General features: G+C 32.6%; 1 protein-coding gene and 1 long non-coding RNA gene across 2 annotated transcripts; both read left to right on the plus strand.

Moving 5' to 3' along the window:
• The first annotated feature begins 37,329 nt into the window (after nucleotides 1-37,329).
• On the plus strand, nucleotides 37,330-38,933 carry LOC138931924 (uncharacterized). The gene is made up of 3 exons (XR_011446700.1): nucleotides 37,330-38,127; nucleotides 38,485-38,563; nucleotides 38,851-38,933. It is a non-coding gene; the product is annotated as an uncharacterized lncRNA (long non-coding RNA).
• An 8,021-nt stretch (nucleotides 38,934-46,954) lies between these two features.
• Nucleotides 46,955-115,601, plus strand: LOC138931803 (zwei Ig domain protein zig-8). Its single transcript, XM_070292936.1, has 6 exons — nucleotides 46,955-47,785; nucleotides 94,325-94,433; nucleotides 97,947-98,119; nucleotides 109,272-109,427; nucleotides 110,154-110,487; nucleotides 112,689-115,601. The coding sequence occupies exons 2-6, from the start codon at nucleotides 94,376-94,378 to the stop codon at nucleotides 112,826-112,828; spliced, it is 861 nt and encodes a 286-aa protein (XP_070149037.1). The 5' UTR covers nucleotides 46,955-47,785; nucleotides 94,325-94,375; the 3' UTR covers nucleotides 112,829-115,601.
• The last annotated feature ends 6,295 nt before the right edge of the window (nucleotides 115,602-121,896 follow it).

Below are 121,896 nucleotides of genomic sequence, written 5' to 3' on the forward strand. Positions count from 1 at the left end.
TATATTGCGCAATATTATTAATATTTTCGCGCGCGTTCGAGATCAACATTCGCCGAGAAATCACGCGTATTCAAAAGTGGAAACGGATCGGAAGTTGAAATCTATCACACGCGAAGCACGCGTGTCGACAGATAACTTCGACGCGCATTTCCGCGACTTTTCGTGCGTAACATGCTGCGAAGTCGCGTGACAAAATTGGACGGCGATGAATTCCTGACAGCATCTACGTTTCCAGATATCCCGGCTGCTTCTGCACGAGCGAAGGATGGAACAAGCCAAGCAATTGGCATACCGTTACCTCTGATATCGGCCGAGATGTCTGCGAAACATCTTCTGGGATCTGCTAATGTTGAACGCCATTCACAAGCAAAAAATTGCACGTTGTGTATTGCGTGCTGCTTTAGTTGTCTTTAATTTATCTCTCTTGGTGAATAATATTATATTGGAATATTCACACACAACATACGTTTTGTGTATTCTCTTCATACATATTTAGATAATTGATATTTTTTTTTTAAAGAGTTAATTTATGTAAAATTTCCTCATTTTTTTTATAAATTATTTTTATAACATCGTATTTTTTATTTTTAACGATTTTCCGGGTTCCTTTTTCACATTTTGTAATTATTGATACATCAATTAAACATCATCATATATGTCTGTGTAAATATTTTAGTCGAAAAATTTTGGAAAAATTTATTTTTTATTTATGAATCTGACGCAAATAAAAAACTTTTCCAAAAATATTTGCTACTTCTATTTCCATAGTATTGAAATGAATAGATGGAAATGCAAGGGATTAAATTGTCGTAAACTCTTTTATGTACAAATTTCACCAACAAATTTCGGCAACTGATATTACAATAGCTTAAAGTGCTACGTTTCCTTAACGCTGGCCAGAAATGGGTCAAAGTTTTCACGTTCTACTGAACATTATCTTGTGACCCACTCTCAAATAACTTGGAACGATAGTATATCAATATTATCAATCGGATATGTCATGACGAATCGCCTATGTGAAATTGAACGCGGAAGATGCCTGATAGGACGGTAGGCGTTAATTGCACGCGATATCAGACCGGCCTGTAAATTATCTTTCAACGGGCATTAAAAGCAGTCTCGGACAGGCGTGCAAACGGATTGCCGTACGGAGGTCGATGTATCTTCTCGTCGACACAGCATAATTCATCAATCTATCGGCCGAAGACAATGAATAAATACGCCTCGAATTAGCCCCCTTACCCGATACATTCTCGGCCATCCCTTCTTGGCGTGTGTTATAAACTTTAATCAAAGATTTAATCAAAGATTGGGATCCGTTTTATCTCCACCCGGTATCTCGATAGTAACATACATACGATAGTCATTAGGGACATGCAGGGATAATCGACGCTTCGTCCTCTCTCGTTAAAACCTCCGTGAATATCCTTGTCATCATACCAATTCTCGTAGCTAAATAACAGTTTCTGTATATCCTTGGGCGCGAAGGGAGAAGCTTGTCTCTCGATGGCCGCAGCTTCGTCTCCGAGATCGTTCGCAGTCGTACGTATGCATTATGTATGCAGCATTGCAATTTGCATTGCTTTCGTATTGTCGAGCACGACCGAGCATCGCGTCGCGTTGGTTCACCGGAAGCGCCCCCCAAGTGCCTGGAGGGGAGATGAGAATCGGGAGCACAAACGGGTGCACAAGCAGACGTGGTTATACGCGGTGACACACCGACGAGATGTTACATTTTGTGTAAGCATTTGCGTGATTAATTTGCTATCTCTCTCTCTATCTCCTCGTCTCTTAAATCAGTCTACATCTCTCACCTCCGATCTCTAATGGCCTCTCCATCTCCCTCTTTATCCCTATCGCTACTTTCTTGTTCGACGGCCTGCCGTTTTACCCTTTAACGAGTCATTCTCTCGAATGTGCTTTACCGGAGTTTTCGACCACGTCCCCGAGCTACTAGTTAAAACTTTATCCCGGGAAAAGATATTCCCTTCCCTTTCATCCTTCTCTCGTGATCGTGGGAGACTTTTAAGCTGCCGTGCAGGCGTATACAAATGTTTGCGAGTAGGATATTGTGTATTCCTCTGTTGTGCTTGTGACAACCGACGAAGCGATCTCATGTTTAACCAGAACTTGTGCCTTAAATATATTTTATTTCGTTGTATGCGTGTATCGACTACGTTTCCGGTAGATTACTCTCGCGCGCGGTCTCGCTTGTCGCTGTATTTGCAGCCGAACAAATCGGCAGTGCTACTCGAGAAACGAATGTAATTTTTACGCGATTACTCTCGCAAATGTTTCAGAACGTTGTCGGGTACATTTTTGGAAATAGATATGTGAAAAAAATTTATATTAGCAATAAATATATAGTTAGCAAAATCTATTAACAAATAAAGATCATTTGAAAATGCGATAACACTTTGTGGAAATATATCAATTTTACTATTTATTAAATTTATCCAATTATTTATTAAATATTCAACGATACATTAAATCTCGAAAAAAATAATATTATACTAAACAAATCAATTGTCAATTATAGTAGTTAATTATTAATGTTATAATGTATCGTTAGTGGCCGGAATTGCAAATGGACAGCATTAAATACAAAATATACAAAATATTACATTATATTTAGAAACATATAAATTATGATAAAAATATCTTAATCATTATCTTATTATTATTGGCGATAGTAATAAGAATATTATAGAAGAATCAATTCTTAGAACTATAAAGCTTCATAAGAAGAAAATGAATAAATATTTGGCATTTCACAGATATGAAAAAAAGCGCTTTGATAACGTAGATAACATTGAGTCGCGCACCAATTGCATTCGAAACACGTTTTCACGAATCGCGCCTAATATTGAAAGGCATTTCAAGTGAAACGAAACGAGATGCTCTGCGATGCGGAGTGCTTCGCGATGCGCATTCATTCTCCATTAGGGGGGAATATAATTGACAAATTGCTGCGTGAGATGGCGAGCGCGTCTCAAAGTAGCGAGAGAATGGAAAGCGAGAAATCGCGCTCGTACTCTTCTATATAGAGGAGTTTTATACAATATATATATATATATATATATATATATATATATATATATATATATATATATATATATATGTATATATACAACAACGTGCTGGTTTATTCAGATGAAATAGCACAACTTGTAAAGCCGGGTTGTGAATTGGGTACGCCGGCAATGGCAGAAATTCGTCGTCGCATTCTTCGCGCGACGCAATGTCGACAACTGTGAAGATGAGAGTAACACGCGGTTGAGAAAACGGACGGGTCCGCATATATCAGTGTTGAACAATAGGCAGGATAAGTCTACGATTCTCGAGAGATTTTCCATATTAAGCTTGAATATCGCATACATTCATTTTTCTATTTTTAAATTAGATTAATCAGCATATAATGATAGCGACTCCTCACACACACACACAATATTTGATGCAATATTAATTGATTGACGCGTTTATATATTAATTTTTTGATTAAATACTTTTATTTAATAAATTACTTTATTTTTAATTTTTATTTATATAAAAATTTATGAGTATTATAACAATATTGTCTTATATTTATTTGGCTTTATTTGACGATACACTTGTCTAAAATGGTCCAACCTCAGTTTAAAAATAATATACGTATAATATTTATATACATAAGTTGATTCATTTTTAATTAAAAAAATATGAAATAACATGAAGAATCGTTGCTTATATCTACAGGATCAAAAATCTGCTGAATTCACTTTAATTTCGTGACCGCGATGCGGATCTGCCGCTATTTGATAGCAAATACGAATTAACGCAATATTATTATCAGATGACCCGAAATTAATGGGCGTTTGTGCCCATTCACCGAAAACATTGTGTGTTTAGTATCTACGGTATTTACATAGCTTTATGGTATTTCATTTTAAAGCTGGTTCACCAACAGAGAGAAATATACATATAGGTATATACAATATATAAGCATGTAATTATATCTATATAAAATATTTAAAAAATTACGTGTGTATTATTGATATAGTAATATATATTCATATATAGTCACATTTGCATAAACTATTTTTATTAGAAATAATTAAGATTATGTACAAGTCATTTACAATTTAATGGCATAATTCTATGTTCTGAGAACTCTCATAATGTATGAGTAATTGCTTATTTACATAATGTAATATATATATATATATATATATATATATATATATATATATATATATAATAGCATCATAATTTATTATAATACTATATATAATTTATATAGCTTACTTATATAATATACGTGATCTACTTATAATACATAATTAAGTAAGAGAGAGAGAGAGAGAGAGAAATATTATCTAACGTCTTTTATATAAAGGGTGATTAATGTAGCAGATTAAAAATCTCATTTCTGGCAACGAATATGATAGTGGGAGAAGAAAAAAGGTAAATCCAATCGATTTAATTTACCATGATGCATGATAAATGTATAAACTGTCAAGTTATTTAAAAATTGTAACGCGATAAAGCATTTCTGCAGCAAAAATTGTAAAAAAAAAAAACTATAAAAATTAATTATTCTTTTGCCTATTTTTTAGTAATAACACTCTCCCACGCACTAATTACTATTTTTCGCGTTTCTTTTGATACGCACGACCTTCGTGTTCTTATAGATAATGGTTGTTTCAACGGCTTGCGATTTGCTCGATGGCTTGGAACTCCAATGAATGTGTATTGATTTGAATACTAACTCGACGGCGCGTTGAGTAACTCTTCGTTTTGTCTTGAACAAGGTTGGAATACGAGTGGAAGAGAGAGATAGAGATCCGAATTCGGGATGGCGGCAGGGTTTTGGAGCGAAACAAAGGGAAGTGAATGCCTGCAGAAGGATCTAGGATACGTATTCGATCGGAATCTATTTACCGGATACTTAAGTGGACTCCTCTCGAACTACCCCGTTCAAGATTAAATTGACCCGCAACCAACTCCCCGCTACAATCTTACCGCCCTCACGCTCACATTCAGCACTCCGTTTCCTCTATATTTTCATGAATGCCTTTTGCTTTTTCTTTTTGCACCCTCTCCTTCTCTCTTTTAGCACGCTCTCTTTCGTTTCCTTCTGTATTCTGCGCATCTTTTTTCTACGCTCGTTTCTCGGCATTTTCCCGAGCTACGCGTAGCATAAGCGATGATTCGATTGATCTTTGGTCGATTGTTCGTCGATCCATCGATCGTATGACAACGATACTGCTATTACTGCAAAAAAAGACAAGAGTATCATGAAAATTTTTTGCCATCGAGTTACTTCTTTGTCGCTTTCTTTCTCGCTTGCCGTATAGTATACGGGCCGCGATAAGTGATGATAACTTTTTGGATTTACGGTAGTCGAACGATCATAACACAAACTCTCCATTAGATTTTGCATATGTTTGTTTAATTCTTGCCTTATTTCACGTGTCATTTGACAAAAAATTTATATAAATATAAGTGTAAATATTTTTTTACTCGTTATATAAATTAATTCTTAATATATTAATTTTTATTAACAAACTTGACAAGAAATAAAAATCTTATATAAGAAATAAATGTGTGTGTGTATTAGCCATATGTTAATTAATATACATATAACTTTTGTGTTAACCCAAAATTTGTGTTAAAATAGCGAAGAAATTTTTATGGACAATATGTGAGTAAAAGTAGACATGAATATTTTGGAAAAATTTTAATTATATATAATTAACGTTGAACTTAATTTACGGAATAAAATTTGGAAAACTTGAAGAGAGAAAGAGAAAGATAAAGACTAATTAGTTTCGTAAATCTCTTAAGAGACTAAACGAAGAGAAGGAGGGCGAAGCTCACGTTTCAAATAACATTCTCGGCATCTTTCTGAAGGCAAGGAGGGCATCGAATAATTTCACTATGGTAGCAAAGAGAGAGAGAGAGAGAGAGAGAGAGAGAGAGAGAGAAAGACTTGAGAAGAATGGAAACGAGTTGAAGAAGAGTTGGCCGGGACTTAGCTGAAAAGTGTGCTTTCTGTAATTATAGTAAAGTGAGCTGCAAATCCAAGTCGCAAACAAAGTTGCATATTCTGACGAAATGTCTCAGCCTTAATTAACGTTCTAATTACCACTAATTTTTAATTAATATTATGTCGCATATAAGAGGTATGATTATTATCATTAATTTCACTTGAGAAAGAATAATACATGATATTCGATATTTTAGCATAGCTAATCTACTCAAATAAAGAGGAAAAAAATATTAAATCGGCAAAAAATATTATTGACATATACTATCCTTTCAAATTTCGTTTGTTAATGCAGAAGGACGATATGAAGTCATAAATCTATGAATACAGTTCATATGATTTTTTTTTTTTATTATTTTATTATTAATCTTCATACTCGTCCAGATTACCTATAAAAAGTCCGATGTATTTTTTTGCGAGATTTTTTTTTAGTTCTGAATCCATTCTGGATTCATATACATATGTTTCGGTAATTTCTGCTTTTAACCGATCATGCAGTTAAACGCGAAGAGACAGCGAAATCTAGGCCATGCCGTATTGCGGCAAAACGAACATCATCACACGTCCCATACAAGCTAATCGGCGTAATTGCATAATCCATCGAGATAAATCAACATTCAACATATGGAAACTAGCCGAAAATGCTGAACGCTATTTACATACAAGAAAGCGTCCGCGACGATCCCTCGTCTGTTTTCATTTGCGCCGCAGGAACAAATCGTGACACGAGCGCAATTTTCACACACACAGGAAATCCGCACCGCCAATTGAGATCAACAAATTCTGTCAGTATTCGTCAACAAATGTATTATCATGGTTGAATGTTAAATGATATGAACATGAATACGAATAATTAAACGCGAAGATATGTGAGATAGAATCTTCTGCAGTTTGTGACGGTGGTTGAGAATTTCCACATTTTATGCGGGTATGAACGAGTAAAGAGAATTTCAGATGTCACTAATACGTCAAAGATAGGACTCTAGTTTGTTATAATATCTCGATAGAGTGAAGCTGCAGAAGTGTTATAAATTAATTTTTTATGATATTAATATATAAAAGTTAAAAGCATAAGTTAAAAAATGTTAAAAATAACAAATTTTTTTATTCTTTGTTTAATGAATTACAAAAATATTCTTTTGATAAATTTTGTTTTATAGTTTTTATTAATACCGATATATTATATTTTACAGTTGTACATAAGTTTTATTAATATAAGTTGATTTCTATTTCAATATGATATTTATAGGAAATATTTAGCTGTTTTGTGCAAAAAACAGAGAGACGTAAAAAAAGAGATAAAACAAAATAAACATTTAATTCAAAATACTCACATTATTTATTTTACTAATTTTTATTATAAGACTAATAATTTAATAAAAAAAAAAAAAAAGAAATCTTTCACAAGCCGTTAAATTATATTTTATTTAAAATGAATATGCGAGAATGTACAGAAAAATTGTAAATCAAAAAATCCTTATTATGACTTTAGTCGTGATGTAATCTATATAATAACCTAATTTTAAAGGAGCTTCTATTTATTTTAAGAAAACGAGTTTGAGTAGTAAAATTTAATTAACGCAACTTGATAAACTACACTCTCGGTTAGATTGTGTAATTTATAAGCGAGTTAGCTTTGCGAAAATGGCTGAAGACAAAGCGAATTTTCCCTCTTACTTAAACGAAATATTGTGGTTCTTTTGCGAAGAAGCTGTTATCAATAACGAGCTGACAAAATGCTGTCTATTCATGCGCATATCTAACAAGATGTTATGTGAGCGTTCATCTTTTATCTCAAAACATTCATTATATAATATTTGAATAATCTTTTCATTGTTCACCTTGATTTAATATCTTTAAAATTAGAAAATAATATAATATTTTAATATCTTTTAATTCTTTTTAAAACTATCCATTGTACAAAAAAGAAAATAAGGTCATCTGTCGCAAATGATCTTTTTCAAATGGTAAAATATTTTCTGATATGTCTTGTTATTAATATTGTTATCAGATATTATGTTACAAAAAAATTAAAATATAAAACGTGTAAATTTCTAAATTTCTAATCAATTCTGTCGAGAAAAATTTAGTTTAAGAGAAATTTTATTTGTTAGTTTTCAAAATTCTCAACATTGTATATTTCTCTGATAAGAGAATTTTTTACATTTTTTCGTATAAATTAAAAATTGCGTACTTTTTTCTTATAAGAAAAAAGTAGATTTGCATACGAAATAGATGAAGAGCGTAACGAAATTTTGTGAGACAGTTTTTTGGAGAATCTCCGTACTCGTAAACTGCAAGTGAGGAAAAGTGCAAAAACGAACTCGACGACAAGGTTTTTGGGCGACACCGTAAAAGGCGTCGCAGACATTTACGATCTAGTGGAAGAAAAAGCGTAATCGGTGATGAAAAAAATGTCACAGTCGTAGTTTCTAACACTCATTTTACTACTACCCTTGCATGCGCGTCGGAGACATCTCACAATGTTCCACTGTATGCGATTGTAAAACGACATCTTCTCTCAGCCGTTATATCATTTGCGAGGTAGTCATATATAGTGTACGTTCCTTAATGATGTAAGGCCAATAATGACTTAATTAATCTCGCTGATACGCGTATCAACTATTTGAATAAGTTGGGCAGATGTTTGAACAATCGTCGAGTAATGAAAACATCGTCGGTTTATAATATCTGAAACGAGAACTGGTTAAAACATCACAATAATATCATACGGCATAATATTATTTGACTAATTTATAAAGATATATAATCTCGCGCTTCTCTCTGCTGTTAAAGAGGACTTTGCGATGTTGGTATTTAAGCGGAATTTATGGGCACTCTTCTTAAGGTCGGTGTGTTTTAATTAAATTATCTGAAAGCCAGCAATTAATGGTAAGAAATCATGATCTACTCTATTGCAAACATTAATACTTCTTATGAAAACTAGTTTTTTTCTCATTACGAATAATGTGCTAATTAGACGCGCATAACAACAGCTTGAATTTACTATAATTCTAATTTTATGAGACTTTAATCTTATATACAATAGAAATGGAAAAATACGTACAATATATTTGTTATATTAAAATACATAAATTTATCTAAAAATCTCTTAATTAACAATTGAATAGTAATGTTTATAACATATACATAATAATACAGATAATAGTCCTGTCATTTTTTCAAATCTTCAAAATATACTTATATAAAAACTATGATCATTAAGTTTAATGTAAGAGATCTTATGATAAATTATTATAAATTATAAATTAAGATCTTATAGTAAATTATTCTTCTTATAGCTTGTAAATAAGTTTCTAATGCTTTGATTGATAAGCTACATTAATTAATCTTACGAAGAAATTGTTGGTAAGATCTCTCCCGGAGAGATTAATACCGTGACATTGTTCGCGCTGTTCTCAATGTGACTCAAGGAACGACGTTTGGTTGTGTCTACAAGCGCATCGTGTTGTTTCGGCAGTGGTAAAAGATGAGAGAGAAGCGAGAGAGAGAGAGAGAGAGAAGTCTTGAAAACCACGATTGCCACAGATAAGTAAGTGCAAAACGGAAGAGACTCGAATTCACTTCTAAACGTAACCTACGCCCTCCGGTACCACTTTCTTCCTCCCCTTGTTTTCGAGACTTGTTTACCGGTATGCGGTTGAAGGGATGGCGGCTTACTCTCCAACTTTATAGTCTTTCCGCCTTACCCGCGATGCTTCGTTGCTAGTGCGCTTCCGCTTTCGTAATTATTCACGTTAGAAGGATGGAACAATCGTTGAATTCTAACAAATATTAAATTTGCTTCTTACAAGATTGCGTACTGTATTTGTTTCTGTGAATAATATAAATCCTTCTGATTTGTATAATTAAATAATTTTTAATATAGTTTGCTAATAATCTTAGATAAATATAATTAATATAAACATATAATTACAATGCTAACAATTGTTTTAAAAATGTTTTATGACGCCTCCATATATAGGGTAAGTCGAATGATATATAATTGAAAAAAAAAATGAAAATTTCTTACGTGAAAGTAAGTTGAAAATGTAGAATAAAGTTATTATATTAAATTGCAGGAGGATTTATATTCAAAACTACATGAGACAGATCTATAAAATATTTTCAAATATAAAAATCAGAACGAAATAGCAAATTTTATTTTATTTCTTAATCTTTTTCTACACGAGAAATTTGTAGTTATAGAAAGAAGAAAGATATTATAACGATCATAAGTATGGTGCCAAAATTGGGGAGGATAGTTTCGGGATAGGAGAGGGGGATATACACACACAAGGCAAAACATGACAAAATAAACTTCATCGTAACTGTTACTTGTACCCGTTGCTGTTCGCCAACGTGTTAAATATGAGCAAAAGTCACGGCATCGTTATCGTGTATATGCAAATTCGCTCGGCGGAATAGACGAACGCCGGGACGTAACGGCCAACATCCGGTTCCCTCATCTCTCGTATTGCTGCATCCGTATACATACATATACGCGCGCGCACACACACACACACACACGCACGTACGTGTGTGTGTGCAGCTTCCACTCGCTCGGCCGTACTGTCTGCATTCGCACGATTCGCTTCTGCTCGTTTCGTCAGAGATTCCTATAGCCTCCGTTTTTCCAATACACTGAATATGTCACGCTCCGGCATCGATTTCCGTCGTCGGTCTTCGTTCATTATGGATCCTCCTTCCTTTTTGCGCTCACGTCGTCACCTGCTCCTTTTCTTCTTTATGGCTTTTCCCATCTCTCTCTGTCTGTTTCTTTCTTTCTTTCTCTTTCTCTCTCTCTCTCTCTCTCTCTCTGTCTTTCTATCTTTTGTGCCGGAATTCAATATAATCAAATTAGATCTTGAAAGTACATCTGTCCGTACCTCGTCCCAATGCGATGGCAATAAATCGGTCGTTACTGAGGAAAAATTCGGGATAAGCGGCAACAAAATTACATTTTTGTCCGTCGCTATTCGGGAGAATTTCGAGCGACGATTTGATGTGACGAGCCGGCGGAGACGCAATCTTTACTCGTTTAGATTTGAACGAACTCCTATCTGACTACCGGCAATCGAGAAACTCTCGAGACGCTCTGAGCACGCTCAAACGATACTAAAGTCGGATCGTAATATATAGTCGAGTTTAAATGTCTGGGTAGAGGGACAATAAAATAAATCTAAGTAAATCGTAGAGGGGATGATTTTACTAACTCTCGAAGAGTGATGAGGATACTAACTATGAATGATTGGCTGATTCAGGAAATTTGAGTCTATCAAGCAGAATTGAGATGGTTAGTCACATAATCATGTTGCGCAAAAATTGATTTTACTATATATATGTTGAACAAATGCATATATAAATTGCAACTCGCTCGTTTATTTTTTGATCTTTCTGCAATTTAAACTCTTGAAATATATATGCATACATATATCGTTTAAACTTTTTTTTTTGCTTATTATCAGCATCGCGATCTACAATACAAGGCAATAATAAATTATAATAATTAAGCTTAAGATAAAATTGATGATAAATTGATAATTGATCTTGACAAATGTAATCTACAGAATTGGATATATGCGTTTCTTCGTATCGAAGATGCATATTTGTCTCATTCATCCGTCGTGGCAGATCAATTTTTTGACCGTTACATTTTTTTCGGATACATCGAACACGATGTCAATTCCATGATGTTGCATATTCTCGTGTTACCTTTAGATACAGTGTGGCGGAATAATATTATCGGTACGACCTTGTAGCTTAGCGACACGTGCACAAGAAGTCTCTTGTTGGTTGACCATGCATGCGATTAGGATATAAACATCATGTCTCTATCATATTGACATTTTCAACGGACACTTTGTTATATATCTTTTTTAGGAGTAGAAATACGACGAGAGAGATAAAAGAGCGCGATGATATACACGCGAAATATATTTTCGCGGAGCATTTTCATTTACTATCTGACATGTAATTATTTTTAGCATAAATTACATAATTACTTTTGATAAATATAATTTTTTCCGGTCGCTCTCAACAAGCTTAATATTTTCATGTAACTTCGTTTTAAATTTAACTTTATTCCCAACTAATCATTCTCTTTGTGTTTCTAAAATCATATAATAAAATATAAAAAATATAAAACGCATATTCAATATTAACGTATTTAAATTTGCATTTGCATGTTATATAATCGCAGAGAGAAAAACGATATTTCTTCTGTAATATTTATATCTATTATTTCAATATTCAAAATTTTTGAACAAATTTTTTGCGTATTAGATATTTTGAATAACAATGAGCTTGTGCAACTCTCGTGCATACAAAAGCGTATAATTATAGTCGCGCATATACTATATTATGAGTAGCTAAATCACATTTATTCCATCTCCATGATTGCGTGATACTTCATAGCAATATTAACAAGCATGCATATGATCAAAGCCGTGATATACAAGTTATATCCGTTGTGCACAAAGATATACGTCAGTATATAGTATATTACAGGACACACACTTATTTAATAACTAACGTACTGTCATATCACAAGAATGCTATGCTACACTATATTGCAGTTTTCGACTAGGTCGTACAATGTGATATGAATTATACATGGCGGATTATACAGAACATTAGAAAGTTTCATAAATTTATCATTTTATATAAGATTGATTAAAGTTACCGGGTACCGCAACTTGGAATAATAGAAAATTGAATTGAATGAATTATTTATATTTCTATATATATCCTTCACATTTCAATTATGGCGAGAATGAAAAAAAAAATTTAATAAAATATAATAAAAATAATAATGCGGATAAAGAAAGATTATCAATTGATCAATATACGAAAAAAGTGCGAAAAAATAGAAAGATAAGATAACAAATAATCTCAGCGCAAAAAAAAAAGAAAAACAACGTAAATTGACATATAATATAATCGTGAGAAAATGTGAAAAATTTAAGAAAATCTGCAAAACATTTTCTGATCATTCATGCGTGTGTCATAATGGGACCTATGTATGCAAAAATCCTACCCAATCTCGACGCTACGTTTAACATGCCTGCAATCCGGCACGTGCATTGACATCGCATTCAAATCCGTTGAAAAGTCATATATGCAAGATTCGTGCATCTCACGGTCGACAAGAATGAACGAAAAATTCACGAGGAAGATCCCGCTTCAATACGCACATTCAATCATGCATCGTACAACTATCGATATCCTTCCATCTCCATCTGTAAATCGTGCGCGCAATCGATAGTTTTGCATATTTGACGAATAATACAACAATGTCGACACGCTTATGAAAACAATCGCGGGAGCAAAATTCAATGTGCAAAAATAATTAATTTTTAAGACATATAATGTAAGCCTATGGAACCGCTATTAAATTGTCAAGAGTTGACGTAAAAGTAAAAGTGAGAAAAGAAAGAAAGAAGTAAAGTGATTTCTCTAATTGAAAAATGCTTTCAATATAATTCTATTTTTATTGACAATAAGATTAAATTCTATCAGATTTTAAGATTAAAATCGATATTTTTGAAAATGTTTTTGTAAAGACTGGAAAGATTAATACAGAGATCTCTTAAATAAATAGTATTCTGAACGAATTATTTGGAAGATCAATATCTGAAATGTTTCACATATAACTGAATTTATGACTAATTTATTGCAATATTATCGTCGCGATACGCATACAGAGAAATTTGTCTCATTGTCAGTTGAGTTTTTATTTTCTTGATAGTACAATTCAAGTTGCGCGCTGTCAGCAATTCGATCTTTTTCTTAATCACTCTAAGCAACGCGATAAGCAACCTCGAGAAAGTTATTCGATTCTTTCGCGATTCTGTTCGTAAACAAAAAGCCCGCAGTAAGAAGATAGAATCCTTAATTATTCCGTTCTTGTATGGGGGAATTACAATAGTAAATCCTGAAGTAATTTGAATATTTTTATCTAGCCTATATATTTCAGGCGATTATTTCGAGAATTATAATAAAAAAGACAAATTTATATAACAAACAATAAAGGAAAAATATCGAAAGAAATATATACGGTTTGTTGTATTATTATTTATTAGCGGAGAGATAAATTATAAAGAAAATTTGAGAAAAAATTTTATGGTCATAGATTTTGTATTTTTCATAGAATTTAACAATTAAATCGTATTGTCTTTTTTATCTTTCAGACATGTGTATTTCTTAGCTATATCACGTTTCTCTCGATTTTCAGCAATGTTATTGGCGACGACATATGTGACGACGTATGATACTTCTTATTGTCTTTTATAGTAAGCTGCTTTTTACGTTAATGACGCGTTGTCGTGATATTGGATGACGATGTTATATATATAGACCTGTTTCGTAGATTCGCGTCATCGGGCTTGTACACGCTCTTCTGTTCTCGATGATGAAACGTGACGGGAAAAGTTATCTGAGCTCTTCGAGACTCTCTTGTTGCAAGTTAACGATTCGCAAAATGTGTGCCGCTTGCCGGTGAAAATAAATATTTTCCCGGAAAAGTAGTTTTCTCGCAAGGGAACGACGCTCTTGTGTCGTTTATCATTTGCCCTTTTCTCGTAATGAATGCTTTTATTATTTGACACGATTTACCTTGAGCGATTTAAGATATATATTTCATGAATCTATCCACACATCTGGTATTATTCTACATTGTTCCCCGATTAGGATGATTGATTGAAATATCAATTCAGTAATAAATAAAGAATTTGTCAATGTCTATATATGTAGACTTAAAAAAATATAATTTATTTGTTCTTTGCTTCTACATTTTAATAAGAGAATTCTTTAATACTTGTCGACAGATAAAACTCGAAATAAAATGGGTAGAGATAACATGCGTGTATTCTGCGAAATTGTTATTCGTTATTCCTGAATAATGTCTTCGTTATATATTCGCGTTGCGATGCGGCTACGATAGCCGGGAGAAAGCTGTAACAACGTGGATCTTCTTTAATCAACGCGTAATTGTAGCATAATTTTGGACTCGGGGAATTCTCGGATGTAGTCCATTGCAGAAGAATCCATAAATCAACCGCCCAGAGAGTTCTAAATGTAGAAATTTATGAAACAAAGGAGAGGAAAATACATTACGATGCTTTAACGCTATTGTTAACTTATTACACACCAGAAACTATTGACATTGACAAAATTCTTATATAAAGATTTTATTAAGCTACAAGAATGAGACATTTAATTAAATAATACGCGTATTCTTACAGTTTCTTTTAATCGTTATGCTCTATTTTTTTATTTTTTCGAGAGAAAAGAGAGAAAGAGACAGAGAAAAAGAGACAGTATCTCAAGATTATTTCATTTATTGATTTTCGAAAACGTGTGTTGACTTTTGCACAAACAATTTCGATTGCATTAGGAACTACTCACTCCGCTCGTACGAGAAACAAAGACACAAAGTTTGACTTTGTTTTATACGTTCGCATTTACACTAACTTCCTAAACATGGTCTCGAAAAAGTTTTAGGATCTTTTGAAGATCATACGTAAATGGATCGTTCGTAAATGAAACGAGTATTCTACAGGTGGCAATACATATGTTAAAAGAAAGTGATAACAATTTCCGTCTCTTTATTTTCATCTACTTCGTTGTCTCATAATATAGATTTATATGCTTCTTAGTTATTCTCTTATTTAAAATTTTCGAAATACGTAACTCATTACAAAAAGTGTCGTTTATTTAAATATACAAAAGAACTATATTTCTAAATAATTTTTACGAGAAATTCATTTTCTTTCAAGCTATATTCAAGCTCATAATAGTAAATCATTTCTGTATTAATCATAAATTCGCATATAATATGCGAATTAGAATAAATATGTTTAAACGCAGAGAATATATTTTTGAGCCTAATCTCGGTTAGGCTGTTAGAAATCTCTGGCCTTAAGCCTGAATTCAATTTTCTGAAATAGACAACCAGTAGGCTTGTCAAGATAACGGGCGATTCTCGTTCGTTTTACGATACCGCGATTTGTCACAGAGCGCACGCATAATCGCCGCTTCAGCCAGGTAATAACGTGATTTTTCACTGGTCAGTATGGCATTCTCGGCCTGCCATATATTTTCGCGCACTATCTGAATGATCGCACAATTTGGTCGTTATAGCGTCTCTCTTTCTCTCTCTTTTTCTTTTCCTTGCCCTCCTTTTATATTTCTTTTTTCTTTTTCGTAAATAATATTGTATAAATTTCTAATAAATTTTATGCACGTTTGTATCGAGGACAATTAGATTTTTGCGTTAAATATCTCAGTACTCAAACATATACATTTACACTTACATTTGTCTATGTATATTATTTTTTAAGTTAACAAAACTTAATGAGAATATTAATTATAATAAATTCAATGAGATCGAGAAGTTATTAGAGAAAGAAGCACATCTTGCTCTTTATTACGATATTAATTTTATGAGAAATTTCTTTTTTTTATCGTATTTTTACTAACTTATACTTTTTAATTGAGACAAAGTATCCCCATGATACTTGTAAACTCTTTGTAGTGCGTTGAAAACTGTATCCGATAGAGATTGTACCACTTTCAATCGTCATACCGAACGGGACAAATGCATCGAAATTTCGTTACGACAATCAAGCGATGTTCGAAATTCATCGCGGATCAATTGGATGCTGCGTACCACTTATCGATTGACGATTTCCGGAAAAAAGAGCACGCGTCTGTAATGCATCGACTTTCAAAGAAAGCTCTGCTATTTCGTTTTCAGTCTGCGTGAAAAGGCTAAAGAATGTCGCACTTAATAAACTGCGAGTTAGAGCAACGGGCGCTACAAGGGGCGCCGTCGATGAGAGGGTGGCCAATAACTTCCGGACGGTCGTTTATTTGCGTTCGTTTTCCACCTCCGAGAAGGAAACAGCACAGCAGCACCGAACGTCGATCTTTCTCTTGCTTCTTTTTCTCTCCCCTCTGTGCTTTGAGTTTTCGCAATGTAATCTATGGGGCGTGGCGAAATAGTTTTCGATTTCTCGGCCTTAGAACGACGGAATTTACGACGCCCGACGTTTTAACTTCCAGTTTCTTCCCGCTGACGCCCGGCCCCCATCGTCCACCTATATCCACCCGGGTGCGGGGGTGTCCTAGCTTATCCTTCTTGGCAAAGAAAAAGGGAACACCCGAAGCGCGCGCGTGTGTACTCGTATATTCGTGTGCGGTCGAGGTAAGCCGCCAACATCTGCCATAATTTTAAATTGTATCGAGGCGATTTAACCGATCTACGATCCTCGTAATTCTAGGATAACATACTGCGCATTTATGTCCTTTTATTGCTTTTCTTATGTTGCCTGACATCTTATGTACATTTATGTGTGCATATATATACGCATATTTTTTTGGGTGGATAATAATTTCCCGACTATAATGCAACAAGCCAAGAGGTTTCATTTTCCGTGATAGATACTTGTTTAGTAAATGTATTCCAAAAGGAGATTAGCGATATTTCAGTATTTCTAATTTTACATAAACAGTTAATAATAAAAGTTATTTTTTTAGAAAGTAAATCATTCGATACAAAACTGTCGACTTAAAGACATTGTACGAAAGATTATCATTTATTATATTTAATAAATAATAATTCTTCTGATATTTAATTTTACGTATAACATCCTTAATATATTTGTTACATGGCTTGACCAAAATAACACATCAGAGCAAATAACAGAAACAATTTTCTCTTTATCCTTTTATTAAAATTAAATTTATATCTGATATTAAATATTCTGTTACAGTAAACTTTATTTAAAATTGATTGCAAAAGAAAGTTTCGTTATTTATTTATATATTATTGTATTAAATGCTCCAGATCACATTAATTTAATTTTCAATATTGTATGATTGTAGAAGTGCTGAGAGATAAAATTTGCAATATGCTAAATTTATTTTCCAGAATATATGTGTATGTCCATTTTTTAAGTACTTATATAATATTAAAAATTAACATGTAAGACTTTGGAAATTAGATTTTATTTAGTAACATGATAGTATTTATGTGTGCTAAAGAATTTCAAAAATTTCAAATAGTTATTATAGACTTTTCAAATCAGACAATGTAATGGTAAATAAATAAAGTAGCTTTGTTCAAAGACAATCAAGCGAAAACCTGCAGCTTTTGTCAAATTTGGGATGTAGGTCATAGCTTGAATCTGATCTTTCGAAAAGTATAGAAGATATTCTTTGTTTATAACCCCGAAATTCCATTTCCTCGTAAGTCATGTATATCGTTGTGGATGACACACGTATCCATACAAAAAGGATTCCGAAGCTCAATTCCAAAGTTGATACGGCAAAAATATAACTTTAAACTTTGAAAAATATTTTTAGAAACAATAGGTCATGTAAATCATTTCACGATTTTTGAAGTAAAATAAAAATAATTGCAGAAGAAATTCTAGGAGATTGAAAGCAAATTAATCTAGTTTTATATGTTAAAAAAATTACAAAAAAATCTAAATTTACATTTGTTCATATTTTTTTATAAAAATTGGATTTACCTATTGGCACATTATCTGTTTACCAATTAACAAGATAATCGCATATCTGTATTTATATTTAAATTAATATTATACTTTGATTATTTAACTTTTCAAGAACCAGGTGTTTATTGTTATATGTTTATCTCTATTTTTGAATTAAATAATAATTTTATTTTGTTAATATTGCATTGAATATAATATATCTTAATTATAATTTTTAATTTTCTTAATGTTTGTACATTATTGATGTATAAACTATTAATAATATTAAATAAGTTAATAAACACAGTAAATTTCCATTTGTAATATCATAAATTGCTACAATATTTATATTTTATAAGATTTTAAAATACACATGTGTTACGTTTATTTTTAAATAAAATTATTTGTTATTTAATAATTTAAATAAATTGGGATGTTAAATAAATACATTAAAAATACTATTGAACACAGAAAGAGATTGAACGATCATTAAATGTCAAAAAATAAAACAAAGATTAAAGTGTCGTTATTCGAATATGTTTACGCGTAAATGTAAAACAGAGAGAAACATAACATAAAAAAAACAATTTCTGCTATTTCTGTTATACTTATTGCATCATTCTTGTTTTTATATTCTTTGCTTTACTTTCTTTTGAAATTAATTGTAAGTCGCAATATTCTTATATCTTGATTGTAATTCACGATGACTTATTGGCACTAAAGACAATAAAGAAATATGAATGGAACGATGATATTATTGCGCATTGTTTGCAACGATGAGAACATCCGTTTATTTGAGATAGAATCGTTTGCAAGCGAATGTTGAAACAGAATAGATGAGACCGTTAGATTTATGAACGATCAAAGTGTATCATGTATATAAAGTCCGCAAGCTCGTAAATCTTAATGCAATTATTCGGATACGGTTTTCAATTTGCACGATAAGAAAATTGCATGCGCGATAAGATTTGTATGTACTATAAATGAATTAAAAAGTTACTTAAAAAATTATTTATATAAAAATTCGTAGAACACTTCGTGTGTGAAAAGGATGATACAAAAATTGATTAAGAATAAAATACAGTCTCAATCTATACTTTGCTTGTAGTAATGATCTTTTTATATTACCAAATATTGGTCAATGTAAACAATTAAGTCGATAAGAAAAAAGAAAGAATATATTAATCAAACAAGCATTAGGTTTTATCTGGGATTAATTATAAATTAAATATATCCCATCTCATTTATTTAAAAATATTATATTAATGTGTAATATATATATATATATATATATATATATATATTATATATGGATTGATTTTATATTACTTTTATTATAATTAATGCATTATATATAGATAAATTTAAATAAATAAATTTATTAAAATTTATCTATATTTATCTATATTAAAACTTAATATATAAATTTGCATATCTTTATTAAGAGTATGTTTGAATAATTATCATAAATTACAAAATAAATGTTGACGGATTAATATTAGATAAGATACACAAAATGTCGAATACATGAATATAAAAGAAGTTTTATATATGTTTGATCAATAAATTATTCGTTTATATATTATATATTTGCAGGAGAATCAATGTTCAATTTATAAGATTGCTTTACACATTAGTTACATGTACAGAACAAATAATTATTCGTAAATAAAGCCAGTTCTTCCATTTATTAAAGGTTATTTAAGCCCCTAGAAAATTACTGATGGTTGGTTGTTTTTATATCTTCAGCGTCAGGAATTTGAGTATTTTGAAATTTGCATCATTAGTAGAGTTTTATTATACAAATATATATCTGAAAATCAAATCTTCAAATTTTAATTTATTATTAGAATTATAAAAGTTTTGTGATATTATTAAAACGTGTGTATAAATTTTTACAATTTGAATTTTTAAATTACAGATTACTTAAATAATGAAACAAATGTAAGCATTGTCATATCTCGATATAATGTAAATAAATAAATAATAACTGACTAAACATTTATAGCGCTTAAAAAAAAACAGGAGTGTTATACATATATCTATAACTGTAATATTTATAAAAGGTATAATAAACAAATAGCAAATGCATGCTATCTTTTATGATGCATCTTTTATGTCTAATGCATGCTATCTTTTATGTTACAAATGCATGCTATCTTATATGTTATCCCTATTTTTTATTATATAAAATAGTATCTATAATCAATTCAACATACGATGAAAGTGGAACAGTAAAATATTTTATAAAATATTATATATTCATAAAAATTATCATATGAAAATTTACCGCTTTTTTTATTCTTCATGTTCTTTACCCTTCGAATTTGATAGATTAATCTGATTAACGACGTTCGAGTGTCTCCGTACATAGGCTCCTCTGATATCTCTTTAGATATCTTACAATATTGATACATATGATATAAATATGCCTTATGTCGTTATAATTCTATTTACAAAATTACTTTATATAATAACCAAGACACCAGATTGCTGCAAGAATTAAAAGGACATTTGAACAAGGCAATTGACACGAAAAGTCTCATTTGCAATATTCTTGCTTTAATAGGCAAGCTGAATGAAGATGAACATAATTAGAGTCCCAAGATTAGCCGTTTTCAGATAACAAATCTTAGGATGGTGGAAACGTCGGCGATGTTGGCGACATCAGCAGTAGATATAAAAATTCACCCTTCTAGACGTTCTATAGAAACGACTGGTAAGATAACGTTTGGCAGTGCGCCCGTGTTTGTTGACTTGAAATTTAGCGGCTGGGGATTGTTTTGGCTATGTGCCATTATCTGTTACGCGCGAGTTGATTCGCGCGAATACAAAAAAAGGAGAGGAAGAAAGAAAGGGAAAAGGGAAGTTGGACGAAGTAGAGAATTCGTTCTTCATGTCTTTTTCGAACAGGAAGAACGTTAAATCATATTATCATCCGATATGACGATTATTCATTTGCATCATTATTTCTCGCATGAAAGACTTCGAGATCTCCCTTTGTTAATGACGCACAACCCTCTGCAGTTTGCGGCATTTTCGCTCTTACTTAAATCACTTGTACAAAATGTCTTAAATAATTTTAGTAATAATAATAAAAAGAGCGTGTAATAGTTTCCGTTTTCACGTTCTGACCATCAAAATATTTAAAGTTTCTGTCAAGCTTTCTTAGGCGCTTTAATCTTTTAACTAACTTTTTAATATCTTTTTTTGTAGAAGTAAATTTAAGAAGAGACAGAAAATAGATTGAATGCAAATGATGAAACTGAACATTAGTGTTTTATTTTTATTCGAGAATATAAAGATCTGGAATACTCTGACATTTGAAGGAATTTTAATGACTGGTTGGAAGTTGCGCGTCACTGCTTTATATTCAGCTCCATTTCTCCCCTATCGCCCTGCATCTCGTATCGACGATCTTAGAGTGCTCACGTTCTCGAATTTAACACATTGCGACAAGGATAAATTCGCGGCTTGAAAGCATTCTGGCTTCGTCTGCAATTTTTCTCGAATATTTGTTACACCATCTGCGGTACCACATAGAACAGAAATTTTCTACCATCGACGAAGATTTTAAAGCAAAAGAAAAAAAAAAAATTTGCCCCGGTAGAATAATTACGAGCAGTTTATTACAAGCTGGTTCTTTATCACGATCTTGTAATAATTCAGTGCAATTGAACTGTTCGTGATCTATCGTAAATTTCATGTTCGCAGATTAAAGACCGTTAAAATATAAATACGGTATCAAAGCAATCCCTTTTAGAGGGCGAGAATTACATAGGGTTTCACTTTTTTTTAAAGCAATATGTGATTTTGCACGCGTCATTCCATATATAAATACACTTTTACGATGATCGTTACGTTCCCCTTTCTATTCTCATAACCTAAGGGTAAGTTTATCGGACCTTCCCGAATATATCGAGGTTTTCTTCACGTTCAAATACACATATTGCACGATGTATGCAGCATGCGTAGCGCTATAATGTTCACGTATCAATGCAATATATTCTTGCGTGGTCGTCGCACGCTTCCGATCTCGTTTCAACCGCGATGGCAACGTAAATATTAAAGATAGCGCGTCGCATGGCGCGCCGTCTGTCAAGATTATAGACGCCACCCTCGGCGAGTTGAATATAATGCTGCACAAAGCGGGGACCGGCGTGTGGAAAAAGGGCGAAGAGACCAGATCCTACAAATTACTTCTCGCGTCGAGATCCGCCGTGGCGGGGTGAGACGGAAAAGCGAGCTCGTTCGTTTGATTTCATCCCTGTCTGCTCTATGGGAAGCGCGTTTTTTTGTCTACCGCTCGTTGATCTCCCTTTAGATGTAGCACGTCGCCCCCGACACTTAGGGGGTTACGACAAAGGAGTCCGTTTGACGAGTCGCGACAGGCGTTTCCCTCTTTTTCGAGAACTTCCTTTCCGACAATCTTGTCATCGTCTACGACATGCTCGCGTAGATTATCGATGTTTAAACTAGTAATGTTATATCTGATGTTGCGAATATTTGTAAGAAATCAAAATTATTGAGGAAAGGTGATCTTTGTTAAATTTATAAATAAAATATAAAATTTTACATAAAATCAATCAATTTCATATTTTAACATGATACTCTGGTTAACTTTAAGCTTGTAATTTCTTTTTTTAGTTATAAGTTAAAAAATCAAAATGAAGTTAAGATCTCTTTCTCAGAAATTGAAGTTAATCGATACCGGTGAAATCGACTCATAAAATATTAAAGATGTTAGAAAAACATATTATATTTATAAAATACATTGGAACTGTTAGGCGATGTGGATGCGGTTTATAATATTTATTTTTCATATCTCACAAAATACTTGTTTATTGGCTCTTTAAAATTTAGAAGATTGTAAGTCAGAGTTAAATTTTTTATAAGATCTCATAAGAGAGTAAGAAATATCTTTAAATACGGAATATTTGTCTTTGTATTCAAAATGACATAAAAAAAATGTTTTTCGTTATGAGACATATCGTTAAGCAAATTATGATGTTCAACGTGTTGATGCATATAAATGAAAAGCTCTTCTGCTATATTTCCAATTTTGTGCAACGTTGATGCGCACGTCAAGGCGAAGCTATATCGAGGAAAATGTCGCTATCGGTTTTGCCCGGAATGACTTGGAAAGCTCTCTCTCAACGGATTTCAAAATCGTCTTCGGATTGCGGCGTGAAATCCATTATTGTCCTCATGAGGTGGCGTCGCGTACATCATATTCCTTTGAATTTCCATAAGTGCGGACACTTCCCAACGCCGATGCTCTTCGGACGAGATGCAAATGGCTGGGTACGTAAATGCAAATCTGCGAGTACATGGCACGGACACAACGAGGGAGATAGCGCTCGCTCGCTCGTTCGATGTAGATTTTACTATGCTGTTACGCTAATTCGTTGTCATTCCACGAATGACTGATTCATCAAATCCTCGCTGTACTCGTGCATATCGTAATTAAGTTCGTATTAATGAAACCGAGAATGAAAACTGTATTTAAAATCATCCCAAAGTTTAAAAACTTTTTTCTATATAAAGGTATATAATAACTTTTATATATAAAAAAAAAATTCTTTTTTTTTCTTTTAAGATAGTTTGAAAATAGTTCAAAAATCTCTCTGTATAGATATGTATATACATATACATATATACTCTAGAGAAATATTTATATAAAAAAACTTAACATGTACATTAATAAACAATTTTCTGTGTGTTGTACGCGCGTTTTTATATATTTATTTTTTAAATTACTCTAATTATTTCTTTATAAATTTTCTTTTAAAGGGAAAGAATTACGTAGGGTTTCACTTTTTTAAGTGAAAATAGTAGATATTGGTAGATTTTTAGTGCAGCTTTGCAAAAATTTTGTAGAATGATTCAAAAAATTTTTTTAAATTATTTAGGACATTTTTGTGATATACGTTGCATTATTTTTTTTTTCTTTTTATTCACAGCGAATGCAAAATTATTATTCGCATGAAAAATAGAATTTTAAGCATCGCTTCGGCAAGATCGGGGTTCGGGGAGTTCGTCTCAACTTGTAAGTCATTGCCAACAACGTCAGGCATACGAAACTACGAAAGCGGTTATATATGAGCGATGTGCCGAACCACGTTGGATCTAATCCAGCGTGCATGCTGAGCCATACATCAGTGACTGCTAATGTACCGGCACATGCTTGCAGTATGGGAACTGCACGTATGCATGCGGTAATTGCGATAGCTCTATTTTGGAGGTATCTATGGCTTGTAAACGGATGGAACGATCGGTTCTATCGTTATTAGGGTATCCGTGAATCTTCGTATTGTCCGCGATAATCAAATGTTAAGGGAATTGATCCTCCGCGAGTCAAACGTTTTTCGCTTTGCATTTTCTCTTCTTTTTATGAATATATATTATTTATATATATTTAATTATATATATTACATATAATATTCTTCTCGTTAATGTAAAAATATAAAATCTCAGAAAAAAATTGTTTAAGAAATATTTCCAAAATAGCTTAATGTCAGCATTATATGTATATTTCCTACAATATGATTATACACATTAATATTATTTTTTCCACATTATTCGACTTTTACTTAATCACTCAATTTACTAATTAGTTCAATTTTATAATAATTTACCAAATAATTTGTCTATTTTAGATCATTAAACGTAATTTAAATTGTCTATATTTCCCATATATCAATACCAGTATTAGATGAAATAATTTAATTTCTTTAAATGTGCGATACAACTCTCGGTTTAATCGATCGTCTGGAATAGCGAAGCTTTCCGTGCTGAATCCGGAAACTGGTTTTATGGGTTTCCTTGACAACGATACTGCGGTATCGACAGATGAACGGAAACATCTAGCATCATGTAGTGAGTGTAAGAAATGTTCCTGTTTGCCCGCCATAATAATGGAACTCCATGTCGTTTGCGTATGATAGAGAGACACGAAAATACGCGAATCATCGTCGCACTTGCGCCTGGAATATTTACTACCTTTGCTTTCTCGTAAATTGTCTCGGAAAGGTTAACGATCCTCTTCGCTATCTCGTGAAACTGCGAGGCTCTTGATATTGCACGTATCACACGAGCTTGCGATTTATATAAGTAATTAATATGCTCTTTATTAATTTCATTTTTATCTACTTTTTATTTATTAACGTTTCTTTCAATATATTTTATATTTCTTGGAGTTTTTTTTTTACTTGCTTAAATTGAATATAAAATCATTCTTGTTCTTTATTCTATTTTATATTAATAAAAAGTTTATATTAATACACAAATGTAAAATGTATTAGATTGATATTCTAGATAGATATTTACTCGACTTATGCTTGTTTTTATTTTCTACAATATTTTAAATAATAGTGATACCAAAATAATCTAATATAAAAATATAAATATATATTATAGATATAATATTGATATTATTTATATTGTATTAGATATAATGTAGATATTAAATATTGCTTGACATAATATTGCAAAAACTGCATCATTAAATTTTATTTTCGATAATAACGTTAATATACATAATATATAATTCTCGAATTAACGCTCTCTCTCTCTCTATATCGTAATAACGTTCCCGGATGTTACATTAGCTTCAATAATTTACGGTATTCCATACATCTTACATCTTGCATCTTGTGCTCACTCAAAGGAGGATCGATGCAAACGCGCGTGGCGTCGCGTTCTGTCCAAGCGGCGTCGTAAACGAGGCAACTGTTTAACAGCATGACGTGAATTGTATGTCTGTTGTGCGACATACTTGCGGTCAAAGTGAATCATTATTGGATGCTTTGTCCTACACGACGAGAAATCCATGGAACTTTAGTTAGGTAACCGCTTCTCCCGTGGAAAGTTCGCGCTTCTGGCGAATGCGTCTTACCATCAGCGTCTAGATTTCTTTATTTTTACCACGCTGCCGCGAAGTTGAGGATTCATTATTGATGCATAAACTTGACGGAAGTTTGCTACACGCTTATGACGGAGCATAAATAAACTCCGATACATAGTTGTTCAAGAGCAGTACTTTGCGCGTTTCATTATTTCGATCTTGTAACTAAATTTGATATCTTAAACCTAACTTCTTTAATGTATTTGTATCTGTATAATTGAAATTATTTTTAAATGTTTTACTAAAATAAAATGATATACTTTTATATTTATTAATAATCATAAGACGAATTCGACGATATATGTGATATAAGATTTTATAAGCATAAAATAGCTTAAATTTTTTAATTTCGTAGTTTTGTATTCTGTATTTTAAATTTGGAATTATGTTATCGATTAGAGAAGATGTTAAGATGTACTTAAAGATTGTATAACAGAATATTGCATTGTGCAATATTAATAGTCTTTAGCTTCCTGTGAGATCTTGGAAATAGCGAGAAGCGGGTGAGAATTACTTTCGGAAACGCAGCGTCCGAATAATCTTTCAGTGTCAATGGATAATAATGATGCCGGTATACTGACCCACGATGATTTATCAGTACGCAAGTAGCGGCGGGGCCACTCGGCCACTTTTTGAGATTTTATTTTGCCCGATCATCTCGGTAAACTGGATATCGCGTGACGAAACTTATTGGAAAAGTTTTACCCACCTCGCGGGAATTCCGCAGTCGCGAAAGTACAATCGCGAGGATTTGCCAGCTGTTATGGAATATAGGCGGACGGTGAAACACTTGAAATGTACAATGTCGTGGTAATAAAGATGGAGCGTCTCATAATGAAACGTTTCGTACGCGTACCGGTCCGCGAAAGTTCGAACTGGCACAGCAGCACTGATTATTGGAAAAGTTTCCTCTACGCTGACAAAAACCTCTTAATTCATGATGATTTTTTATTGGCAAGTGCTAACTTAATAATTCCCCTTCGACTTATCGGAATTATGATATAAATTAAAACGTTAATTCCGGCGTTGCATCGATAATAGAAAAAAGTTTGAAATACGATTGAGTCCGTTCAGCGGAAACGATTGAATTCTCTGCCTGCTAACAATTTCATTGCAATCTCTATCATTAATTTTGATATATCCAACATTTTAACGTTACATCCTTTTTCCTCTTAATTGCTTAAAATATGACAATTTCCTTTAATCTAAAATTTGAAAATTTAATATATTGATATTTTTAATTGATATTTAATTTCACATTTAATTCAATATATAAAATATGAAAAAAAATGGCAGAGTTTTAATATTTAAGAAACGCTTATTTTATTTAAAAAATTCATCGACTATCGTTATAATTACATGTAAAAGCAACAATGATATATTTTTTCTCATAAAATAATCATGGCCGCCTCTTTTTTAAAATTAAATTAAGCCACGGAAACATAGAATAAGCAGAGCAAGCAAAACTTTTATATACAAAATATTTAAACGGAATTAAGACATCAAAAGAGTAAATTATTGTGATTCAGATCAGACAGACAAGCGATGAATTTGAACCGACAAATTGCTAGAGATCGCGAAAAAATAATAGAAGAGAGAATCGCGGGCGTAGAAAGAGAAAAAAATATGCGCCTGTTACGAGTATTACGAGGGTGGTTTGACAACGCGAGTGGATATTAATGCGTTCGGGCTGGATTTGGCCGGAGGGAGAACAACGCTAACTAAACTTCAATCGAATTAACATACTAATGACGCTCGAACCAATTACAAAACTTTCATTTTAGTCGAGCAATATCCAAAAAAGAAGAAAAACAAAACAATATCTCGTTTCCCATATCGACTCCGGAATTTTTTACACCAACTTAACGATTATTTGTCAGGTGATGAGAAATTTATTTAACGCATTTCAATATAAATCATAGACTTTTATATAATATATGTGATACAGACAATGCAAATATGATGGCGCATATATACCTATATTCACCAAATTAGTCTAGAAGCTTATGTGTAATATTAATAAATATAATTTTCATGTTCAATATACGACACAATACAGATCAAATAAATAATTGTTAATAAGATGTTAATAATTGTCAACAATCTTATGAAAATATAAAAGAAATATATTTTATAATTAAAAAAAGAGATATACAAATATGTAAGCTGCTTTTTACACATCATTTCAAAATTTTTTATAGTAATAAATTTTTATAGATCGATTCAACATTTATTTTTAGAGATCTAATAATATTGATCGCGAATTTTCGTTGGCTTAGCCAACAAGAGCAAATAAAACTATCGGAAATAAAAATATATAGAAATGTAATCATGTGATACTTAATACAGTCTGTTAATAGATTATGTGGACTCATCCTAGATATTAATTGATTCGCTAATTACATTAATCACGCTTTGCAATTAGGTATAATATGACGATTCTATTTGTCCAATTACCATCTTGCTTTTGTAATCAAAAGCTGTAATTCTCTATTTTTAACTACGATCAAGATTATCATGTGGATCTAACGATATTGTATTTTTGTGAAAATAATGGACGCTTCATAAACAGAAAAACAAGTCTTTTACGAACTATCACAGCTTTACGGTATACAACATACAGCAACATCAAGCTAATATCCTGTATTAAACGAGTTTATACGCGATAAAAATGATTTACGCGCAAAAAAAAAAAACTTATTAAGTATGTTGTACGGAATGTATCTTCACCGTTTTGTAAAAGCGACTTTGAAAAATTATCGTGCTCTACTGTTCAAAAAGAGTTTATAAATTACTCTATAATACGAATTAATATTAAAATGTGATACTTAATTTCTCTTTTATAAAACTATATATTGAATTTTATATCGCGAATAAATGTAATTAAATGTAACATAAATAATACATTTAAATTGATCGCGTGCCATTACAATCGCTCAGTAGTTAAATTTTACCGCATATTATAATTGCTACATAATAGCGAATTAAAATTGGTTATTCTGTATTAGAGAAATTGATACTTTAATAATAATGTATACATTTTAAGCAAATATAATAATTAATTTAACCAATGGTTTATTAATTGGTTTACTAATGTATTTTCACACTTAAACTCCTACATTCTCCAATATAAGCATATCTGCAATACAGTTACATCTACAGTATACAAATGTTTCTGCGCTACTCTATCTGGATAGTGAAAATTGATTGTTAAATTAATCGTCAAGAGATTCTTGATAGTTAATTATACATCGGTAGATTATTATAAATCGCGAAAACCGGCGAAATACATCCTTGTTAATAGTTTGAATTCAATATACATTATTTATAGTCCTATGTGATGTAACCCTGAGGACATGATTAAATCGGCTTTTAGAAACAACCGCATCGCGATCGATTACATGGAAAATCTCACTTACATATATATGCAAGTAAGTGTTTTAGACCGTTGGAAATATCCTTTTGATATCCTGATAAAAAATTGAAAAAACTTTGATGCAATATTCCTACGTTTTTGCTGCTTAATTGTTTAAGTACGTATTGTAATATATTTTCAGTGACACAAGTAAAGATTTATGTACGTCTGTAAATTATACATTTTTATTTTTTAAGAAATTTATATTAATAATTTTTCTTATAAATAAAATTATAATTAAAGAAATTGGAACAAAGTTGTGCCGCAAGAGTAACTGCAGATTTATTAAAAAAAAATTACACGTTGCATTCATTAAAATATATTTATCGTTCTCGCGTGTTTTATTTTCTTTATTTTTAATGAATATGATTTTTTTTACATTTTCTTCTTACGCGCGAAAGATTGAGAGTCGATTTCGCGTAATGAAAAAAATTCTAAACGTGGTTGTGTTTTATGTTGTAATATCTGCTCGATATGCCAAAGAATAATTTATCACTTTGCGATGAAAAATTGCCGTTACACATCGCCACTTTTTCGCTGTATTCACGCGATAAAAGATAAAAATTATTCAAATCCTAAATGGACTTTGTTATATCCTCCGGATGAAACGATGAAGCTCTGTTGTTGGGTGCGATGTTAGGAATCGTTATTGACGCGCGATGTGCGATCGTCGAAGGCCGCTGCCATTTTTTCTTTCGTCCTCATTAGCCTTTGCTCGCATAATTTACATTGCGATTTATTTAATCCGCATTAACAAGCGCATTATTAATCGTGCTGGCACGGCGCCACCGTTTACCGCTCGGCATGTTTTCCTGCCGACGTGTAAATCCTCTCAGCTCGCGGCTCTCGGCGCGGCGTAGAAGGGTGGGAAACAATGGAAATGCATGAGCGATTTTTCGCGATAACGCCGGGCAAGCGCTCGCAGGATTTGTGACACTAAAAGGATTTCATTGATATTAAATGGCCGCTATACTCGCATTTATTACGGCGTACACTTTTCGCGCGCGCCGAGTCGGCTAAAAATTGTCCGCTATTAATAATTTGGTCGGGTCTGTGCGTGAATTAATATATGTCTTTTAACTCTCTTCTCTCTCTCTCTCTCTCTCTCTCTTCTTTCTCTTTAACATTAATATAATCTATGTAATTAATTTTTCCATTTTTACATCTTTCCTTTTTTCTAGTGTTTCGTTTTCACGACGATAAAAATATCCATCTTTAGGAATTACACGAAATTAAAGCAATTTATTCTAATTATATCGCTATTTTTGTGAATTTAGTGTCGGAATAATCGTATAGCAATACTACTTTTCATTTCTTGGAAAGTCCTAGTTGTTTAGAGAAATATCTGTTATTAAATTTCTATATAACCTCAATTAATTAAATTAATTTAAAAAATAGAATAAAGAAGAAGAGAAAAATAAATAAATATTATAATTTATATTAAATTTGATAGCTTTATTTGAATTAAAGTAATATATGAACTTGTTCAAGCGGATACTCTAATTCTCTCTCTCTCTCTTTCTTAATTCATATGGTTAATTCTTGCATTTGTACATTTTTTTTTAGCGATTATTTTAATTTCTTGACATATAATAAAAATATTTAATTTTAGAAATCATATGCGCAAAATTAAAGCAATTTATAATTTTAAATTATATATCACTGCCGCTGCAATTAAATATCGAAATAATCGTGTACATATATAATATTATTTTAAATAGAATATAGATATATATTTTGACAATTGAATATGTTTGCGAGTTTGCTTGTAGTAAAAGCGAAAACAAAAGCTTATTATTCGGAAAGATTATCTCCGACGTATTTATTATTTATCAATAGCAGTTCATTGTTGCGGTTCGTAAAGCTCGAAAGCTAAATAGTCAAGCGAGCCACACTTTAAAGCCACTCTTAAAATTTGATCTCCTTCGTATATATAGAAAACGTAGTAAGAAAAAATTGCTCGTGGCGGTGTAACGTGACGCACGTAGCGATAGATTCTGTAAATCTCCCCGATACCATTACAGTTCCCGCTGTATATACGAACGTTACCATTTAACGATCACAAGAGGTTGCGCGCGTAAAGGGAAGAGAAAGTTGCTCCTCAAAACTTTCGACGAAATACGACTGCAAGTCTCTCGCCATCTATCTGTCTATTTGCCGTTTACACTATACGGCGTTATACAGCCTGATATATGGACACATTCCATTATTGCACAGTGATATTTAGAGCCGAATTTAACTCGGGAGATCTTGCGTCGTTTAGCCGAAGATCGGATCTGCCCTACTTTCGAGTCTTGAATTCTGGACCATATATCGTGGCTTTCCCGATGGATTTCAATCTTTATTCGGAACTTGCAGAGAAATAGTGCGATTTTGAAAGCTATCTTATAGTGTGATTGATCACAAACTGAGAACAGACAATTAATTAAATACAATGAATATAATTAATGAAAATACAAGATTTGTATTAGTATTGTCCGAAATTGATAGACCGCCGATTAAAATGGATTAAAATTTTTTGTCTATTTTTTTCTCCTTACTTAAAAATTATTTTAAGTAAAGTTCTCAAAATACAATTTACTTTTCCTTCACAAATCTATCTATGTTCCATACCAATTAAAACGCATTAAGAAAAAAATAAATCTGAATTTTTTTTACTCTACATTGATAAAAAAAAATTTATATATCAATTTATAAATAAAAAATGTATTTGATTGATATTTTAGATTAGATAGATATTGAAGCGGTTTGAAGTGTGGTTACGTATTTTGAAAGTCAGATTAAAAAATTTAACTCGTATTATAAATATTTTATTATTACTATAAATATATATATTACGTATTATAATTTTTGATAATAACTATAGCGGGATATATGAGCTTCTATTTTTGTTAAATACGCAGTAATTATATGTTTATACAAAAAATCAATGCGGGAACGAAAACACATTCTCATAACGACAGAATAAGAGCGACCTGCGGCGCGAGTCCCTATTATTCTAGCAGTAGATGAAATTAGAAGCGATTGCCGTCACGAAGCGAATTCCGAGACGGGATTCCTTAGAGAGGTACCTCTCTTGCGGTTGTGCTACCACATAAATTCGTGATGTAGGTGTATTTTGGGCCGTTGGTGTGCGACAGAAACGTTAAAAGTCTCGGAGCTATTCACGCGGACGCATGACTCGCGAAATCCGTTCGAATCTTGCGACGATCTCCAACGAGAGTCTCGCACCGTTTTCAGGAATTCTTGGCACATTCCTTACTTAGAAACGCCATAATTTCGTGATATATAAATATATATGTACATATATAAATTATATGGCGGACAAATTCGCTTCTTCGTCGCTCGTCTTGGAGATAAAAAATTGTTTCTCGCGGCAAGAAAGCTGGACGTTCCGACACGCTGGCGGCGGTTTATCGCTACGGAAATTTTCGGATAGAATCGTTTCCTCAAGTCTCCGGGTTTTGAAACTTTCATCGCTCGCGGCTTTGTATAAACTACGCAAAGTTCGTGAATTGCATAGAGCGCGGCATAGATATGAGCGGTGCATTTCGGGTTAAACGTAATGCGGAAAGTTAGGATGCGAGACGGATTTAAGTGCAGAGAATGCTGTAACGGATGATAGAAGGGGAAAAGATTTTTCCCTTGTATAATGAGGCAAGAGGATTCCGAAGAGACTTGCTTAATTAGATGTGTACGTCATATTTAACTCTGTATGAGACTAGACATCCGGACTAAATAAAGCAATATCCGGAATGTATTCTCAAGAAACTAATCTTTTATAATACTTAAGTGCATTTAAGAGCTCTGAAGGGCTTGTTTGATCGCGCTTACTTGACAATCACGTAACTAATATAGATATAATATACAGACAAGATAATGAATATTAAAAAAAAAAAAAAAATAATAAAAAATAAAAGGAGTGAATAGCATATCAATTAATACTCTGAAAGATGTATATATAAAACTGTATTTCAATTTAAAGCTAAATATTAAAAAATCCTAAAATTTTAAAATCTACTTAAATGTTAACTTTTGTATCATTGTATCGGTGAAACCAATTTTACCTAATAGTTTTTAGATGATAAGGATTAAAAAAATTCTTTTCCACATTTTTGTGTAATAAATTATGTTGATCTTGTTGTTGTGTAATAAATTATTTTGAATTTTCTATTCTAAAACCGATGCAGCTGTCGATTCTCCGCGAGATTTCAATTTAGAATACTGCGACTACGAAAACAGATAGAATTCTTCAAAAATGAAAATATTGGAAAACCATTTGAAACGAAAATCTATATTTCAAGATGAGATTTAAAGATGGAACTGTTTTGATAAAGTTACGTTTGATGGATCTGCCTCGACACAATAATAAATACACACACTCTTGTATACTATTAATAAAATTGATAATTTCTCTATAGAGATAATTATAATTTTAATATAGTAATATATTAGTTATTATTTATATATAATAATTTTAAATATTTCTATTGTTACAAAAATTAGAAACGATTTAAAAGATATATTAAAAAAATTACATCATTTATCTTTATTTGATAATAATTTTGTTCGCAGTTTCGTGGAGAAAAAGAGAAAGAGAGAGAGAGAGAGAGAGAGAGAGAGAGTATTCTAATATTATTTAAAAATATTCTATTGCAAATGAAATTATAATACACTATTATAATCATATAACATATGATTGCTCGATCTAATATCATTCAGTTATTCAGCGCTAATGGAAATAGAGAACGCTATTAATACACTGTCTTTCTTTCCCCCTTTCATAAAAGATCATACGATACGATGGCGCGATCTTTTAGAAAATTGTACATTTGCATATTAACCATAGCTATTTTCATCGCCGGTCACTCGCTTTCTTACTTTACGATAACGTTCCGATCGTGCCGCGCGACGCATCTCTTTAGTAAAACAAAAAGGAAAAAAAATAGATAAAAAAATGATTACGTGGTTAGAAAGCGTTGTAAAGCTGCGAATACCACCGCGCTCGCTTGCATACTGCATTAATGTCTCCCACGCGTTTAGCCTTTCATCGATCAAGCCACGTTGCAGTTTCGCGTGACCGTGTCCTCTGGCTTCAAAGGGTTCTTTGCCAAAACGCGGTTACCAGTTTCATCAAAACTTCGGTCCCCTTCTCGTTATCGCGTAATCATGATAGTCGTCGTAACTATAGCTGGCGTTTTATAACGCGGAGACATTGTATCTCATCCCCGCATTTTCTGAAAAATGCGCACGTCACCTTTAATATCGTACATTTTAATATAGCCTTCTCTCGCGCAAGCGTTAATGAACGCGCACGTGTTTTATAGACGTTCCGCGCTTCCGTCGCGTGCGCATACGCGAGAAGATCCGCATGATTAATTCTGCGTCAGACGAAACCCCCGATCGTACCTCCGAAAATTGCTAATTAACGAGATGGCGAGAGATTTTCGCGGTAGCGTAAAATATTGTGCGCCCGTTACAGTTCAACATTCGTGATAATTGCCGAAGTTGTCATACCAGTTACTTGTGCTTTTATCTACAAGAGACCATAATTCAATTATAATATTATCTGAATTAGTTTTAAAGCATGACATTTTCTACATTTGATTTTCCTTTACAAACATTTCAAATGTAGATGTGAGAACAATTCATATATAAAAAAACACACATTTACCGAATATAATTTTCTTTATTATGATAATAATACATATGTAATATATAAAAAAATCACATTCAGTCATTTATAGCATTTACAACAGTTCCTCTGCCAACGGATAAAAATCGTAATTATGTTCAAATAATATATGTTTTTTTCTTAGATCTTAATCTAAGAATGTCGGTAACCATTTTGACATAAAGTCCGTTATATATCCATTTATAATCAATCGCATCGTAAAAAATTCCGATATCAGAATAGCCGCCCATAATTTCTTTCGCTAATTCTCCGCGAATACGTCAATCCGCGGGGAGAACTGACCCCGAAAGGCCGATCCTTAATTCTGATAAACTAGAAAGCAGGCCGGGTCGACCGGGGGTCGTTCTTTTGGATGGTGCCGGCTCGTTAATAAATTTGTGTTTACGATGTCTAGCATGTTGCAGCTGTAGCGTGGGTTATTTTTACCTCAATGTGCATTTCCGCGGTGGTGCAATTCTCTGTCACGGGCATAAATATTCCGTCGCCGGCGTCGGAGTGGTAGAGCTATAATCTCGACATTATTCGCAATCTCGGTAAACGAAATGGCGGTTCAGCGGAGTTTAATCACGCTGCTAACAATGAATGACACTTTTCTACCTTATATACGGCTTAATTCTTTTTTCTTCGTTTCTGATTGCTTTGAAAAAAAAAAAAAAATATATTTTATTTAACTGATTTTAATTAAATGAATAATGTGATTGTAATTTGTATATTTATTTTTTTTTAATATTACTAGAACACTAGTAATATTAAAAATGCGCGTAAGCGCAAAATGCTAGTAAGCGCGCGCTTAACGCGAACGCGGGAAATTATTTGGTTTTATAATATAATTAATTAATTAATTAACATTTATAAATAACACATATTTTGTAATTTATTTACTTAATCAAATAAGAATTAAAATAATAGAAAACCAAATTATAAATTATGGTTTTATTGCGATCTTTACGGGCAATAATTATTTCTTTAACAACACATAGAGTCAAATATATTATATCTACAATGCTACATCATTTGATTTTTCGACGATTTAAATATAATTTGGATTAAGAACATGTTATAAAATGGTCAAATTGCAAATTTGAATAATTAATATAACGATAAGCTCCGTGAAACATTATGTATATCGTTTAAAAAATAAATGATTTTTAATTTAACATACTTATATAATTTAATATTTCGTATATATATTTTATAGTACATAAAATATTTCGGCAGCGAATTAGGATAATACCTAACATAGTATTTGGCCTTGGCGGCGTAAACATTGGCGCGCGTATATAAACATTGTTTATATATTTATACCAAGACACTTGAATAGAACTGTAGTGGGGCGAGACGCTCAAATTCCTTTCTTACGTGTTATCATTCGCGCGGCGATACTCGAGCAATAAAGTAGCAGTGCGTCGTCGGTGCCATCACCGTGCCGCGGATGGCTTTCGCGTCGCGTGTTAACACAGCATTGCCACGAGTCGCACAATGGCTCATATGTGGCACGCGCATTTGTGCGTTGAACGCACATTAGTGCGTCGTCGTTGCCGTCATCGTGCCGTACGAGCAACGATGCGTCGCGTTGTCGCGATATCGCGCTCTCGCGTCGTCGCGTCTTCGCGTTGAACTTTTATCTCGTTTTCATGATTGTCATCGAGAATCATACTTCGTTGCCGATTAAATGGGATGTCTCTCAGCATTGCAATCTTTAATATATTAATACCTATTAATATAATTAATTTTATATTAATATCAGTTAATATTAATACTATATTAATATTATATATTATATAAATATTTATGTATTAATAAATTTAATATATTAATGCAGGCGCAATGTTAAAACGCCTCAGTATCGCGGCTGAGGTGAATGCCGGCCGCGTAGCAACGTATGTTCGTGCATAGTATAGATGCATGTTCGCGCGGTTAATCTTGAACTTCGGTTCGAGAATCGGCTGTTGAGGGCACGTTCTGCTCCGACGAACGGTTCGGCCCGAATCGGTTAGAGTTCGGTCGATTGTTTTGGAATCGTCGTTCATGGGTCCCTTCTCTTGTACCGTCTAACAGCACATTGTAGCAATACTAACATGTTTGGCATTTGAGGAGTCGGCTGTATTAATTAGGTTCGATTTTTGCTCGCTAGAGAAGTTGATCTCCCGCTTTCGAAGTGATCTAGATTGTTAGCACCTAGGAGGTGGGTATCTTCGTTCTCGACCCGTCTATCAGCCTTACGATAAACCCGGCTCAGTCTGTACGATAGAGACTTGGTGGTTCGTATGAAATCGTTCCTAACGAAGTACGAGTCGGCCCTCGGTGGGAGCAGGCGCGGACCAAGAGTCGAGCGAACCCCATTCGCGTCGATTCCATCAATCGATTTCGTCTTCTTCCGCTTCCGCTTAACCTTTGCTCGAAGTAATCGGTGAATTCCCGACTTGTCGACTCGAAGTATGATTCTCACGTGAAGCGGGGTTCGATCGTGCCGAAATTCGAAAGTGCGGGAATGCCGTTTAAAGTATCGCGCGTGTGAATCAACCTGAGAGGAGGAGGAGGCCTAGGAGAGGCATCGGGCACCGGTGGAGCAACCCTATGGTAAGTAGACTGTTATTTTTATATTAATTACTTATTAATCGCGTGCAATTTAAATTGAGTAATTAATCGCGTAATTTGATTTTTTATTTGTACGATTTAAACAAAAAAGAATTAAAGAAACAGATTTTTATATGAAAACTATAATCTTGTAAAAGTTTCTAATTTTAGATTATAACTTTTATACGGAATTATTAGAGTTATTAGTAATGTTTTTTCAAAATTTATAAAATTATTTTATTAATCTGTTTATTATATTATATGCATCGAATATAAAATTCAATGCGTACAGTAAATTTTTTTAAATATTTATTATATTGAGCCCCGCTACAATTTGGATCTTCTATTTGTATGTTACAGATCGACGTAACGACCCTGATATTCTGAGAGGAGGAGGAGGCCTAGGAAAGGCATCCTGCATCGGCGGAGCAACCCAAGGGTGAGTATTTGTTATTTATTATTGGTTGTTAAAAATCGCGTACGTGCATTAATTCGGTTTCTTTATTTGAATGAATTAAACGAGAGAAAATTAAAAAAAAAGATTTTTACATATATTCTATACAAGTTTCTATATAAAAAAAGTTTTTTTATAATTTATAAAATTATTCTATATTTATATAGAGTTTCTTAATATTGTACGCATCGCGGATATATAATATTCCGCACGAAATATTAATTATATTTTGAATATTGCTATAATTTGGATTTTATATTTGTATGTTACAGACAACGTAGCTTCAAGACCAACAACTCCGCTGTTGCGCATCAGTGCCGGTGAGTCATGAACTTTATTTTATTTTGAGGTAACGGATTTGTAGATGCAAATGTAGATTGTAGATTGTAGATAGATTTGTTGCCTCAAAATGAATGGGCTAGATTAAATAAAATAACTTCCAATAGATCTTTTTCAATATATTCATTAAAATATATTACAGGTACAATTTAAGATATAAATTAAAATAAAAATTTGAAAAGAATATAAAATATTTTGTTCAATTGATAAATTTTATTTAATTTGTTTAATGAAGAAGGCGCTACTAATTTTATTAATTGTATAAAATAGTAAAAACTTATTTTCATATTGCGCCGATTTTATCCTAATTTTTCATAGCCCATTCATCTATATTATCATATCAATTAAAATTTTGCTTTAATTGATATAAAGCCAAATTATTGATGTATTAAAATATACAAAATATAAATGTTTTATTAAATTTATTTTAATATAAATTATATATTATTATAAATAATATTATATTATTATATAAGAAATCAATCAATTAATTTTAATTGATAATTTGGAATTATATAAATTAAAGTAAAATTATGTTAAAACGATGCATGACAAACGGTCGTAATGTCTTACGACCATAAACGAGCGTAAAATTACGCTCATGCACCGGTGATAATAATTAGCCGGCAACGGAAGGAATTTCTCTCCTTCATTGCTCTCTGATAGAGATCGAAGCTATATCTCTGGCTAGATGTAGCCAGAATGAATATGGCCAGGATCAACGAAAGGTCCACCTGAAGCAACATTCGCTGCATTCTATTAGGATACGCGAGTAGGGCACACGAGTAGGGCACGCGAGTAAGGCACGCGAGTAGGGTATGCAGTTAGGAGAAATTTCTCCCCCAAATTTCAATAATCGGAATATCTCTTGCAATATTGGTTAAACAAAATTAAAAGTTTCTTTTATATTTTATGGGATGCTACTCCAAAAAAATCTACTCTTTTCAATACTAGAATATCTTTATACAATATACGGAAGATTGTGATTTCTGAAACGCGATAGTCTATCCTATTATAATTATTATATTTTCTTATAGTTTTAATCTTGTTCATTTCGAATTTGAAGAAATTTTAATCATTAACAGCGTCAATTAATTTTTTTACATACACATATATATTTATAAAATTATTTAAATATTATTCTAGTTACACGTATTAACTCTAGTTACCCGTCTTTTCAAAATCAAATAAATTAAAATTATACACACATACTTAATATTTGTACTGTCATGGCAGCCTCTTATTGATATAAATGTTTAGCGCAGTGTCGAGATAATCAATCAACATCGCGGAAAAAAAGTTACGATACTTGCGAGTATCGATTTTTTTAACATACCTTCTTTACGAATGGATAATATACATATAAGATATATTAATATAAATGGAAATACGAGATTTTCATATGTTAATAATCCATTCATTATTAACATTTTCAAAAGCAAAAGTTTAATCTTATTGATAGATTAGTTGACAGAAGTTGATCGTGAAAATTTATGTAGTAGGCCAAGTACCTCAGCAGTATCGCAAAGTTTAAAAAGCTTAACTCGCATCAGTTTTAAAAGTTACTTTGGTTTGAAGCTTGTAAGTTATACTCTTGGATGATGAGTCCGTGTTCTTTCTTCTGGCTCAGTAAAAGGGCTAATATACGGTTTTATGCGAATACGCATTGTATACACGAGAACATTTTATGAAAGAATATAATACATTGGAAATATATAATGTAATTTTTTGTTTTCAGTTACATAACTTAAATTTGTGTTGAATATTTGTATTTCGTCGCACGTACGCACGGTATAGGCGGCCTAACCGCGCGTGTAATTGGGAAAACGAAAACGTGCAATTATTAAATTGTGTTATCAATATCAGCAGCACGCTCTCCTTCCTCCATTCCCCCCCCCCCCTCTTCCCCCGTATTTAATTAGTCGAAATCGATTGGTGTCGTAATAGGTTGCGTAATATTACGTTCCGTTAACGACACTCGACGCACCATCCAAATTTAATTGTGAGTCGTAAGGCATAATTTTGCAGTTGTCGCAATACGGCGCGTTTTATCGAGCATACCAAGCCGCGATAATCTCGATTCATTCCAAGTGAACGGGCGATCCGTGCAAATTCCACAACCGCGAATTTCGACACTACCGAGTCCTACGGCAGTCCCTTTCATCCTTTGCATTGTGACCTGGTAAATGTTGGGCGTCTGCCGTAAGTTACCAAGGACTTCGAATTACAATGGAATAGCGCGAGAGAACGTCGGGGACAACTAGACACGCGACACGGTTGCTCAATTGATCCATGCGGCGTACGAGACGAAGTGCTCGTGTCAGACATCTCTTTGTGTGCGCACTTGCAAATCGTATGAAAACTGTCTATCCTCCGGGGTAACGTTTGACCGCGCTGTGACGTGTAATAATAGAGTCTCGATATATGTTTTATAATATATAAAAAATGTTATATAAATTATATTATACAATGTTGCATATATATTATATGCATATAATTTTTAATGTTAACTTATTGCACATTTAGCGTAAGACAACGCAATAATTTAAAAAAAGGATTCCCCCCTTTACGTTTTATTGTTTAATTATACATTTTTTTTAGTATTTAATATTTTTCGCATTTACATATTATTGCACATAACATACATAATTCTGCAGTTGTATAAATTAAAGATAATATGTATTTAAAAAAAAAAATTACGTAATCTTCGATTGATAAATGTTTGACGGGGAAACGATCAACTTTGGTTTTTTTTTTTTTTTGTAAGAATAGGGACATAAGAAAGAATGACATCTATCTGAAAACTACGCAGCGGATCAAAACTATCGATCAAAATTAAACAGATGAAATTTTTGATAATCCATCTTATGTAAGAAAGGATAGAAAAAGAAAAAGAGAAGAGAAAAAGTGACATTTATCTTTTATTTCTCATTTACAATTTTTTCTGACTCAAAAATTAACATTGATAAATATCTGAGTCAAACATTTCTCAATTTTACGAAAAATTTTTCTGAATTGTAAAACTGTTGGAGAGTCATCGAAAGTACGATAATGAATACAAATAGTTTGTATTGTAATGCGATTACATAGTTGGCGTATCAAAATTCCACCGACTTGAGTATCAAGCAGTAAAACAATTGGGGCAAGCATCTATTATCTTAAGCGCATCTTAACTCATATAAAAAATAGATAATTTGATACTGTTGTCGAAGTTCGTTATATCTATATCACCTGCTCTAATCAATATTCTTCCGATCTATGCGTAACTTAAGATTATAATTTGCAATGTTTGCATTATGCATAAAGATACGAAGTATCGGGTTTGAAGAAAAAGAGATAGAGAATAATTGTACATATATATAATATATAGTGCACAATTGTGTACGTAAATGTTTGTAATTTTGCTTTAAAAAATTCAATTTGTATATTTTATGTACAAGATATAAGAAAGTGTACAAAAGTTATGCTTATTGCGCGTTCACACAATTATGTATTTATTTTCAAATTTAATCGAGTCTTCCAAAGATACGTGATTGATGATCTTATTCCCGTTGAAGAGAGCGAGTTTAAATCCCCAGCGTTCCATAAAAAAAAAATTGATCAGCCGGCAGAGTAATCCGTTGGATTATGCGCGACGTACATATCGTCGACTATGGGGAAGAACCCAAATTGGCCATTAGTATCGCTGACACAACATCGTCGCTGTCGACTCTCGCGAACGTCTTCGAATCGATATCCGAGACTTTGATTTAGAAACTCACGCCGCTTGAACTTTCCCATTAACCGGTTAATTTGAATCCGTCCCGCGCCGCGACACATGACTAACGATCGAGATGGTTGATCTCGGTCTTGATGCATCGCGCCGTCCCAGATACACGAGGATGATAGGACTTAGAAGAAAAAATGACGGCACTTCTCCTTCTTTTCTCCCTCAATTTGACGATACTCCGGAACTTTGAGAAGTTTCTTTCATAGCTATGTTGACTTTTAATTAGCGCTTGTTGACTTCTGATTATCAATTATTAGCGACTACCTTTTCTGTCAAACCGAACTATTTCTATACATTTTTCTCGCTGAAAAACACCGAAAATGCTTCTGGCTGATATTTATAAGCATTAATTATTCATTCAAATAGCGCTGATTAATTGTTTGTTATTGTGAATATTTCTGGCAAAAATTTAATGCAAAATTTATAGTATAAAATTTTGCAAGATAGCGAATAATAAATAGCTGTATATTTTAATCGGATAATTACCGAATTACATTTATATAATAATAAAATTTTAGTTGAAGTTTGCTTGTGTTTTGATAATTGTTGGAATATCGCTTTTATGTCGAATTTATAAATTCTTGACTGCAACCACGTGTTTGTTAAAAAAGTTATCTAAATTACTGCAATGGTAAAGTGATAATGCGTATGTATGTACTCAAATATTCACATATTTAAATATGCAAACATTAAATTATTGCATTAATATTATAATAATGTACTAAATGTATTAAATTTAACGCGGTAAAGTAAAATATTATGAATGAAAATACGTGTGTGTATGTGTGTGTAAAAACGATTAATATATAGGAACAACAAAAGATTTATTGCCCCTAATCGTAAAGTTGCGAGATAAGGCACATGAATCAGTTGAATGGCATAAGGAACATGTGACTTCGAGATTGGTTCTGAAAACACACATTGTGAAGGTAGCGCGATAATGAATTCGATCGTCGTAAAGAATTTCAATGAGAAAGCGTACCGAAGGTAGATTATCCATGCAAGGAAGAAGCAGATAGATAAATAGAGAGAGAGAAAGAGAGAGGGGAGGAGAGACTAACGTAAAAGAACTTTTCAATCTCTCTTCGTGGTCCCTCGAAGAGTGAAAGAATCTCGTAAGTCGTACGATTCGTTTTACGTCCTTCTTTGAAGTCCAATGTTTCTGCTCCTCCCTATTTCCTTCCCTATGCCGTCCTCTCGGGAAAACTGCGAAGTCTCGCTCGGTGTCACCGCGAGGATAAGGAGGGTAAATCAGCCCCAGGCACTCACCATAACGAAAGTAAACGCGCTCATTTTCCAAATACAAGATGCCCCTAAAACAGCCACTGTTTAGTTATTTTTGGTTGATTGTAATATGAGAAAGTCACTAAATCGATTTAAAACTTTATGAATCCTTGAAACTTTAGAAGCGAATAATCTCTCTCTCTTCCCCTCTTTATATTTGCATCTAATTTCCATAAATTAAAGACAGAGAAATAAAATATAATTACTCCTTTTTTATTATATCAAATAGATTATTAAAACATTTTATAATTTTGTTATACAAAGACATATAAATAAAAGAGATTACTGTCGAAAGAATATTAAAAGAAATATATTTTTATTATAATAATTGTCAAAAAAAAGAGACATATTTTTTTTTTTCTAAATGAATTTATTCTTCTGATAAAAAATTTAATTTATCTATATATATATTTCTATATATAAATAATTTTGTTAATTTTATATGCAAATAAAATGTTTGTCTGTACTATAGACATTTAACAAAAATTTATGTTTTGTGCGATGGGAAAATAATTTAAGGAAAGTAGCTGTTAAATATAAGAGACAAATAATAGATGAAATAAATTTTATGTCGGACAGCAGACCATTTTACATAAAGGATTCACTTAATGATTCACTTAATGATTCACTTTATTACTATCTCGCGATGAGAAATGATCGGAGGTTCTTTGATCGAAGAGAACAAAAGAGATTTATTCAATTTGAGAAGCACAACGTGTCGATTAAAGAGCGAGAATAATAGGGGAAGATAGAAATACAAGAGGCATCAATCCGTACTCGCAGCGAGTGAATTAATAGACTCCTCATAAAGATCTTAAAATCGTAAAAACACGTCGAAAGCGAGGAATTGCTTTGCGCAAAGTATTACTCTCCATAATTGAAAGAGAATTGCGACTCTCAACGAATTTCCGATTTTGAATTATTTCAAAATACCAAAGTCGGCGTATTAAATTCTCCTTTAATTCCGCGTTCTTTCGAGTAGGAGCTTCAACGATGCAGAATCGCGATTCTCACGGATCGTGCGACAAAATATCGATAATAAAACGATCCGCCGTTCATTCTCGTTATCGTGACAAATAATAATCCCGTACCGTAACGTCCGATGTAAACCGAGAAAAAGACCGTTGAAAGCGAATACAAGTATATATATATATATATATATATATATATATATATATATATATATATATATATATATATCTAGCCTTTATCGCGCGCGTTATCGAAAAACACGACACACGCTGTAATCTACAATCAACTATGAAGAGAAACGCCATTGTAAGAAATATTAAGGTTTGGCGGAACAAAAAAGCTCATGCCGGATACTCGAATAGTTCATAAAATACGACGGTTGAATTGGGCCGAATTCTATGACGCGCACCGGAATGGCGATGTGAAAAATGTTCCTCCGGTGTCGCGCGATCGAAATGAAACGATCACATTATTACTTGGGTGTGGTAGAAGTTATATACCGGAGAGTCTTGCTTCGCCGCAATTTTCCGCCTATAAAGTTTCATGTTTGATCCGCGGTCAAATTTTCTGCCTTAACGAATGTATCGAAACATCAATGGCTTTTCAATCCTATGCGAGTAGAGTTTTGTTACTTTATACAAAAACAAAATTTTGTTATAATTTTATGTTCTCATTGTAACAAATTTTTATCAAATTTTTCATTTTTTACCGTTTAAAGCAGTATAAAAAAATCCTTGTATGATCTCTATCGTTAAAAAAAAAGCTGGAAAAACAGTGACAATATTTCATAAAAAATGTAATTTTTTAAAGAAGCTGGACCGGCCACATGAAATGTGTCTAAGAAATACACGGTCTTGTACGTAAGTCTTGTGATTTGGTTTGTTTATTTTCCGTTAAAAATTCGAGATAGATTCAACTGAATATTTATCCTGGTAACTTATTGTTTGCCAACGTACGAAGAAAAATGAAAACTTGTTTCAGTTTATCCCGCAGCTTTTCCGGCGTACGAAAAGTATTTTCCCGGGACGCGTCCGTGCGACATTTTCAAGAAATTACCTTGCGCAATTTTCTATTTTTTGCTCGTATTTTTTACTACCTGGACGGAAAATGTTTTCATATTTCGTCGGCAAATTGTCGTCATAACATGTAGTGATACAATGTCAGCTTTATTCAATATTGGATCGCGATAGTTTATACACTCTACTCACATTAAATATATCTCTAAACAGAAATATATATAATTCCTTTTTTTTATAAATGTAAAACAAAAATTATATCCGTTAATTGTTCCTTGTTACATGAGATTTACTTAAAAAAAGGCGATTTATAAATGATATTAATTATCTGAACCCTCTGCCTTTGCAAATCTTAGCAGATTCTTTAGCTAATTTTTTAATATATTTCGTAAAAGATCATTATCTGTTACACAATTTTGTAAAACATTTAACATAAATTATCTCTGTACCGGAGTCTCAAATTAAAGTTCTGAAGAAAAAGGATTACTTTAATTCAAGCGAATAAGAGAGTCATTCTTCATTCACCCTATAGTAGAGTGATTTATTAGAGGAGTTGTTTTATTCGCTCTTGTAGTTCAGAAGAAAATAGTACGATTTTAAAATTAAGAAAAAAAAATTCCGTCACCTCAAGAACACGGTGATCGAAATGGAAGAATTTTTATGACGTCGCGCATACTAATCGGAAGAAGCGCGATCGTGACGTAAATAGAAAGGGGTATAAATAGAGATGGACGCGGCAACGGTGGACATATATGGTAAATACACGAGGGCGCGAGAGAGGCGAGAAAAGAGAGTGGCGGTTTCCTCGTCAAAAAAGATGAAGTCAACGTGGTTTATGGTGGCGCGGGGAAGGAGGAGGAGGAATAGGGGGAGTAGCTGCACGAACCGAGGGTGACTCGAACGGGGATGCGAGAGCGGGGGTGCGTTCTTTAAGGTAGGGGGCATGCGCGGCGTCCGCGGGTGCAGAGCGGTTCTCGGGGGTTAGTCGCCCGCCAACGTCACGACGTGTCGTTCGTGCCTCGCGAACGTTGGATTTACACGCATTTGACTCACCTCACCCTTCCACCCTCGTCGCTGTCACCTCGTTCGTCGGTGTGCGATCGGCGGACCCGACATCGATCGAGGAAGGAAATCGTCGATATTTGCCTCCTATTCGGCAGTGATTTTCGCGAATCGTATCGTAATTTTCGAATTTATCGATCGATATTTTGATACAACGGCATATAATATACAACGACGACTACGTCCGTATTTGGGGAGTGCGATAGTGTATTACAATAGTGCTCCGATCTCGACTCGTTAAGATGTGAATCGCGCGATCGCTAACGAATGATTGAATGAATGGCGATTCGTTCGCTAAAACGCCTCTCGCCTCTCGCGTTCGCTCAGAGTGAACGTTTTCGCGATCGATGGAGCGGATCGAAGTGACTGATTGCGAGATGACGATGGAATAAACGCGCGTGTTGTTTGTGATTCGGATCGACGCGGCGGTGTTCTCCCTATTCTCGACGAGAGGAGCCGTGAGATACGGCGACGTTGAACAACCCTGCGACGGGAACATGGACCGGAAGTGACTGCACCGTACGTGTCGCCGTCATTGCGGTAAACGGCGCGTAAAAGTGCGCGTAACTACCGAGTCGCACGAGGTACGGATTTTCCCGGATCTATTGTGCCGCTAGGAGGATTCCCTCCTCCGGGAAAATCTGGCGGAGATTCAGCAGGACTGCGCATTGCTCTCGCAGCGAGATTTGGATGCGTTCCCGGGAGCATTCCCTTGTCCTAAGAAGTTCGTACGCAGTGTTTCCTTAAAGTGTAGTTCCAAGATCCGTAAGTGAAACCTCTTTTTTTTTTCCATATGTCGGTGTGTGTGTGTGTGCGTGCGTGAATGTATCGTTAAATATCTTCCGTGAAGTGATAAGGCATACGAGATGTTTCGAGAGAAAACGTGTCTATCTTTGTAGCGGGATATAATTCTCGAATGATTTACAATGGAATTATCCATGATGAATATTATTAACCTTTATATAACTCACTTTTATTAAAACCAATTAACAAAGTTTTATTTATAAATAATATTTTTGCAAAATTTTTATCATGGAAAAATTGGATTTCTTAAAAATTGCGATAATTAGAGAGACACACTCGCGCATGTGGACTGATCTCGAACAGAAGAAAAGTTGAAAGCTAAAAGGGAAAATTTTCTAATTCCTTAAATAAACGTATAAAGAAAGTTTGTTTCATTTATTCTCAAATGTTAAATTAAAAATTTTATATGTATTACATTATTAAAAAATTAAACAGCATATTTATGATTGATAAAGCTACTATCGAGGATCTCTTATTTTCGATTAATTCTGATATTATTGATATTTTGTTAAAAATTATGTTATTAGTTTACTAATCTTCTTACATTTCATAATAATTATATTCTATAATTAAAAAGTAAATTTAATTAATATTTTAGTATAATTTTACTTAAATAATATTATTAAACCTCGTTGAACTCGGCAAAATATTGCTTATATATAAATATAAATATTGTAAGACTGTAATAAAATATGTTCAATGATTAATTAATAATTAACGAAGAGAGCGCAATCGATGTTGTTTCAAATATCTCTGCTAATAGCCGTGTGCAATGAGCGTACATGTGCATGAAGGATTAACAATGCGTATGCTTAAAATGGCACAATAATAGTAACACAATAATTCTGATGACATTTTGATTATAATGATAACAGCAACAATCGTTATATAATAACATTCAAAAGCGACGCCGATAAACCGGCAGATCATAGATTCAGTTTATGCATTATTTCGTTATTATCAGCAAACATACGATGAACAATAATATTTATTTGTGAGAATAAACGGAAAATTTTCGCTTGATTTTCTAATTGGATTTTACATCCTTTTTCGCCGAGAGCGACGATGATGAGAGAGCGGAGAGGAGAGACAAAAGCGGGGACTTCGATTTACAATCTAGACGAAAAACGTAATACAATTTATCAGCGATGCCGCGCGAATTTTGGTGCCGAATATGCAATCGACTGTACACGCTGAATATGCAATGCGTTCTCCAACTTATATCTCTGGCGGAAGGAATTTTATCGGACGGTAACTCTCTCTCGGACGCTTTTGCGCTGTTAGGTAATAAAAATGCTCAAAGCTAATCGATTATCCTATCCGGCCGAGTTTAGGGTCTCGTTTTTAGCTCGAAAGTTTAGTTTGGAGTTTACTTACGGACTTTTTGCGTACGATACTCCGCTGCTGAAATTATATCAACTGCGCGCAGAGAGAAGCGTGGAATATTCAGGACGAGATAATATAAAACTTTATTTGGTGACGTTTATTACGTCAAAGAGTGCATGGAATCTTTTGGTTAAATTATTAGCGTGAATAAAGCGCATTTGACAGTTTTTTTTTTTCTAATTAATTTATCGAAATAATGATCAGCGTCGTTAAAAATATATTAATTTTTTTTTATCCTCTAACATATGCCCACGTATATATTAAAAAATGTACACATCTATCTCTCTGTAACCGATATTAGATGAATAAAGAGTAAACTCTATAAAAAAATTACTCTTTAACAAACACTTACACACATTCGAAAGAAATACTTTATATATGCAGCTTGAAGCACTAGAAATAGATGGTGTTTGAACGACACGGGATCATGGCTAATGTCACAATCGCGACACGTGCATAGAGTTTCGGCTGTCATGAACACACGAAATAGACGATACGCCGGTAGTCAATTATTCGTCTTCAGTCACGAGACGTAATTTCACGAATTGCCCCGCCAATCGATCGCTATCCACTGTTCTATTTTGGATTCACGCTCAATGCTCCATACCAGCCAGAAATGATCAGTATTTTCCGATACAATGGAGAAAGGAAAAAAGAAAAGAAAGAAAAGGAGAGTTAGGTGAAAATCCGTTCGATAGCACCGCTTTAGCTCGCGCACATTAAGCGTACAACTTTTCCGCTCGGTCCACTTTCCGATGCCGTAATGAATCGTCCCGCTGGGTGTCGCGAATCCATCAGCGGCGCACACCGGACTTGTTAAAACGAGTAATTAACAGGTACCCATTATCGGTTTGTTGCGTGTCCCATTCTGGGATGTCAGCGATTCTTCAGTGAAACACTATTCGATCACTCCGCATTACGCGCTTTATTCGTCACTCTTTCTATCCTGAAATAAATCAATTTGCAAAATCCATAGGGATCCCATAACGCTCTCGGATTAATAATCAAATAGCAAAGCGTGCTTATGAAATCGATAGAATTTAACGAGTGTATATAGTATATAGTTGCGTAAGGGATTAGTTTAGCTTCAATAGAATTTCATCTTTCTGTAGGTATTTTATATTCCTATAAGCGAAAAATTGTCATTCATATGTGTTTCTATTTGTTTGAAAAATGTTCGATGAAATGAATGAATTTGTATATGAATGCAGTGCGGAGTAAATACCTTCAGGAAGCCATTGGTGATTTAATATTCTGGAAACGCATATAGAACGCTGATGGAAAATTATCTATTTGTTAATTAAATTTTTCTCTTTTTTTTTAGTATCCGACAAAAAATGAATTAATTATCTACTCTTTGAAACAAGGTACGTTAAGTATTCTTTCATTTTCACACAAAATATTTTTTTATTCTCTGAATAACAACGAAAATTTTCCTATTAATCTTGACAGAACCGGCGATAAATTCCTTACAAAATGAAAGTTCCATACGATGGAATATTTCAGGACTAGATTAAATTATATACGAAGAAACTTATTAAGAAGAAAGTATAGTTCTTATTTCTATAAGATATAATATATTTAAATTGCTAAGAATGATAGAGCATATAATTCCAGCTTTAATTCGTTTTACGTTAAATATGTACTTTACATTCTCAGAAAAGTCTTTAGCTGACTGAAAAATGTTTCCGGCTCTTTCTCTCTCTCTCTCTCTCTCTCTTTCTCTCTTCTTTGATGTGTAATGCAACTGTGCAAATTGAATTAATAATAATACTGCAAACCTACGTAAGATCACGATTTAGTTATTTCGCAGGTCGTACTGATGACAATTTGTGAGAACGGATAGTATGTGTGGGGAGCAATTAATTACTTTGATTATAATTATTCGTGCGTTATGCAAATCGCTTAGAGAGGTCGATACACGACCGATAATCGGTTCACTTCTCTAATTGCTCTTCGATTTGTTAGTGGTTTTAACACGTGTGAAATTGCGTGAATGTAAAACTCAATTCGGTCCTCTGTTAAGTGTGAACATTAGGTGAATGATCGTAGAAAATATAATTGTCATTCTATAATTATCAAACACCAAGTACATCAATTTTAATACTTAATAACTTTATTAACTTTTTACAATTTAATAATTATTTGATTACAAAGTACTTAAAAAAAAATATGTATATATAATATTTAAATATAATAACTATATAATTCACTATATGCCTTAGTAAAGATTAGACATGCATTATAAATATATAAATAGATATTTTATTTTATTTATTATATTTTATTTTATAAAGAACAATTTTACACTTTTATTTATATATAATACGCGATTATTATATAAAAATATATCAATTTAATGAGAACAGAGAGTATTTTAGGCAGATCTTTACAGATTATCTATAGATTAAAAACATTTTCATTAAATATTTTATCATCGATATAAAGAAATTTGTAAAAATTATTAACAATAATTAATAGCAAGTAATTCAATCCTAAACAGTTATAGCCCGACATTTCATAATTTCATTTTGATCCCCTTATGGTTAATCGATCATCCGTTATATAAGCTACTAATCCTATTCAATATATATATACATATCGTTTTCCGTGATTATAATTCAAAGCATTATCGACTCGCTGAGCGAGTAACTTACGGCATGACAGCCAAGGTAATGCAAAATGAGGAGATGATCGATTAAGCTATTTTCAAGTTTTCGATATGCGCGGGCGTTTGGCAATTCAAATTGCGCGAGACTGATGCCATGTTTCGTTCTCAAAGTGCCAGGATATTCGATGATGATCGACTGTGCTCTGCCATTTTTCGTTTTTGTTAATTTTTGTGTGTATGTGTGTGTGTGCGTGTGTGCGCGCGTATGTAACGGATTGCTATACATATGTTTCCCAACCGAATTAGAATCTGTTCATTCTTCTCATTTAACACAAAATGCGACCCGTAAGAGCTGCCTGTCATAAAAAAATTCCATTTCGTGCTGGCACGAGAAGAGCAATAATGGTATATCCCGATTCCCCTCCGCGCAGATTTCTTTTTTTCTCCTTAATATTATGACGGAACGGATAAATTATAGGGGGCAAGAGTGGCAGTTTTTATACGACATGCCGCTGCTCGTTATTTCGATGATCGTAAGATCACGAGAGAAGAATGTATGTTATTAATGTAACTCGTGATAAATGAACAGCATTTTATTTATAAATAAAATATGTACGACGGATGTTTGACATTTTATTATTCCATATAAAGATAAAGATAAAATAATATTGCCAGCAACAAGAACAACAGTCGTGACATTTTTATATATACAGTCGTTAACACTATTCATTTTTTATAATAGATAGCTATATATTAATACATACATATACATCGTGCATCATACGTTTGCGAATATATCGACAATGTAAGCGGGATGAAAAGTTATCACACAAAGAAAAATAATTCATTTTTTTTACGTCATAAAAATAAATATACCACACGTGAATACACAGTTTGCAAATTTATTTGCTTTATGAAAAATCCATAAATTCTGTATCATGAGATATGTCATATTTCCTACCGTTTGTTTGATGAATATTCGTAGCCAGTTAATAAAGTAACATTTGATATTAAATAACGAATATATAACTCAAAATTACATAAACTATATACGCATATCAAAGTTGTCACGTGTACTATAAGCAATTTCAGTCCTTGATACATTTCGTGTCCGTATTTAACATGAAAATGAAAATCAGCAAAGTCGCCAGCTTCAATAAAAATAGAACAGGAATTGAGATTCAAGCAGCATCGCGTCGATGAGAGTGCCATGTATTTCGTGATACTAAATTCCTAAACACAATAGAATTCCATTAGAAAGCGGACAATAAAAGTTATAATACGCGCTGGCTAAAGTTTGCCGCGAGGATATATTAAAATTATATTCGACGTTGCAATCCTTTAGAGATTATCAAGAATAATGGCTTATTTAGATGTAATATTTATGCAGTTTGCGTTAGTTGTACGCAAAGGTTATTTGCTATTTTTTTGCTATTTTTTAAAGTATGCGAATATGATTTTCTTCACTGACGCAAATCAGCTGTTTCACAGCATTATATATATATGTATAGTCAGCAACATATTGTAATCGTTAAACAATTTATTAAAGTTTATGTAACTTTGCGTCGTTGAAATGCTATTTAAAATAAAATTAATAAATTTACTTAGTCATGTAATTTTTTGAATAACATAATTAATGTAACCTCAAATCTTTAAACAAGAATTGAATAAAAAAATTGATAAAAACACTTTCGGAATTCAAGATTTAATATGTAGCAAGAAACTTTTCAGTGGACTGTAATATTTTATTGTTATTTAGCCTTAATTTTTCTCCAACGAGTGCACATAAACATTACACAACTTTTACATATATTTTATATATTATATTATACATATGCGTACTCTTTGAATGTTATAATTCGATTAACGAAAATTTCTCGATTCTATTCAGCAAAATTGTTTGCAAAAGTTTGCACTTAAAATTTTGTTATATTTTGTTCTATAATCTTTTGTATTAGTCTTTCGACATATGTATATTTTGGCATTTCAAATTATTCATATCTTGCTAATCTACATCTGTATTAATCAAATATATGATTGAGCAACTCGACATTAATCTCTAATCATAATTAAATTAGATCTATCCAAATTGGTTTATATTTAATTAATTTAATTACCTCTTATATTGAACAATCTACAGAATATACAAAATTCTTGATAGAATACAGAATATTTGAAATAGCATTGAAATATATATTTCATTTTATTTGTCAGATGGATTCTACCATAACAAGTATTTAAATTTAGCGCTCAGTTTCTAGGTTACATAATATTTACCGTTGATATTGTAAAGATTAAATTTTTGGCAAGAATATTTGCAAATTCAGATATGAGAATCGAACTTTGTCAGAGTAGCTAGAGATACCTTTTCTGGGGCAACTTTATATTTACCTAAGCTTTTCATAGGCACTATTGTTTACCTAAACGTATTTTGAAGAGAAACACTAGAGGCGTAGTCGAATTGAACACGAAAATACTATACATGTTGTGATTTTATTTTATTTCTAACGAACATTATAATCGAATAAAATAATCGAAAAGTCAGATAATTTTTTTTTTTTTTTTTTCGATTAAATTCAATAAATTTTCGAAATCATTCAGCAGACGCCACTTCAGTTTACTAAAAATTGTAAATAAACCTCGCGTAAATTATCCGCCAAAAGATGGCTATTTGCTCGCTCGCGAAAGCGGACAACAGCCGGTGTTAACAGTGAGAATCCCGACTAAAGCTTGATTTTACAGTAAAGATTACCGTTAATACATGCTGAGGAAGGATTATAGTGTCGACTCATAAAACGGAATAGGGGGAGAACAAGGTTGAATCGTGGGATGAAATTGCTCTCGTCTTTGTATAATCAAGCTTCGTTGCCTGAAGCACTTGGGAGGATGCGCTGCGGTCCGCAAAGTATAGAAGGGGGGAGAAGGAGAATAACTTTATCAAAGGTACATTACTTATTCCTGCCCCATTGAATTAAACGCCCTGGACGTGACGACCAAGTTGCGATACTTTCGGATGAAACCGCGGTACCATTTATTACCGGTGCGTCCTTTTGTCTCGCGGAGAGAAATACGTACCCACAATCTCTCTGTACTTTGTTGGCTGAACGCAACTTTCTTCTAATTGTCGCCAAAAGTATCGAAGAAGAAACATTGTGAGAATCGAGTCCGCGTAACGTGATTAGTACATCGAAGTGAGTTAAATTCGCATAGTCTCTCCAATCTTATCGAACCGTTGTTGTTCGCACAGCTTAATTTCTTCCAGGAACAACAGGAATGATGAGTATTGTAGATTCTGACAAATTGTCAGCAAACAGAGACATCATAATTACTATCAACGCATTAATTGCAATTTTAATTGTTTGTATAAATTTATATCTAAAATATTTGCGCGATTACTATTTAAATATTCGCCAAAAACGAAACATCAAAGACGCTTAATGTAAGAACATATTTCTTCGAAATATAACGTGTTTCAACAATGCAAATCAAATTTTTGTATCAATCATAAACACTAAGCAAAAGAATCGTTAAAACGTAACGAGCGATTGCCGAAGATAATCGAAACGAACCGTTACGAGCGCAATAACAATTCAAGATTTCAACGATATTTTCCGTAGTTCAATATCGATATGCGATATCGGATTTCTGAAATTATTTCTTTTAATTTAAAATAAATACCAAAGTAAAATACAAATTAAAATGTTCTGCAAATTGCAAATGTTATTAATCACATGACTTAATAAGTTATCGTATCGCGATTCGCCGCAATCACTAAAGGGTCTTCAAGGATCCCAAATTAAAAATGTTCTATCTAGGATTTAAAAAAAATAAAATATTTTGGAAAGAAACATAGTGTAAAAAAATATTTCTTTGTTTCTTTATTTATTATTTATTTTTATATTTAAATTTTATATTTAAATTATTTATATTTATTTATTAATTAATTATTTTCAAATTAATTTCATTACTAAATTTGCATTACAGAGAGAGAGAAAGCAATAAAATATTTATAAAATTCATAAATTCTATTTATAAAATAAAATTTTATAAAATAATATTTTTGAATGTTAAAAATGATACTAAAAATATAAAATAGCAATAAAACTTAAAAAATAATAAAAGATAATTATTTTTTGTTGAAAGAAAATTTCAAGATTTTAATAAGTTATTTGTTTAGATTGCATAATCATATATTAGATATATACTTTTAAATATTTCTATAGAGATGATTGTTGATAAACAAACGTGTACTTACAAATCATACATTTTTTTTTATTTGATCAGTAAAAATTGGCGCTTATGAGTAAAAAAACTCCAGAATTATGTAATAAGTTCAAGATTATGTCACGTTATGTTGAATATATTTTAATATATAATTTGATCGATACTTATGTAAAAAAAATATAATTTACGTATAAGTTGTTAAAAATATTGTATATATTTATTAATGTACATTTAATAAGTGTTGGATCTTTAAGTATTTGTGATCTTTGTTTTTTTTTAAGTGAATCGCTAATGTATTTGAACCTGTGCGAAATGACTTTTTATGTTATATTCATGAAGGATATTCATTACTTACATTGTATGCATATGAGGATTTATATCCGAATGAAGCATAAGTAAAGGAGAACCGGATAACGAAAGAGGGTAGAATTTATTATACTCGGACATATCCGGTCGCCACGACGTGTCCTTAAAAAAAAAAAAAATGAAATATATAACTCGTCCTATATACAACCTCGGTCCCTAGTTCTACAAATGGAATGATGGTGTTACGGTTTTATTTTAATTATCATGTTGGATGGTTTGTATGCATGCATAGTTAAATGTAAACTCGGAGAGAAACATTTGTAACGGTAACAGAAACTCTTGAAATTGAATTATTGGATATGAAACGTCTCATTGTCAGTTTTCCACTAATGATGTCGTATTCGAGATTGGAAATAGCAATATCATTACCGTTGCGTTAATTACGACGCGGAACGGAATTATAATATTAATTACAATAATAATTTAATAAAATCCTAAAAATCTCTCTGTTTATTAATTATTTTATTAATTTATAAAAATGAAAATTAAGATAATTTGAATCAAATCTTGATAGTATAAACAACGTGAGATGAATCATATATTTGCGTGTATAACTGACAATAATACACATATACACATGACAAATAAATAACAATTTATTCTTAACAAGATTGATCAAATTTCTTGGTGAAATGTTCATGTTTGATACCGTAAAAAAACCACGAGTATACCGACGTACTCTGTTTGCTTACATGAAATGAAACACGGTATAGCGATTTCGTTTGATCTTGCAACTTTGCTAAATTGTATTTCTAGAAGTTTCGTCAATAAATATAAAAAATATTACAGCATGGGTAACGCGAAGCGTTACATCATTTCTGGGACACTCACGGGGACATATAGGAATCGTGTCGCGTTCAATTTCCAGACTATGAAGATGAAGCTTTCTCTCGTATTATTATAGCGCTATTGCATGCTCGATATCCTGCATTCGCTCCCGTTACTCTAAAATAGCTCTTCAATATCTTTCGTACATGGATTAAAATCTATAATTGCAATTAAACTTAAAATATAAGAAAACGATAGATGTAATAATTATAGTGACATAATTATATATACATATGGTATATAACAGACGAAGTTTCAATGAACGAATTTTTCGAAAATTGATTCCGGAATTTAAATAAAACTATGTTTTATTCCAAATTTAGGCTTACAAATTTTAGATTTAAAAATATATTTCATAACGTTTAGATTTATTAATTTATCAAATTTACTATTAAATAATTGTTCTTTTCGACTTTCTCGGATATTGACACATGAATTATCTTGAACTATTCTAATCGCACGGTTGAACCATATAAAAAGTATTTTTTACGTTAAAATAAAACTTATGGTTGGGAAAAACAAATAAACATTCTCTACTATTTTATAAACGAAAGAAAGAAAATCAATTGTCCAACTATTTTAACTTAAATTGTAATATAATATAAAACAATTATATATTTAAAACAAAAAATATTGCAAAATTATATTATTTTTAAAATATAAATTAATGTATAAAAAATATATATTACACAATATTGATACATGTGCACACAGATATAGATAAACATTCTATCAAACTTATGATCGTAAAAAAATGATATTATTCTTAGTTGCTAAAATAATAAGATTATAACAGGATTTTCTTGCTATGTAGCTGTCACATTTATTGAATTGTGAGAGATATACGTTATTCTCTATTACTATTGTAATTCTTTTTCTTTCCTTTAGTAGTCTACATTTCATTTTCTTAGTTCGTATAAATTCGCAAGATATAAATTTTTTTGAGAGCTCCTGTTTGCAAACAAACCAACATAAAATGTGAACACTTTCTTTGTTCTTCGCAGCACGATTATCAAAAAACACTCGTCCTCGCTACCCCGTAGTTGAAATGTCACCTGTATTTATGCGACTACAATTTCTCTGTACTTTTTGTCGACGAGTCCGAGAATAATAATTTTCTTTTTGGTCTCGACTTTATTTTACTTTTCTATGTACATTACGAAAAATAAAGGCTATTTCATAAACACTGCTGATTGTATGTCAAATAAAATTTAAAAATTTAGAAACAATTTTGAATATATTTTTGTATCAATAAAATAAAATAAATATTAATCGTAACGTGAACAACTTTGAATATATTGTAGACACATTTTGCGAAAGCAATTTTAATGTTAAGTGAGCTGTAATGAGCGTTACAAAGAAAATGTTTAATATGCTTATTTCTGCAAAATAGAATTTAATTCTTTCTGCAAATTTATTTCTCTGAATATTCAAGAAATATACTTTATAAAATTAATTTAAAAATGCATTGGAAAACAACTCTGTAACATCATAATTTCTTATTATAAATCTGTTTAATGTTAATATTTTCACAAATAAAATATATTTGAATTAAATATGGTAGTTTAAAGTGTGCTGTAAATTTTATTATACATCTTACAAGAGTTAATAAGGATACGCGATTAAAATTAATATAGATGCACGCTTTTAATTTTTACTTCTGTTAATTAATTTTACATATCTGAAAGTTTACATATCGGAACATTATAGAATACATAGGCAATTGAAGAAAAATTATCAAGAATAATGTAAGTTTTCGCGATATGAGAATTCAACTCGCTCTTCTCGTGTAATTATAGCCATAAAATTATCTGTTTCAATACTTTTCATGCCAATTTGTACAAGAAATATTGCAAACTGTGGAAGTACGCTTTTCTTTTCTTGCAGAAAAATCTGCATGCGCAGCTTCGATTTTCTTTCTATTTATTTGATATTTTAAATCATATTTCCACGAATCGGTCCCGCTAATGCCTCGACAATACCTCGCTTTCTAAGTTCGCACGGAAAATTGTTTTATATTCGCGCAGAAAGAGAATAAAATTTACTTCAAAATTTTTTTTATAATACATTTTTGTATTACTATGTCTTTTAATATCCGCGATTACTATATTTGCATTTGACAAGTTGTCGAATTCGAAATATTTTTCCATCCGCTTCGCTTCTGTTAGAACGAAATGCTGCAATATCTATAAAAATACAGACTACTAAAGAAGCATTATCACAACTATCGAAACATAAGCGCAACAAAAAAAATCTTTGTTTAAAGACAAAATGCAAAGTTAGCGGGAGATTTATTCTTTAGATTAAATTAAATTACGCTTGAATAAAAAATAATCAGCATTTTATAAATTTTATTTTAAACAGAGCAGGGGGAGCGAGTCAGATTTCCAATTATTTTAACTACAACATTAGTAAATTATGAAACAATTTTATATTATCTTTTTTATATGTATATTATTAATTTTGCGATTAAATATAAATCAATAAAAGTGTATAACATTGATATATGAGTCGAAACACCATACACCAGAGGCTAAAATATTATTATCTGGTAAGCGTATTATTTTAAATTTTTACATTTTTTATTAATAAAATTTGCACAGATAATTTATCTAAATATAAAATTATCTAGATAGAATTATTTAAATTAATATTTAGTATTAATTCTTAATTAAGATATAAATTTTGCACGAAATGCATATAGATAACGTTAAAAATATACTAATATTTTATCAATATATAGTGAAAAGAAAAAGTAGTGCGTTTAAATCATTTTAATCTGTATAAATAAATGCAAATAATCCCGCTATTCTCTTTGTCTCTATCAAGCAATATCGTTATATCTATTATTACTAAACAATTCTTTTAATCATGTAATAAAGTATTCGATCTTTTTAAATAAATTTGAACGCAAATAAAATAAGTGCATTCAAATAAGTATGGCAACATAGCACACGTTAATGAATACTAATGGTCGCGAGGAGAACAAACGGCATTTGTAATTACAAGTTTGCGGTTGTAGTAAGTATGAATAAGTGAAAACCAGCGTATTCCGAATTACAGTAGAAAGGAAGGAAATTGGATTAGGAAGAAGGCAGGAGCTAGTATCTCAGAAAGAGAGAAAAAAAGAAAAAAAGAGAAAACTGACCTTACAATACGTAGTGGTCATTGTCACTGATGCGAAAAGAAGAAAAGAGAGAAAAAGAGAAATGAGAGGAAGGAAATACGGTAGAGGCTGCTCTTTGCATAACATAAAGCGCCCTACGTGTTCGTCGGCAAAACGTATTATTGCAATTTTGCATGCAAAAGTTATTACACGAAATTGTCTGAAAATTGCGCCCCGGTTTAGCCGCTCTCTCGTCCTCTTCGTTCGTATTCGTCTCTTTCCAAAATAAACCGGCGTTAGCACTTTCCTGCCTGGTTTGTAAAATATACATGAAACAGACTTATCTCGCGCGTCGCACGAAGAGCGCGATTCAAGTCGCGCGACCTTAAATCCGGCGGGAAATACCACCGCGCGAATCTCTCATGATATTCGACGCGAGTGGCATTTACAGAAACAAATTTGCAATGTTTGTTCACACAATTTCAGATTCATGGAAAAAAATATCCCACGCATATTATAGAATGCATGAGTCACACATGTTTCACAACAGTTGTACGCGAATTTTCTTTATTTTACGTAGTTTGTGTGATCGAGATACAGAAAGATTATATACATTAAAGTACGACGTAAATACATAGATAGTCGAGATTTTGGGATATTATTGTACATATAAGCATGTTTAATTTAATAAAAGATGATATTATTTTAATAATATCATATAATGTGCAATGTGATAGAATTTATTCGATGAATGTATAAGGTAATTCTGACAGATGTGAATCGCGCTGATTTAAAGGGACTGAAAAAAGTTGATTCCTAAAATATGACACAGATTTTATTATTAATATGTTTGATATTTCAATTATATTTAATTAATCAATAACGTTTTTTAATATTGCCGAGCTTGTAAATGTATATATAAAATTACTATTTAAATTTAGACATAAATTTAGTGCATTTATAATTTTATTAAAATTCTATTTTCTTTCAAAAAATTGTTTTATATAATTAAGTTTATATATATATTGTCAGATTGTTGAATAAAAACGAGAGTTTTCATGTATGAGATAGGACTTGGAATATTTGCACATATTACGTCCCTTGCGGCATCGATTATTTTCTTGGTCGACTTGACTTTGCGGCGCTATCTTTCACAAAGGGGTTCTGAGATATAGCAGATGGCGTGACGAATATCGCATTCGATTTGTAATTACGAACACCGGGGTATAATGTGGATAATCAAACGGTCAGACGTTCCTATTCCCAGTGGAAAATCACCCTCTCTCGGTGCTACCGCCGAAGGCATACACACGACGATTCTCTTTTCTAAATCGAGGGGAGTAAAACAGTTAGATCATAGATCATTGCTGAATATATCGCAGTTATGTCTCTTTTATCTAAGCGTTCTGATCGAGTCGCTATTTGCCGTCGTACTACGTATATATTTTTTCTTCGCGCATCATTAACGTATATTATTATGGACTCGTGGTAAACTTTAAGGGACATAAGTGATGTAGCGCGTTGAACGGATGTAAAAAATGTAGACTAGGGCACACGAATAGTCGCGTGAAGCGATTCTTATCAATCTTTCATGCTTAATTGTCTGTTTGCACCTAGCAATTTGGTCTGTTTCCGAGAATATTGTCTTCTTAAGCAATATATTGTATATGGAACGGATATTTCGCAAATAAAAGAACGCGATAAATGAATTATCTCGAATATTTTTCAAATAATATTAACACCTTTAAACCTTCTTCTTTGAATTTCGCCTCTTCTGATAGAGAATAAATTATATCTTTTTTTTTTTAATTATTGAGTGATATCAATCAGACAATTGATTGCTTATGAAGTCATGCTATTCAAATTGACAAAAAATAGAGAGAATGTTTTTATATTTAATATAATCTTTATCGCATATATTGCGTAAAATAATAAATATATACTTTTGCAATAATAGTTTCGTACATATTACGTACTTCTAACTGTGTTTACAATAGTAAATGATCGATAACATTGTTGTCGAAATTGCATGATGGTCATCTTCTTCGCGACATAGCTATTTTATCGTGGAAGAAAAATTGTAGTCTATGCACATTTTATTTTAGAGCACTGTAGAACTCACTTCCTTATATATGTAATAAAAATAGACTTCACACACTTAGATCATCTAAGAATAAACATGTTGTAGAAAAAAGAAAACATTGCATCGTGACGTTAGTCTTAACATAACATGGTACACGTAACGCGTTTCACGTATCGGGAAATACTCAAACTTTGAGGAGAAATATGGATATATCTAAAGAGTTTATCCATAAATATTGATTGTACGTAACACGGTAGATCGATGTAAGAGCACATGTCACAGTAATATTTTCCATGTCATAGAGTCATAAAGTCATAGAGTTATTACACCTCGAGGTTGATAAGCGAAGTTAGATGTTATCGAAACAATCGCGAGTTTCTCTTTAAGAGAAATTGCTTGAGAATAATTAAAACAACTATTCCACGTACATTAATAACAAATTTCCTTCTTATCCATATTATTAAAGTCAAAGATACACATAATGCTTTATTAAATAACACATTACGGTTTAGAGTAATAATAATTATCGAAAGACAGTGTAAATATATCAGATAGTAGGATACCACATGCAAACACAGTTTATACCGCAAATGTGTGAACGCAGCAAATTTTCCGATTGTACATAAATCGAGTTAGTTTTAGCGTAAATAGGATATTCGTAAGGAATTCATACTAAGAGCATTTGTACAATGCATATATACCATATAATGGCTGGTAATTATCCAGCCGACGATTTTTCTCTCCTCCCGCGCGCGTTACATTGTCCAACATACGCACAACATAGTCCGTTGAATTAATGCAAATTTATGCTCGCACGGTTACGCGCAGATTCCGTTGTAAGCCAATCGGCTTATCGCGGACTTACGGACCGTAGGGAGGAATAAAATGCGAAAATTAGCACGTTGTTTCTCGCAGAATCGCATCCTCTACGGCAGAGAACAGAGATTTCTGTGAATCATACTTTTGCATACGTGCATTTATCGTGTAAGTTCGTGTAAAGTCCCTCGTGACGTAGTATCGAACAGTCACTTTAGGGTGGTTGTAAAAAGCGATTTGCTAACACTAATTCGTTATGTACCTATGTAATTTCTATCGTAATTAAATTTAGATTTATTAAAATTTTTGAAAATATTTATATTGCTTGTAGTCTTTTTTTATGTGTGCGTATAATTTAATTCCAAATTTTTTCATGATTTAATTGAAATAATAACTAAATATTGAATTTTAAAAAATTTGTATTTCTTATTATATTTATATTTATCCAATTGTATTAATAATTGAAAAACTCAAATTCTTTCTATCGCGATCTGAGACTCTTATTACATTACTTATATTATTTTTCTATTTATTTTTACGAAAAATCAATGAAAATGGTTATTAAATCGTATCATCAAAATTATTGGAATTGTGTCAAATATCTTAATATTATTAATTCTAGAGTCGTATTTAACGAATCTCATTCTATTCCAGTATTAATGTCAATTTATAATTTCATTAGCGAAAAGCAAAGAGTTTGCTACTCTCGAAATTTATTTATAGACTTCAATTATAAAAACAAATACGTTTATGTAAAACGAGCACAGTTAAGCATCATAAGGTAGATATCGCTGACGTATCATCAACGTAGGAGAATCCAACCTACGTTGTATAATTGACCCGAGTTTAAAATCTTCGTATACAGTCATCCGTGTGTCATAAAATGCTCCCGGAATCGCGCGCGCTTGCAGTGGTTAATAAAACACGCGAGGCGGATTCTGTGTGTTTAAAGGATAATCCGGGAGCGCATCTGTCGACCTCATAAAGTATTCCTTGTCGCAAGCCCCGTGAGGCCGGTAAGTCATCCGCGCAGCGACAGCGAGCTGCGGTTAGTCATCCGTGTCAAATAGGCAAACCTAAACAGATTACACGCTGATTGGCCCCCGTCTTATCGCCACCCTTAGAAACCACCCTATCTCGGCGAGACGCGCGCGCGAGGAAGGGACGACAGATGTGCCGGGGCTAATTTTGCCCTAGCTTTTTTTCTCCTCGCGACCGTGTCATGTTTCTCGCGCGTGGTATGCATTTAATGGCGCACCGCGACGGATTCCGCAGAAGGGGTGGGCGAGGGGGATGACGGCGCCGCGTTCTTCGCAGGCCGTTTGTCGCAGAGGGCGAGGTTATTAAGGGCGAAATACGTGCGTATATCTTCCGCATTGCTATTCTCTGACATGCGATATTGCACCGAGATTCGAAGAACGAAGGAAAAATTCTCGCGATTTTGTTTAAACCGGAGGGGACAATCGTGTCTTCTGTCAGATATAATATACTGAGGTAGTTTATATATATTGTATATATATTTGTATTAAACAACTCGCGAGAAACTAAGAGTTTTGAATGTATATTTAAATTCAAAAGCTGTCTCTTAAAGTGAGATAGATTTTATTGATTTAATGCGATTAATAATTCATACAGCGAAATTGTATATTTAATTTCGCGCCTCATAGTCTTCATTTAGGTGAATAATGTATTATTGCGATGATACGGTTTCGTTTGCACAATTTTACATGGAATTCGCGAAGTATCACATAGTTGTTCATTAGACTGTAAAGTAACTACATTAGAGACATTAATATAATAGCACACAACATTTGACTGCATAACGTTATGATTTAATTTATATATATATATATATATTCATGCAGGATAATATTTTTGTTGAAATAACGCACACATTTCAAAATATATTTTCACTTTAAAAAATAATATTATTAACATGTACATAAATAATAATATTAACATAATTTTTTTAATTGTTTTAATTAATTTTTTTCTTTAGATATATCTTTGAAAAGATAGAAAAAAATAAAGATTATGGAAACAAATTTAAATTGAAGACAAGTTTGGTATGCTAATTTTTTTATATTCTCAACGAATCAAATCACCCAGAATTATTTACTTCTAGCTTTCGGAAGATTTGAGCTGTCAAAATACGCAATCTCTGTAATGACAGCCGTTCAACATATTAATGCAAATTCGAGAAAAGCGTATTACCATTGTTTTTGTTCACTCAAAAGCAATAATATTATACTCGTATCAAATGAATAAATCATTTACATACTATATTGAGCTTGTCAATATTCAAATTGTGTATCAAAATATGGTATTTTTCTTCAATAATAAATCTTCGTTAATACGGAGCGTATGACACAGCGCATATCAAGATAACTAATTGACATTGCGAAAAAAGAAGCAACAATGCAAGTAACGCACTTTTTTAAGAATATATTATATTATTCATATGACGTCTCTATAATCTTTCTCGATATTTATAATATTTGATATATATAATATTAAACAAAGAGAAAAACAAAATATATCTCAGAGAAAGAACATCGGATATGGTTAAATTTAGAAACCTTATAGGCAATTTAGATTTATGCAATATTAATGATATCGTTCGCTTCGCCCTTTTATTCCAATTTCTTCCTAAGTTGTCGGACCTGCAATTAAATTTCCAAGATATCTCCAAGCATTTCTTTAGGAATTTGATTTTAATGTGGCGTATTTTCGTTGAATAATTTCTGACGCGGAGTTAGTTTGCCTGCCAACGATGCGCGCGCGAGAAGAAAGATGTTACATCAAGCTCTCCGGGCCTCATACAATATTCTCTTTGACCCCAGTCGTGATATTCTAAATCCGGCACATATCCGTCAGACTTATGTATACGAGGAGGATGTGTGCCTCTAGCTAGGATTAAACGGATGTCGTGAGAGAGAGCACGGAAGTTTTACTAAGGATAACAAGAGGCGACGGTACTCCTTTGTTGGGCGGAACACTTAGATTTGATGGGTAATTTACATGCCCCGACATCACGGAAGGTCCGGAAAGACGCCCGTCTTCTCGGATCGATAATAACGATTAATCGCGATTTATCGGCGTTATCGTCCCATTGTTGGACGATTCATAAAGCGATTCTCTGCGATTCAGGCGAGCGTGCAACTGCCGCGGTACTTGCATTAAGTATATCGATTCGTTTGATTTACCGGCCCGGACACGAGATAGAAACAAGAGTATTGTGAATACGTACATACACGCGCTCCCATCGCTGCGAAATTAAAAGATACGCTGTACGAACGATTACGAGCGACGATTATTGCTTCTGGAAATTATACGTGAGCGAAGCTTCCTATCAGAAATTTTGCATATAGATATGATCACGTGGATACTCTGCCATCATTGTCGAGTGCAATCGTTTTTTTTTGTATTGGACGGCGTTTCTATTTTCATCAATTAACGGTCTGCATCACAAATGGATATGCAAAAACTGTAACTATGTCGCGAAGCAATCGATGTTAATTAACGAGCGATGCTGATGCTGGCCTGTCGCGTTACTGTCATTACACTGCAGTTTTCAGCAAAAGACTTTGTGGCACGCATCAACTGTAGAAGTCGAGTACAACAATTCGCATAAGACTGTGTCGTAAAAGCAGACTACTATGCGATAAGGTAAATCATTAAGTGCACATACTATGCATTACATTAAGAATAAAAATTATCTTTTTCTTATAGAGTAAAATTTATAACCGCTTTGTATAATTTATACTCATGTCGTTAATCGTTGAAAGTTTATATATATATATATATATATATATATATATATATTACAATATAAAACATAATTTAAATTATATTTTTTAAAGTATTTCAATGTTTAAATTAAAAGGTTACGCGCTTATAACAATTATAAAATTTTAAATTGCTTTATAATTGTATGTGTGGATGTTTAAATTATATCAACCAGCAATTGTTTGGTGAATCTATGTCATGAATCAACGAGGCACATGGAAACGTTTGAAAACGCAAAAGAGTATTTGTCATCATAGAGTGATGCCTCCATTTGATTACATAGCCGATATGTCGAACAATCTGTCAAGAAACGGACGAAGTGAGAATGTTTTGACACATAAAATGGATTTGCGAATCGTTCTTCTTATTTGGAATGTTTCATTGGAAACAAATTTTGCCGCGATATATATTATATACAACCTCCTTTCTCTCTTGATCCTTCTTTTTATCTTCTTTACTTTTTTCTTTTCTATATGATATAACAAAATATTGCCAAATATTTTTTTAGGCACAGAAAATAGCATATTCTCATTTTTTGAAATATATATTAAACACTATCGGTATAATTTATTTATTCTAATTTAAAAATCTTAATAAAAGAAGCCTTAAAAATCTTAATAATTCTTAAAAACTTATTCTATTTTAGTTTTTATTAAATTTAATATAAACAAATTTTATTTGTAATGTAATTGCTAGATAATTAATATAATCAATTAAAAAATTATTACAAATGATTCAATTTTATTATGCTTTTGTAGAGAAAACAACGACTTTAGATTTATTAAAATATTTCCGACTAAAAAAAACATCCAATCGATTAAAAAAAAAAAAAAACATTCTATACATAAAATTGTAAATAATTTTCTTCTTTTTCTATCCTCAAATATGATGAATGAGATAGAAAATTGCAATATAACACATTGGAAAAATTGTAATGGCTTTCCGTGAGAGTACTTTTTATTTGGGTGGATATGCGGCGATGAGATTGGTATTCGTTCGTATTGTGAAGAATGGATCAAGAAGAAAGAAAGAGATGGCATACTGACGATAACGAAGAAAGGCTCGTTGAGCACGTCGCTCTATTCCAATTATGTAAAAACAATCCGGTAAATCTGAGTTTGCAGACGATCGCCGAACAAGGTGTTCGGGAAAACGATAAAATTTGCTCAAACGATTTAACCGTTGCAATTTCACTCTTAATCTTATAAATTCAACTACTTGTGGTTTATACAAAGTGTCCCTTTAATGAGGGATTCTTTAGCCGACTTGAAATTGAATTTTTCTTAACAGAAATGTCAAAAGGAATCATCATTTATCAGAACTTTTCAAACTTTTCCATCTTTACATTCTTATGACTAACGATAAATCTTCATTTAAAATTTTGTAGAAATAAAGTAAAGTTTATCTAACAATAAGCAAAAAATATAGTTTTATTGTTCATTTTTTTTCAATCGTTGTGACTAAAAAATTATTGATGCTTCGATATTTTCCTTAAGAAAAGATTGATTCTATATTAGCGATTAAAATATATCTTGTGTGATTTTGGGAAATTATTTTTACCAATAGTAAAAAGAATAATGTATTATTTATAACATATTGCACTCATAGATAATTCTAATCATAACTGTAATATAAAAATCAACTATTGCCATATATTGAAATAAAGCTACAGCAAAACATGATTTTGTACGTTCTTAGAATTCAGAATTTTCGAAGTTGCGAGCTGAATTTGGTATTTTTAGCGTTAATTCGCGGAAAAAACGCCGTTAAGACATTAAAAATTATGTCACGTCGCGACGATGGCCTTATGGGACAGGAAAAGGAGGATACCAAAAGAGAAAAGCGAGAAGCAAAAAGTAGGAAACGTTCAAAGGATTTCCATTTGGCCGTTGAAAGGATTCGGCGCCCACCTGTGCATCCCTCAGGTCGTTAAGTACGACCTTGGACTACAGGGAAGGCCGAGACAATAAGGGAATTTCATCTGAAAAGTGCTCCCTTGAGCTCGCTGTAAATAGAGAAACTGTGTCAGTAAAACAGAGATAGCGTTTGATAATAAGTAAAAGAGAGTTCTATCGACTATAAAGCGACTCTGTGATACGTGTCCTGTAAATTGAATACTGTACATTATGTATATACGCGGATATTCTGTTTTTGTATCAACTTCATATGGTAATAACATGTTTCACAGAAATGCGACGTGGACATTCAATTATACATCTCATGTGTTTCTAATTAACTATTATTTCAATTTATTAATCATTGATTTAATACGAATTGCATGGTAAAATTCGCGTTTCTTATGTTTTGTTTTGTTTTTTCTTTTTCAACAAAACATTTTTTTTTTTTTTTTTTTTTTTTTTTTTTTTTTTTTTTTTTTTTCGATAAAATCAAGTTGTTCTGGAACGGGTGGACATAAAACGCAATTTTTACAAAATGTAACTTTTATCTGTCCGTTTTAACTCGAGACAAATTATATGGCGTGACCCAAATTACACGACTGAAATTATGCTCAGGATAAAAAAATAATAATATTTTTTTTCTTAGCTACATTGTATATGCGTGTGAATTTTAAATGAACAGTTAATATATGCAAGCTGTACCACTTTAATCCTTCCACATGATCATTTCTGAGGAAAATTAAATAAAAATAAAATAAAATAAAATATTTACTTTACAAGAATATATATTAAAACATTTAATTGTGTGTGCATATTTCATTTCGCGATAATTCATAATTTCTAAAATATCGATCGTGATTTTATAGGATATGCGCAATTAAAAAATCTTTATTATTTCCTCTCACTTTAATAATACTAATAGTATATTTGGATAATTGATGTCTGACCTGAGATAATCTCGATTATGTTGCATTTTACAACAAAACGTATACGACCCACGTTACAACATCTGACATTATGGAACGAGTGGTATATATAACGATGTGGTCAAATATTCTGTGTTTACGGAAGACAAGCATCGTTATCATCATGTATAATTGGGAACTGTGTGTGGTTCGAGATTCGAGAACCCTGCAACTCGACGTAATCGGTTGTGTTATGCGAATCTATCCGACACGCTGACGATTCACCGGCCAATTATCGCGATCCCTAATTAACGATAGCGCGAACAAGTATCGAAATGAGAGAAACGCATTGAAGCTAAGCGTTGCAAATTTAGCAAACGCGGTTGCGCGGAATGCAAAAGCGTCGCGCACATAGCTCGTACGTAACTTACGCTTCCCTATTACTCAGATATCAATCATTTTTATTCGTGGTATTTATCGTAACACTATTGTATTATGATCACGCTGCGCGTGATTTTATTACATGTGCATTTTTTCTCTTTCTTCCTCTCTCGCTTCCTGACAATGATAAATCGCCGTGATTGATTGAGAATTCGAGTACGAAGACTTTAAATTTGTTTGAAAAAGTTTTTTTATGTTATTGAGAGAAAAAAACTCTCCGCTTCGAATCAGAATAATTATTGAAGAATTACTTAAAAAAAAAAAGAAGACGAAATTTAAGATTCAAATTAAACTGTGAGATTTAATGAATCACTTTACTTTGACGGAACTGCATCATTAATTAATTCTGACAGCTGCAATTTCTGGAATGGGGCAACACCGGTTTACTAGGTTTTTTTTTTTTTTTTTTTTTTTTTGGAAGCAGCGACCAGAAGTGTCCTATCCAGATATGGATAATGAAAATGGATCGCGCGCGCCGCGCGTTGCGGGTTTCCCGCAGAAGTGGAGAGAAGGCGGGGATGTGCAAACGTGAGAAATCCGTTAAATCCGCCAACAGAGTCTTGTTAATTGAACGCTTAAGCGACCCATCGTACCGCGTGCAGCTGGTCAAAATCGATCCTAGGACACGCGAATTGGAGTGATCGCGTTCGTTTCGTTCTGATTCCTAGCGACCGAATCCGCGCGACTCTCACGTTCGTCGTCTCTTCTTTAAGCTGGTCCACATACATATATGTATGTGTGTGTGTGTGTGTGTGTATGTGTGCACACCGGTATAGATCGAACTAATCCCGGAACTGGTTATGGGTAACCGAAATGTGCCGCAGCAAATGGATCGGCGAGGTTTTCTTGTTCTGCGCGCGACGTCCATAACCCCGGAGCTATGAAAAAATGTCTCCGAATTGTAACGGTTTCGAAACATGCGCATTGGAAAGCTATATAGATGTACTTTTGTACCTGAGAATGTATAGCTCTGCTTGCTCGCCTTATACGACGAGATAATTGCTATTCAGAAATTTTTTCAGATAAAAATCAATAAATACGACAACGCGGGATTTAGTCATTTCAAAGAGAAGTTTATAGAAAATAAAAAAAAATGAAAATGTATATCGGCACATATTTACTAAAGACTGCGTCTCCTGGTAACTTATATTGCAGTCTTGATAATATTGTTTCAAATTTTCGAGCGAAAAAACTTTTTTCAAGAGCAGACGGAAAAAAAATTGGAGTCTGCAAAAATAGTTTCCAAAATCAACGTATCTATAGAAATATTGATAAAAGTCATAGTAAAAAATATAAAGAGACAGATTAAATAAATTTAGAAATCTTGTATATTCTTTCTTTATTATGTAGAATAATGACAAATATATTGAATATTCTATTCATTAAGCTTTATCGATTAATTTCGCAAACAATAGTTTACGCGAGCGGGTTGATTATTGCAAAACGCGACTGAAATTTCGCATAATATCTCGAGGTATATAGTCGACGGTCCGGCATAATGACATCTCTATTAATCGGATGCGGTGCATCTCCCGAGTATTTGCTCAATCGCGGAGAACCGAAATTCTCAGATAATCTTAAGGGAATAGGACTTGGAAGTTTCGCCCGCGCATAGAAATCTTGCAAGAACAAACGTAGCCAGAATCCGGTTTCCATCTCGTGGCTTATGCCGTGACAAATGGCAAGGTTCGTAGATAATAGGTAGTGCCCCCGGATTCGTATCTTGGCGACGATCGATTGGTTTCAATTCGAATCCTCGCTGCGGAAAGACCCTGTCTTCTCCGGCCCTTATCGGCAAATGGAATGTATATATATATATATATATATATATATATATATATATATATATATATATATATATACTATCTATACATAAATACGACAAACACGTTTACTGAAATACCATGGCGTGTGTGTGCCTGAATGTAGGTATATTCGAAAATACCAGATTGGAGAGGAATGTCTTGGGAAGAATTTATTTCTCGCTCCCGCTGTTGCGCGAAAATAACAGGCTGGTGCGATACATTATAGGAATTCGAGACTTAGGGACGCTCGCCTCGATTAATTTTTTTTCTTTAGGACTTTAGAAACCGGCATTCAGTGCAACAGACATATCCGATAGAGGCGGGAAAAAGGAAATAAACAAAACAATTCTAGCAAAATATTAAAAAAAACATTTTCACACTGTTTTATCATTTTTAAATATATGATAATTATTATGTAAGTCTTTCGATATATTACAAAAAACATAGAATCTTCCATAAATCTATTGATTTACATTTTATATTAATAAAAAACTGTGTTATAATAAGTTTTATTATTTTAGATGTTATATATATATATATATATATTTTTTTTTATTACATTATATATACACAAAAATAGTTTAAAGTAAACGCTGGATGTTTTTAAAAGATTTCTGGATATTTATCAATTAATCGATTGAACGACCGGATTAATGTTAAAAGATTGCTAAGAGAAAAATGACGGCCTGTTATTTAAGGCTGATTTGTTTGCAAAACCAATCGCAAATAAACCAATTGGTTTATTCTCTGTGGATACTAAATCGAACATTTCGCAGGATAAGCTCTGTTTCTGGTGACCCACATTATACTTTGTTATTGCTTCACTGCAGTTTAAGCCGAAATTTGTATTGACCGTTAAGCGGGTATTACGAGAGTAGCTTATCGTTTAGCTGTATTTAACGATCAGCGAAACTAGACTATGTCTGGTATGAATCGACGGAGGATCCGGCCGTTGTAAAGAGCTTCCACATTCAGTTATTAGACCGTAACATCCGGCGACTTAAGTGCCTCGTACAGCATAATTCACTTCTCGGAAGCTTGGATTCTCCCAGAGGTGAAATTTCTCTGTGCGTTTTCTTTTATTGTCTCCGCTAGCACCTATTACCTCTCGGAATTTCGCTGATGCGACATATCGTTTCTCCTATGGATTCCCCGGCGAATTTCATACATGACGAGCGTAATTACGCGAGCTCCGCGTAACCCGAAATAATCCGCCGGGAGAATGCAATTCCGTGCTAATATTAGGGCAAACAAAAAATAAAAGGACTTCCTTTTTTTAACATATGTTGACTTTTTTATGATTTATCATAATTTCAAAATGTTTTTCGATGTTTAGGATGGTAGTTTATTGTTTATTTTCTTTTATTGTGATTTTCTATCAATTTAAAATGAGTAGTATTGCTTATAGTATATTTTATTAATGCATTTGTTAATGTAATATAATGCTTTAAGTTACGTAATTTAAATTATAAGTGGCATCTATACCAAAATTGCTTTATCACGACGCCAAGCTTAGTCTAGATTTCTTGTCTTTCAAAAATGAGAAGTGACGTTGTTAATTGAACGTCGAGGGGAAGGATTATTCCTTTAGGATAGAAACATTGACGTAAAGAGAATCCTATAATAAATTAAACGGGCATCAAATCGAAAAAAAACTGGCACAAACAATCTCGAGATAAGCATAACAGACATTAATATAGTTTCTAATATCTTATTTATAATATATAATTTATTATGGGAAGAGAATATAGGCAAACGAAAATTATATAAATTTAAAAAAAGCTTAAATACGTTATTAATTTTTTAATTTTTAAGATTAATTTTCTTAAAAGTGAGAAACTTTGCACTAAAATTTTGTTCTATATTTCAATTGCATTTCAATTTTTCTTCTACATTAAAAATTTTTTTCTATATTTTTAATTGATTTTTACACGTGAAATTATATTTTTTTAATTGTATTACTTAATTATATTATATTTCTTTTTTTAATTATATTCTCCCCGATTTATTCCTATTCATTATTATTTTTTGAAAAAGATACACGCCATGCAATACAAATGTTCAGTTTTTGTCGTACAAGAAATTATTAATTTAGATACTGTTTTCAAGAATTGATAACTGTCGATGAAGCTGTGAACGTCTACACCGCTGCAAGAGTGATGAACAATCCACCGCTGGCTATCGTGACACGTCATTAATTGCGCGTAGTTCCGGCATCGAGCTCGTGGCATCAATCAATGAACGTACGGTCGGACAAACGTGAAGATAAGAAATGTGTTCGCAGTTCGTGCTGGCTGGAAATCTATTAAAATAAAGATTAATCTGCGCAATTGAAATACGAGAAGAGCGGATTCGTGACGATCACTGGCGAAATTGAAATTGGCGTGATTTGTCGCGACAACGCCAGTCTACAACGTGATTTCAACGATTTCATTCCATGAGCGAACAGTCGCAAGCAAGCCGTGTACTTCCGTTGCTGTATGTTGTGAAATATCGCTTTAATTTTCTTTTGGGATCGATGCGAGTAATTGTACAGCGTGAAAGCATATCTTCTGGTGAATCGACATAGACAGAAAAGTTTTCACGTAGTAAAATAATTAATTTTCCATCATCTAACATTATTTCATACATAATAATATAATAAATAAAAATAATAATAATTACATTGATATCTTGTTTAATAATTTGTAGCTTATGTGATTTGGTAATTTCAAATTAGATATAAATTTATCAGAGAACTAATTTTCATAAAATTTAATCTAAGAAGAAACTATATTTTAATCAAGATCAGCAGTTATTAATCACATTAAATATTTGTTTCACGCGACTAATAAATGACATTTGTCGATAAATGTCCTTATTAATTGATTATCTCTCCGCATGCTAATTTGTCAAAAGTCAATCCTGGAGGCGATTGATTGCGATTAGATAGTGATGAGAAACTTAATCATGCCAATCACTGGCAATTAGTTTAAAACTGATTATAATACATTATTAAAGTTTATGATATATGAGAAATAATAAATCAAGAAGATTTATTTTAATTACTTTTTTTTATCAAATTGTTACTTAATTCCTATATATCTGTCGTTTGCAACATTAGGTCGAAACAATTTGCATAATAATCGCATTTAAAGTTTTTGTTAAACTGAATATAAATTATTGAATTTAATATCCAGCGCGTGCTATGTGGTTGGCAGATATGAGAAAGCTTTTTTAATAATAATTTACTAGATATTTCTGCAATTAAACTGTACACATTAGAAAAACCAAAAGTTTGAGAGAACTACGAAATTTCGTTCTCCGTAAATAAAAACTTTAAATAAATTCCAAACCGCTTTATAATTAAAAAATTATCAATATTTACACGTGAAAAATTGCAATATCCTTAATAAGCTTTTGTCATATTGAAATAAAAGATTGAATAATCTAGAATTTTAATAATAATAGTAATAGAGTTTTCATTTTTTTGCATCTGTGTCTAATTAGGAAATAAATATATAACTTTGAAACGGATATAACAGCAGATAACTTTACCACTGGACATTTAACTTTAATCAACTATTATAATACAAGTCGATGATTTATAAATCATAATAGAATACAAAATTTTTTTCCAATTTGTAATTGGATAACAAAATCAATTCCATCACGCTATAAGAATTATTAAGCCATCAATATGAATCTGGGATCCGTTTTGCGCGAGAAAAATGCGGCTTATGCGTTACGTTAGCAAATGCGTCGTCTCGTTAACCGCGCAAATAAATAGATAGGTAGACTTCGTGCATATGTATGTGTATACGGAAATAGTGTACGAGATTGCGAAGAACGGTCCTCGATACTCGATTACGACACAATCTCTTCGTCTCTTTTGCTTTTGTCGATACAATGGACGCGCAGGTGAACCGGTCGTGTACGCTGTCTGTTCCCGGTGTTCACCGTTGGTTACTATTCGTGCATGGGATTCGAACGATAGTATTGTAGAAAATGCGATGATAAATATCGACTACGGGGGATGAACCCGTCCCATTGTGCCCCTTGCTGGGCCTTCATTCTCGGCGCGCAACCGAGGGCTACAATAAAACCTATTAGAATCGTGCTTACACCATCGCGCATAACCTGGCCTCTGTCTGCCTACTTTGCCGCGGTGATCTGCATATCGCTTCGCCCAATCTTCATTTTTGATCCTATCACCAGCTATACGATAGCTCCCTATTCTCCGGTGGTGCGACCAGCGATATAATGACGCGGGATAAAGACCGTATCGATGGATTATGAGTGAAAACGGAATTTGAAATATCGGGGGAATAATGCTGGCAATAACGAAGATGTAAAAAAGCGCATCGTGAATATTGACGTTACCTGCTTATAAATTTAATAAATTTTACTTAAACTTCATCAATATTACTTATAAAGAATCGCATTATATTTTTTAATATTATTTAAATATATCTTTCATTTTAATTCTATTTACAAATTCGACGAAACTTGACGAATTTCGAAATGTAAATATGAGAAAAATATGATTACAAATTATAAAAACATTACAGCAAACATTTTCCTCTAAAGCTCTAACGAAATACAGATAGATATTGTATGTGATTTTTGATATTTTAAATAAATTGACATATATTTATTATGCCGTTTTTCGTTAAATCTTTGAATAGAATTATTTGTAAGCTATAAAAAAAATAATAAACCGCGCCTTTCGGGAAACGTGATGCTTAATACATCTTGGTCTGACAATGAATTAAACGGCGAATATATGCAATTGGCGCGCAAATATCTTTTTTCAAAGAAACTCGTTTGACTAACTGCACTGCATCAATTTTGCATACTCGTCGTGTTTCAATATATTCACATTTTCAAATGCAAATTCGTAATAACGAGCGCTTATCGCCGATTGTAATGCGCCAACTGCCAACGTCGAATTAGACAACACATCTGCGAAAGAGAAATGTAAATTCGTCGTAGCATCAATGTAAATGTTACATAGGTTCCCTCATCAGACTATTTCAACAATTTTCTTTGTCCGTATATTCATATAATTCGGGATTCTAACTGGAAAAGTCTACTCTTTGTTTCAAACGCGAAATTAAATCATTAAGATTTATATCAGCACTGTTGATTTTATTAATTTATAATTTAATGTTATAAATTGAGAAAAAGTAGGACTATATACATATGTAACGTGGCATAATATATATACATATATATAATAATATATTACATTATAAATTGCTATTTTTCTTTTCATACCTTTAAGCACGATAAAATAGAATGTCATATTTATTTTGATCCAAATTCAGCTTTCTAAAGTCAAATGCATCGTTCTAAAATCGTGAAAACGCACCCACAGAAAAGATTTCCGGATCTAATGCTATTACTCTTCAATCTATCATAAAATAGGATCGATATAGCGACAATCATATTTATTATTGAAAAATTGAATATTTTAATCTTAAATGGAAAATTCTTAAATCTAGAATAAAATGCCTAGTAACGCCATAGTAAGACAATCTTATTTAATCCGAGAGAGAAGAAAAGGAATTATTGATTTAAGTTTAAAATTATTTTATTTTTATACTGCGTAAGGTTGTGAATACGATTAAATATGTCAAGAATATTTTTTGTCTCGTTATCAGAAATCTTTTCTGAGAGTGCGCGTAAATCACATAGGTAGCTATCGATCGATCCTATAACATCAGTCCATGTTCATCGATGGATCAACCGATCGCATGATTCTAAGTGCGTTCGCCTACTAAAGCGGCGATGGCCATCGCAAACTTCACGCGATCGCAGTCTGACCTAGCGAACATGAATCGTTTTTGCGTGTGCGACCTCGTCGTGGCACTTTCTTCATAATAGATGGAATTGCACCGACGGAGTTTGCTCGAGAATACGGTTAAAATGCGATCTGATTTTTTCGAAAAGTTTGAGTTTACCAAACGCGACTAGTAATCAAATTCGGCATCGCGCATTGCGATTCGTAATTGTGTGTTGCGGTCACATTTATGTATTTCATTGTCGCAAAAGTTTGGATCGCAAAGTAGATAACTTTTCTAAATACGCCGCACGTTGTAAACTCGCTTTAACAGAAAAGGCAGGAAATGAACACGGACTATATCTGTACATTTGATAAGCAAGGAAATATAGAGATTGCTGTTTTAATGGATCAGTAGATAACGTCTTATATTTTGTGTAAATATAATTGCGCATATATAATTTGATTTAGTTACTTGAAGAAAGAGTTAAAATTAACAGAAGTTAATAAAAAAATACGTCAGTTAATATAAAATATTCTTGGCGCGAGATACTCTTGATGACAAAGGAGTTTAATAAATTTTTAATTGCTTAATATGCGCATTTTATGACATTTTGTCTCTATTATCGTATGTATCGAAAAGTTATTAAAAAATTGTTTAATTATATTTTAAATATAATACAATATAATGGATTACATAGTTCTTCAATCTTTGTTGCGTTAATTAAAATTTTTAAATGCTTTGCTATTGTTCACATATTGTCTCTTTTATTTGTAAATCAATAACAGGTGCACAGCGGCTTACCTCATGAGATTGTGTTTTCATTAAATAAAATATAAAAAATGCCATCAGGTACGCTGCTTTATCAGCCAGAATTTCATAAAACTGGTATTAAATAAAGCGTGCGCGAAGATCAAAGAAATTATTATCTAAAAGAGGCCTTTTTCAGCCGTTTATATTAGAGATTTTTCGCATATATGTGTTTAATAAAATTGTCGACAATACTTTTGATGTCTCCATCATTTGCATTAGCATGGTAAATCTCTCGTTCAAGCAAATGATTGAGAAATTCTATTTCTGTGTTTTACAAATTTATAGTCGAACAATATATACAAGAAAAATTTTTGTATAAACATTTAAAATTTATCTCTCTTTTATCTTTTTATCTACTTATTTATTTAATTATCTATATATTTAAAAAATCTAAAAAAAGATTACAATTTATTTTAATATAAATCTTTTATTAAAATCTTGCGATATTTTTACTTTTTATTATAAACATCTTGATGAAATTGTCTGTGCTGATATTTGATATTTGAATATGCGATCGGTATGTTTTGATGAAAAACCATCGTCGAATCTTGGGAGGCGAAAATGAGAGTTTGCAATAAAGTTTTACAATAAAGTTATAGATTCATATCACGCAGAATGCATTATATGCATTCACCGCACGGCGCGTTTTCTCATGCGCTACGAAGGGAAAATATCAATACACTCGATGTATCGGCTACAAGCATCGCGTACGTGTGCGATACGAACATTTCGAACTGATTTACAAGAGAATCGTGCGATAAAAGCTTTATAATTTCTTTTACCTTTTTCCGCTGTTATCATGGTAAAGGGATCGCTTGTTACGTATTTGCAATGTGCGCGAACACTTATATATTGTATCTAACCGTTCATTCAGCTTATATAATAGTATTTTTAATTATATATATTTATTAATTCTTTTGCTCTTTCAGAGAAAGAGAAAAAGTATATTCCTATTTTTCTTAATTGGACTGTACTATTATTAATTATTTCTTGTATTAGAAATAGAATAATGTAAAAAGTAGATATTTAAATAAATACTTTAGTAGACACACTCAAAGTGTTAATGTAATTAAAGTTCTAATCGCATGCGGATTACATGATGAAAGTTCCCTGCGACGCGTACACTTTCATCGAGATAACGTCATAAAGAACAAAGTGCCCGACAATCGCCACGAGTTATTACAGCTGTAAAAGACTCAAATGTAAAGGCGTTGTCTTATTCACTGGTGTGGATCTTAATCGGTCTGTGGCCTCACTCTGTGTAATATATGTCACTCGCATATCGCGAGTGCAAGTCACTTAATCCGCGCGCCGCGTGCATTGGTCACGCCGACGTAATTAAAGGGGATCTTTTAATCGCGCGTGGTTTTCGTCAGGTCGCGAGGAGAGTCGCATGCGACGTTACCTCTTTAGTAATAGCAAGACTAAAAAATGTTGAGAATAGCAACAATTAATTTTATCTTGATATCGACCGGTTATCTCCGACTCAATTAAACACCTACTATCATCCACTCATTAAGTCTAATTTCTGGAATCGTTAATTTGTTTCGTCGCGCGAAGTTTACCTCGCCGGATAAAACAACATTATTTTTCTCTTAATAATTAATCTTTGTGTTATTTCTCCTTTATTTGCCTCTATTTATATTTATTAAAAATATATATATATAATGTTTCGAATATTGTGATTTTGCAAAATTCTATTATTTCATCGATACATTATCAGATTTTTATTGTTAAAAACAACATCGCATATTGAAAATATTGAGCTTTTAATTTTGCGGAACGAATGATTGCAATGGTTTTCCTCATCGTATTGAATTTATTCCGTCATTAGACACATGAATATTTTTTTTTTTAAAGAATTATATACCATATCTTTTTTATTATTTTTACATATTGATATTTATTAAAAACACATATTTGTAAATACTATAATCTTGCAAAATTTTGTTTTGTTACAAATAACATTGTATGTTAAAAAAGCAGATTAAATTTAAACTTATATTTTGTATCTACATGTGTCTGGAATGATATTATAGAATTATCATCTCACTCATATCTCTCTCTCTCTCTCTCTCTCTGTTTATACCATATAGTCCCTTTGTAGATGTAGGCTTATGAACGTAAGTGATTATGACGACGCGTCATTCTGCGTTGCAGTTAATTGTCACACGTCGCAAGTAACAGGCAGCACTGGAAACGCGATATGAGCCTTGTAAACGTTGCACGTCGTTGATGTCGGGCGAATGCTTGACAATCTCCCTTACGGAAAATACACCGGCAGACAGTCTGTTCGGAACGCGCTTTGCGACCACGCTGTGCTTTTGCCGGTGGCTTGGCGTGAATGCGCCGTCAAGTAACGTATGCAAGTCCCGGCTTGTAATTAGTCCGTAGGATATCTATGTCGGTTTAAGAACGTGATAGCGGGAACTATAACATTATACGCGTCGTACGTGTAATATGTATGTATGATATGTGTAACACGATGGAGTGATATATGCGCAGTAGAGACTTCCTATTTTTGACAAGGATATTTAGAGAAGTTAAAAAGCGAGAAAATATATGCCAACTGCGTGTATTTTTAACTCTTCCACTGCACATTTTTTGTCATTCTGCAAGAAGTCTTATAGCTCCTATTTCATTCATTTCATGAAAATTACATTGGAGAACATGTCTTAATGTGTGTGTATGTGTGATATCAATATTATATTTTTCTAATAAATATATCGTGAAAGAGCGACATACACATACACACATCACAGTAATAATTTCCTATTATGATTTAATACTATACTACTACAATTGTTATTATAATAATTAAGAGAGAACTTAATGTCAAATCATTTATATCCTTTGCTAGAAAATAAGTGTTCTTATTCGAATATAACATAACAAAAAAGAATAATACATTGTAAAGGTTTAAAATGCAACAGCGACACACATTATGTAACATTATGTCAAAGTTGAAATTTCATTTCTTGCTTTCTTTTTAACAATACAAAGAGTAAAATATTTTTTTACTATGTATTTTCTCTATTTTCTTGACATAGTAACACGATTAATATCATTTTGTATCACATTTTAATCTTTATTTTAATAAGCCTGTATATAATATCTCATATATCTGAAATTATTATTTAGTGTAATAAATCTACACGAGATCTGCAAAATGTATCATAACTTAAATGATAACCTAATATTTTTTTGTTAACATTTATATTTTAGAGGGGACAGGAAAGACCGCTGTGTCACAATATTTTTATTTTTTTAGATAATGCAAGACAACGTAATTAATTATAAAAGTCTTCACGGATATCTTCTTAATACAGATCGGAAAGTTTCTTATTACAGATCAAGATTTAAACACTCCATAGCAAGGAATAAAAAAGAATTGTCATCTTGTTACGACAATCTGTTCGGATTCGATTGATCACTCTTATATATGAAAGCAATATATATTTATATATATTATAATAATCAATTTGTACACAAATATTTTATAAATTCTTCCTAAGTTTGTTTGCGGAGAGACAAGAAATTCAATAATATTATTTGCATCTTTAAAAATTGCATTACGAAAGCAATAGAACGAACGAATGTTACTTCCTCATTGACTTATTTAAAAATTTTATTATCATCTAACTATGCTTATTTTCTCGAGGAAGAAACACAAACACAGCGGCAATATTTTCCTGTGAAGCAGACAATTTGCCGATAGCGGCTGAAGTAATTCCGGAATTAATTAAATCGTGCGCTCCATCTCTTTCTTCTTCTCGGTCACTGGAAGGAAAATTTGCTCGAAAGTTCCCTTATAGCGTCCGCAAACTCTTTGCTTTCAATTCGCCACATTTTGTTTCCGCGCGGAAACTTGTCCCTTTAATTACGAAAGAGAGCGCGAAGAGAGAAGAGGAGAGGAATCGAACGCGCAAAGTTCCTGCAATTTCGAAGTCGCGGGCAAAGGTTCATCAGCTTGAAATTAATAGCCCATCTGTTTGTTTTACTTCGCCGACCCCGCTCAAGTACGATAAAGTTCTTCCGTGATTAATCGTGCCCGACTCCGCGAATTTAAAACCCCCGAAGCTCCGTTCGTCGACGACATTCCGGTTGTTTCAATGGTACTGAAGAGTGTGCGGCATTAACGTGGCCTTAACGAATTTTCCACTGGGAAAGATAACGAATTCAGGGCTTGTTCGAAGAAAGTCCAGTTGGTCCTTAAGTCTCCGAAGGGCACTTGGAAGTTTCCAGCGCGCGACAAGGAGCTTGTCCTATTTGCGAGAACATTTTAATCCCCTCTTGCAGGTTCATCTACGAAGAACGAACTGTGACTATACACAAGTTGTTGTATATGTTCAAAAACAGCTTGTACTTCCACAGTTCATTAAACATTAAATATAGCTGTCTTACTCTCGTCCTGTATAATTGCAATATTTATATATAAGATAAATGAAATTCAAAATTATACACATATATAGCCATTTATATCCCTGTCTAAAAAGGCATGTTATGTCGATACTCGAAAGTCTCGAAGTGTATTGTTGCCTCTTTTCCGCGATGCTGATTGATTCTGTTATTGCGCTTATCTCGTGAGCGGCTGTCATTGCATATTTTGACAGTTATTTTGTGTATATATCGTTAAAAATGTTTAATGAAAAAGAATAAATGGTGCGCGCGAAGGGCGCGTTGTGTTGTTCTAGTCCTTTTCTAAAAAAGGCATGAAACTTCGAACTCGGATATATCGAAATGTTGAGGCCTCTTTTCCGTGATGCTGATTGGTTGTCTCGCTTGTGCGCTGCGACTTGCTTCATTCGTGTTATTTGCAACTGTCAAATCATGCGAATTTTGACAATTTGTGAAAGAAAAAATAAAAGTTAGCAAAGAAAAATTAAAAAAATTGGAAAATGTCCATAAACAAAAGCGCGCGCCTGTGCTCCAGTAATATCAAAAAGAAATAGAATAGCGATAAAAATACCAGCATTTAAAGACACAATAATAAAATAAATTAAGAAAATAAAATTTACAATATGAACTGATACAAATATTTAATTAAGTAGTGTAATATATTATTAAACATAAATATAATAGCTTGGATATCTCTATTAAAGTGTAATGTTTTCGAACGCGCGCGATGAAACTTTTGACTGCGAACATACAGAGAGAAAAGTTTATGGCAAAGAAGAAAGAAATTGAATATAGATGAGGACAGGGACGCAATTTACCGCTAAGATGAACTAATAAATATCTATCATAGCCGCGAACTAACAATTTAAAAAAGCACCGCAACTACATCTCCTTTACATCCCCGATAGTTTGTCACCGTTTTTATTGTTGGTTTTTATTTCTTTGTAATGTTTAGACCAATTTCAGTTTATCATCTTTCTCATGCTGCACTTATATAAGTATATATATATATCATTTTGTTTTTAAAATATCTTTTTACATACGATAATTATATCTATATAAATATATCTCTTTAACAAAAGAGAGGGATTTGTGAAGACAAAATGTCATATTTCAATATTATTTAAAAATTGAAATTGTCGCAAAACTTTGTAACTTTTATCATGCAAATACTAAATATTCTTCATAGAAAAATTTCTCGAATCCAGCACATGATATATTACATAATAAATTCCGATTTAATAGAAATTAATTGTTTAACCGTAGAAATAAAGTCGTTTGTAAAATTTTTCCCGCGATGAAGACCAGCGTGATTTTCTCGCATTAAGAACTTCCTGAGGAAGCTCTCGGCCTTTTCGCTCCGATTTTCGTGCACGATTCTCGGAGCACGGATTAAACCCGCACACGCCATCGCGCCGCGCTGATACACGCGGCCAGATACGATAATTCTCGACGAGAATTACATGCACGGATGCGCATCCTATTCGAGCCGCGGAAAAAAAGGTCGTAAACAAACGATTATCAGCTATATATACCGTCATAAATCTTACGATATATCCTTCCCTTCATCTTATTACGCATCTCTTGCCCCGATCCCCGTGTTTCCATCTTTCCTATCTTATCGGGTCTAATCGCGGGATATAGGGAAACGCGCATCCATCTGGCTTCTCTAATCTATTAAAGTACATCTCTCCCTTTTCTCTCCTCTTCCCCCTGCGCGCGCATGTTTTAGATCCGCTACCAGTATTTCCTCCCTTTTACAGTCAGCCACTTCGCGCACGCGAGATCATCCGACAACTTCATCAGTTGTCGGTGAAATTGTATCTCGTTTACGGCATCTGCGGATCGCATGACGTACTCTGGCCTGTTTTCCTCTAGCAGCGGCTGTTTACCAATTTCATATCCGCCTTTCTATAAAAGCTCGGCGAAACGCACGGCATGATAATGTTAGCGAGAGAGACGAGAACTCAATTTACAAGAAACAATTTTACGCGCGCTTTTTTCAGTTTCAAGAGCGTTGCCAACAGGAAATTGCCGCTTAGGATGGAAAAAAAATTTCGCAGTAGTATCTCCTAATTATTGTTTAGCATACTCGGCAAAAGAGAAAAAAAGGGAAAAAAGCATTCTACGTGGACTCTCCGCTCGTGTAACGACTATCCTGAGCATAGATTTGTAATATCCGCAACGAAATTGTGTTTTACGTGACTAGCTGACGTGAATTGCTTGCCATTTATAAACAATGTAAAAATAAAATCTTTTTTCTCCGATGGTTGTTTGTTAACATGAAAATGTACTCTTATCTTCTCATTTATTAAGACTTAATTTATTCAAGCATATTTGCTAATTATATTAATATTCGATTTCTAGTCTGGTTAAAAACAATTTTAAGAGTAATAAAATTGTTTTATTTTTATCTATTTTATATTTATATAATATTAACAGATTTCTTTTTACTTTAAAATTACACTTTCAAAGAATTTAAACACGCGGTTTTTCAATTAAAAGCAGATTCAAGATGCGCCATCACGGTGATTAACCGAGATATGATGTAATTAGTGCGAGCAAATTTTGCACTATGTATCTAGCGCATACGCAAGAAATTTAGGATATTGCGCATCGCTAAATAATATCTGAACATTGCGCGAAACATCGCAACCTTAATAAACGATAATTATAAGAGAGCTGACAATTGCGCGCGGCTTCGTCTGTATTTGCCGCGACACAAATAATTTCGGATGATACCTAGATTATGCTGGGGTATGCATACCGACACGTCATTCTCTAAATTTTATATATCTAACATGCCATAAACTGGTGGATTACACAGACAAGTATAAAAAGTGCTAACCTAGTGGAAAATTCGTCTATTTTAGATTAAATTTTCCTTCAAAATTTTGCAAATATTTTGTTCTCTTAATCGAGAGAATTGTCGATTAAAACGGTCGCGCGAATTATTGTCAAATATTATACAAATAAATGCGCAAAAGATTCTTATTTCTATCAATTCAATAAAAATGACATATACAGTATAAGTAGAAGAACGTAACATAATAAAAAAGAAAGTAATTTCTTGTACAAAAATAAAATGAAAATAAAATAAAATTTTTCATACATGGTATTATTTTAAAGATTAATTTTAAAATTTGGAACATTAATAACGTATTAAAATTAATAATATATTTATATGCTTTTTGAAGCTTGATCGATCTCTACTTATCGTGCAGTACAAAGTTGTTAAAGATAATTTAAGCTTAAAAAAGCCTAAATATATTTTTTCGAAAATAGATTGTACAAAAAATATTATATCTTATTAAATTTTTAATTTGTTTTTGCATATGGATATCTTAATTGTATTACGTTTCCTGGCCTAGGTTGTATATTCTTGTAATTTATTAATTTCTAAATTTAGTCTTCTGGGAAATTTATCCAAGTAGATTTATTGGCTTCTTGTAGAAAATAAATATTGACTTATCTTAGAGAAACTAATGGAAGATAGTAATTTGCAGAAATTATTAAATCGATATATTACATCAAGTCTCTAACAAAAATAATAGTATAATAGTGCGATATTCTGCTGTGTCACATTTATCAAAGCAGTTACTATACATTAATATATTATCTGTATTAAATAAATGCAAAATCAAATAAATTTAAACTTTATTTTTTTATCATATTTAATTCATTAGTAGTCTTACTTAAACTTAACTGCTTTCATTACATTTACAATCAAATTGAGCCAAAATACAAATTGAAAGTTTGCAATTTAATTTTTATGATATAAAAGTTTGATAATAATTCGCGCACATATATTAATGCTATTCTCTAGAATGTTATTAGTTTGTTCGATGTTATATATGAAGTATCGATAATGCGTACGCTTATTAACAGTAAAATTTATTATTCATGATGCATTTACATGCAGATCTATAAATTATTCGCGCTCTACGGTTGTAGAACTGTTGGGGATACATTGCGGAAAAATAGGACTTATAATATTGTCTCATATAATATGCATTGTGTGTGAATTTACAGGTAATACTCTGTTTGCTCTTCCGCAGTAGCACATATTGTTTTATCAGACTTTAATCTTAATCTTCTATATATACAAATAGCTGCAAGATTTCAATGGAACACATAATGATACTAAATAAGCCAAGAGAATTTACGCAAACAATACATAGGATTAAAACAAGAAAAAATGCAAATTTAATTAATTAACTTGTTTGATTTATAAACATTCTGTTTTTAATTTACTTTCTGCATTGTTCATTTTTTCTTTTTCTATTTTTTGGATAGAACTGTTTTATAAACCGAGCGCTTGGATTTTTTTTTTTATAAAGCATATCGTACAAAAAATAATTTATTTATTTTTAATTCTCTGTGTATAAAATTCTCGCAAAAATATATATAATAATAATAAACTCTTTTTACAAATATCTCACAAATATCGCGTAAAAAGAACCAATATCACAACTATATTGATCTAAATAAAATTAATGTTTTCTTGTCTACTTCGACTGATGACCTTTGCGATAACGTAGCGTTTTCTATATAACATCAAGTAGATCTATTGGCTAGGATTATTTAAGGATGCTTATCAAGAAATATCTAGCGTGATCGGGATGATAGAACCCTCATTCGTGATAGCAGCGCAAACATGATGTCAATGCGCGGAAACCGCACAAAAACGGTGCGGATTTCCGCGGGGAATCGGGGGACGAGAGAGATTAAGGTAATCCCGCCTAACTGATGACGGTCGTTTCAAAGGCTTCAACAGATTAATTGGAAGATTGATCGACACTTCTTACTATAAAAAAAGCGTCGTAGCAACGTTGACGAGTGTGCAGTATAATGTTACTTTCTGAATAGCATTATAGAACGTTGCTACACGAATCATGGACTTGCATAAGCTTTATTTTGTGGCTTCCTGGTTTTTCTTTTTACATCATCGAGTAACATGATGGAATAAATATTGCTACATTATTTCACTTATACTGCAACGATATCTATAGAATATTGTGTTTTAAAACTTACTCATAAACTGCTAGCTTATCATTATCTTTGTTGAAGAACAAAGATAACGACATGATTAATCGAACGAATGTCATTTGAATACACTCGACGAGTTTTACGTAATATACTTTTTTCAAGATACCATTCTATTTTTAATTGTGTAAAGTACTTTCTAGGATTATATAAGCATTGTACGCATTGTAAGCGTATATACATATATGTCATTCGATAATTGTCTTCTATGAAACCGAGAGAAAAATAAAAAAAGCGATTCACATACTTTGTCAAGCGGATTTATTATATTGTAAACTAATGACAGTACATCATGCTATACTGGTAACGATATAAATGTCAGAATGTAATTTATGGATAACAATATTACGTTACAATACCGTAAGAATATCGTCAAAAACAAGACGGTAGATAAAACGCGCATGAAAGATGTTGATCGTGATATCTATCGTCACGACATAATTGATTTATGTGCCTAACGCATCTGATTAATTTTACTCTCTATTATCCATCGAACGTTATTGGATATAAAACAAACTTTTTTGTTAACAAAAACACATTGACATATTTGTTATATATACAATCTATTTTTAATTTAAATTAAATAATAATTAATTCCTAATAATATTAACATAATGAAATAGTTGACATACATAAATGGCGCTATATACCAATAGATTTTTATATATACAACCTTTCTTTTTTTCCAATTGAGAATTTTCCACTTTAATTAAATTGATCACATAAATACACAATTATTAAATTTTTTTATCAATTAATTAAATTTTGATTTTTATCAAATTAAAACAATCAGAGAAAGAGAGAGAGGCTATAGAAATATCATTTCCATATAAAACAAAGAAACATTTCGTCAAACTCAATCATTTTGCAATAATCTCTATTTATGTGTATGTATGTGTGTGATTTTTTATATAACAAAAAATATATAAAATATCATTATACATACATATAAACTGTTTATTGTCAATCAAAAAAAATAATATTTAAAAAAAGTAAACCAAGTTATACAACCGTAGTGACATCGCTATTACAGAAAGAAAGCGAAATGATAAAAGAGCATTTTATTGTACGTATTTTTATTTTAACGGCTAGCCATCAAATATTTATGGCACTTTCGCATTTACCGTTTCGTCGCAGCAATTGTTTCTTTCTCGATTTATTTTCTTAAAATACGTCACTTTAGCGAGATTTTCCATTCCATAGCTTGTAGAGTTTTAGATCCCGCTTAAATTATTCAAGAAGCGAGAGGAATAAGGGACTAATCCGAGGGCGTGAGAGTCGCTGAGGGTGCTGAGGATGGAAAAAAGGACGCAGTTGCTCAATTCGAAATCAGCTTAGCTCGCTCTCGCATCCTTGCATCTTTTCCTCACATATTTTACATATGTAAATACGCTCTTTCTGAATCTACGCAGCGTCGCCTAACATCATGCGTGCCGCTCTCGTCCTTTCATCTTGATCTCTCATTTTCTAATAATAGTAACACTATTTTATATTTTCTAATGAAAGAATTATTAGATGTAAGGAAAACGACAATTTTGTAAAGTGATCATAAAATAGATTGTCTTTTATAAAACACGAAAATTATTAAAAAATATGGACCAGTCAATTGTCGTAACCTCGAACTATTTTAATTTAGATCGTCGATGAGAAAAAGGATCGAAATATTGAAAAAGAATTTCGATGATTAAATCGAAATCCGGAAGCGATTAAAGCGAAGCTTGATAATTATTTTATCTCTTCATTGCATGAAAATCGTAACGTGCGTTCGATAAATTATATGCTAAATGTTAGCTAAATGTTGTGAAATGTGTGACGTAAATAGTCCTCTGTTGATTTATTGTTTAATGTCGGTGGCGATGATAAACATATTCAATTATCATTATCCTCATTTTCCGAAAGATATATAATGACATACTATTTGAAATATGTCGCAGTTCAATAGCTCTCGAATAGGGACGGTTGAAGTTGATTATCCACAATCTACCAATTCCCTGCGAGAATTGGAGCGCATATACCGTAGAACGTGGCTAACATTTCAGCCGATCCATTTTCCAATTTCCCAGACACTTAAAAACAAAGAGAATGCGTTTAATCACGTGTTCTCTCGACATACGAGAGAAAATGCCAAAGGTATCAAATAACGACTGTTCCTAAAGAGAACCTCCAATTACGCTATTTAAAACGGCGCTTGATTCAATCGGCTCGATCAAATTCGAGAAACGTGAATAAAAGGAAGTATTACGCTTTTCTCGTGCAATGTCTAAAATATCGGTTTAGTTTTTGCCAGACGGAATTTCCATTTAAAAAAGCTCAATCAGCGACATGTTGACGTTCCAATTTGAATTCTATTTGAGCGCCTAGTAAAATCTGCCATTGAAACTCTATGTACGCCGATTCTATCGATTTGCATATAGCTTTTTTTTTATCGTTCCGTTGTATTCATTCCTTTGCGTCGCGCAATCTTACTTGCTTCTTTTCCTTTTCATTGTCGACCATTTTTGCGTATCTCTCCGATGAAACTATTACATTGACAATACAAGAATAATTCGATCGTTTCACAAATTTATTGCCATTCTGTTGCACATAAACCGCCTATCTCGATAGGGGTAAAACTTATAAAAAGTATTAGTGGTTCACGTATATTATTTGCATGTTATAAACATGCACTTTCATGGACAGGACTTTACTATCCTGCCGATATGAAGTTATTTAGAATGCCGATCATCATAAAAGCGTGGTATCTATTTTTTTTTTCTAACTATAAATGTAACCATAAATTTACAAATAAAATTAATATTTATTATAACTTTTATATAGCATTGGCTTTCCTTTGAAGGTTTTTGACAGTTCAATATTTAAACATCTCTGCATTATGTATAATTTTAGTTTTGCTATAATTGTATTTATTATTTTAATTATTTATTTTTAATTTTTATATTTTTAATTTTATTGTTTTTGGTTTTTTGTTCATGGATTCTAGAAGAGAAACGATGTATCTCGCGCACACAGACAATACATAGTTGACTAAAGATCATAAATTTTGGTTTTATTAAAATCTTTTAAATACTTTTCGTGATATTAATATATCTGAAAAGGCAATAAAGAGGACAATGCATTCAACGGCTTTACACTCTGTATATAGATGACTATATTGGATGACTGCAAATATAACTGACATGAAAATTTATGGCCACCATCCAGAAGTAATATATAGATTCGTATATGTCTCGGTTAATCGTATTTGACTTTTAATAAGAATTGATATGAGAACATGGTTGGCGATCCAAAATTTATAACTTTAAATTTTAGCAATTTTTAGCGATGGATATCCTCCCTAAATATGTTCGGACATGTATCATGTACGCACCTAATCGATATTTATTGCATTGTTTGTTGACAATAATTATTGCGGGATCGACATGTCGTTACATATAAATACTTGTCAGACAACTTGAGTAATCACGAACGATATATGCTAAGCGCGATGCCAACTCGTCTGAAGCATGCGATTGTGCTTTCGAACTTCCTGTTAAATATTTAAATGCCAAGAACGGAAACGAGTCGCTTATTTTGGGACAGAAAATTATTTTGGATCCAAGGAAATTTATAAGATTTCCAGACTCATCGCTCGCGTGACTACTTCGTGCAATTCTGTTCTTTGGTATGCGGGAGAGAAGAAGGAGGTGGATATATGTCGCGCGTTCCATAAATCCTTTATCGATTATAGCTTTTGGGGGGGGACAAATACACTCGTGCTCGTTAACCTGTCCAAATAATGAACTTCCTAGTATGACAGGAAATAACACAGCTATTTGTCTGCAAGTAAGCGAAATACGTATACGACAGTAAAACATGGCTCTAAACATTGAAACTAAATGTCAATTTTATGCATGAGATGAGGAAAACATTTGTCTTCATGTTTCGCAGATACTTTCCTCGAGTTTTTTGCTAAATAACTATGTATGTGAAAATATTTATTTTTACATGAAAGAGAGAGATAATTAATGTAGCTTATATATATGACAAATATTTTATTTTCAATAAAAATATATTTAAAACATAATATTTATTAAATGACATGACATAGAAAGTTATTTTTCTACTAATATTATTATACCATTATTATATTATTTATAAATTAAATAAAAAGCAACACATAATCGTCATATAAAGTTGGTTTTAAAAATAACACATTTTACAGAAAATTCAGTCAAATGGAAAAAAAATTTTAAATATATTTTTTGCTTGTCGATCAGAAAAAACATTGCGCGAGAGCTTGTTTTGAAAATTCTAACATATATGTCGACTGGGAACATATGGCGTTCGTGGCTGGTTTACGAATGGTCGAATCACAATTTGCGAGAAGTGTAACGTACTGCGGATCTGTAGTGGTAGAAGAAAAACGCGAATATCGAATATCGCTCGTGAATTAGAGAACTTGCGAGTCCCGTTCTTGCTACAAATCTGATATAGATTTAGCATTGCGTGTCAAAAATTATCAAAATTTTCCATTGCTTGGAATAAGAGAAAAGCTTTTTATATTATACAATATAATAATAGAGTGTCTCGACCGCGGAATGTAATACTATATTTATATTAATCTATATATTATTATTTGATAATCTTTTTATTCAGATCTATAAGACGTTATAAATTACAAAAAAAAAAAAACACATGTATGTGTTTTGCGTAAAAAATAATAAATTGTCCTGAATAACAAGAAATAAAACATATAAAAATTAAGAGTTTAAAAAGAAATATATACTAAATATTATAAAAATATGCGTTTTATATTACGTACATCAATTGTATGTTCTATTTATTATATTAAAGTATTTCTTATAGAAAGAGAAAAAGAAACAGACATGTTACAAAACATTTGTTTTAACAATAGTTCATAGCAGTCAGAATGATTAACAGTTAAAAATTTGAACGGCAATTTTTAATTTTTATTTTAGTATTCAAAATATGTAACCGATGTCATATTTATCTTTTCAACAAATAATCTTGTGTATTTTCGCCCTTATGTATAACGATCTTCGCACAGCAATTATGCGAGTATAGAAAAGCTACTTCGGAACGTTTCTACTTCGGCGATCTCAGGAGATTGCGGCGCGAATCGCGATATGAATAATATTCTAGTCGAATATTTATTGATTGACAGGATCCAGCGATATCTCGACGAAATACTATCACGCTCGTCCGACCATTGTTTCGTCTCGGGAATTCATCGAATACTTTCGATATTTTTCCCGGCGAAGCTCATCGGTGTATCTCCCGCGTGATCGCAAATTTCCATCTTGGAGAACCTTTCCGTTTTATATCTGTTTTGCCATTGATTCCCAATGGCAACGCTCAATGTTCTCTCAATGCTTTCAGCTTTTTTCCAGTACATATACTTTCCATCGTGCAAACTCCTTCCATTAACTTTTTTCTATTTTTATTTTTATTTAGTTTGTTTTAATCCTTGGACATTTGGCTCTAACGACGTTTCACAGTTCATTTATTACACATATTTTTTGTATTCTTTTTTCTAACGAGAAAGCACTTTTTATTTATATATCTTACAAAACTTCAGCTATTAACGTACTTTTTAATGAAGCTATTATGTCTCTATCTGTATTATTTTTCCTTTATATGTATCATCCTTGGATTTTTAAAATTTTAAAACTTTTAATTTTTTATTCTTTTAGTTCTTGAATAGCTAAGAAATCTTTTTTTCTTTAATATTAACAATAAGATGGATATATATATATATATATATATATATATATATATATATATATATACATATCGATAATTTAATAAAAACGCAACATCAGTGTGCCAAAGAGTGTTAAGAAAACCTTGCACGTACCTCGCAAAAAATCTAGCACTTTTTATTCGACGAAACTAGTTAATATCACGTTAGGGGCACCTTGCGCATAGCTTTGGAATACGCTACAGTTACTCTCGCTCTCCTTTAATTTCGATCTTAATTTCTTTCCCGAACGCGTTTGGCCTCGGAGATTGTAGGTACAAGTGCCAAGAAAAAAAAAGTGTGTCAAGAAAAAAGAAAAGATATAATATTTTATTAAAATAAAGAGAGAAGGAGAGAAATAGAAGGAAAGAGATCGTATCTGGCGATAACATGCGAAAAAATTAGTTAAAAAATTATATATCAAATTAATTATGATTGTGAAGAAAAGTGTATGTTAAACTTTCATATTTTATGTTTTAGATATTTTAAAAGAGATGTATATCTAAAGAAAGGGCTCGAGTACTATTCATCATGAGGATATTCTGGATCGTGGTGGGCATTCTATTCGAGATACATTTGTATTTTACAGGTGAGTATGGACAATTTTATTAGAATATTTGTACACATTGTTTATACATCGCATATTCTTCGACATTTTGTACTGTTAATTAGGCGAATAAAATTCAAATAAATTCTTATTTTTTGTTTCTAAAAAAAATTTGATTAAAATACATTAATCTGAATTTCTTAAAAAAAAAAGATTTTACAAAAATATTAAATAATCTTTTTAATTATTTATAGAGAATAAAATTTTGATCTTTTTTTATTCGTTATTTTACATTTCTAAATTGTATATTCATAATTATTTAGTAATAATTTTACGTGCTAATATTCATCTCTTCGACGGTATTTTAGAAGCTTTACAAGATTAGAGTTAGAAATTGCGGCAGGAAATGGCACGTTCATTCGTATTTCTCCATCTTGTGCGTCCTCGTCTCGCAAATCGCGTGTTTAAGTAGCGACTCTCTTAGCCTAAATAATTTTGTCCCTAATTTTCCTACGTCGCACCGCGCTTCTCATCGGCATTCGCTTCACGACGGCATACAATTTGCAACGATAATGAAGCAGCCGCCTAAAGAAATATAGGCATTTCCCGCGCGTTTACTTGCGGCACGCCACGTTCTTCCTTACTTACGCGAGTTATTTTCGTGCCGGCATGGAAAACACTTAATTCGATGACTGACATGTAATTTCCGGTTATCGCGTTGCTGAAAAACCGCGACGATGCTTTCACCTCGTTAACGTCGAACTTCTCGACGGGCGAGTTGAAATCGAGTCGATCACCTATCGGATCGTCACGTGTTCTTATCTACCATGACGATTCTCTTCCTTGAGGGACGTCAATGGAGAAAGTCGTCGACGTTAATATTACCAACGGACGAATTCGTATAATGTCTTGTCCCCGAACCCGATGAGATACTGGAAATTTAGGTCGTCGCCGTAACACCTCCGAAGCTTTAGATCTAATTGAAAGTTTAATTAAATGCACACCGGCCTCTATTACCAGGCCGTTTTACGATTCTCAATTCGGCAAACTTTCTGAAATTGTGCCAGATTAATCTCCTGCTACGTGCGAATACTAATCACTGGTAAATTCAATTTAGAAAATTGCGTCAGTTCGGGTGGTTTTACTTTTTCCTTGCTTAAGTTGAAGACAAGCGTCTCAAAATTTAACGCATTTGTATACATGTAATAAATCATAATCATTTCTTATTACGATATTTCGTCGTGCATAATTTTCGAAAGCGTACCTCCCGCACGCATCATAGTTATTTCAAATATTCAAAGCTTATATTCAGAGATTTATATTCAGAGATTTATATCGCATTGCAATGGAATACTTTTGTACTTGTGTATGCGGATAATTCTAGATATTTCATGGAAAAGAATATCTCATCAAAATAACAAAACCAGGTTTTCACTGAATGTTGAATAAATCATACATATTTTAATTAAACGAAAGAATAAATATACGAACGCAAAAGTTCACTAATATTTCAGCATCACACAAAAAAATCTCTTTTAAAATATTTTTATAGCAATTTTCAATGCGTTATTAATTTTTAACTTTTATATTTATAAGTTTTGTGCTATAAAAAAGTAGAAAAAAACATATAACATGGAAATATTTTGTATTATATTTGTATAATATACATATATATATATATTATCCATCAGATATACAATACATATACGTATCATGTACAGAGATATAAAAATCTATAATTTTTAACAGATTGATTTGCATTATGATCAATTAGTGCACAGAATCAGATCACAGAAATTATACATTTTCTTTTATATCGCAAAAATACAGATAAATGCAAAGAAGCAAGATATTATTCAGACACAACTAAAAATAAAATATACAGCTCTAGCGTCTGTGGTTCAAAATATCGAATACAGTTATAAATGCATGTGTTTATAACTAGTCATTATTCTCGAATTATTTCCCTGACATAGCAAAGTCCGAAATAAAATCTGAGCATAAATTTCTTACTTGTGTAAAAAGAACTTAACATAAGCAGTGAATATTATACCATAAACATATTCGCTATGTTTTAAAAGCGAACCCTTAATAGTGCACATATCTACTACACATTTCACTAGAAATCAAAATTTTAAATTTGGGCTTTCAATTCGAATAAAAATCAAAACGAGATGCTTGCGAGAGAAATTTTTTCCAGCAAAAGTTCGGCGATGCGCGCAGGAACGATCGAATGATTAGAGTTCTCGAGTGAGAGCAAATGAGTGGCGAGAGGGTACAAGGGGGAGAATTTCCGGCTGAATATTTGCCGGAATTCGCCAGGTTTGGCGCACCACGGGCGCCGGTAAACGCCCGGCCGAACCGTCGTAATTGCCGTGACTAAGTTATTCACTTAAGCTACTCTCGAGCGACGCTCGGGTTATACGTTATCGTCGCGATAGTGGCTGCATTAATCTCAGACCGGGAGGACGATGCTTCGTCGTTCTTCGCCGACCGAGTAGAGAAATCGTCCTAAAATCTTTGATTATAGCCGGTCTTAGAACCACCAACAACTTTTGGAGAGACATTTATGATAAATGCGGTATATAGAATTTTCTATGCTGTGAAAATATGTGAGTTTCTACATATTTCTATAGTTTTTTTTAACGCAATTTTTATCTAGTTAAATCCTTTAAAAGATAGAATTGATTTTATTCCGCATTTCAAACTGTGCTAAAATCTGAATATCACGAGTACAGAAAATGGATTAAATAAATAGTTTTTGTACAACGTGTATTATTTGCAAAATACGCGTTATGCTCTTTCAATAATATTTTTTACAGAAAAATATTTCCACGAAATTATAATTATATATAACAATATATATAGCATACTGCACTTATAGAGGAATAAACGCATAATGATGATGTATCGTAAGACCGGATTAACGCTTAAGGGTAGATTCCTGTGATCATTTTAAGACGATTTTTCCTCAGCGAAAATGTCGAGAGAGGTCATCATTTTTTGCAAGTTTCCAATTTTTTCCATCATATATCTTTATAAGTAAATCTTAAATTAAAATTTTCTCTTTCTATTAAAGTAAACTTTATCTAAAATTACCTAACTAAAGAATATAGTTTTAATTTTCTATAAAGTTTAGTTCGCAAAAAGCCCTTCTTTTTGAATCTCTTATAACACGAAAATTATTGATGCCTCGATATTTTTGCCGAGGGAAAATCATCTTAAAATGATTTCAGGAATCTACCTTTAAGCATTGATCCAGTCTTTACGGTATATCCTGTATACGATATATTGAAAACATGTGATGTTATATTAAACAATTATATTTCTTTAAAACATTTTATATTTATACAAATTTTTGAATTTATAAACAACAATCGATTTTTAGAATATTCTAATTAATGATAGTTCTAAGAAAATTCTTTTGATTTGCAGCGTTGCAGGAAAAATTGTTATTGGTATTAATTTGTTGACACGACGCGTCGTACACAGACTTCGCTTTAAATCGAATAAAATGCTTTCTATCTTTAGCATTGTTATAATTTATGTTCTCAGTAAGCCAGGCCAAGCATCAGCAGAACTCAAGTGCCAATAATGCAATCGCCCCATTGAATGTCCCGGAGGGTAAAAATGAAGATGTTCTTGAAGGCCCAATTGGAGAGGTGCTTGCTCAAAGTGGTAGCACGGCAGTTTTACCATGTAAAATTACCGATCCTGGAGCTGGAACCGTAAGTATATCTCATATACCTATATATATTGTAGTTCCCGTATTTTAAACTTTTTGAATGTCACACTGTTTACACGCTAATCTTCTTTCGATTAAAAATGATTATGCTTGTACAATTTATTCCTTCAAGATAATAAAAGATAATTGCAGTAAAAGAAATTTTAATACTCATTTTCTATTCCTATTGTTTAAATACGTGTATTGCTGATATATTAATATTATAAAAGTATAAAATATATATTATAAAAGTTAATTATAATTTACATTATATGTTATTACCGTTTGACAGAGACAATATGAATAATGAATATGATTTACAAACGTAATTATCAATATCATATATACTATAATATATTATGACAAAAGAATAAAATTCTTGTTCTGTCTGCGTTGCGAAGAACGGCATTATTCATGGAATCTGAATGCTTCGTAATCAATTAAAATGCAGAAGTGTGAATAATTTTAGACTGGGAAACTATTTCTCTGGGCGCGCCCATGTATTGAAATATTAACAGCGTTTCTCGTTTTTAGTTCCACTTGATTCTTTCCGTGCCACATTTCTCTATATTTATTTCAATTCGTCTTTTTTCCATTCACACCAGATTTTTCAGATTTTCATTTCCGTTATATAGACTGGTTCGAAGGATTTTCATTTAATTTCCGTTTCCTATCATGCACATGCCATGCGTAAATGATCCTTAAAGAAAGGAATATGTGCGCTGTTTCTAATATATGGTTGGTTTTCAGCGATGAAACAACCATTCAAATGGAAAACGTTGAATGACAGGCGCGGATCAGATTTGAAATATCAAGGAATATTTCTCGAATGTCATGTCTTTTACCTTTACGTCATCTTCAAAGTTTTGAAGTATAAATCTTCTTTGTAATATAAGTTATTTCGACATCGCATGCGCTAATAATGTTTTCAGATGTGTTTTATCTTCATCACTTTTTTGTGTTTCGTAAAAAATAAATTACAACACGCTAAGACATAATTAATTCCAGTGTCATGTGATGATGATATATTTCTGTACGCCCACAATTCTATTCAATGAAGAATGATACAATTTCGTTCTTCTCTTTTTCAAAAAGAGGACAGAATTATTCTTAATAAGAAACTAAAATATGAAATCAAATAACATACGTTTTAATTTTAACACAAAAATTGATTCTTTTATGGAAGCATCAAATATCATTCTGTTATTGCATATTGCGAGAACAAAAGATGTAGAAAAAATATCGAAAAGTATATGCAAACCAAATCTAATTTTATATTGCAAATTATATTGTTTATTTCTATTGTATTAGCTTGAAAATGCATTTATCTTTAAAATATATCTATAGAAAGCTTAATAAATTATTCATGTTTTTAATAGAACAGAAGTTTATTGAACAGAGGTCTCAAACAAAATTCGCAAGATATGACATAAATAGAATTCCCGCAAAACGGGAAAATAAAACAAACGTATGTATAAAAAAAAGAGAAGGAATACGTGCGAGATTATTCAGCTCATTTCGCAATTACGTCCAGTTTTAATAACTGCTTGTAAAGCCGGTGTTCACGATATGTCGAGTTTGCGATCGGAATAGCAAACAGATGTTTCGTCCTTTACAAAGATATAAAGATTCGGCGTAATTGTGCAAATATATTCGTTCCGAATACCTTTGCGCGCGACATTGAAAGCGGAAATTGAACGCGATGCGGCGCACACATCGGAGATACGAATGATAGGTCGATATGATATTTTCGCATACGGGAATCGCAGGCTGTTTGCTTTTTCTGCGGCCCTCGCTATACGTACTTTAATACTATAGCCCGACGGTTCAGCAAATTGCCCCAGTTTACGGCCTGCAACGGCGCACGTTCCGCGATGGCGTATGCTCTTTGTCTTATTTAGCTTTCAACCCCTTCCGCTCGCAACGCGCGGAATCAACCGACAATCTGCGTAAACAACGAACGCGTCTATATTCGAGTTCCGAGCTATCGTTCCGTATCGTTCTTGTCGCTTTTTAATGCTGGGCGTAAAAAGCTGATTGCGAATAGATCTAATATACAATACTACGTTGTAAGTTGGAATTCTTAATTCTATGTTAACCTGATTCTCTTCGTTAGAAAAGTTTAAGATTATATATTCCTGCATCGCGCGCCAATCGATTCGTATTCCGAATATATATGGTATGTATATTTTTCCGCGAATGTACGCGAATTCTCCGTAACGTCGTTAGAGACCAGATGCCCAGCTCATTACATATCCTTCTTTCTGCGAAAATGTCGAAGTTCCCGCTCGAGGAATATTTTAGAATATTTTAGCGAGTTTCAATGTTAAACCGACGGACGCCGCGCCAGATGCCGCGTGACTGTACTTTTCTTTTTGAATCTGAAAAAAGGAGAGGAGGAAACGAAAGGGCAATCCGTATAAACGCTATTGGGAAATAGTGAAAACATTCTCTCTCGATACTCGCCGTGGTATACTTGAGAAATCGGAATGGAATTCCGAACGAGTCGACAGACGGATTCTCTCCGGGCGACAGGCAATGCACGTTTCTATGAAATTCCGAACTACGGGTTTTTCATGTCGACATGAATGAGACGTAAGCCGACTTTAAATGCGCGTTTTCCGACACAGAACTGCCTTGATGTCGTTTGAAAACGCGATACTCCAGCTGTCATATCTGGCTACTACAAAAAGTATATCAGAAAAAAAAAAAAAATTATACGCTACTACTATTATCTTGTCTAAAATTGTAGATTTCTTGATATGTTCGGATTAAGTTTTCTTGCAGATGTGTATTTTTCTTTAAAAAGAAATATATTTGTAAAATAAAATTCTTTCTCCGCATTATATAATTTCCTTTCTACATTTATAAATATATAATCCTCTGAATTCTCTCGCGCGTAACGTTTTTCTCCAGTTTTTAATCAATTACGCTTCTAAAGTGGAAATGTCGGGTGAAAGCACGGATGCCCGCTTTGACACAAATCAAAATAATCAAAATAAATTTCAATAATCGTCAGAAACAAATCGATACACGCCGACGATAAAAATCGCGATTCCTATAAACGGACGCGAATACCTCGAAACGTTCTCGGGAAAACGGTATGTTTATGCGAACTTCGCGGCAGGTTTATTTCTCTTCGTTTGATTTCTGGATTTTACAGCTCCACTGGGCACAGAGTGAGCAGGGAGTTTGGGATTGTAATTTACTTACGACGGGAATATTTCACGGTTCTACTCACACTTTTCACGCATTGAGCAGAGCCCCTATAGATATAACGGCAGCGAAACGATTCGCATTTTCAACCGCTTTCATTATCTTCACAGTACTTTCGTTTTAATAAAATTATTACTTTCAGTAGAATCAATTTCTTCTTCTCTTGTTCTCTCGGTTACAAGTAAGTTGTGCCTCGCGCAATTGGAGTCTACTTTAATTAAAATATCGGTGCTACAAATCAACATTTTAAATGATATTTGATTCATTGCTTGATTGCTCATTATTACTATGAATTAAATGCATATAGTTTTTCATATGATATAGATCTTTCCATATTTTAGCCATCTTTTTCATATGAATTTATATCATACATATTAATTTATTATTATAAAAAAATATTAATCTATTTGACAATAAAAATATTACGATCTCATTCAAAAATAAATATGAACGTATATATGAAATGTATATCAAGAATAATGAATAGAGATAAAAAAATTGCACGTTACATATATAAATATATATATATATATATTTATATATACATTTATAAGCAACTTTATTTTTAATAAATTCTGGAAAAATCATAACTAAAAAATTGAGAGACATCTCGAGTTTCAGAAATCGATAGCTTTATTTATCGCTGCTGTATCGGTTGATCGGCCGCTGACGAAATTTTTGTTCTGGACGATACAAAAGTTGCAAAATCTAAGGCCACTTATGCAAAACTCTCTGTCACGAATCGCATATAATCTCGGTGCGCGGATCTCGTACCGTCGCCGACTATGAATAAAAGATGAATTCATGCGCGTCTTGTATACTACAGAAATACAGAAACAAGAAACAAGGCCGCCTTAGGCTTCTTTGCTGCGGCCGAGACAAAAACAAGTAAAAAGTGCTCGGCTATCGCGGATAGAGTAAAAAGGGGAAGGAAGCGTGGGAGGGAAAAGCGCATTACGTATCTTGTATAAGTAACTGCTACCATACGGAAATTTATTCTTTTTGCGATAAGATAATATATCATACATTTATAATAGCAACCCATGTAAACGTCATAAAACATTTGGAAAGAATGAGTAAACAATTATGCGTATATCTAAAAAATATTCTTTACGGAAATAATATTATATGATATTGTAATGATAAATGAAAAATAAGTTAGTTCCCTTTTTGAATTGAAATTTCACATATCGATTTATTCCCACTTTAATCTGATTGACTTTGAGATCTCTGATTCTATTCATTCGTCTTTATTATACATTTATGTTGCATTAGAAATTGATAAATTTTATATTGAAAAAACATAAAACGGGTCTTTTCATCAAACATATATTATTTTTAAGAGCACTTTTGGATAACAGATGAAAAATTATTCATTTTACATAATCTTTTATTACTCCTCAATATCGATTTTAAGAACAAAACGCTGGATTAGTATAAATCCCTACGCATAATCCTACTTATAAAATATCAAATAAATTATCAGCAGACTTTCTTTCGTGTTTTATCAACGAGCGCCCGGATACCTCAATTTAAAATGCCATTTATCTTCGCTTAGAGCACGCCGAAAAAGTTTCGCGTAAAAGTTGCACGACGGAAATATTCAAAGTCGTTTTTATTCCACGTAAGTCTTTTATTCTCCATTCTCTCGAGTATCCGGCGTTACTCCAAGTATAAAGAAAGCTTGAGAAAGATATCGAAGAGAGCAACCGTATCTATTCGTATTAAAAAAGAAAATAAATCTTTGCACCGTAAATGGGATTCACTCCAAAGTTCAGATGCCTTAAGTGGGCTCTTGGCGCGGTAATTAATCATTATTCTCGGAAGTTGCGGTTCACGTTCGAGGGGACAAATATAGTTCGTGCATACTGCGATCCCTCTAATTCTTTGCTCGACGTTTTGCCGACGTTAAATTTGTGCGTCGACTAGCAGTTTGGCCAAACAATTTATGCGCATAATGTTACGCGACTTTGTATAATGGAATTAACTTATTCCGCCCAGATTTATTCGTGTATTGGACATAGTGTATCTCGTTGCGCCTCGAAAAGTGATGCGTCAACGCGTGTTACGCGTACGATGCGCTTGTGTATAACGGAAAGCGCGAGATCTCTAAAAATATCATCGGCAAATTTTCCGGGCCTTTTGTGGAAACACAGCGTGTGAACGGGGTTGTAAATCACGCGATAAATACCAAATTGAGCGGTTGCCGACGAGTTCTTACGAGGAATCGACGTTTTAGATACGATCGCTATGTGACTCAACTCTACTCTTCAACTTCATCTCACTGGAGAAAATGGATGCGCGGGTTACCGGCGAAAAGCAAGATCATTCTCTTCGAAAAATGTTCTCGGCTACGATGAATGATAGGATAAAATGAGCGAAGGCATAATAGAGGATATCCGGATGGTGAATAGAAGAGTAAAGTCCATTGAAAATGCAGATGGAGCGAATGAGAGATTGGAGGAGCAGGGAACTCTGTCGGAAATGAAAAAATTCAAGAGAAGAATTCTCTCGTAGTATCGAGACATTAAATTTCTCTCCCTTCTAAAGCATCTTTAAGTATTTCATCGCGTCTTCGTGTCCCTCTCTTGTAAAGTTGCTCATTTGTTGGCAGATAATACGAGTCTTTTTCATATTTAAGACGTCGAAATCGAGATCCATTAATAAAACAGAAGCCTTCAAGAAAACTTATTTTTCCCGATGCCGTAAAGCTTCGTGGTTATATTTGATCCCCGCCCGCGAGATTCCCGTGCACGTGATATAATTTGTTTGAGCGCGTCTGTGCCAAATCGAGAAAGTACATTTCAAAAGCTCCCTTTTGTGCATCAACTAAATGAAACGTATCGCGGGGTGAAGTGCGATTGATATCATAAATAGATAGGATAGATTGGATAGCGCGCGCGCGAGCGCAAATAGAATCGATATTATCATGATACGATGACGCGATAAATTAATGCCTTCTCATCAATGTATATGGAATTACGGATCTATTTACGAAACTAATATAAAACGTGAAGGTAATATCATTTAGCTTTAATTTCTTATAAAGTAGCCTGGAATTTTGTTGAAAATAGAATATACGTCTGAAATGCCAATTCAGATTTTTAAATTTATTTTATTTATTCTAAAATATTTTTACTAAAACCATGTGCAAAACGCTTTGATCCTATAATTTTCCAATTCTTTCTAAAATGGTAACTGTACTCTATATTTGATTAGAAATAACAGATACAGTGATGGAATAGTGCACAGTAATTAACCACCACGCTTCACACTTCAATGCATCAAAATCGACATATCGATTATCGATAGATCAACAGATCGTTTTCAAATGAAATCTCGATAATGTTTTATTTTTAAGTTTTAATCAATATAAAAAATTTGCTGTACACATTTCAAGCTCTCTTGCAAGGGATTGACCTTTATTGTCATGAATCATAGAAATTAATGGGAATGATTGTGCAAAAATTATGCTCAGATATTTTAAAATGATAAAATTGAATTAATCAATATAATAATAAATAATTTAATAATAAAATATATGCTTTATGAAAAATTCTCTCTCTTCCCTAGTATTCTTAATAATATTGAAAACAGGTATATTTTTTAAACAAAAAAATTAAACAGGTATATTTTTTATATGCTTTTGTTCCGACAACGACGTTTTACGTTTCTTTCTTTATTTGTGGAAAATTTGATTAATAAATTAAATTGTGATATTTATAATGCAAGCTTTAATGCATACCATATATTTGCATTCACAATTGCTCTCTGCGGAATATCCAGTAATAAATCTTTACATCATTTACACTATATGAACTAAATATTAATCATTTTTTATTTTTCTCTAAAAAGCATTATTGCTCCCAATTCTCCTCGATTCTGCGAGTAATATCATTGCTATAGCTATAAGTTTTCAAAAGAGAGAGATAGAGAAGGAGAGAAAGAGAGAGAAGCTGCAACGTGTATAAAATATGGCTATAAAGTGATTGGCTTATTTTCACGCGGAGCCGGAATAGGGTGAAAGAACTTTCCTCGTTACAAGAATACTTTTAAAACGGTTCGCTTGATAAACGAATGAACTTTCAACGTTCCTTATCAGCCCGATACTATATCGAGTAAGAAACGAAAGCGATTGCAGCAGGAATGCAGCGGGGATAGAACGGCCGCTTTTAATTTCCTTCCTACCGCTGTTGGTGCGGCTTTGTTAGTACTGGAAATGTTCTTATCGCGTTGCAAAACTTTTCTTCTTTCTTTTCTTTTTAATTGTTAATGAAGTAAAGTTTTATCCATAACGAAAATTTTTGTAATAGTCACGGATTCCCTAATTGTAGTCGTTGTTTTATTTTGCTCGCGATTCTCCATTAATCGTTCCATTAACTCCCTATCTCACGTATTTGTGTTTAAAGCTTTTGTCCCGCTGCAAATTCGTAAAGTAGATCTAGAATGTAGCGACATAAATTACCGATTGCGGCAATTCCCGGTCGACAGACAAAGAATGTATGTGGCGCGAATCGCTTAGTGCGCCCCGTAAGCGGGATATTTCCCGATTAAGCTCTTCCTACGAACAGGGGTGGTAGTGGTGGTGCATCTTAGCTCGTGTGTGGTTTCCGCGCGTGTTGATGCCATTACTTGCTGCCACTATACAAAGTCTTTCCGTACTTGGGCCAGCAATCCCCACGAGGCACGGTTTAATAGCTTGCTACGGGAATTCTCCAGGACGATCCTGTTACCTAACACGCGTCTAATAAGACTAATGATGATCGAGTCGAAACAACGTAAGAGGAAATTAAGTACGTAGGCCCGACACAAGTCAGATATATGCTACTCCAATTTGAATTTTATTCCAAGTTTTAATTGGTTTTAATCTTTCGCGGGTTACACTCGCCTCGCGTTTCACCTACCAACTTTTAACCCTTTCCACTCGAAAACCAAATAGACCCACCCTCCGCAAACTTCAACGGTTTCTTTCTCTAAACCGAATGTATTTTATGTGTTTAAACTAAAATTAATCCCATTAGCATTTTATCTAGAAATCTGTTAATTGTTTTTTTTAAGTTTTTTTTCTTTTTGTATATTACACAAAATTACCGAATAAGCAAAACGTTACCGTGGAAATCACATAAAAATATATATTGCAAAAATTTTTGATTATAATTTGGTTATTACTATAAATCATATTTATATAATCATATTTACAATTAGTTTTAAAATGATAGCTATTAAAAGATATATGACGGAGAAAGAAAACAATGGCAAAAATTGAAAATAATAAATCGATGAAACAAATAATTATTTTCTCGTTTATATACGTACACTAAAATCTCTGATTTTTAATTTAACTTTGCAAAAAAAAAAATATTTTAATTTAAATATCCTAATTTTATTGAAAGTTTTACTGTTCAACCTTTTGCTTGGACTTTTTAATTGACGTAGGAGCTTCTTTAATTGATCACACAATTATCTCGAGAAACAAACGTTCTGTTTCTGCGATGTAAGACAGAGAAACACTACTCGTCTTAACAATCCACGTACACGTATCTGTATCTGGAATTAGTTGAAACTGAACGACGGATGTCCAAGAGATTTGAGCGTCCTTGTCTTTCCTGACTGCCCGCGAAGACATCGGCAAGTTCTTGTAACTTGGTGCTGATTGCGGCAAACTCTACCATCCGATAACTTACAGTCAAAGACCACCAAGTACACACGTACACACACACACACACACACACACACACACACATACACAATGCACGCGCGCACTCTTTCGCTATATTGGATTCGTCGTTACACGTCAGTGCGCCGTAGATATGCCCTTTTCAGGATTGGATCCAGGATTACAGCAAGTATCCTGGATTACCGGGTTTGGCAGTTACTAGAGATGTCATATCCTTGGGAATTGGTTTTGCCCAGGATATATTGCGCGGAATCGGCCTAATTACGTTCTGTCTGCTGGTACTAAGACATTTATGATAAAGCTTGTCCCGACTTCGGATCAGGGGATAAAAAATAATTGATTTGATGATATGACAGATCTTGGCCCGTTAGATCAAAATATTGGAGATAGATAATATTTATTATGTTTTAGAGCGTGAGAAAATTTCAGACAATTATACTGTTGTTATCGAGGTCTTACAATAAAAAATTTTTCTACCTCTCACAATCCATCGAATTTAATATCTTCTTGCATTTTTAATATTTTTACTATTTTAAATAGAATTCTCATACAGTTAATAGAAACAAATAAATTTATACATACATACGTATGTATTATATATACATATAGCTAATTATTAATTATTATAATAGCATTTTTTTACGTTTCTATTATAGTTCCGTTAGATGCATACCTTGGTTTATATTGTGCACATTTCAAGTAGAGTCTTCGTTGAATGTTTTCCTAACATTCAAGTTTTTGCATTACTATCATGTTCCAAGAATTTTCACTCAACTACTGCATAAATCCTTTGTGGTTTCATGTCGAGGTGGACTCGACATATTATTTTGCGGCGATCCTTCACACAATTCTCTCCAAACACTTGACACAAAGTATAATTATAATCACAAAACTACATTCCTGGCATTTTTGTAAGAGGAACTCCACTAGTAATAGAAATTTATCGTTATATTAAATTGTTTCTTGTTTTACGCTACTTGATAAGATAAACCGAGGACGAACAATTTGATACATATATACATATGGAATAAAGTAATAATAAAATACATGCGATTAAAAATACATGCAGCGAATCGTTATGTAACTAGATAATTCTTCAATATTATTCACAAGTGACAGCGTCCTCCTTGCATCTTGCTTTTAAAATTTACATTAATGTAAAATATGGCTTTTAAATAAACTATGATAATGAAAATTTAAAATAGAAATTTCCTAATTGAAAGTGAATTTCATTAAAAATTATAATTCAGAAAGCACAAAAATGTTCTCGTTATTACATTTAAAAAAAAAATGTAATTATATACACTTATTTATATGTCATTATAACAAACGAGAAAGCATTTGGAGCTCGGCAATAACAACCATTCACATTCAAATTATGTATGTTTGACACAACATGATAATTTATAAAAATATATTTTGTAAAAGTGGCAAAGAGAAAGAAAGAAATAATAAATTGATCCAACCGCAATATATATGTCGTTATATAGTATATTATATGCTCTGTGTGCGTGTGTGTGTGTGTGTGTGTGTGTGTGTATGTGTGTGTAAAGCATAACGTAAAAGCAACATCTGGTCATATAGTTAATTTGCTATAAGGTTCTTTAATGTAGCACGCTGCGATTGAGATAGGTGATAAAATACACGTGTAAAAGGTAATAACAAATTTATATATTCACGTGTACATTAATGGCTAGCAAACAAGGAAAAAACATATTGTTAAAAATATATTGACAAGAAAAAAATTTAAAAGCTTTATAAAATACATTTTTTTGTATAAATCTTTAAAAAGAGAGTTCTGTGCAGAATTTAAAAGAATGTATTTCACATATTTATAAAAGATTATAAAAATGTTAATTAATATATTTTTGCTAATAGATTGTATTTTTTATTATTCTAAAGTGACAGGATATTGATAATATCGCTATGTGATTAAAATACCGTATGATGTAGCTACTATCCAATATATTGAGCATAGTTTCGTGGTTAGCTCGCTGGGGAACGAAAATTAGCTTGAAATTAGGATGCCCTAATGGCCGTGATAATTGATATTCGATGCGTATATTGAAGCTTCTCTCTCATATAATACATACTGTTGTTTCCTACATGTATATTATTGCCATCAGTAGCTTGTTTTCAAGTTCTACATGTTGTGCAAATAACTTATTATTTAACCGATTTATGATATTATATCATATTATTATCAACAAGTATCATACATTTTTTTATTTGATAAAGACATCTCGTTTTTTTTCTGTCATAGATTACATGGGTGAGGAGAAGAGACAGACAATTGTTAACAGTCGGTACCAGCACGCACTCCATCGACAAAAGATTTGTCATTAGGCATTCGAGCACCGATTGGCAGCTCACTATACGTGCCGTAACGGTGGACGATGCTGGTATCTATGAATGTCAGGTATTTCGACGCAATTCGTTTATTTTTCCTAGGATACTTCTAATTTTCTAAGTTTCATACTGCACAGATGTATAAAAAATAAGATTAAATTTTTAATAGCGATTGATTAAGCTATTGTTTTGTTTTCAACTATACCTGGCAATTCAATTCTAATATACAGTTCCGTGACACTTCGTTAAAGGTTTCATATCGAAAATGTCAGTTGAAATGTCAAAGCGGTCAGCTACAAGCCAATGCTTAAGGCCGCTTGCTTGATTAGCCACGTCTTTAACCACAGTAGGATTGTCTAAAGGATAATCAACGTCGCATGTTCGATAATGAATACAATTTATAATATACCTAATTACAACATAATATAGCTCATCATAATGTAAAAATTAAATATTATTATATGTGCAAAAATTTCTTATGCTTTTAATATTTTTAAATATTATATTTTATTTATAATGTTTGACTATATAATTTATTAATTCTATACAAGATCAATTTTTTAAATTATTTTGACTAATAAAGAAAAAAACAATATGTTTATTTATAATATTTTCTATATTCCACAATATTCTAATCAGTTTGAAAATAAATTTATGTTGAAAAGACATCATAGATGATTACTGCTTTGTAAATTATGTCGAGAAAGAAAATTACATTTTATCTCTCTTTTGAACTTGTGTCGTTCATCCTAATATAACATGATAAGTTAAAGGTGTCGCTATATTATGATCGCAGGTGACGTCGCATCCGGTACAGCGAAACTTTGCCCGTCTGAAGATCACGGAAGCGTACTCGATAATACCAGGTGCGCCTGATTTGCACGTGAAGCAAGGTTCGAGCCTCCGTTTGGAATGCCAACTTAAAGCGGCCACGGAAAAGCCTCTTTACGTCTTCTGGTATCGTCAGGGCCGTATGATAAATTACGACGAGGAGCCCGGCGTCGACGTCAAGCTCACGTCGAGCGGCTCCATTTTGACAGTGAACAAAACGAAGCTTACGCATAACGGCAACTACACGTGTGCGCCTAGTAACGCCAAGGCGGCGTCTGTCATGGTCCACGTGATTGAAGGTGAGAGAAACGTAGCGTCATTCTGTCACTAGTTTCGGTTGAATTTAATTCGGGACTTGATATTATTGAAAGCAACTTTTTGGCGTAAAATTAATCCGAGATATTATTTTGTGCTAACGTAAGAGACGAAATAGTTTCTAAAAATCTGTAGGCGCATTGTTTTGCAGTCTCGACGCGAAGCAAGATATAATGACTATTTGCTAATTATAAATAAACAGTCGACAAACAATTGCAGTTCAGAAAATCTTGCAATAACGTCAATAATGATGTTTGTTAGTAGCGTTTGCTTACAGGATATGTACATACGTACATGCATACCTTGGTAGGAAATATTACAAATACGCTATGAATATATCGCAAAAATTTATCTAGATAGATTCCGTGATATCGCGTCAAAACATATAAAAAAATAAAACTTTAAATAAAACAGCGTTTTATACCGGATTATTAAACCATTTGCTTTTATGCTCTTGCAGATAAAATATTTTTAAACTTAATAAATAAATGATTTGTGCACTTTTTCATATCTAATGCTACTATAAGCCAACAATTCAAGAAGCGATATCTATTAATATACACGCTCAAGCATGCTGAAGACGGCATTTTTTTTAGATTTAATATTCCAATAAATCATGGTGATACACTTAAAACAGTGATTGATTTAATCTGAGGGCAAACTACCAGATCATGAATGCATCGATCATAGGCAGAATCTGCGATTTTGGAATATAACGCGATAGCAATTGACTCGCTTTAGTTATGCCGGTGAAGATCAGTGCCGATCGACGGTAGAAACTTGCGAAATTTGAATATTCATTAGAGTAAGAGCCGAACAATTAAACGGTTGTAGGAAGCTCATTACGATTGGATTTAGCGGCTCTCGTAGACGCATTCATCCCCGATCCCGCGTAGCTCGCCTGCGATAACGACGAAGGGCGGTTCAAAATTGTACGACCGCTTCACTAACGACGAAACTTTTACCCTCTGTATTCGCCGCTAGGACGAAGTTCGACGCAATTTTTTGAAAGTACGGTGTAAGTTCTCTCGGGCCGGCCTTACCCATACTTTAACGCGCTTAGTAGCTATGTAATAACGCGATAGTCTGCGAGAGAGGCATTATCAAACTTATCTATTATTTTCTCTTTACAAGACGATACACAATGATTTTATTTTAATTCTTTTTTTTTACACTTGTTCTACGATGCCTTCGACAGTGCCGGTCCTGGAAAGTTTTCCAAGACCGGCATTAATGTGTATACATATTATATATGTTGTATCAAGTCTAAAGTTTTACCTATTTTGTTCTTGGGAAGTAAAGAAAAAGAATATATCAAGCTAAATATAAAAAAAATTCAATAGATAAAATTTTTAATGAATTCTTTTTATTTATAAATTCAAAGCTGCTGCTATATAGTTAATAATTGTGGATTAAATACATATAATTTTGAAAACTTGCATTACATATAAAAGCTAATTCACATACAAAATACTTGTATTATATTTTGTCATAAAAAAATATAACAATTTATAATTTCAGTTTTAAATTTCATATTTTCATAAGTGACAAGATAAAATAAATATTCGAATAAAAAGGCACTTTAGATTAATTTAGATCTTATAAAATATTGCTTACCTTGTTGAGATTTATGGCTATTTATTAAAAATTGCGCTAGAAAGAATTATATAAAAATAAATTTATTAGATTATTAATTAAAATTATTAAATTTGTTTAGAATTAGATCTTAGTATTAGTAGTAAAACTTGCTTTCACATGACGGTAAAAGAAACAGACATCTTGAAAAATTCGCGAAGTTCGACAGATATTCATCCAATGTTTGCCGTGTCTCCATTGATGTGACAACTGAAAGAGGTTCACGAACGTGACCAGATTGTCAACATGGTAGTTTCTACAGGAAGAAGTGCGAAGTGATCCGCGTTTCATCTTATATCTCAACTAGAAACGATCTGAAATAATTTAAAACATTGTTTTTGCTTTCTCACGGGAAGGTTTTATTATTCTCTTTGAAGAAAACACTTTCTTGCTTTTCTCTCAATATAACTTCTTTCTCTGATCTAGATACAAATATATATATATATATATATATATATATATATATATATATATATATAGCAGCCTACACTTATCATTCACTTTCCTTCTCTATCATCGTATGAAACGCAGCTTTCTAATCTCGTTGCAGAAGAGGAGAAGCCGGCGGCGATGCACGGGGGTGACAGAAGGAACCTCAGCCCGGCAATTTTGGCGAGTAACTTTCTAGTGTCCCTTCTAGCGGCCGTCAGCTGGAGGATACCGAGTTTCACGAACCTTTACCCGACGTGAATTACCGCCGTCCCTCCGGCGGCGGCACTTTACTGTCCCTCTGCGACGAGGGTCCCTTCGTCAAGGAAACGAGTTCCCGGGTCGTCGTTCTGCTGCTCGGCGCGGCGCAATCCCAAGAAGAAACTCCATTCATAGGGATTGTGCGCAATATGGTGCAGCCACAAACTCGGCGATACCTTACTCGGTTTACCTTGTAAAACGTGTGTTTTTCTTGCGTATATTAAATAAACGCAGTTCGGATGATAGTCGCGATATGCGCGCTCGGCTCTCGTGTCTCGTCTCTGACAGTGTCCTGTGAGCTCAAAGGTTGTCAGCGAATCTATTGGTTTGTTTAGTGCACACATCGGTGAGACATCCTCTCTTCAACTCCCCCTCATTCCTTTATCTACTTCTATCTTGGCCCGTTCTCGCGCGAGTGCCGCGTAAATGTACTTGGCCGGACGACTGTATTTTGTTTTGGAATTGAGGTAGCGATTTACTGTAGGATATGTTTTATTCTAATACACATACACACACGTACATACATATACACTTTCTCGTGTAATCTCCGTCTCTCATTGCGTGCGAGGTTACAATCGAAGCTCCTGTCCACGCGACATTTCCATAATAAAGATGAGAAATAAGATTTCAATGTGTAAATACAAACGCAATTGCTTCTGTTATATAGATTTCTTTAATGATAATAAAATAAAAATATTTGAAAGAATTTTCAACATTTTAAGAATTAATTTTGACAAATTAACTTTACATATTGTGAAATATGGAAATATAACATATAAAATAATATTAAAAGATTTCGTAATAAATGTATCGTATACATCTATATTTTTAATTCAGAGATAATAATATTCTCTTTTTTATCATTGTTTAAGTTAGATTACAAGTGTCTTTGGACAATGGTGGATCGCAATGAGACAAGAAGATTATCGAGCTATGCGATCGAGTACTAAGGTACGTTGTAAGATACGCATTTGGTGAAAAAGTTGTGTAAGCGGAAGGGAAATTTCGGTTTACTGACTAGAAAACTCGGTTTCTCACAGGAAATACGTTTCCCGATGAGAACCCTTCCGCTCGATATGCGACTCGTCTATATCTCTCAGTGTGCGTAAGTCGGCGTGTCATGCATTTCTTCGTATGTGCATTCTACATATACATATATACACTTATATATTCGTTACGTACACAGATATGTATACGGTGGGAGCTCGATTGATCGTTTTTCCAATTTATCCTCGTGTATCATTTATATATTTTCAAATCCCAAAGTGATTTGTGTATCGCTTATCGTTTGCCGCATATTTATTAATCGCGCTGATTATCTTTGTCGCAAACATCCCCTCCAAAAACGTTCAGTTTCGAGTTTTCACCGTATTACTATACGTTATTATATAATGTAGAAGTTGTTGCGGAAATCATGTTTGCCGTGACCAGCACATACGCGATAATAATGACGAATCGTATTCTACGAATAAATCGTCTGCTACCAACGATTTTTTTTTCTTTTTCATAAAACGCGGTTCTCGGTATAAATATAAAAAAAAAAAATCTATTTAAGATTTGTACTTAAATAAATGACTAAGCAGAAATTTGAATAACAAGAATCTTCCTGAGATTAATATATGATAGGACAAGAAAAAAATATATATATATTTTGAACAAGAGCTGATTCCGCATTTAATGTAATTTGGTTATCTTCATTGGTAGCGGAAGATTTGAATAAATTTCTCCTATAAGATATATGCGCTGCTTCAAAATCACGATGATAAAACACAAACGGATTTCTTGCGACAACTTGATTACGCGAACCTGAAGTGGATGAGCGATGTTGTTTCCGCGCTGTAGAAAGCCTTACCTCAATGTCGGACTCTCACAGTGTCATCGTTCCTCCTCTGCACTTCGCAATCTCTCGAATGGGTATACGTCGAAGCATCGCAGTGTTCGTTCGATTTTGCAATGTACATCTATCCTTAAATAAATAATAAATACAAACGTTCGAATGTTCGATGTAAGAAGACTTGGTGACCGCTATCGCGACCGTTTGCTCTCATTATCTCTGTTCGTTCGGTCCTTCTTTCGCATGCGTGCTCGAGATGTATACCTATTGTACTTTCGTACATCTTCAAAATTGAAGAATGATCCAACTACGGCTAGTGCATCACGGGCGATCGAGTCTTTCGAAACACATAAAGTACACTCTTTCCTCAATTTTAACGACATCGGAATTTATTCGATATTCCAACGACTTTACTCGACGCAGATGTATGACGTGATTCCATTGATCGAGAAATGATTAGTAAAGCCTCGTCTCCCTAATCGTTCTTCATTTTGTTAGAACAGTGAACGTAACGTAAATAAGTTGAGAAATTCTCTAAAAGATGTCTATATGGAATGCTTAAAAGAAAATCTTCCCAGATATCTCCTTAAGATACTTTTCGTCTATATATCAAGTATCAGTTTGTGGATTGTTAAGTAATGGGGATAAGACGAACAGAGCAGGAGAAAGAGTGAAAGAGTGTAAGTTTTCGAAAAGATTCTCGCGTTTTCACAATGATTCACGATTTTTCGCGAATGGCGCTGATTTCGTGGCTTTCGTGCGATGGAGAGAAAACACGTGAGCGTCACGATCTTTAAACATACATCGAGTTTTATGCGCGGCACGCACGACACGTGGCGATGCGGCCGCGGACACGCGCTCATCAACGTTATTTATCTGGATACGTGGAATCAATGTAAATACTAAACATTCTAATTACGCATTCAATAAAACATTAATCGTGACTATACACGGATATAACGACTCATTTCCTATCTCTCAAGAAATATGTACCTCTAATTGATTCATTTCGAAAAATTTCAAATTATTATTATTTGTACAAATTTTCAATAATGCTTAATAGGCACAATGGGATTAAAAAAAAATAATACATTTCTGTGTAATTGATAGTACAAGCTTTGAAAATATTAAAGTTTTATATATGCTTTAAAAATGTAAAAATTTTAAAATCTTTTCATAAAATATAACATGATTAAAATCATTTATAAATTTTTCAATATTTTAATTTCTTTCATTATAAATATTTATTCTAAAAAATCGACGAAAGAAAATTATTTTTAAGGAAAAGAAAACAAGTTATCGCGTAATTTATAGCACCTATTGAGATTTTAGATTATGCCAAAAGCTTTACAATGCAGGTAAGAAGAAATTATAGTTTCGATTATAGTATTCATACGTTTTTACAGATCACTTAGCATTTCTCTCTATAAAAGATGAAAGCGACGACGGACGGGGTATTATTTCTAATGTTGTGACTCACTACATATGCAACTTACTACATATTGCGACATATTTTGCATAAACACGTATGTTCGCGTGTTTGCTGTCTTTAGTCACTTAGACGACAGTATCTATGCAAACGTAAACGTGTGTTTCTATTTAATTTATTAACTTCAAAACGTTTCATTTTATTATACATCTACCACATAATACCATTATCAATGATTTGTTGATTAATCGTTAATAATTACTTCTATGACTGTTATATTATTTTCAATAATAGTAAAAGTAATTTGCATACTCTCAAAAAACATTAAATATTTAAAAGAATAAATTGTAGATCAAAGAATCACTGTTTATATCACATCTAATATTTTTTAGAAATAATAATAATAATCATATATGAAATATTTGAAAGAAATTATAAACTTTTTTTTATTTCTATGCACGTTTTACATCTTTGTTTCGCGAAATAGAGCACATTATTTAAAAAATTACAGTTTTTTTTTTATATTACAAGACATTCTAAATCTTCTTCCTAAAATATCCTATACATTATATATTTAATTGCTTTAATAATGTATTTTTTTTTACAAAAATGAGTTTTTTTAACATTGAACTGCACGGCCAATATATAAAGTCTCTAACAATTGTCAGTTTGCATAAAGTAATCATATTCAATGTCAAAGTATAAACAGACACGCAAGGCAAAACAAAATGATTGAATCTATTTCAGCAACGATAAAGCACATTTCTCAGAAACATCTAAAATATTCGATATACTAGTGAATCCTATATCCCGTTCTTCTATTCGATTTATATCTGCTATAAAAAAAAAATCCATTTAATCGTTGAGCTCGGCAAGACAAAAATAGAAAGAGAAGGTAAAGATCAAAGCCAAATAGGAATTGATTCACGCACATATTTTCGATAAAAAAGAGGGAAAGTGAGAAATATAAAGACAAGATAAAATCGTCGACAAAATCTCATGTTGGTTAAATACGGAATCGTATACGACAAGTCAGCATTCCATTTATGTAATAACAGGTCAATTAGACGACGACATAATGGAATCCTGCCACCGAGAAGGAATTACGAATATACTTGGAAAGTTCTTCTCTTAATTATATTAGTGTCAGCTAGAACGACTCGGGTGGTTTTGGCTGACAATTAACGCAATAAAAACTTAATTTAAAGGGACGCTAATCAGCTCGGGATATAATACGCGTTAGCGCTTAAATAAGTTTTTTTTTAACTTGATAAGACGTGATAAGACTGCTTCCCTTATCTTGCCATAATTTTTTCTAATTTTATTAAATGTGCATCTTTTCGAATCTACAAACATTACAGATTATGCTTTCTTGTCTTAGATTTCACTAAGATATTATTAATAAATTTAAAAGAAAAACAACGTACATATATATATATATATACAAAATTTAATTACCAGTTTTAGTTGAGAATTATAAAATTTAAATTGTAGTTATAAACCATTTTACGTTCAGATATAAAAATGCTAAAAAGATCGCAGTATAAGAATATTTAGAATAGTGAAAGTAAGATACATAAAAATATTGAAAATAATCTATCGCACACATGCGATTACTTATATTTAAATTCTAGATGTTAATACATATACGGAATGCAATATTCGTGATATGTGGTGACATCTCTAGTGTCTATATTTCACTCTTGGCTTTACGCTTCCAATCCATTCTCCTTCTATTTCCTACTTTTGCCGAGGAAAAGTTGCGTGATAAAAGTTCCGAAATTCTTTCAGAGCGGTCGTTAAATTAAAACAGCGTCGAAATAAAACGAACGTTCTTATTCCTGCCGCGATCCTCGTGTGCTGGTATCTCTTCGCATAGTTGCACTCTGATTTGCAATAAAGATTCCGATTTCTTTGCCATTTCGTGGCTGCGTTACATACGTGCATTCGCGTATTTCGCCTGAAGTATGACTGATGAAAAGAGCGCTTCTGCACTTGGGGAAAAAGAAAGATTACGAGAAAAAACGAAAAAAGAGAAAAAAACGCGGATTCATTATATGAAGGGAATTATTCGATGCTTCTGTTGCAAATACATGACTAGCTGCCGAGTGCATCGTGGCGAATGGAAATATCAATATTCCGATATCGCGATTAGTCTTCAAAGTGAAGTTTTAAATGCAAATTCAACAATCATCTTGAATCACTATCGTGTTTTGTTATAATTGAAATTTGTAGCGATAAATATGCAAAATAAAAAATATTAAAATATGTAATTTGAATATAAACCATAAACTTGTATAATTTGAATTATGGATATTATAAATGATTCCTAATATGCCTTTTTTTTGTATCATAATCAAGCACTTTAAAGTAATACGCTTAACGGTCTATACTCTTTGTATCTTTTAGATATAGATATAACTGCATGTACAAATAAATAATACATTTTTTTAAATAAATTGCTCTGTAATTTTTTTATAAAGTCTTTTATATTATTGTAATTACGTTGACATTTTGATTTAATCACTTATTTATACATATTCAAGGCTGAACGGAAGCTCTAGATCACCCTATGTATGCCAACCTTTCAAAAAATTGGAAATAGTATACTTTATTGGCAGAGTATATTGCAGGATCAATATATCGTAAGTATGTTCATTCGCATTCTTTTCCTTCCTTTCTTTACCAAACATAGAAGTAAGGATCCTTGTTGAAAGAACGAGGAGAGCGAGACAAGAATAGAAAGAAGACATAAGAGGGATTGCCAGGCAGTATAGCATAAAGCCGGAAGGATATGACGATATCAGACTGTAAACATAATGAAATAGGTGATCGATGTAGTAATATATTTCAATAGATAGCATGTTCCCCCATTCATTCTTCAGTCATTATTTTGTAACATGACTAAACACAATGCAAAATTCTCACCCTAATTATATTTTAACTATAATCCTACCAGCTTGTCTTATATTTCCGTTCTCGTAATTTATCACCAGAACGTGCGTACTTTCACGCTACGCATAAAACAAACATCGATTCTGGCATAAAAAATAAATGAGATTATTTTTCTATCAATAGATATTGATATCAAATAGAAATTAGTGAAGATAATTTTCATTCTTAATTAAAAAGTATTTAGCGATTGAATTCGGTAGATGTAAATTAGCGTTGAAAATAAAATAGAACGATTTTTCTATCAATAGTGTCAAATGGAAATTAATAAAGATGATTTTCATTCTTAATTAAAAAGTATTTAGCGATTGAAACAATTCGGCAGACATAAATTAGCGTTGAAAATTAAATAGAACGAGCTTCTTCAGCATTTATAATGCTGGAATAAAATACATAGCACACACACGGAACCGAGAAAATTCTTTTCAACGTTCAAGTGTTCTTTGTGACTTTCGTGCGGATCTTGTTTGACTGCAGGGAAAGATCATTGTACGCGTAACTTTTGTATCCCATGACCTATATTCCATTCTCCGAGTAAGCACGATGTTTGCGGTCTCTGATTTACAACGGGTACATATAGGAAGCGGTAAGCACTTTATAGCGACAACTAAATCTTGTACGTACGTACAAACGAGTCGAATGGTATGAGAGACGACGCACTGTTTTGGTTCACTAGCATCGGGCTTTGCCCAACTTTCTTCGTGGCTGGGGACAGGAATACGAGGAGGGCGAAGTTCTGTGCTTCTTGAGAGCTATTCGTTCCGGTCGTCTGCACATAATACATCTGCTGATAGGTTCATTAGCGGAATTCTTGCGTGCAAGCAACTTCCATAGATTCTCAACGAAATTTTAGTTGAAGAGACATCAAACCTATTTCTATATTAAAGTATAGAAAATAGCATATGTATATTTTCCAGAAAATATTAACTCGTAACAATTATATTTAAGGAGACAGTCGAAACTTTTTTAATTGAAAAGAGAAAAATTATCGATTCATATTCATATAATATATTTAGCTCATTCTAACATCTTGTCATAATACACTAATAAATTGCAATAACGGATTTGATTTATGCATTTTTCATTTTATATTTTATCTATTGATCGCTTTTGCCAAATGTTGCGAAAATTGTTACGCGTTTTATTCGCGAAAAAAAATTGGTACCTATTGCCGCAGAAAAACGAAACATTTTTAACTGCAACTCGATAATCGTGAATGAATGAATTGACGATCGTATTCATAAATTAAAAATGCTCGCTATCGCTCAGTTTTTCATAAATTTGACTATAAACAATTTCGTGTGTGGTACATGTACAATATGTGTGTAAAACGCGATACTCGAAAATATAAATATCACTCTTACAACAAGCGAGGCGCACCGAAATCGACGATGCAGTCTGACTTCTAATACGTAGGTATATACAATACATACATCGTGCCACGATGCGTTTGCGCTGAATCCGGAGGGAAGCCCTATGGCTACGAGTGACGAAAAAAGTGCACGTGGCAGCCGATCGTAAAAATGCCGCCGGTCGATTGCGACTGTAACGTTAACGCGACGATTCCCCGTTGATAGTTTTAAACGCATCACGATACTAAATATGTTTTCATGAAGTATTATAAGATATTACAAGAATATTAGAGACAAAAGAATTTTTTCACTGGATAATCATTTGTTTACAATGTCTATATGGTTAATTGAATATTTATGTGTTTTTATAAGATTAAAAAATAATTTTTTCTGCTAAGATTGAAACTTATAAATTTTCTATATTTTGTAAATTTTTGTTTTATTTACATAGGTTTTAAATTAATTTTAATTTAGAAATAAAAAGAAACTTACGTAGAATATATCTTATATGGTATAATTAATTCGAGCATTAATTAAGAAACTGTATTTAAATATGCCGAAAATGTCAAAGTGTGTTACATTTTTTTATAAGCTAAAGAGATTATCGGATATTTCAAATTCTATAAATTTTTTACACTTGTGTATACAAAATAGCGATGCTCATGCAATATCGAATACGATTCATATCGAGATGAATGTTCAAATCACACGCGGAAAAACTGATGCAAACCACTAAAATATCTTCTGATCCTGACGATATAAATATATAGGAAACCATAAATTTACATTGCGTAGAAAGATTCGCATATGAGAGATCATGTCCAATCGCACTGTTGCAGTGAATAAATCGCGATTCGCTAAAGTAATGATGCCGTTATGTTTACATATATTAGAGAAAACGTTAAAAGAGAGAAAGAAAGAGAGAGAGAGAGAGAGAGAGAGAGAGAGAGAGAGATTGAGTATTGTGTAAGAAGCTGTTACAGCGTTTATATAACATAAAGTTATTCGCTCACATTTAGCAACTTTTAATGGCTCGTAACGCAGACTCCGTGCAAACAATATCATCGAAGAAACTTGTACGACGCTAGAAATAAATTGATCTTAAGCACTACACTTGTTTATAAAAAACATGTATTCATATTTTACGCGCATATGTGATATTAATAAATGATACGATAGAAATAGAGCTTAATCTAAATATATAATAAATATATATGCAGTGTTTTAATTAAAATATATAGTTTTACATATAATATTATTTTTCAATAATAAATAAATTTCTTGATCCATTTTTTTTTTTTCTTCAAAAATGTTGCTTCATTAATTTTAATTTTTCAATATTGTGTGTGTGGCAATATTATATATTTTATAAACTTAAACTTAAATTAAAATCTTATTAAGCGATAAGAATGTAAGAATCTTATATTTAAAGATCGACATTTCTCTTGAAAAAATTATTATGTAGGAAGTGAATTGTAATATTACATGTACCCCGTAAATA

This window comes from Polyergus mexicanus, unplaced genomic scaffold (genome assembly GCF_030449975.1).
Source record: "Polyergus mexicanus isolate NDT 795.1 unplaced genomic scaffold, iyPolMexi1.0 SCAF_3, whole genome shotgun sequence".
Classification (NCBI taxonomy): domain Eukaryota; kingdom Metazoa; phylum Arthropoda; class Insecta; order Hymenoptera; family Formicidae; genus Polyergus; species Polyergus mexicanus.

What these genes read in the sequence shown, in the direction of transcription:
- LOC138931803 (XM_070292936.1), top strand. Translation starts at nt 94,376, where the DNA reads ATGAGGATATTCTGGATCGTGGTGGGCATTCTATTCGAGATACATTTG. An exon ending in CTGGTATCTATGAATGTCAG is followed by an intron (nt 109,428 to 110,153) that starts GTATTTCGACGC and finishes TTATGATCGCAG; the next exon opens with GTGACGTCGCATCCGGTACA. An exon ending in CATGGTCCACGTGATTGAAG is followed by an intron (nt 110,488 to 112,688) that starts GTGAGAGAAACG and finishes ATCTCGTTGCAG; the next exon opens with AAGAGGAGAAGCCGGCGGCG.